The following is a 144,179-nucleotide window of genomic DNA, read 5'->3' as shown; positions in this document are numbered from 1 at the left end:
ATCCTCTGTGAAAACAAGAGAAGAAACTCTTTTCCAAAGCATGATAGCCTTAGATCCAAATTCTGAAGTCAAGATACCTTTAGAACATATAGGCAGGTTTGGCTTGGCAGCCCATTTAATGAAATGTTTTTTTTGTGCTTAGCTCCTTCACAGTCAAAAAATTCAAAGAAAACATAATAAGACAAAGAATCCAGATTCTCTGTGAATTTTCCATTTTTTCCATGGCTTATTTAATTATCTGTACTCTTGGCGGCACAGCCAAGAAACTGGTATTTCAAAACCGTCACTTTCTCGTAGACCTGATCCCACTGCCTATACAGGCAGGAAGAGATGAGAAACAGGCATGGTCTCAGCTACTTTGTTCCCAACCCTGAGCAGGCCCAGAAATGCTCCATAGCCAGAGTTTGCATCCTCGTTAGGGCCCAGGAAGCCGCATTTTAAAATAGCTGGCATGGATTTTTTTTTCTGCCACTATTGCTGAATAAGGGAATCTCTCTACAGCATTCACTAGCAAACAGCAAAAAGCTGTGTTAAACTAAATCTCTCTCTCTCTCTCTCTCTCTCTCTCTCTCTCTCTCTCTCTCTCTCCTTTTTTAAGCACTCTCAGGTTTTTAAGTGGATTTAGTCCATCACATTGGAGCGCCAATCTTTAGATGGAGCGGTGGGGCTGCGTCCCACCACCCAGCTAGCTTTACAACCGAAATAATTACACAGAAACTGTATTGTTTTAAACACTGCTTAGCCTATTAGTTTCAGCCTCTTATTGGCTAATTCTCAAATCTTGCTTTAACCCATATTTAGTAATCTGTGTAGCACCATGAGGTGGTGTCATACCAGGAAAGATCTTAGCCTGCACCCATCTCGGTGAGGAGAGCTATGCCGTCTGCCTGAAGTTTCTGCCTGACTCTGCATTCTTTCTCCCAAACTTCTGTTCTGTCTACTCTGCCTACCTAATTTTCTGTCCTATTAAACGGCCAAGGCAGTTTCTTTATTAATCAATGAAAGTAACACATAGACAGATGACCCGCCTCCATCACTCTGCTTTTGATATGGGTGTGGTATGACCCATGGTCTCAAGTTCCTGAAAATGGTGTCGCTACAGGGAGGAACTGTAACCTGGAACTGTGAGCTGAAATAGCCCCTTCTCCCCAAAGTCACTTTTTGTCAGGATTAAACCGGTTCAAATGGGTTTAGAACAGTTCAAACCGGTTCAGACCAGTTCAAACAAGTTGAAACTGGTTAAAACCGGTTCAAACTGGATTAAAACGGTTCAAAACAGATTAAACCGGTTCAAACTGGCTTGGAACGGTGCAGACCGGTTCAAACCGGATTGATCCGATTCAGACCGGTACAGATGGGTTCAAATCATATTAAACTGGTTCAACCGGTTCAGACCGGGTCAACACGGTTCTGACTGGTTCAGAACGGTTCAAATCAGTTCAGACCGGATTAAACCGGTTCAAACCGGTTAAGACCGGTTCCGACTGGTTCAGTCCGGTTCAAACCGGATTGAACCGGTTCAGACCGGTTCCGACTGATTCAGACCGGTTCAAATCGGATTAAACCGGTTAAGACCGGTTCAAACTGGATTAAACTGGTTCAGACCGGACTAAAAGGGTTCAGACCAGTACAAACTACATTGAACAGGTTCGGACCAGTTCAAACAAGATTAAACCAGTTCAGACCGGTTCAAACTGGATTAAACCAGTTCAAACCGGACTAAAAAGGTTCAGGCCAGTACAAACCACATTGAACCGGATCGGGCTGGTTCAAAACGGATTAAACCGCATTCAAACCGGATTAAACCAGATGAGACCGGTTCAGACCGGCTCAAAACAGATTAAACCGGTTGAGGCTGGTTCCAACTGGTTCAAACCAGATTAAACTGGTTCAGACCAGTTCAGTCTGGCTCAAACCAGTTCAAACCACATTGAGCCGGTTCAGACCGGTTCAAAACGGATTAAACTGGTTCAGACTGGTTCAAACCGGATTAGACCAGTTCAGACTGGTTCAGATGGGTTCGAACCGAATCAGACCAGATCAGAAAGGTTCAAACCGGATTAAGCCGGTTTAGACAGGTTCAAACCGTACTAAACTGATGCAAACCGGACTAAACGGGTTCAGACCAGTTCAAACCAGATTAAACTGGTTCAAACCGGATTAAACCAGTTCAGACCCGTTGAAACCGGTTAAGACCGGTTCAAACCCGTTGAAACCGGTTACAACTATTTCAGAACCGTTGAAACTGGTTAAGACCAGTTCAGACCGGTTCCAACCGGTTCACACCAGTTCAGACTGGTTCAAACCGGATTAAACCGGTTAAGACCGGTTCATACCAGATTAAACTGGTTTAGACCGGTTCAAACTGGATTAAATTGGTTAAGACCGGTTTATACCAGACTGACCCGATTTAGACCGGATAAAACCGTTTGAAACCGGTTAAGACCGGATTAGAGTGGTTCCAACCGGTTCAGACCGGTTCAAACTGGATAAAAACCGGTTCCAACCGGTTCAGACCAGTTTCCGACTGGTTCTGACCGGTTAGGACTGGTTCAAACCGGATTAAACTGGTTAAGACCGGTTCATACCAGATTAATCCGGTTTAGACTGGTTCAAGCCGGATAAAACTGGTTCGAACCGGTTCCGACCGGTTCTAACCGGTTCAGACTGGTTCCGACTGGTTCGAACCGGATTAAACCGGTTAAGACCGGTTCATACCAGATTAAACCGGTTTAGACCGGATCTAACTGGATTAAACCGGTTCAGACCGGTTCCAACTGGTTCAGACCAGTTCAAGCCGGATAAAACCGGTTCTAACCGGTTCAGACCGGTTCAGACTGGTTCAAACCGGGTTAAACCGGTTTAGACCGGTTCAAACTGGATTAAACCAGTCTGAAACGGTTCCAACTGGTTCATGCCGGTTCAGACCGGTTCAAGCCGGATAAAACCGGTTCTAACTGGTAACAGGCAAGGGTTCTTAGAAAAAGTTCTTTAGGGGTAAGAGAAATGAGCTAGTGTGATTACAGGAACCTAGAGGAGTGCAGCAGGTGAATGGAGTAACCATGGATACCAACATGTTTACTTGAGTCTCAGTGAACAGTATCGATACCTGGGGACAGCAACACGAACAGCTCAGGATGGGACTTTTTAAGAGTTCATGTTAAAATGAAAAGAGAAAGATGGAAGAACTGAGTCTACCTTCTGTCTGGCTTGATCAGAGAATTGAATATGATGGTACCAGTAGGAGTTTTGGGAGGGTGCAGAAAGAAGTTAACCTTTTTTCCTAACCACTCTTGTGTTTGTTTTCTGGTAATTTCCTGATTCCTACTTCTTCATTTCTGTAAGGGCTTTGACTTCTCAACCATCTCTATCTAAACTTCCTCATGATTTCTTTGTAGTACCTTTCCTGTCCTGACTGTGAGAGACTCTGGTCACTCACATTGTAGATTTTGTCTCAGTGCTCAGGACACTAATACTCACTGGAACAAATATATTTATTTCCATGTAATATATGAGGGATAACATTTACAAATATTCATTCTCAAATAGGTAATGACCTCCCTTAGGGTACGGTGAAGGAAATGTGATTTCTCACAGGAACGATGTGAAAATCAGTCAGGCAATCCAAAGAATCAATGAAACAAAAAGCTGGTTCTTGGAGAAAATCAACAAGATTGACAAGCTGCTAGCCAAACTAATCAAACGGCAGAGAGAGAACAAGCAAATTAATAAGATCAGAAATGAAAAGGGGGACATAACCACAGACACAGAGGAAATTCAGAGAATCATTAGATCTTACCACAAAAGCCTGTATGCCACAAAATTGGAAAATGTAAAAGAAATGGACAGTTTTTTAGATAAGTACCATATACCAAAGTTAAACCAGGACAAGGTGAACAACCTAAATACTCCTGTTAGTCGCGAAGAGTTAGAAACTGTTATCAAAAACCTCCCTACCAAAAAGAGCCCAGGACCTGATGGGTTCAATGCAGAATTCTACCAGAACTTCCAAGAAGACCTGATACCTATACTCCTTAAGGTATTTCATAATATAGAAACAGAAGAGTCATTGCCAAATTCCTTTTATGAAGCTACAGTTACCCTGATAACTAAACCACACAAAGACTTAACCAAGAAAGAGAATTACAGACCAATCTCACTCATGAACATAGACACAAAAATTCTCAATAAAATACTGGCAAACTGATCATTCTTTGGGGTGAGTGAGGAGTGAGTGCCCGAACCGCGGCAGCTGCCCGGAGAGGGACCACCGACATTCCACAACTCCCCCCGCCACCCGCATACTTCCTGCTCTTCCTGCAGGGGTTATTCTCCCCGGATACTGCCTCTCTCTTCCTGTCCCTTCCCAGCTTGCACCCAGAATCCTCCCCCCCTCCCCCTGCCTCATCCTCCCGTCTTTGGGGCCACAAAATCCCACAGCTCTGCCTGTTTGGGCTCTGGGGACCTGGAATTGAGTTCACCCAGGCCGGTGGGAGGTCCCCTCCTTCATTTGACTGCCTGGGGCAAGGTAGGCCTTTGTCTGAGAGCTGCTTGGCCTGCAAGGGGACCTGACAGTCTGCCAGAGGATCCATCATTCTTTGGGGTGAGTGAGGAGTGAGTGCCCGAACCGCGGCAGCTGCCCGGAGAGAGGGACCACCGACACTCCACAACTCCCCCTGCCACCAGCACACTTCCTGCTCTTCCTGCAGGGGTTATTCTCCCCAGATACTGCCTCTCTCTTCCTGTCCCTTCCCAGCTTGCACCCAGAATCCTCCCCCCCTCCTCCCGCCTCATCCTCCCGTCTTTGGGGCCACAAAATCCCACAGCTCAGCCTGTTTGGGCGCTGGGGACCTGGAATTGAGTTCACCCAGGCCGGTGGGAGGTCCCCTCCTTCATTAGACTGCCTGCAGCTAGATAGGCCCTTTGTCAGTGAGCTGTTTGGCCTGCAAGGAGACCTGACAGTCTGCCAGAGGATCCATCATTCATTGGGGTGAGTGAATTTAATTCATTGGGGTGAATTGAACTTCTAAAAGAAGACCCAAAGGGGAATATTCAGAGGAACAAATGGGCAGGCGCCAATGCAAGAATTCCTCCAACAATTTGAAAAACAACATGAAAGCACCAGAACCCAGCGAACTTATAACAGGAGGACTTGAACACACTAATCAAGAAGAAGTAGAAAAAATTGACTTTATGAAAGTAATAGAGTCCCTTAAACAGGAGGTGAAAAACTCCCTTAAGGAAATGGACGAGAAGAATAACAAAAAGTTTGAAGAATTGAGTAAATCCGTAAACGAAATCCTAGGAAACCAAGAAAAAACAATCAAACAGATAATGGAAACAGTGCAAGACTTGAAAACTGAAATGGAGGCAAGGAAGAAAACACAACCCGAGGGCCAACTGGATTTGGAAAATCTATGTAAACGAACAGAGACTACAGAAACAAACATAACCAACAGAATACAAAAGATAGAAGAAAGAATCTCAGATTCTGAAGATACTATAGAGAAAATAAATGCACTGATCAAAGAAAACAGCAAATCCAACAAATCCTCATCACAAAACATTCAGGAAATCTGGGACACAATAAAAAGACCAAACCTAAGAATAATAGGCATAGAAGAAGGAGAAGAAATACAGCTCAATGGTTCAGAAAATATATTTAATAAAATTATAGAAGAAAACTTCCCAAACCTAAAAAAAGATATTCCTATTAAGGTTCAAGAAGCTTACAGAACACCAAATAGACTGGATCAAAAAAAAAAAACATCCCCTCGCCATATTATAATCAAAACACAAAACATACAGAATAAGGAAAGAATATTAAGAGCTGCAAAGGAAAAAGGTCAAGTAACATATAAAGGTAAACCTATCAGACTAACACCTGACTTCTCTATGGAAACCATGAAAGCCAGAAGGTCCTGGATAGATGTTTTGCAGAAACTAAGAGACCATGGATGCAAGCCCAGATTACTATACCCAGCCAAGCTTTCATTCACTATAAATGGAGAAAACAAAATATTCCAGGATAAAAACAAATTTAAACAATACATAGCCACAAATCCAGCCTTACAGAAAGTAATAGAAGGAAATTCACAAACAAAGGAGTCCAGCATTGCCCAAAATAACTCAGACATCTAGCGACCCTTCACCAGCACATCGCAAAAAAGGAAACACACAATCTCTACTACCAAATAAAAAATGACAACCGGAGTTAACATCCACTGGTCATTAATATCACCTAATATCAATGGACTCAATTCACCTATAAAAAGGCACAGGCTAAGAGATTGGATACGAAAACAGGATCCAACATTCTGCTGTTTACAAGAAACACACCTCAACCACAAAGACAGACATCTACTCAGAGTAAAGGGTTGGGAAAAGGTTTATCAAGCAAATGGACCTAAGAAACAAGCCGGTGTGGCCATACTAATTTCTAACAAAGTTGACTTCAAACTAAAATCAATCAGAAGAGATGGAAAGGGACACTTTATACTCATTACAGGAAAAATTTATCAGAATGAAGTCTCAATCCTGAATATCTATGCCCCTAATACAAAAGCACCCACTTATATAAAAGAAACATTACTAGAACTCAAGACAGCCATCAAACCAAACACACTGATAGTGGGAGACTTCAACACTCCTCTTTCACCAATGGACAGGTCAATTCGACAGAAACCTAACAGAGAATTAAGAGACTTAATAGAGGTAATGAACCAAATGGACTTAACAGACATCTATAGAACGTTCCACCCAAACAGGAAAGAATATACCTTCTTCTCTGCGGCTCATGGAACCTTTTCGAAAATTGACCACATACTCGGTAACAAAGCAAACTTCCACAGTTACAAAAACATATTAGTAACCACCTGCATCTTATCGGATCACCATGGATTAAAATTAGAATTCAACAACAATGCTACCCCCAGAAAGCCTACAAACTCATGGAAACTGAACAGTCAACTACTGAACCACAGCTGGGTCAAGGAAGAAATAAAGAAAGAAATTAAAGTCTTTCTTGAATTTAATGAAAATAAAGACACAACATACTCAAACTTATGGGACACTATGAAAGCAGTGCTAAGAGGAAAATTCATAGCACTAAGTGCCCACTTTAAAAAAATGGAGAAAGCACACATTGGAGACTTAACAGCACACCTGAAAGCTTTAGAAAAGAAAGAAGCAGACTCACCTAGGAGGAGTAGAAGACTGGAAATTATCAAACTGAGGGCAGAAATCAACAAAATAGAAACACAGAAAACAATCCAAAGAATCAATGAAACAAGAAGCTGGTTCTTGGAGAAAATCAACAAGATTGACAAACCCCTAGCCAAACTAATCAAACGGCAGAGAGAGAACACACAAATTAATAAGATCAGAAATGAAAAAGGGGACATAACCACAGACACAGAGGAAATCCAAAGAATCATTAGATCTTACTACAACAGCCCGTATGCCACAAAATTGGAAAATGTAAAAGAAATGGACACTTTTTTAGATAAGTACCATATACCAAAGTTAAACCAGGACCAGGTAAATGCTCTAAATAGTCCTGTTAGTCGCGAAGAATTGGAAACTGTTATCAGAAACCTCCCTACCAAAAAGAGCCCAGGACCTGATGGGTTCAATGCAGAATTCTACCAGAACTTCCAAGAAGACCTAATACCTATACTCCTTAAGGTATTTCATAATATAGAAACAGAAGAGTCATTGCCAAATTCATTTTATGAAGCTACAATTACCCTGATACCTAAACCACACAAAGACTTAACCAAGAAAGAGAATTACAGGCCAATCTCACTCATGAACATCGATGCAAAAATTCTCAATAAAATACTGGCAAACAGAATCCAAAAACACATTAGAAAAATTATCCACTATGATCAAGTAGGCTTCATCCCAGAGATGCAGGGCTGGTTCAACATACGAAAATCTATCAATGTAATCCATCATATAAATAAACTGAAGGATAAAAACCATATGATCATCTCATTAGATGCAGAAAAAGCATTTGACAAAATTCAGCACCCCTTTATGATAAAGTTCTTGGAGAGATTAGGGATACAGGGGTCATTCCTAAATATAATAAAGGCTATTTACAGCAAGCCGACAGCTAACATCAAATTAAATGGAGAGAAACTCAAGGCCATCCCACTAAATTCAGGAACGCGACAAGGCTGTCCACTCTCTCCTTATCTCTTCAATATAGTACTTGAAGTTCTAGCAATAGCAATAAGACAAAACAAGGGGATAAAGGGGATTCGAATTGGAAAGGAAGAAGTTAAACTTTCATTATTTGCAGATGATATGATAGTGTACATAAGCGACCCGGAAAACTCCACCAAAGAACTCCTACAGCTGATATACTCCTTTAGTATCATGGCAGGTTACAAGATCAACTCCAAAAAATCAGTCGCCCTCCTATATACAAAGGATAAGGAAGCAGAGAAAGAAATCAGAGAAGCTTCACCTTTCACAATAGCCACAAATAGCATAAAATATCTTGGGGTAACTCTAACCAAGGAAGTGAAAGACCTATTTGACAAGAACTTTAAGTCTTTGAAGAAAGAAATTGAAGAGGATACCAGAAAATGGAAGGATCTCCCTTACTCTTGGATTGGGAGGATCAACATAGCAAAAATGGCAATACTATCAAAGGCAATCTATAGATTCAATGCAATCCCCTTAAAGATCCCATCAAAATTCTTCACAGATCTTGAGAGGACAATAATCAACTTTATATGGAAGAACAAGAAACCCAGGATAGCCAAAACAATCTTATACAATAAAGGAACTTCTGGAGGCATTACCATCCCTGACTTCAAACTCTATTACAGAGCTACAGTATTGAAAACAGCTTGGTATTGGCATAAAAATAGAGAAGTCGACCAATGGAATTGAATAGAAGACCCAGATCTTAACCCACAAACCTATGAACACCTGATTTTTGATAAAGGAGCTAAAAGCACACAATGGAAGAAAGAAAGCACCTTCAACAAATGGTGCTGGCATAACTGAATGTCAACCTGTAGAAGAATGAAAGTAGATCCGTGTCTATCACCATGCACAAAACTCAAGTCCAAATGAATTAAAGACCTCAATATCAATCTGAACACACTGAACCTGTTAGAGGAGAAAGTGGGAAGTACTCTACAACATTTGGGCACAGGAGACCGCTTCCTATGTATAGCCCCAGCAGCACAGATATTAAGGGCAACATTGAATAAATGGGACCTCCTGAAGCTGAGCAGCTTCTGTAAAGCAAAGGACACTGTCACTAAGACAAAAAGGCAGCCTACTGACTGGGAAAAGATCTTCACCAACCCCACAACAGACAAAGGTCTGATCTCCAAAATATATAAGGAACTCAAGAGACTAGACTTTAAAATGCTAATGAACCCACTTAAAAAATGGGGCACTGAACTCAACAGAGAATTCTCAACAGAAGAAGTTCAAATGGCCAAAAGACACTTAAGGGCATGCTCAACCTCCTTAGCAATCAGGGAAATGCAAATCAAAACAACGTTAAGATACCATCTTACACCTGTCAGAATGGCTAAAATCAAAAACACCAATGATAGCCTTTCCTGGAGAGGATGTGGAGTAAGGGGTACACTCATCCATTGCTGGTGGGAATGCAAACTTGTGCAACCACTTTGGAAAGCAGTGTGGAGGTTTCTCAGGAAATTTGGGATCCACCTACCCCAGGACCCAGCAATCCCACTCTTGGGAATTTACCCAAGAGATGCCCAATCATATTACAAAAGCATCTGTTCAAGTATGTTTATAGCAGCATTATTTGTAATAGCCAGAACCTGGAAACAACCTAGATGCCCTTCAGTGGAAGAATGGTTGAAGAAAGTGTGGAATATATACATGCTAGAATACTACTCAGCGGTAAAAAACAATGACATCTTGAATTTTGCATGCAAATGGAGGGAAATAGAAAACACCATCCTGAGTGAGGTAACCCAGGCCCAAAAAGATGAACATGGGATGTACTCACTCATAATTGGGTTCTAGCCATAAATAAAGGACATCGAGCCTATAATTCGTAAAAATCCTAGAGAAGCTAAGAAGGTGAACCCAAAGAAAAACATATAGTTATCCTCCTGGATACTGGAAGTAGACAAGATTGCCGGACAAAAAATGGGAACATAGGGGTGGGGTGGGATGGGGGGAAGGGGGATGGGGCAAGAAAAGTGTGAAGTGGAGGATGGGAAGAGCTTGGGGGAATAGGATGGTTGGGATATAGGAAGGGTGGATATGGGAACAAGGAATTATATATCTTACTTAAGGGAGCCATTCTAGGGTTGGCACAGGCTTGATTCTAGAGGGGTTCCCAGGTGTCCAGGAAGACACCCCCAGCTAGGTCCTTGGGCAGCTGAGGAGAGGGTGCCAGAAATATCCAGATCCTATTGCCATACTCATGAATATCTTGCATATCACCATAGAACCTTCACGTGGCATTGGATGGAGAAAATGACAGAGCCCCACATAGGAGCACCGGACTGAGCTCCCAAGGTCCCGATGAGGAGCAAAAGGAGGGAGATCATGAGCATGGAAGTCAGGACCGTGAGGAGTGCGTTTACCCATTGAGACGGTGGGACAGATCTAACGGGAGACCACCAAGTCCAGTTGGAATGGAACTGATGGAACAGGGGACCAAACCGGGCTCTCTGAATGTGGCTGACGGTGGAGAAGGACTGAGAAACCAAGGACAACGGCAATGAATGTGAACTCTACAGCATGGACGGGCTCACTGTGAGCCTTAACCTTCACCTGGCGATGGATGGAGATAGAGACAGAGCCCCACATTGGAACACCGGACTGAGCTCCCAAAGTTCTGATGAGGAGAGGATGGAGAGAGATCATGAGAAAGAAAGTCAGAACCATGAGGGATGCGTTCACCCACTGAGACGGCAGGACAGAATTAATGGGAGGCCACCAAGTCCACTTGGAATGGGACTGATGGAACATGCGACCAAATCGGACTCTCTGAGGGTGGCTGATGGTGGAGGCTGACCGAGGAGCCAAGGACAATGGCGATGGGCTTGGTCTCTACGACATGGACGGGCTCTGTGTGAGCCTTGTCAGTTTGGTTGCTCACCTTCCTGGACCTGGGGGGAGTTGGGAGGACCTTGGACTCAACATAGTGTAGAGAACCCTGATGGCTGTTTGGCCTCAAGAGGGAGGGAGTGGGGGTGTGGGTGGAGGGGAGGGGAGGGAAGGGGGAGGAGGAGGGGAGGAGATGGCAACTTTTAATAAAAAATAAAAAACTGGAAAAAAAATTACATATAACAAAAAAAAAATACTGGCAAACTGAATCCAAGAACACATTAGAAAAATTATCCACTACGATCAAGTAGGCTTGATCCAAGAGATGCAGGGTTGGTTCAACATGCGAAAATCTATCAATGTAATCCATCATATAAATAAACTGAAGAAAAAAAAACATATGATCATCTCATTAGATGCTGAAAAAGCATTTGACAAAATTCAGCACCCCTTTATGATAAAGGTCTTGGAGAGATTAGGGGTACAAGAGTCATTCCTAAATATAATAAAGGCTATTTACAGCAAGCCGACAACTAACATCAAATTAAATGGAGAGAACTGAAGGCCATCCCACTAAATTCAGGAACATGACAAGGCTGTCCACTCTCTCCTTATCTCTTCAATATGGTGCTTGAAGTTCTAGCAATAGCAATAAGACAACATAAGGGGACCGAATTGGAAAGGAAGAGGTTAAACTTTTGTTATTTGCAGATGATATGATAGTGTACATAAGCGATCCCAAAAACTCCACCAAAGAACTCCTACAGCTGATAAACTCCTTCAGGAACGTGGCAGGATACAAAATCAACTCCAAAAAATCAGTTGCCCTCCTATACACAAAGGATAAGGAAGCAGAGAGGGAAATCAGAGAAGTATTACCTTTCACGATAGCCACAAATAGCATAAAATATCTTGGGGTAACTCTAACCAAGGAAGTGAAGGATCTATTTGATCCTTTAAGTCTATGAAGAAAGAAATTGAAGAGGATACCAGAAAATGGAAGGATCTCCCTTGCTCTTGGATTGGGAGGATCAACATAGTAAAAATGGCAATTCTACCAAAAGCAATCTACAGATTCAGTGCAATCCCCATCAAGGTCCCAACAAAATTCTTCACAGAGATTGAGAGGACAATAATCAACTTTATATGGAAAAACAAGAAACCCAGGATAGCCAAAACAATCTTAAACCATAAAGGAACTTCTGGAGGCATTACCATCCCTGACTTCAAACTCTATTACAGAGCTACAGTATTGAAAATGGCTTGGTACTGGCATAAAAACAGAGAAGTCGACCAATGGAATCGAATAGAAGACCCGGATCTTAACCCACAAACCCTACAACACCTGACTTTTGATAAAGGAGCCAAAAATACACAATGGAAGAAGGAGGGCATCTTCAACAAATGGTGCTGGCTTAACTAGATGTCAACCTGTAGAAGAATAGAAGTAGATCCATATCTATCACCATGCACAAAACTCAAGTCCAAATGTATTAAAGACCTCAATATTAATCTGAACACACTGAGCTTGATAGAGGAGAAAGTGGGAAGTACTCTACAACAAATGGGCACAGAAGACCATTTCCTATGTATAACCCCAGCAGCACAGACATTAAGGGCATCATTGAATAAATGGGACCTCCTAAAGCTGAGCAGCTTCTGTAAAGCAAAGAACATTGTCACTAAGACACAGAGGCAGCCTACTGACTGGGAAAAGATCTTCACCAACCCTGCAACTGACAAAGGTCTGATCTCTAAAATATATGAAGAAATCAAGAGCCTAGACTTTAAAATGCTAATTAACCCATTTAAAAAATGGGGCTCTGAACTGAACAGAGAATTCTCAACAGAAATCCAAATGGCCAAAAGACACTTAAGCTCATGTTCAACCTCATTAGCTATCAGGGAAATGCAAATCAAAACAACTTTGAGATACCATCTTACACCTGTCAGATTGGCTAAAATCAAAAACACCAATGATAGCCTTTGCTGGAGAGGTTGTGGAGTAAGGGGTATACTCATCCATTTCTGGTGGGAATGCAAACTTGTGCAACCGCTTTGGAAAGCAGTGTGGAGGTTTCTCAGGAAATTTGGGATCCACCTACCCCAGGACCCAGCAATCCCACTCTTGGGAATTTACCCAAGAGATGCCCAATCATACTTTAAAAGCATTTGTTCATCTATGTTCAGAGCAGCATTATTTGTAATAGCCAGAACCTGGAAACAACCTAGATGCCCTTCAGTGGAAGAATGGATGAAGAAAGTATGGAATATATACATATTAGACTACTACTCAGCCGTAAAAAACAATGACATCTTGAATTTTGCATGCAAATGGATGGAAATAGAAAACACTATTCTGAGTGAGGCAACCCAGACCCAAAAAGATGAACATGGGATGTACTCACTCAAAAATCAGTTTCTAGCCATAATTAAAGGACATCAAGCCTTTAATTTGTGATCTTTGAGAAGATAATAAGAAGGTAAACCCAAAGAAAAACATATAGTTATCCTCCTGGTTATTGGAAGTAGACAAGATTGCCAGGCAAAAATTGGGAACTTGGGGGTGGGCTGGGCTGGGGCAAGGGGAGATGGGGAGAGAAAAGCGTGAAGGGGAGGATGGGGAGAGCTTGGGTGAATAGGATGGTTGGGATATAGGAAGGGTGGATATAGGAGCAGGGAAGCATATATCTTAATTAAGGGAGCCATTTTGGGGTTGGCAAGAGACTTGACTCTAGAGGGGTTCCCAGGCATCCAGGGAGACGCCCCCAGCTAGTTCCTTGGCCAGCTGAGGAAAGGGAGCTGGAAAAGGCCAGATCCTATAGCCATACTCATGAATATCTTGCATATCACCATAGAACCTTACCTGGCGATGGATGGAGATAGAGACAGAGCCCCACATTGGAGCACCGGACTGAGTTCCCAAGGTCCTGATGTGGAGCAGAAGGAGGGAGAACATGAGAAAGAAAGTCAGGACCGTGAGGGGAACGTTCACCCACTGAGACGGTGGGACAGAACTAACGGGAGATCACCAAGTCCAGTTGGAATGAGACTGATGGAACATGCAACCAAACCAGACTCTGAATGTGGCTGCCAGTGGAGGAGGACTGAGAAACCAAGGACAATGGCAATGGGCTTGGACTCTATGGCATGGATGGGCTCTGTGTGAGCCTTGTCAGTTTGGTTGCTCACCTTCCTGGACCTGGGGGGAGTTGGGAGGACCTTGGACTTAACATAGTGAAGGGAACCCTTATGGCTCTTTGGCCTGGAGAGGGAGGGAGTAGGGGTATGGGTGGAAGGGAGGGGAGGGAAGGCGGAGGAGGAGGGGAGGAGATGGAAATTTTTAATAAAAATGAGGGAAAAAAGAATAAAAACGTAACCTCCACATGCTTTCTGGAGTTTTGTAGGATATAATATACACTTTTCAGGAAATTCCATTTAAACAGAATGACAAAGTCTAGTTTCATGGGGTAGCATTTCTAAGTCATGAGTGTTGATTGCATGGATGAATATCCACAGTACATGGTAATTGGGAGACAGTGGGTCACATAAGCCTTCTTGATTCAGACTCACTTGATCCTCTGAGCAAGAGATTCAGATGTAATTCTGCAAACAAGAAATCTAAAGAGAAGGTAGCACAGACAATATTGATGGTGACGAATACTTTTTATTTGGGAGATCGTAACAATTCTTGTTTTCCTTTCAATGAAAATAGATATTTTATCATATCCTGATTATGGTTTCCCTTCCCCCTTCTCCTCCCAGGTTCTCCCCACTTACCCTCCAATCTGGATACATTCCCCTTGCTGCCCCTCTTTGAAAACAGCTCAGGTGGGTGGAAGCTGCCCACAGGCCGGCCAAGACCACTAAGACCAGCTGAAGACATTCATGGGCAGGAGCCAGTCACTGTGATGAGCAAATGTGTGGTGGAGAAATTGGAGGGAATGAATCAGAACGGTTCATGTGCTGTAGAACGAGGCAGAACAGAAGGAGAAAAGGTGGTGAGGAGCAGGTTGCTGTGGGGGGCCTGCTAACCACCCAGGGCATTGGTGGTACCCAGACCCGGCCGGGCTGCTACCAAGGGTCTGTGGGTCCATGGTCCTACTGCGGGCCGGGTCTGTGTTGATATGCATGGGTTTTGCCATCATCAAAGGCCACAGGATGCCCTGTGTCTAGGTTGTCACCTGTTGGAGGACCATGCCACTTCGGGTGCTTACTGATCTTAGTGGCATGTGGTGTCACCAGTATCATTGTGACATCATAGACTGAGATGCTGCTAAAGGCCATGTCTGAGAGAGTGGCCAAGGTCTCTGTGTTGATGTCCATGGCTCCTGCTACCACTGAAGGCCATGTATATGCCTGGCATCTGGGCTACCACCTGGGGCCATGTTGGTGTTCCTGGGTCATTGCTGCTGCTGGAACCATGCCAATCTGAGTACCTGTGCTACCACCTTGGGTCTTGGTGGCGTCCATGTGTGGCTGGTGCCAAGGACCATCCTGGGTCCATGTCAGAACTGCAGCCAGGGTCTGTGTTGAAGTCCATGTCCTGGGTTGCCACCAAAGGCCACATGAATGCTCAGGGCCTAGGCTGCAATCTGAGACCTTGTTGGTGTGCAAGCGTCCAGAGCCATGCTGATCTGAGTAACCTGTGCTGCCACCCAGAGCCTTGGTGTCATACAGGCCCAAGTAGCTGCTGAGGGCCATGTGTGAGTCCGTGTCCCTATGGCAGGCAGGGTCTGAGTTGATGTCCATGGCTCCTGTTACCACCAAAGTCTATGAAGTTGTCTGGGGTCTGGTCTGCCACCTGAGGCCATGCTGGTTTCCCAGAGTGAAGCCACCACCAGCGACTGATCTGAGTGACCTGTGCCACCACCTGGAGCTCTGGTGATGTCAGGGCCTAAGCTGCAGCCTAGGGCTATCTCTGGGCCCATGGTGCTACAGCAGCCAGGGTCTGAGTCAATGCTCATGGCATCTGTTGCCACCCAGAGTCATGCAGATGCCTAGGGTCTAGTTAGGTACCTCAAACCATGTTGGGGTCTGAGAGCCATGCTGCTGCTGGGGCAATATTGATCTGGATGACCTGAGCTGCCACAAGTGCCATGGTGACATCTGATCCAGAGACGATGCAGAAGGAAGGCCATGTCTGGATGTGTGGTACTGCTGCAGCTGGGGTCTGTGTTGATGTCTGTGGTCTATGTTACCATAAAAGGGCATGCATATTGAAAGCCAAGGGCTGTGCTTAGACAGTCCTGCCCTTCACTAGCCCTGGAAAAGTGTCCCTGAACCTTGCTAGACTCTGTAGCAAGAGCGCTGACCCTGACACACACAGGCAAGCTGGCCCCAGTGGCCCAGGCATGGAGGACTGGTCCCTGCACTCAGGAGAGATGGCCCCACCCCTCAACACAGGCATGAAACAGCTGACCCTGATGGAATGGGTGTAGGAGAGCTGGCTCCACCCATCACCTGAGGGAGGGGCTCCAGGATCCAGGACTGACCAGGACACCTACCACACAGGGCAAAATCAGGGCTTTGAGTTGCCCACCCTAGCATCTGCCCATCTAGGACCTGCTGGCACATGTGAAGGGACTGGTTCTGCAGGATCTCCACAATGTGGGGCAGCTCCAGGATATTGGAGAGGAGTTTCAATAAGGGTCCAGATACCAGAGACCTTTAACCAGACCAATGACTCATCACAATGAACGTTTTCAGGTGGGTCTGAATGGACAAAAAGGTTTACTGCATGTCACACAGTGGCTTCCAAGGCCACTAAAATAATTGGTTTGGCAGGAAAGACAGGGGCGTGAAGTGGGTGTTCTGTTTGTTTGGTTGGTTTGGTATTTTTTTATTTACCTTTTCCTGGAGTGAAACCACATAAGTAAAGGGAGAATATAGATGGACTGGGAAATTAACAGAATTGGTATGCATGTAGTGAAGTTCCCAAAGAATAAACAATTACATATATATTATATGTATAATGTATACAAACATGCAGGCTTCTACAGAGTAATAATAAAAGAAAATATAATAAGTAAAATGGAAGCTAGCATGTTAATATTGAAGAAAATATTGTGGGTGTGGGATCATTCAGAGATTAACCATGACCATGAATAAATTTAACAAGAAGAGGCTTTATCAAATAAATACTAGTGCTGTATGCTCATGACCCCAGGACTACAACTGAGAGCACTCCCTAGATGTAGTCCCTGGACAGAGCTTATGGAATCAAACCACAAGATTACAATGTATTCTACTGCATGTAGGCAGGGTCTAATTGTTACATATATTTCTTGCAGTTGCAGAATCTTAGAGAGTTAAATTAAGCCAATAGCTCAGTTTCTTGACTGTTCTGCTTTGCCTTCCTTCCAGTGTCATAAAATCAGGTGGATCATCTAACACCTGATGAAGAGGAATGTTTGTTCGTTTTTTAAGCATGCTTAGGTCAAGAGCCATATGATAACTCCAAAGCCAGCTCATTAGTAAAGTAGACCAGCATAAAATAATATTCCATTATTATTAATATCTTAACAATATTCAGATCCCTGTAAAATGGAATCCAGTAACCAGGGAGGGACCTGGTTATCAAATATCAAAGCAGCCTGGGTAGGCAAGTAGGGCAGCATCAGCTGTGGTAGTAGCCTCAGTGATAGTCCTCCCTTGCTGGATCTGCCCTTCATCTCCCCCATCACCAGGTAGGCCCTGTGTTCCCCCAAAGTGCCTCACTTCTGCAGGTACCTAGTAGTCATCTACAACTGCTGTGGACCAAGGATTTCCTGTTTTGATTTCCCTACATGCAGACATCCAATTTGACCAACACCATTTGTTGAAGAGGCTATCATTTATCTAGACTGTATTTCTGGCCTCTTTATAAAAAATAATAGGGACAACCTTCAAAAGAGGATGTCTGTGCTTTAAGGTGGAAACAGCAGGTAACAGCTGTCAGTAAGTCCCGGTCTGTCATCAATCAGGTCCTGGATCTCTTCTCAGGAGGACAAAATCCTACTAGGTGTGCATGATGACCCTGGGGCGAGTATGTGAAGAGAATAATTTGAAGAGATCTGCTGGAGCGTTTAAAGGTGTCAGACCTGCAGATCCCAAAGCTGCAGGATCTCCACAACACAGGACAATGACAGGATATCCAAAAGGAGTCCCAGGGAGGTCCCATCATCTATGGTAGAGCACAAACAAGAGGCCTCAGACCAGACAAATAACCCATTGCAATGAACAGTTGCATGTCTACACTTTAATAAATTATAACATCTTTCTTATCTCTTACAATATTTGTGACTTCCATACTTCCCTCAATCATCAATGATCCCTTGAGCAAAAGTCCTGGATTTCATGTCACAGTTTGCACATCTTTTTAAATGATAGTATGAACTGGAGAGATGGCTCAGTGGTTAATGGCACTTACTGCTCTTGCAGAGGACACAGGCTCATTCCCACCACACACATGGCAATTTAGAGAGATCTATAGCTCCAGTTAAGCTCTAGGCCCAAGGGATTTGATGCCCTCTTCTGATCTCCACAGACACAAGGCAGACACCTGGCACACACACCTACATGCAGGCAAAACACTCATACCCATAAAAGAAACAAATACTTAAAAGAATGTGCTGGTTTTTATTTTATTGATTTAGGAACAAGTGTAAGGAGATGGCCATTGTGAATGAGCATGGCTTACTCCATGTTGATAAAGGGAATCAATGGTGGAGGGAAATTGGAGTGCTAGCATCAGTCTATTCTATAACAGATATCTGCATTCAGGGAAGACCCAGATGATCGTTCTTCTGGAATACTGCAGAAAGCAAACTTGCGAACCAGCATAAATGAAGAGCACCAACATGGATCTTGCACACAGTTCACACTACCCAGTAGAAGTCAGGGGTCTTAAGAGAATAAGTCAAAAGCAATGAATCTACCTGGATTTTAGAGTAACTAGAACCAAGAGACAGCACTTGATCCCCAAAGGCAGGTGAGTGGTCAACAGAGGCAGGGTAATGATTATGATGGACAGATGTGTGTAGACCTATTTGCTGGCACCTGCATCTGATCTTTCCAGAAGTAAAACACATAGAAGGCTCACAAATTAGCCTCTGTCTGTACGGGTAGTTGTGCTTGTGCTTGAGAGCTATAAGTGTATATCCAGTGAATGGGTAAAGGCCAGCCTTGTCAAATTGCCAAGGCTTATTACGGGATGGAGCAGCAAGCGTAACTGAAGCCCTGACTAGTATCATGTAGCCAGGCATGAGAATGATGCCTTCATCCTCTCTTCTTATGCATGGGGAGAATTAAACACAGAGGTAAAGCTATGTTTTAAAAATCACACAGAAAGCTGAGAAGGAAACACCTTAGCAGGCCTGTAAGAAACCCTGTCAGAAAAGAATGTGGACTCTCAGATAAGATGGACGACACCAGGAGAACATGGCCCATTGAATCAACTAAGCATAGCTCACATGGGCTCATGGAGAACAAAACAGCAAGCATAGGACCTGCAAGGCTCTGTACTAGGTCCTCTGTGTGAATGTTGTGGCTGTTAGCTTGGTGTTCTTGAGGGGCTCCTAAGAGTGGAAGACTCTTTGACCTGCTTTTGTGAATGTTTTCCTCCTGTTGGGTTATCTTGTCCATCATTTGTATGACGGCTTTTGCCTAGAGTTATTATATCTTATTTTATCCTGTTTGGCTGCTCTCTCTATAGGCCTGCTCTTCTCTGAAGAGGAAATGGAACAGAGGAAATCTGGGGCAGATGGGAGGTGGAAGAGTTAGGGAGTGGAGGAAGGAGAATCTGTGGTCAGGATGTATTGTATGAGAGAAGAATCTATTTTCAATAAAACATTTTTAAATGTGGATTGCACCTGAAGAATGACACTAAAATCTACCCTGTCCTCTCCACATCCATGAAACATACACATACAGGAACTCACACCAACAATGTGCATCCGTGCACACCACCATGTGGCTACACATAAAAATGCTGTCTCACATCCAATAATGTATTCATATTTTCAAGTTCAGTTTACAATCAGATGCCTTCCAATTCCCATGATTTTCTTTGTAGTATTTATATTGGCATCTGCTTCTCTAATGTATAAACTGCCTGAATGATCTTCTGGTTCTTCTGCACGAGGAAAATTTCACAGAGTTCAGAGATTAAACAGCAGGGACAAGCTCCTCGGCAAAGGCCTCCGAGGAATTTTCTGTGTTTCCTTTCTTCTGCACTTGCCCAATCTCCGTGGTGGACTCTGTCCTGGAAGGTTTTTTCTGTTTGGTCTCTCTTATTGCCCTGAAGCTTCAATAAAGGTTTAGAAGATTCATTTCTGTTAATCAAGAGAAAAAGCAGGGACAGGCAGGTGACAAGGAAACTATGGGAACAATGGGATGCAGAAGGAAGAGAACACGATTCCCTAAAATCATGTCCCAGGCCAACTTCAGACCTGAGAAAGTCACAGTGAGGGACTGAGAACACTGACAATCCAGGGAAACTCGGGCAGAGTGATCTGCTGCCCTGGAAGCCCAATGCCATGTGACAATACACAAGGCAGAAGGAAACTTAGCGGATGACAGTGACCTCTAACTGAAGCTGTTGGGACAAGGACCTGTGTATCAGTATTGGCAGTCCCCACTACCATCTCCAAGCTGTTTCTCCTTATAAAACAGGTTTCTCTGCACTACAGTACAACACTAGTGCACAGAGCTCCCGTCCCACCTACGATGATGATGGAGACACAGTATATTTGCTGCATTTCTGCCTCAGCTTCTCAGCCCCTCTGCCTTGGCGTCTATTTCTGTCTGAACCCCTTGAACTTGGGGGAGGGGGCTTTTCTAAAAGCGCGATGAGAAAGGATGTAAACACGACCCTCTCCACCTTCTTCATGACCCCTCATTGCTGTTCTCGCTTCTCCCCAAGGAGATGGAGTAAGGACACCTAGAAAAGAGGTACCCATGGGAAAGTATGGGGCACACCCTCTCATGGTCTCACCCCTGAACTACATCAGGACGAAGATAGGAAAGGAAGGCTTTGGAGTTCAGCAACACTGCCAGCTTCTCTTCCTGTTCAGGCTTCCCATCCATGTATTCAGAGGGGACGCCAAGGGCTCAGAGTCACTAGAAGTGGGAAAAGGCGCTGTGCATTCAGAACCAGGCCCAGCCCAGGTACAGCATCTCCATTTAGTTCCACCCATGTGTAAGTACATTCTCACGCTGGCAGGTTGCAATGGGGGCTGCGGAAGGAATAATGCAGAGAGGCATCTGTTCTCTGATGCTGTACCTGAGGAACTCACTGTCTACAGTGTGGCTCAAGTAATGTGCAACATGACTGGGGAGGAAGAGCATGACGAAAACAGGAAACCTCCTGAGGCTGTCTGGGCTCCAAGCAGGAGATTTGTCTTTGCCCCTCTTGGCCTTGTTGTAGCACATCTAGTCCTCCAGGGGGAGACAAACGCCGCTGGCTTCAGCTCTCAGGCCTGCTTCTGTGGGTTCCCTGTAGTCAGCTGTCTGGATCAGGGCCTCCTGCAGATTTACTCCAGGCTTTGGCACTTCATGGGGCCGGGTCTTCTTGGAACTTCTGTATAGATGCATCAGGATGCACGGGCCTGAAAGCAGCCATTGTGGGGAAATCAGGTAGTAGTTTAGGTTTCCTTTGGTTCATGGGCCATACTTGGGGACAACTGCTTCAGGCAATGTTTCCCCTGAAGGGGGGCATTCAAACTAACATAAAGGGAGGGTCTTGGAGCTGGGCAGAGTAAATTGTAGAAACTTCCACAGACGAGAGAGGAGCTGCTGGTACTTGATCCCTCCAACAAGGGGCCCTGAAGGCCAGGTTTGTTCCAAGGCTGGTGGTACCTGAACCTTGTGCTTCTAGACATTTCATTTCATTTATTTTTGCAAAAGCACATTTCATGGGCTCATATACATGAATGTCAGAGATTGAATTTCCTAGTTGTTTAAGTTCTTGAACTTCCTGAAAACTTTAGTACTCCACCCCTCTCATAGAAGCTGTGAGAGGGGGAACACCAAGGACTCCTTCCTGAACCAGAACTGTCCGTTCCATTATTGGACATGATTGCTACGGCCACCTGCACAGAACTCATCTCGTCACAGCCTCCCCCACACAGTGATTGTACGCCGTGAACATTACATAATGGAGTCAGTCCAGAGATGTTAGTGGGATGGACTCAGCCAGACCCAAACTACATGCAAATGCTTGTAAACGTGGATGGAGTGAACAGCACTCAGCAGGAAAATTAATTTTTAAATTACACACTCCATGCCCTTCCTTAAGCTGATGGGTGCTTGGGGACCCGTTTTATACTCCTGCAGTCCATTTCCTAAACAACCATGCAATGGACAGGTAGAGACTTACATCATCCAGTACCCAGAGGGAAAAAACACCTCCCTAGTAATAATGGGGCAACTGTGTGCGGGATCTAGTTGTTATACAGGTGACTAACACACACAGGCTTCTACATTTCCAAGATCAAACCATTCCTGTGTTTCTATGTCTGAGGGGGTCCCTGGGGTGTTCTTTGGACAAACTTGTACAGGCTAATGGTCCTGAAGGGTCAGTTCTGTGTGGTTCTGTAGCTCAGACATCTCTCCATACTCTCTCTAGTCTTCCCTACCCTGGAATGCACACTCCTCAGGAGAATTCCATGTGCAACCTCGAGCTACAGAAGGAGAGATTTTCCTATGGGTTCAGTTTGATGCTATGGAATGTTCTGGTTTCTGTGCCTAGAGCAAGACATCTTTTCCAGGCTGCTAAGCCCAATACAAGAGCCTGTCCTGAGGTAAAAAAACATGGATGTTCTGTCCAGTGTGAGAAAGTAAGTTTTCTCTTCACTCCAGAACTTACCATGTGCCCAAAGCAGAAAACCTCTGTAAACAAAACCATGAAAACCCAGCAGGTTTTTTCACAGGGCTTTGGGCCTGGGGGCAGATTCTAGGTAAGAGTTTAATTAAGCTGTGGAAAAATTTGTCCTAGATCCATCTATTCCCCCATGCATCTCTTAAGGTCCTTGCTGAGGAAGAGATCACATCACCCTCAGCATAGCTCCTGATGTCCCTGAAAGGGAAAATGACAAAGGGCACAAAAGCCTGTGGACAACACAAGTGTTTCTTCCTGACTTTTGGGTGCTACCTGCGTGCATGCATATTTGTATCAGAAGGGCTCGATGTGTGTTTTTCTTCTGAAACCCTCTTGAATCACAGGTAATTATCCATGAACTAATTCCAAGAGGGACAATTGTTCAAGCTCAATGTAAATCAAATAATTACATCATTTTTTCAATTGTTGCTCCACTCAACAACCATTAAGGTATTTTTAAAGTAGAGGTAAACACTAAATGCATGGTATTAAGTCTGAGCCTCAGGATTTAGCCCAGGGTGACTTTGTACTCTTGACTGACTGCCTCAGATTCCCCAATGCTGGTTTCGCTGGCATGTTCAAGTGTAGACACAGGTTCCTGTCTGATATGTATTCTCTATACATTATTGGAGATATATTTTTGCCAAAAGAATTATGTAGGGGGATGGAAAGGTGGCAGTTTAAAAGAGTATTGGCTGTTCTTCAAGAAGAGCTGGATCATCACTCACATAATGGCTAACATCATTCTGTAACACCACTTCCAGAGGAACATACCACCCCTTCTGACTTTCATAAGGACCATGCACACACATGGCATACATACATGTGGGCAGGCAAAGCATTCATACACATAAAATAAAATAAACATGAAAGCAACATTTAAAAGATTTTTTGCAGCAAAAATTTGCCTCACTATCTAGATGTCCTTGCAATGACTTATTCTTTTCACACTTCAACATTTCAGGAACGGAAAAAAAATCATTATTTCTATCAACTAGATTCTTCCCAATCTTTCTGCAGGTGTAGGCACACCAAGAATCAACTGTCAATGTTTAAGAAATAGAAAGGTGTTCACTAAAATCAAAAGCAGAAAGAACAAAAGCAACGCCATCATTCTGGGATAAAATGGGCAGGGAAGAAGTGATATACATTCCCACCACCATCTTCTTCGTGAGTTCTACAGCTGGGAGTTAAATGGGATGCACACATGCAGAGAGGGCACCGAATAATACAGAAGCACCCTGTGTCAATGAAACTCCAGGTCAAATCTTATCTGAAGAAAATCCAAAAATGGGAGTACAAAGGGAGTGCAGAATTGCACAAACAAGTACTTAATCACAGGAAGCATCTCTGCTCTGGGCAGAGAGGGGAGGCATGGCAACTGCCTGAAGCATCTGCCTTCTTTCTCCCAGAATTCTGTTCTGTCTACTCCGCCTACCTAATTTTCTGTCCTATAAAGGGCCAAGGCAGTTTCTTTATTAACTAATGAAAATAACACATAGACAGATGACCCTCCTCCATCAGAAATGGGCTGTCAGTGCCCTGGAGTGCTTGCATGAGTAACTGCTTTTTAAATAAGGAGAGGAGAAAGGACTGGGGATGATGAGGAAAAGAAGGTGGAAGGGTAAGTGAGGAGACAAGAACAGTCGATAGAAAGAAGAAAGAAAGCAGAAGAGAAGAGAATGTGAAGAGGAATAGAAAGGGAGAGAGAAAAGGTCAAAGGAAGTAAAGAAAGAAGACATGGATCAGGACATTGTTATCAGTCTCTGGTGACTGGATCCCTATAGATTACTGTCAGCATCAGCTGGACCATTGGTTCTTGTCCTGGTCAGACTAACGGTGGAACCCTCCCTCTTCACGTGCCTGGCCAACTGCCTCAACCAGAAAATCAACTCATCTAAGTTCCTGGTCCTTAGAAACAACTATGCCCTCCTAGAACAGGATGAGTCAATGATTTGTCATAGTGGGAAATGTGACAGAGCAAGCCTGTGAAGAGTTTCCTCCATCTTGTATTCTTGGTGAGGCCATTTCAGGTATGAATAGAATTTGATGTCTGTGATGGAGAATCCCACGGGAAATTAAAAAAGTCTATTCTAGGGACCAAACATTAGGAATGTTCTAAATAACTTAGCTGTGGTTAAACTACCTGTTTGTATGAACCCCCTCCCCCAACAAACTGCTTCCTAGCTTCAGTAAACAGCTTGCTTCATAGTGCTTACTTCTGCAAAGGCATCTGCTAAGCTTGTTGCTAAGACATCTATGTTTTAAGATGCCCTTAAAACCCCGGTGTTCTGGACACCTGGGGCCATGCCTAGGTTCCCAGATTACCTGAGTGTCATCCTAGTCAGCTGGAATAAAATCTTTGCATTAGCTATAGACCGTATGAGTGGTCATCTCTGGTAGCAACTTTGAAGCACTCTATCCTAAATGGAATGTGTTCATAACCTTCTCCCCTCAAGGATCAGGGATCAAAGCAGAAGAAGAAGCAGAAAAACTGAAAGATCCAAAGGTGATGGATGATTCTAAGGGAACAAAAATCTATTTTCTGTATGAAAAGTTTGGAGTAGGAGGGCTTTATGTCTATGTGTTACTTTCATTGGTTAAATAAAGAAACTGCCTTGGCCTTTGATAGGACAGCACCTTATAGATAGGCAGAGTAGACAAAACAGAATGCTGGGAGAAAGAAAGCAGAGTCAGGCATATACCATGAATTGCCAGCCTGAGATGGACGTAGGTTAGGATCTTTCCCAGTAAAGCCACAGTCACGTGGTGATACACAGATTTATTAGAAATGGGTTGATTAAGATGTGAAAGTTAGCCAAGAAGAGGCTAGAGATAAAAGGCCAGGCATTGTTTAAATGAATACAGTTTCTGTGTAATTATTTTGGGTAAAGCTAGCCAGACAGCCAGGCAGGACTAAAAGCAGCCCGCTCTTCTTTACTACAAAAGTCAAAAACCAAAATAAAATCAACACACATCAACAATACACTAACTTGTGCTGCCTTGTACAGAAAGCTCAATCCCAACACACACTGGGGCTCCTCACAAGGGGACCATCCCAGAAAGGACAAAGGGTGCTGTGAGATTCACCAGTTAGGATAGTGGGATACCTGCTTCCTACATGCTCTTAACTGTCAGAAAACAATCTCCTTCATTGCCAGTCTCCTCCTCTTCCTCCTGCTCTTCCTCATCCTCATTCCCCTCTTCGTCTTTCTCCCTCCAGCATCTTCTCCTTCTGTTCCAGTGTTTCTGGATCTCCTCTGGCATATTTTTCTTTATCAAAACACATAATTTCTCCCCGGTAAACCACTTTACTCCCATGCATTTGGCTCACCATTTATGCCTGGACGGCTTCTTATTGCTCCAGCACCTTAAGGAGGTGGGGTGATTACAAGGAATCTCATTTGCCTAAAGAGTGTACAAAGTCACATCCTAGCCCCTGCTCAAACAAACAAACAAACAAACAAACAAACATGCTTCCCAAATTGACTTGGGAGAACTACCACTACTCCAAGGGAGGCCTACACAGAGATGTGAATTAGTCATCTATAGGATTAGGGAAATGAGCCAATTCAGACACATCATTCAGGTATCTTGAGACTCCCTGCTTCCATGAAATAGGTAATAGGGGGAGGTCACTGTCACCTATGGACTTTTGCCCTCCCCCTCTTCCATGCCCTCCTAAGGTTTCTGGGCTCAGGACAAAGGCAATGTTCTCAATGAGAGTTGTAGCTTGATAGTGATGCCCTACTTCCTGTCCAACATGAAGGGCATACTGGGCTCTCTTCTTCTACCTGGAGATCCAAAGTTTTTAGGCTGAACCTCCACTCAGGAATGTGATCTGTGACCTTGTGGAGAACAGTTAACAAAACTGCCTCCTCCTTAATGCATAGCCAGCTATGGAAATGCAGTCACAGTTACATGTGAGATGTCACCATCCTCTCAGGCTCTAGGGAATAAGGGTCCATTATATTGGGAAGTTCTCAAACTGCACATCTTTGAGTCCATGTCCTTTCTCTCCCTGCCTGGTCCCTTCTATTATGTGGATGTATAGTCTAAAGAAGACCAACCAAAGGACCAGAAGCCATGAGGGGAACTCAAAGCTACCAACATGATGCCCCCATGAACTCAACCAATGCCCCAGTGTGTTTGGAGGAGGCCGCTTGTTGGTTCCTGGCTGCCTGATTAGCTTAGCCCAGAAATAATCACACAGGAACTATATTAAGTCACTGCTTGGCACATTAGCTCTAGCCTCTTATTGGCCAACTCTTACATATTAATTTAACCCATTTCTATTAATCTGTGTATCTCTATGTGGCAGTGGCTTACCAGCAAAATTTCGGTATGTCCTACACTGGCTGTGGCTCCATGGCTTCTCCCTCTGTCTCTGCCCTTCTTTCTCCCAGCCTTCATTCTAGATTTCCCTGCCTACCTAGGTTTTGCCGTGGTATAGGTCCAAAGCAGTTTCTTTATTCATTAATGGTAATCACTGCACACAGATGGGACTCACATAACACCAGTGGCTGACTCATGTGGGCTCACATTAGGTCAGAGTGCCCCATGATTTATTCTTAAAGCCTATCTACTATGTCTATAAGAGGAAAGGGGAAATAAGAAGCCTTTGGGAATATCATACTGAGAATATGCAAGCAAGAGAACATGACTGTTTTCTCTTTCCTTGTGTCCTGTGTCCATGCTTTCTCACAGCTGCAGTGCATCAGCCTCTCTAGAGTACAGAGCATCATTCTCTAGAACTGAAGTGCATCAGCCTCTCTGGATCTGCATTGCATCTGCCTCTAGAGATGCACTGCATCAGCCCCTCTAGAGCTAGAGTGCATGAGCCTCTCTGGAGCTGCAGTGCAGCAACCTTTCTGTAGTACAGTACACCAGTGTCTAGAGCTGCAGTGCTTCAGACTCTAGAGCTGCTGTGCATCATGCTCTAGAGCTGGAGTGAATCAGCATCCCTGAAGCTACAGTGTATCAGCCTCTCTGAAGCTGCAGTACATCAGTCTCTAAAGCTGCAGTGCATCAGCCTCTAAAACTACACTACATCAGCCACTAGAGCTGCACTGCATCAGCCTCTAGAGCAGCAGTGCACCAGCCTCTCTGAATCTGCAGTGCATCAGCCTCTCTGGAGCTGCATGCATCAGCCTCTCTAGTATTGCAGTGCATCAGCCTCTCTGAAGCTGTAGTGCATCAGCCTGTCTGGAGCTGTAGTGCATCAGCCTGTCTGGAGCTGCAATGCTTGGCATTTAGAGCTACAGTGAATCAGCTTCTGGAGTAGCAGTGCATCAGCAAATCTGTATCAGCAGTGCATCAGCCTCTAGAACTGCAGTATATCAGTTTCTCTGGAGCTGCAGTGCATCAGCCTCTAGAACAACAGAATATCAGATTCTCTAGAGATGCAGTGCATCAGCCTCTAGAGCTGCAGTTCATTGGCAGCTATAGCTGCAGTGAATCAGACTCTAGAGCTGCAGTGCATCGGTTTCTATAGCTGCACTGCATCAGGCTGAAGAGCTGCTATGCATCAGCCTCTAGAGAGGCTGTGAATCAGCCTCTCTGGAGCTGCAGTGCATCAGCATTCCTGGGGCTGCATGCATTAACCTCTCTGGATCTGCAGTGCATCTGGAGCTGCAGCACTTGGCATCTAAAGCTACAGTGAATCAGCCTCTGGAGTAGCAGTCCATCAGAGTCTCAGGAGCAGTGCATCGGCCCCTAGATCTGGAGTTCATGAGGATTTAGAGCTACAGTGTATCAGACTCTACAACTGCAATGCATCAGCTTCTGTAGAGTACAGTGCATCAGCCTCTAGAGCTGCAGTGCATTTGCCTTTAGAGCTGCAGTGAATCTGCCTCTCTGGAGCTGTAGTGCATCAGCCTCTCTGGATCTGCAATGCATCAGCCTCTAGACCTACAGTACATCAGCTTCTGTGGAGCTGCAGTGCATCACATTCTAGAGCTGAAGTTCATCAGCATCTAGAGCTGCAGTAAATCATACTCTAGAGCTGCAGTGCACCAGCCTCTCTCATTCTGCAGTACATAAGCCTCGGGAGCAGCAGTGAATCGGCATCTCTGGAGCTCAGTGCATCCCCCTCTATAGCTGCAGTGAATAGACATCTAGACCTACAGTGAATCAGCCTCCCTGGAGCTACAGTAAATAGGCCTCTGGAGCGACAGTGCATCAGCCTGTGGAGCTACAATACATCAGCCTCTCTAGAGCTGCAGTGCGTCAGCCTCTCTGGGGCTGCAGCACTTCTATCTCTCTGGATCTGAAGTACAGAATCCTGACAGCTCGAATTCCTCACTCTTTCAGCTTTTCTTTTCCATTCACTCTTCCTATCCACCCTGAGGAAACTCCCTATTCTCTCCCAGTTTCTCCCACCTGAACCTGGTCCTACTGTAGTTTACACCTCGTGGTGTTAGGATGCCAGCACTCAGGGGCTGCTAGGCAGGACTGCTATTCAGCAGAGGCTACTACTGCAGGTAGGGAGCTCACTTACATCAAGACTGGCCTGACACATGCTGAAGGAAGTTAGCATGAATAGTGCTCTGCACTGCCTTTCCCCTTTCTCTTTTGCTATGCAGCAGTCAGTTTCTCTGGGCTCATTGCCTCAGCTTTTATCCCATGATCTAAACATTAGTCTTTACTGTCTGAAGGGAAGAAATTTGTTGGAAAATGAGATAGCTACAACTCTTCCTTCAAGTGAGCTCTATCTTTTCCACATTCCAGAAAACCCACATCTTCAACATAGTCTCCTTTAAAGGAAAGGAATTCTTTCAGTTTTCAAGTAAGTCAACAGAAGACACACTTGACTGTGGTTTGGCACCTTTGCTTTTTATGGATGTGAAAACACATAAAAACTAGCAAAGGTGTGTGTTGTGCATGTATATCTATGTGCACATGCACACTTATGCTTGCAGAGGACCAATGTCAGAGTCAAGCATCCTCCTAGCTTGCTCCCCACATGATTTACGTTGGCAGGGTCTTCCCTGAACCTCAGCTCAGCAACTAAGCTAATCTAGGTCTCCCTAAAGATCTGCAGTCTCTGCCTCCTGCATAAGAGATTCTGACTACAGGTGAGCTGACACCTGCTAAACTTTATACTGAGGGTCCCAACTCAGATCCTCAGACTCATGTGGCAAGCGCTTTATCCTTCTGGTCTTCTCCTCAGTCCAAATCTGCATTTTGACTTTCTATTACTTCCCCTCATCACGTTCTCTTTACTCGATTAACTGAAATGAACTAAATGTTATTCTTTCTGTTAAATTGTATCAAAATTAAATCTTTAAAGCTGTCAGCACCAGACTTCTCCAAACACTAACATGACTATTTTGGAATTGTTTTTAGATAACCTAAACACAGCATGGGTGAACATGAAGGTTCAAGCTTGCTGCTGTCTACAATGCCTTTCCACAAACTTATAAAGGTAGAGGGCCAAACATGTGCACTTGTGAGTGTCTTTGCACATGACTCTTGGATAAATTAAACACAAGTTAGTTATAAAATACTGTATTTCTCTCTAGCCTCAATTAATTCACTCTTATAACTACATGTTTATTTTTTGAAACTGAGCTCTCTTTTTCTTCTACTGCTTGCTACATCAATTAGAATGTCCCCAAGGTCACTTAGAGTCCTACTACAATCCTACATATAAGTACCCTGAAATGTACTTCAGTATTAATCACTGTACACATACCAATAAACATTTATGTTTTCTTATATGCATGACCTTATAATATTCAATGCTGTCTATATATATGATGTTCACATACTGATTATAAGTAGTCTGTTAATCTCAAATGGCCGAAAGACACTTGAGGAAATGTTCAACATCCTTAGTCATCAGAGAAATACAAATCAAAACAACTCTAAGATTCCATCTTACACCTGTAATAATGGCCATGATCAAAACTCTGATGACAACTTATGCTGGAGAGGATGTGGGGTAAAAGGAACATTCCTGTATTGCTGGTAGGAGTGTAAACTTGTACAGCCGCTTTAGAAATAAGTATGGCGATTTCTCAGAAAATTAGGAAACAATCCAGCTCCAGACCCATCAATACCACTGTTGGTTATATACTCTAAAAGACTCAATCATACCACAAGAACATCTGTAGTTGGAGCTGCAGGCTAATTCCCGCCACCCAGCTAGCTTATGCCCCAAAATAACAACACACAAATTGTATTCTTTTAAACACTGCCTGGCCCATTAGTTTCAGCCTCTTATTGGCTAACTTCTCCATCTTGCTTTAACCCATATTTAGTAATCTGTGTAGCACCACGAGGTGTAGGTTACCAGAAGAGATCTTAACCTGTGTCCAACTCAGAGGGGAGAGGCATGGCAACTGACTAACTTCCCTTCTTCCCAGCATTCTGTTCTGTCTACTCTACCTATCTAAATCCTGCCCTATCAAAACCCAAGGCAGTTTCTTTATTTAACCAATGAGAGTCCTCCATCAAACATAAGCTCAAATATGTTCATAGCAGCATTATTCGTAAGAGCCAGAACCTGGAAAAACTCACTCATAATTGGTTTTTAGTCATAAAACAAAGAAAACCAACAGTCCCAGGAAACTGAGAAAACAAAGAGGACCCTCTGAGAGGCATAAATGTATCTACATAGGAAGTATGAAAAGACAATATCTCCTGAGTAAATTGGGAGTGTGGTGGTCACAGGACAGTGTAGATGCAGAGAAGGGAAGAGAAAAGGGGGAGCAGAGAAAAATATAAAACTCAATAAAGATAATTAAATAAAATAAAAATGCTAAAATATAAGTAGTATACTTTTTTAGTTTTTTTTTTAATTAAGAGACTATGCTGTCTCAAATAATGGGAAAGGATATGTAATGGGTGCTTATTCCATTTTTAACTCTGGAAAACTTCAAGATTCAGTGCTCACAGGATCCAACATTCTGCTGTTCACAAGAATCACACCTGAACCACAAAGACAGACATCTACTCAGATTAAAGGATTGGGGAAAGTTTTATCAAGCAAATGATCCTAAGAAACAAGCGGATGTGGCCATATTAATTTCTAACAAAGTTGACTTCAAACTAAAATCAATCAGAAGAGATGGAGATGGGCATTTTATACTCATAACAGGAAAAATCCATCAGAATGAAGTCTCAATCCTGAATATCTATGCCCCTAATATAAAAGCACCCATTTATGTAAAAGAAACATTACTAGAACTCAAGGCAACCATCAAACCACACACACTAATAGTAGGAGACTTCAACACTCCTCTCTCACCAATGGACAGGTCAATCAGACAGAAACCTAACAGAGAATTAAAAGACTTAAGGGAGGTAATGGACCAAATGGACTTAACAGACATCTATAGAACATTCCACCCAAATAGGAAAGAATATACCTTCTTCTCTGCGGCTCATGGAACCTTTTCGAAAATTGACCATATACTTGGCAACAAAGCAACATATACTTCCATCTTTTGTATGCTGTTTATGCTTGCATTTGTGGTTCCTGATCATTTTCTTCTGTTTTTTTGTTTCTATAATTCCCTCAGCTTGTGTTTTCTTTATTGTCCCTATTTCAGGTTTCAAGTCTTGAATAGTTTCTTTTATATGTTTGATTGATTTTTTTCTTGGTTTTCTTTAAGGGATTTGTTGATGTCTTCCAATTTCTTGTTTGTCTTTTCCTCCATTTCTTTGAGGAAATTTTTTCATTTCCTCTTTAAGGGCCTCAAACATTCTCCTAAAGTTATTTTTAGGTCATTTTCTTCTGCTTTATCTATATTTGGTTGTTCAAGTCTTGCTGTTGTACGGCCACTGATTTTTATTGGTGTTGTGTTGCTCTTTGTGGTGTTGCATGTGTTCTTACCTTGTCTACCCATCTTTTCCTCTAATTGGTGTAGTTGGGGCTGTCTGTGACTCTGGTGATCAATCTTTCAGGTGACAGCGGATCCAAGGCTCAGATGGTTGCTCCTTGTGGTGCAGTCAGGGCCAAGGTTCCAGTCACTCAGTTGATCACTCCTTGTTCCTGGGAGTCGCTCAGTGCTCGTGAGGTTCCCTCTGCAATACCAGGGGTCATTAAGACCTGAACCTAAGAAGATTGCTTGCTTGGGGCTCTTTTTTCTGAGGTTTGCCTTGGACCTGCTCTGGTAGAGGCCCTGGCTCAGAACTTGGTTGTCCCAGACTCATGGCCAGACCTGAAGAGGTCTCTGGTTCTGGCCTACTTCCTCAGCAGTTCCTCCCTTGTACCTGCTTCTGTGGAGTTCACTGTCTCACGCCTGTTCTAGCCTAGGTCACTGGCTCAGATCTGTTTCTGTAACTGTCCCTTGTCTGAACCTGCTCACTCCTGTGGAGGTCCCTGGCTTGAATCTGATCCCTTAAAGGTCTCTGGTTCCTGCCCACTCCCTCAGGCCTACTCCCTCAGACCTGCTCCTGTTGAGTTTGCTGTCTCAGGCCTGCTCTGGCCACTCAAACTTTATTTTTATATTGTGCTGGAGACTCACTTCAGAGCCTTGGACATGCTAGTAAAATACATCACTATCATCATACATCATTTTTTATCAAACTAGAAAAAATTGTTGTTATTGTTGTTGTTAATTGTGGCATACCAAACTGGAATGATCAACTTATTGAAACAAATTTCCCAATTTTCCTAGGGCCCAATTCTGTCATGTTCTATCACACATGAGCCATTTTATGTCTCTGCTGAGGGTTGTGCATCTCTAGTGTACACTCTTGGGCAGAAAACTCTTTACACTTTGCTAACTGTTCTTTACATATCACCTGGTTTCTTGTTTCTGTTCTTTTGGATTATAAAAGGCAACAAACTTTGAAAATAAAGTAACAATAGCAAAAAACAACAAATAGACTAAAACTTGGAGTGCAGATTCATCTCTTCATTCTGAATTTTTATGCTAACAATTCATACTTGCATTAATGCAGATATGTATGTTATCTTTGAAAGTTTATGTGTTTTCAGAACAAGGGGACCAAACAACAATGCAAATGTGTGGCCCAGGTGATCCAGCATCTCAGAGTGCTTCTGTTACAGTGTCCTCAGAGTTTTGTATCCAGAGCAGCTTCAAGGCTTCTGGCTGAGATGGTCCAGCCTCACAGACTATTCTAGCCAGGACTTGACCATTATCCCAATTGTCTCAGGGTCCTCCAAAGATTCCAGTACCCCCAAACAACAGGAAGTAGTCTAGAGAACACAACACTCACATTCCCAAGAGGTGGGGTGGGTAGTTTTTAGTCATTTGTTGGGTTAAAGATGTTTGTCAGAACCAAAAGTGATTAGAAATTGTTGGTTACAAATTGTTACTGGTCATGGTCAGGGAGAAAGCTAAACAAAGGAAACTAACTAGATTCAGGGATATCTTCCTGTAGGGAAAAAGAGGGGAATATAGTATAGAAATGACAGGATAAAAGGATGGATTGTTGAACCTACTTTTCAACAATCACTAGTCTCAAATAATTTACACTGTCTTGAATTTTTGTATATTGATATAAATTTAAGGTTTTGTTATACTAAGTGTATGTTTCTACTCTTGTTAAATGTAGTGTGCTTATGCAGCTCAATTAAAAATGTAACGTATAATTAAGAAATGCAGGTTAGTAGAAAAAAAAAGAAGCTACACCCATACGGTCTCAGCAATATGACAGCCTGAACACTATCTGAATAAGAACAACAGCAACCATGGGCAGGGGAAAGTTCACAGGCCTCAGCCTTACCCAAAATACTATAGGCAACTGAGAAAATCTGGGAGCAAGAGAAACAGTCTCCCCCAAGGAAGAGCACACCAATTGATTATCCAACACCAAATGGTCATCCCTGAAAACATACATACAAATAATATTATACAGACCAAGCTGGTTATATTCAGGAATATACGTGTATGTACATACACACATATGCATATAATGCAATTAATGAAAAAGAGACTATGAATTTTAAGGAAAATGGGGAGAATGGTATAGGAGGATTTGGAGGGAGGAGAGTGAAGGGAGAAATATTGTAATTATATTATAATGTCAAAAGTAAAACAAACAAAAGAAACTTATTGAAGTAACTATTAGAAATCACAGCTGCCAAGTTAATTCTTAAGTTTTATTTATATTTTTAAAAATTAGCAGTAGCTGGGGACAAGATAATTGTTTGAGGCTATTCTAGGTAACACAGTCAGTCTCAAGCCAGCCTAGACTCTCCTCAAACATGAATAAAAGTTTAATTAATTTTAATAATACAAGTAAACTTTTAAAGGTTTGGCTTTTTATTTTATATGTACAAGCGTCTTGTCTGCATGTATGGATGTGCTCCTCATGTGTGCCTGGAGCCTGGGGAGGCCAGGAGAGGTCACCAGATTCCCTGGAACTGGAGTTATATAGAGATGGCTGTGACCCATCATCCATGTGCTAGGAACTGAATTCAGGACCTCTGCAAGAGCAGCAGCCAGAATTCTTAACTTTCAAGCCATCTCTCCAGCTGCAATGAAATTAATTCCTTAAAGCTTAGTGGCCTGGTTTGAATCGGAGTTTCATGACTTATATTGATAATTATGTTTTTACATCAGTGATGATCTCATTTTCTAGAATGTCATCTTTGTCAAATTATACTACTAACTTTTAGTTCACTGATCTCCTTAGTCTGCAACGATCGATTTTAGGGTTCCTGTTGCTGGTGCTGCTGCCGTTGTTCTTTTGAGACAAGGTCTCACTGCATTGCCCAGGTTGACTCAGGCATCCTCGAACTCATTATCCTCCTGTTTATGCACGCACAAGTCCTGTTGTCATAAGTGTCCACCCCCAGGAGTGACTTAATAGCTTGTTATGTATAGGATTCTGATTTCTGTCAAAGGGATTTCATAAAAAGAGATAAGTAGATTTCTGGAGTCATCTCTCCATATCAAAAGCAAGCTGATCCTAATGCTATCCAGATCTCAGCATTGAGGTGGGTGCTGGAACACCATGCTTGTTGTCATATAGCTGTAAGAGAATGGTAGAGCTAAGATCCCTCCTGCCACCCACACCACAAACCTCCACCATTAAACCTCTGCCCTCCACATGTACATACACATACTAGCACACAGCCACACGAGCATCTCTATAACACACATGTGTGCAGAGAGAGAGAGAGAGAGAGAGAGTGCTGACATAGGAATATGACTTGCTAACACAGCCACCTCAAAGGCTGAACATCCTTTTTTCCAAGCTGCACATTTCTCACACCTGCCCCAACAGGCTTCAAATCACTTTACAGATCCAGGTAAACCCACCAATGGTAAGCAGGAACAGAAAGGGTTGCATGAGAGAATCTGATGGCAGCCAGGAGGAGCTTTGGGGCAATGCAGCACAACCCCAGCTCTGCAGCAGAGGGCGCCAGAGAGCTCCAGGTAAGGACACTCCTGCAGAGAGCAGCCTCCCTACCTGTCTTAATTTATTGTAAGCCAGTGGAAACAGGCACTACTACTCTTGAAAAACTATTCTTTCTTCTTGCTCCTTCTTAGTTCACTATGCTTCCTAAAAAGAGTATTTTAAATGAAGCTGGGAGGTGGTGGCACACATCTTTAATCCCAGCACTTGGGAGGCAGAGGCAGGCAGATCTCAGGAGTTAGAGGCCAGACTGGTCTACATGATTTTGTGGATATCTATAAAACAAAGCTAGTTATCAGCATTATTTTCGTTAAAATATATCTATAAAACAAAACTAGTTATCAGCATTATTTTCGTTAATCAGGTATATAGGTCATTTTTTAAATTGACGCCAAAAATCTTGAAGGGTGGGAATAGAAACTAAAGAGTCTTCTTCTCTTTCTAATTTTGCTTTCATTGTACGGTAGGATGTTTTGACACGTTTAATCATCTTGATGTACTGATTAAAACATCTCTTTCAGGGATATAGTCCTTTTTCAGAGTGATCAGACATTTTTTGGTGCAATGAATTAGCTTTTCTTTCTCAAAAGATTTATGGGAAGGAAATAGTGGGAATAGCAATTTCACATATGAAAGAAAACATAAATTATGAAGATACCATTTATCACATTCAAATCCTCATACACCATTAAAGGGGGAAACTATACCACTAATTAGATATATTAGGCCAAAGAATATTAGGACTAGAAAGAGGCTTCAAATTTAAGCTATATTTTTATAATTATGTTCATGCAACTGGAAGCTGTGATAAGTGACTTGACTGAGTGCTTAGAGTACAATCAGTACTCATTCCTCATTACCTTGCGTGTTAATTTCAAAACAACAAAACATTATTTATACTAAATTATAATAACAACAGAAAAAAACTAGCATCAACATTCAAGAGATTCCCAGAGGGTTTTTAAGAAACTCTGGTTCTATAAGAACTGACAGACAAAGATTGGAATGTGCCAAGAGATTGAAAAAAGAGGTGGAAAAAATCCAAGACAGTAGGAAATGTGATTTGCTGGGAACTTACAGACAGAAATGAATATTTGTCAGTAGCCAAAATCAGGATGCTCCTAATGCCTCAGTGCTGGTTGCCTGTAGGCCATGGATATTTGGTTGACTTTATAAACTTACTCACACTGCACTGAGTTATAGTTTTCTTTAGTTATGAATAAAAGATAAACTAGATATGAAACTTTAGACTCACAAAGAAATATTGTAAATGTAATTCTTGCTTGATACCTGTTTTGTTATATGTAATTTTACTCTGTTAAAGTTAAAACATTACTTTTTATTTAGACAGAAAAGGGGAGGTGATGTGGGATTCCCCTCTGTATGCTCTGAATATGTTTTATTACCATTGGTTATATAAAAAAAGCTGTTTCAGTCAATGGATTATCAGAGCAAAGTCAGGCTGGAAATCTGAAAATATATATATATATATATATATATATATATATATACACACACAGAGAGAGAGAGAGAGAGAGAGAGAGACAGACAGACAGACAGACAGACAGACACATAAAGAGAGTAGGCAGAGACAAGGAGACATCATGTAACTGCAGAAGAAGAAGGGCACACCAGAACCTTTGAAACCTAATGGTAGGTCACAGCCTCATGATGATACACAGATTAATAGAAATGGGTTAATTTAAGATGTAAGAGTTAGCTAATAATCTGGGTTTTGATCCTACTGCATTTACTGGCTTTGGGGCGGGCCTAGCCTGTTTGGATGCTCACCTTTCTAGACCTGGATGGAGGGGGGAGAACCATGGACTTCCCACAGGGCAGGGAATCCTTACTGCTCTTCAGACTAGAGAGGGAGGGGGAGGGAAGTGGGGGAGAGAGAGGGAAATGGGAGGCGGGGAGGAGGCAGAAATTTTTAATAAAAAAATAATAGTAATAAAAAATAAAAGAAAAAGAAAAAAGAGTTAGTTAATAAGAAGCCTGAGCTAATAGGCCGAACAATGTTGTAATTAATATAGTTTCTGTGGGATTATTTGGGTCTGAGCAGTCTCCTCTACAACCCTGTCAAAAAAATTGTTTTAAACTATTAATGAAAGAAACATAAGTTAGGAAACATACTGGGGTCAATGGCCAGCACAAAACACTTAGCTTGATATGTGGTTTGAAATGCTTGGCAAGTCAGGCAGAGGGGCAGTTATGGTCAGGGTGACTACTGTTATATCAAGGTATGAAGCCTATATATGAAGGATTCCTGTACAACACATTTGAAGAGCCAGAGTCTCAACCTGTGCAGTTTTGACCAGTGGTATATTTGAATCCCACTATCCAAAATGGGCTTTATTATGCTTTCTTTAGACTATATATTTATGCAAAAGGATTTTAAACCCTAAAATAGGAAAATGAGGAGTCAAGCAGAGAATGGAGGCCTGTAATATCACACTGTACACTTTCAAACTTTCAAAGGGATTACATGTGATGTGAATGACCGAAGGAGGATGCTAATGCCTACTAAAGGGTTCTGTTAGGATCTGGGGGAAAGATTTGTGTGAGCTCATCTTCACACTGTTATTGAACTTGGACGAAAATTCCTAGTCCTATTTTCATCTTGCAGGAACTGGGGATGAAAATGGAATCCTCTGGTTGAGCAATGGAGCTGGGAAGGTCATCCCACGAGTCTGGGCAGCATTGTGTTCCACTGGAATCCTGCATCTGTAGGTAGGTGGAACAGGCTTAGCTGACAATGTTCTGATACCCAAAATATCTCAAGAGAATGAACTGCTTAGAGGCTGTGGAATTAACAATGGCCTGCATCTTCTACAAATCCCCATGTGGGCTACTGTTTCAAATTTCCAGGAATTTAAACTTAGCGAGGTTAAACTTTCCATAGTATTAAAGGGTTGAAAATCAAGGAAGCTTCTATAACTTCAGCAAGCCTTGTGTCCCAGCCAGACAAAATTCAGACTTTCTTGCTGCCATGAATAGACATCCCTCACCATGCAATATTAACTCTCAAGTGATTTCAAGGAATAAATTACCCATTAATCATGTTTTAAGGAAACATTCTGTCTAAAAACCAATGCAATCCTATCAGGTAGTTAATTCACACCAAGGATAGACATTTCAAATAAGATGCTATTTTTTCCTCAAGAGCTAAGGGGCAAACCCAGGGTACTGTGCTTGTCAGACAAGCACCGCACTGCTGAGCTGAACCCCAGCCCCCAAACAGGAGGTTTTTGAGAGAGAGAAAGTCATTTTTCTCTATCCTTGCATAGTTCACAGTACTTGTGACACAAGGTTCTCCACTGCACACCGACTGAGTTGTCCTATAAGTTAATTTAACCCTAACACTATATATTTAACGATAGCATCAGATCTCCTGAGTTAAAGGTTTGGTTCCATAAGATTATTGCCCAGTCACCAGTTCTAGTCTGTCACCTACACTTCTGATTGGCTGACTGTAATTGGCAGGTTCCTATAGCTTTTTCTCTCAGGCTCAATGAATTTCCTAAAGCAGTGCATGGGATTTAAACTCACCAGTCCATCATAAATATGTTTCAAAGACACAAAGGAACAGAAAATGGAAGAGGAAAGTAAGGCAAGACAAGGTGAGAAGTGCTCATGCCTTCTCTGGGAATAGCACTCTCCAGGCACCTTACTTTAGCAATACAGAAGTTGATCAAGTGTAGCTTAATGCCTAGTTTGTTTCTGTAAGCTGGTAGGTGAGGCTAAAATTTCTGACTTTTTTTAATACTCTAATCATTTGCTCTTTCAGCTTACCAGCCCCCATCTTTGGCTATCTTGGGGCCTCAACCTATACAAATTCATTAGCATAAATCCAGGTATGATCCAAACAATTTATTATAGAAATAAAAAGACATTCTACCACTAAGGAAACTCCAGGGATGTGAGGAGCTGTGCATGGTCATAAGCTAGAGACCTAGTTTAACATTTACTTTATTTTTAATTACATGCATGTGGGAGAGGAGGCCTGCACGTGAGTGTTGCTACCTACAGAGGCCAGAAGTCACCGGATGCCTTGGAACTGGAGTTACAGGTGGTTGTGAGCTGCTGACATGGGGGCTGAGACTTGAACTCAGGTCTTCTGTAAGAACGATACTTACTCATAACCCCCGAACTGTTTCAGCAACCCCAGGATCCAATTTTAAATTTCATTGGGGATCAGATAGCACTGTTTCTAGGACGGCAGGAACAGATGAGCTGGAAAGATGATGACTGGATTTCAGGACACTTTTTTGTTTAAATCTTCTTACCAGGCATGGGAAGCATTACCAAGGAACCACACAGACTGCAACTCATTAGGCACACTTCCATCCGAAACCTGGAGGCGGTGGGCAGGGAATGAACCATAAATATGGGCATTTTGAGCACAGATCAAAATCTAAAGAAAATTTCCTAATATGCACCTCATGGGAACTTATGGGATGATGGTAGCCAAACACTCATTTGGTAAACTCCAATTTTTGTTTATGGTCCTCCCTTTTCTTCTGAAGACATTGAGAAATTGGAGCTGTTTGGACCTAAAGGTCCTGCTACTTTAACAAAACCCAAGAGGAGACTATATCCAAGCCAAGCCAGAATGAGCTCTTCTTGCCTTTTCTCTCATCCACATACCAGCAGGCACATTCTCCAGCTCAGAAGTGGAAGATCATGCATTAGGAGCCTACTTCCTGGAGACTAAATAATAAAAGGGAATGCTCTAATTCTGACAGTGAAAGGAGGGACATAACCCCCCCCACACACACACACACACACATGTTAACATTTCAGTTATTGAGCTGAAGGTATAGTTCAGTGGTAGAATATCTACCTAAGATGTCTGGAGTATTGGGTTCCATCTCTAACACCACAAATATAATCGATATCGCAATGGTTAACTGACCTTGACAAAAAAGCAGATTTGGGTTTTCTTCATGCTGCCTTCCTCGCACAGAACTTTCAAGATATAAAACAATTTTTAAAAGTTAAATGGAATTTAATGAAATTGAGGAATTACTGCTAGGTATGATAGTGCTAGGGCAATTGCATTTTTCAAATATCTTGTAGAGGAATGTGAGAAACTGATGATAAATGAAGACACTTGTACTGGTTTCCAATTGGAGGACAGTGACAAGCTTCCACTGGTTGGTAATAGTTCAGGATCAACACTGCATTCCTGTGAAATCATTATATATTCTCTCTCTCTCTCTCTCTCTCTCTCTATATATATATATATATATATATATATATATATACTTGTTTCCATATTAAAATTAAATGAAAAAAGTAGCCATCTGTATTTTCATCTTAATATTTTCCTTGGCGTCTATTATTTTCCTTTCTACATCTTTCATCTGCAAATTGAAATATATTAAAATTACTATAGATAATCTAATGAGACAAGTTTTTAAAAAACAAAAAGAGAGTTAGAAGGGGAAAAGGAAAGGGAAGGAAAGAAAGAGGAAGAAGAGAGAATAGGAGGAGGAGAATGAAAGGGAACAGGAGGGGGAATATGAAAGATAAGAGGAAGGGAATGAAAAAGAGAAGAAGAAGGGAACACACACATACACTGAGCTCTGGATATAGATATATAGGTTATATATGTGTGTATATATGATATGTATATACACATAGATAGATAGATAGATAGATAGATAGATAGATAGATAGATAGATAGATAGATGATAGAGAGATAGATAGATAGATAGATAGATAGATGATAGATAGATAGAGAGATAGATGATAGATGATAGAGAGATAGAGAGAGAGAGATAGATGATAGATAGATGATAGATAGATAGATAGATGATAGATAGATAGATGAGAGAGATAGATAGATAGATGATAGATAGATAGATAGATAGATAGATAGATGATAGATAGATCATAGAGAGATAGATAGATAGATAGATAGATAGATAGATAGATAGATAGATGATAGATAGATAGAGAGATAGATGATAGATGATAGAGAGATAGAGAGAGAGATAGATGATAGATAGATGATAGATAGATAGATGAGATAGATAGATGATAGATAGATAGATAGATGATAGATAGATAGATAGATAGATAGATAGATAGATGAGGGAGATAGATAGATAGATGATAGAGAGATAGATAGATGATAGAGAGATAGATAGATGATAGATAGATAGATGATAGATAGATAGATAGATAGATGATAGATAGATAGATAGATAGATGATAGATAGATAGATAGATAGATGATAGATAGATAGATAGATAGATAGATAGATAGATAGATAGATAGATAGATAGATGATAGATAGATAGATAGATGATAGATAGATAGATAGATAGATAGATAAATGATAGATAGATAGATAGATAGATAGATAGATAGATAGATAGATAGATAGATAGATAGATGATAGATAGATGAAAGAGATAGATAGATAGATAGATAGATAGATAGATAGATAGATAGATAGATAGATGAGAGAGAGATATAGATAGATAGATAGATAGATAGATAGATGATAGAGAGATAGATAGATAGATAGATGATAGATGATAGAGAGATAGAGAGATAGAGAGATAGAGAGATGATAGATAGATAGATAGATGATAGATAGATAGATAGATAGATAGATAGATAGATAGATAGATGATAGATGATAGATAGATAGATGAGAGAGATAGATAGATGATAGATAGATAGATAGATAGATAGATGATAGATAGATAGATAGATAGATGAGAGAGAGATAGATAGATAGATAGATGAGAGAGAGATGATAGAGAGATAGATAGATAGATAGATAGATGATAGATGATAGAGAGATAGAGAGATAGAGAGATGATAGATAGATAGATAGATAGATAGATAGATAGATAGATAGATGATAGATAGATAGATGATAGAGAGATAGATAGATAGATGATAGATGATAGATAGATAGATAGATAGATAGATAGATGCTAGATAGATGATATGGAGATAGATAGATGATAGATGATAGAGAGATAGAGAGATAGAGAGATAGATAGATAGATGATAGATAGATAGATAGATGAGAGAGATAGATAGATAGATGATAGATAGATAGATAGATAGATGAGAGAGAGATAGATGATAGATAGATAGATAGATAGATGATAGATAGAGAGAGAGAGATAGATAGATGATAGATAGATGATAGATAGATAGATAGATGATAGATAGATGATAGATAGATGATAGAGAGATAGATCAGAATCTCAGTGTAGTGAAAGTGAGGAAAGGGGTGGGTATTGAGGTGAACACAGTCTAGAACAACTGAGAGAAATGTCGGTACTTGGGGCATAGTAGTGAGCCCCCAAACTAAAGTGATTCGGAGAAAGTAATCAAGGAGTGGTCTATAGGGAAGCAGTGACTCTTAAGCTAGTCATTTTTGAAATCCGTTTATTGCAAAAGTAGCGCATGTCCATTGCTGCACCGTGCAAGGCAAGTTGGAGCAGGGAGTGACTGGTCTGAAGGCAGAGGCCTGCTGCACCAGGTGAGAGTCAAGAGAAAGCAAGTGGAATACTTAAGGCAGGATAGAAAAACAGGGGAAACTGAGGGACATGAGAAGAGAAAAAGAAAAGCCCTTCACCGGGGCATCTAGATGAAGACTCACCAGCAAAAAATCCAGCACAATTCACAACTTAAGACCTTTTCCCTTCCCAGCCATAAACCTGAAATTTTCTAACAGAAATCCCATTTAAAGAGGATGTGTATTAAACTTCCGGTGTAACTAACCCTCACAGCTTCTGATTTTACCTTACTGAATTCTAAATTCCATACACTATATCTTTGGAGAACCCTCCTGTATCTCTCTTGCCAACGGGGAATAGATGGATATAAAAGTTTCTTAGCAGCATTCTGAGATATATATTTCAAGAGCCACCAAAAGAATGTATATGACTAATGCTGAAACAACTAATTGCTTACTCTTTCTTGTAGACACACTCCAGCACATCTCATTTTCCCCTCCTCTCTCATGGGAGCACAAGCCCCCACTTGTCTTATCTTCCTCGAAGTATCTTTCTTCCTTTTAACCCTCATGCTCAAATCTATATTAAAATATGTAAGAAAAAAGGCTGCTTTACTGTACGAGCTAGTCCTGGAATTCTTTTCAGCATGAAAGTCAAGAATCCCTATCTGGCCTGAGTCAGGTCCCTAAAAGCTAAAGGGAATGCCTCCGGTTGCAGAGAGCAGCAGCATAGAGCTGTGTGTCTGTGTTTGCTCACCGATGACACACTGAGATTACAAACGATGCTGCAAGAGAGACAGTGGCATATGTGACTAGAGACTGAGCAGGCTGGGGTTGAAGTTTGTCTTGAAGGTTAAGGGAGCTGGGGGATGATTTTTTTCTTTTTTATGTAAATAACATTTTTCTCATTTTACCTACCAACTAGTTTCCCCTCCCTCCTCTCCTCCCATCCACTCTCCTTTTCCATCCAACTCCCTTCCCCATCCACTCTTCCTCCAACTCCATTCAGAAAGGGACAGGCCTCCCACAGACTTTAACAAAGCATGGCCCATCAAATTGAGGCAGGACCAAACTCCTCCTTACATGGAGGCGGGGCTAGGTAATATAGCATGGGGAACAGATTACCAAAAGCCAGATAAGCACCAGGGAGAGGTCCTGCTCTCATTGATAGAAGCCTTACTAAGAGACCAAGCTACACAATTGTCTCACACACTTGCAGAGGGCCTAGGTCGGTCCCAGGTAGGCTCCCTGACTGTTGGTCCGACATCCATGAGCTCCTGCAAGCTCAGGTCACTTGTCTCTGGAGGTTCCTGGGGATGATTTTAAATAGAAGACTGACAAGCTCACATCCTACACTATGACTGAGATCAGTCCTCCAGCAATGCGAAAGTAGCAACAGGAGCCAGAAAACGGGATGCCACCAGAGGAAGAAGTAAAATTATCAGTCAGGATAGGGCACAGAAAGGTCACGCTCCTGCACGTAATAGTAGAGGTATAACATTTAGGAAGCACAGAAATAAACATAATTTTTTAAAAAAATTGACACTATCATATCTGGTATATTTTAACACATTTAAAGAAAAGTGGGATAAATCAAATTTGAGGGGTAGGGAAGTAGCTGAGTGTTAGGACATCTGCCTAACATGTACATGAACATTCTTTCTTTCTTTTTGTTCATTCTTTGTGGCTTTCACATTGTGTATCTCCATCCCATTCATTTCCCCGTCCCTTCATATCCACCCTCTACCCTTGCAACCTTTCCCCAAGATAAAATAAAATTTAAGAGAAAAAAAGAAAATCAACCTTGTCATGACACACCGAGTCACACAGTAAACCCTTTTATCCACTTCTCTTTACTCTCAAATGTTCACTGCAGAGAGTCATTGGTCTGGTTCGAGGTCTTTAGCTTCTGCTACACTATTGATGCTGGGCCCTCACTGGGCCTCCTCTTGGATATCCTGTGTCATGGAGATCCTGCAGCTTTGGGTCTGCAGGACCCACCCCCTTCACATGCTCCAGCAGATATACATAGGTGGATGCTGGGAGGTGCCAACACATAACCCTGGTTCTGGGCCCCAGTAGTTGCAGGGTTGGTCAGCCTCCCTCGGGGCTCTCCCTTGTCCTCACCACCAGAGTGAGCTCTCCTGCATTGCCCTGCCGACTTCACCCCTTGCAATGATAAGGAAGGGGCAGGGCCAGTACTCCTGCTTTCATGTCCCCAGGGTCCGATCTCCCACACCTGCACCTTCGGGATCAGCTCTGCTGTGTTGCCCAGGTGCAATGCAGCTGATAAAGGACAGAGCCAGCTCTCCTACCTGTCTCAGTTAGCAGGGGGAGGGGCATCTCTCCCCCACCCATGCTGCCCTATGACAGATGAGTAATAGGAGCAGCTCTCCTAGGCTCACACCTTCTGTGCTGGCCTACCCATACCTCTACCAATGGGGATGGCTCTATGCACACTGACATTTTAAATTAAAATTATGATTTGGGGAAATTAAAACTTTTTAATGGGTGACTGTCATGATCCAGGTTTTCTGAATTTTAGATTTTAAGCTTTCCTCACCCTGATACAAATTAAAAGTTTACCTAAAGAGCACATAGTCTCGACTCAACCTAATATAGACACAGAAATAGAGAAGAAAATTATGAATAACACTGAAAATAAATAAGCAAGAGAAAATGCACTAATCTTTTGGTAGTATGGCTATAAAAGGCTAAACAAAAGCATATTGTTACACTGATCTTTAACACACACACACTATATCTATATCTATATCTATATCTATATCTATATCTATATCTATATCTATATCTGTTGATAGGTAGATAGATAGATAGATAGATAGATAGATAGATAGATAGATAGATAAACCTATATTTCTTTGTAATCGGCCTGGTGATACAAGACCATCATCTCAGCTCTTTAGAAGCCTGTGGCAAGAAAGTCCACACATTCAATGCCTGCCTAGGCAACAAAGCAAGTCCAAGAGCAGCCTAGGCAGTTTAGCAAGTTCCTGGCTCAAAATAGAATACCAAATAAAAAGTGGGGCTTGAGGAGATGGCTCAGTAGATAGAGCTTTTAACAACCTGAATTCAGATCTCCTGAACCCACATAAAAGACTAACACAGCAGTGCAAGTGTCTGTCATTCCAGTGAGCCCACATCGGATGGGAGGCAGAACCAAGACATCACTGAAAACATGCAGGTCTGCTAGCCCAGTACCACAGTAGTGAGCTGCAAGAGAAAGCCTGTCTCAAAGTGAAAGGTGAGCACTGACACACATTTCATGGCATGTGTGCACTCCTCTATACACACATACATACACACACACTATACACACAAAATAAGGACAAAAATAATTTTTTGAAGTGCTTGGAATGCAGCTTAGTAGTGAAGCGCTTGCCTGGCATGCTTGAGGTCCTAGGTTCAATACCCAGTAGCATAAAAATTATAACACAATAATAAAGATCCTCTTGTAATATATCATCAGACATGCAATGTGTTACTAAGTTAAATAATTCAATAATATATTATTTACTTTCACAATGAATCTTTCTGTTAATAAGAAATTAGCACCATATGCATTGATATTAATATTAGCATTAAAAGAACAGTCAATATGCTAAAACTGACTAGCAACAAGGTTTTTCCTTACTTTCTTACAAGTTCTTTGAGAATTTCATATAATGCATTTTCATCATATTCATACTCTCAGTGGCAAAAATGTTTGTTCTTATGTAGGTTCTGTGTTTAAAATGTAAGAGATAGGAGGGCTGGGGGTGGTTCCGAATTACTGATGCGCAAGCAGATAGACTGGAGTTTGGATCACCAGGTAGGCATAGCCACCATCTCCATTTCCAGTCTCAGGAAAAAAAAAAAGACAGAGAGCACTTCTGGATAGGGAGATTAGTCTTATTGAGAGAGTTCTGCGTTTGACTGAGAGACCCTGCTTCTATGACACAGCTATAGAAGATTCCTACCATCAGCATCCACATATACGTGCATACAAAAGTGAAAACACACACATGCACACGCACACGCACACACACACACACACACACACACATGCACGCACACATACAAAGAAAATTATTAGAAAAGAATAAATCACACACACAAAAAAGTGCAAGATGTACTTAAAGTTTACTTGCCAAAATCTTTGAAAGAAATCAAAGCATCCTTATTTGCAGGTGAACATGATTCCTTACATACAATTTCTTAAGTCTCTACCAGAAAATTCATAGAACTTTCAGCAGTGTTAGAATATAAAATTGACATACAAAAATCAGTAGCCTTCATATACAGACCAATATCAAACATGCTGAGGAAGAAATCAGGGAAATAATTCCTTTCACTATTGCCTTAGAAAATACCTTGGGATAACCAAGGATATTAAAAGCCTCTACAATGAAAACTATAAAGCATTAAAGATAGAAATTGAAGAGTCTAAAAGTGGGATGATATTCCAAGCTCATGGACTGGAAGAACTAACATTGTGGAAATGGCTACCCTACCAATAGCAATCTATGAATTCAATGAAATCTTAATCAAAACTCCAATGCCACTACTAACAGAAATAGAAGAAAATAAAATTCATTTACAAGCACAAAAGTCTTTGGATAGTCAAAGCAAGTCTGAACAAATAGAATAGTGTTGGCAATGGCATTATACCTGATTTCAAACACTAGAATTTCAGAAAGACAAATAAGTTTGTGGTTCCTAGATTTTACAGTCACATGTATGTATGTATGTATGTATGTATAAGATAAAAGCATAAATTAAATTGCCTATGGCAATAAAGGGTACAAATTGGGGTGAAGGAAGGGTAGAGAGGAGCATTAGGGAACATATTCAATTTAAAATATATACATTATATTTGTATGAATATTTGTGTGGGGGCATGTGCATAGTTTTACATGTGGAAGATGAAAGAAAATCTGCAGAATTCAGTTCTCTCCTTCCACCATGTGGGTCTAGAGATCAAACTTAGGTCATCCAGCTTGGCAGCCAGTGCCTTTACCTGTTGAGCCATCTCCCAGCACCTGTATAAAAATTTGTTTTAATATTTTAAATAAATTTTGTCAATACATTTGATATTAATAAATATTCTAACATAGTTTAGAAATACACTTTGAAACAACTTTCTCTCATCCAGGTATGTATTAGTCAAGCAGGGCAGCTATAACAAAATACTACAGGTAACATAGCTTAGGCACCAGAAATTGATTTTTTTTCACCATTCTGGAGATTGTAACTATAAGAACAAGATCCCTTTATGGGTTGGTTCTCAATATGTGTTCTCTTCCTGACTGGTAGACAGCTGCCTTCACCCTGTATCTGAATGTAGCCTTTCTTCTGTGCACAAGAAGAAAGAAATTTCTACTGTGGCTTCATCTTCTTATGAGAACAGCAGTCCTACTAGTCTAGGGTCCACCTTCATGACTTCATTTAGCCTCAATTTCCTTCTTTGAGGTCCTCTCCCCACATAAGCACACCAGAAATTAGAAATTCAACATACAAATTTGTTAGGGTGGGACATAATTTAATCCATAACTTAAGATTCTTTCAAGAGAGCCCCTATACTTCAAGAACTTCAAATTCTCTAAATTTCTTTCTTCCTTAAACTCCTCAAGGAAATAAACATGTAACTTATAATTCAATGTCAGAATTCTGTTATAAATATATAAAAACAGAAAGATATGCATATTTAAGCATATATATGTAGGCCTGAAAAATTTCACCAAAACTATATTAATTACAACACCGTTTGGCTGATATCTTAGGCATAGTTCTGGCTATTTCTTATATCTTAAATTAACCTATTTTTATTAATCTGTGTATCGTCACAAGGCTGTGGTTTACGGGAAAGGTTCCAGGGCTTCTCTCTCCTTTGGCAGCTACATGGCGCCTCTCTGACTCTGCCTACTCTCTCATCTTCGTTCAGATTTCCCAACTGACTTTGCTCTGCTAAGCCATTGGCCGAAACAGATTTATTCATCAACCAATAAAAAGCAACACATATACAGAGGGACATCCCACATCATATATATGCTTAAAACCAAATTGTATAAAATTTTATAGCATTCTTTGTTACATGTAATTATATAGCCATGATTTATGCAAAATAAAATTTATATAAAATAAATTCCAACAGGTCCAGATAATAACTTTTTAGAGGTTTACTTTTATTTATTAGTATGTGTGTGCCTATGTGAGTGAGTGCCAGGATTGTTAAGGTGCCTTGATAAACTTGAAGAAGAGAGAACAACCCTTTGGCTTGGAGTTACAGATGGCTGTGAGTCACCTGCCATGAGTGCTGAGAACCGAACTCAGGTCCTCTGGAAGAACAGCAAGCACTCTTAATCACTGAGCCATTTCTCCAGTCCCTACATTTAAAATTTTTAACAGAAATTTAGTATAAATGCAAACTCCAATGTGAATGTTCCAGTGACCGTATCAAGAATAGTACAGACCACAGAAAGTGATTAGCCAGCTGAGAATGGCAGTCTGCAAAAACAGAAGTCATATCAGCAAGACAGCACAATAGAGTTTTGGTGTTTATACACTTGAAGAAGCCTGAGTTTGAATAACTATCCATTCACCTTCACAGGAAAAAAAAACAGGTAGGTGATTATATCATCTGCATGGAGCACAGAAATAAATAAGAACAGACACATATGAATTTCAACCTGCCACTTGATGCCTGTTTTGCTTTTAATATTTCATCATACAGTGCACTTAAGATTTTATCTGATTAGGCATAAATACTTATGAATAATTGCTTATGCAACAAGAATTACAACTATATTCCTTCTCCCCCAGCGATTTTCGCAGTCTGGGAATAACTGTCACTACAGGAAAACGTTCACCCTCTTATTTTTCAAGGACAGGATTGAGAAGACAAACACGTCTCAGGGCAGTCTTATTTGTGCTTTAGCACATCACAATTATCGTTGCAGGCCAATGCTCTTTCTCCCTTCCCACCTAAGCCCTTGATCTCTAATCTACAAAGAGTTTTCATTTGTACAACTTGGTACCATCTCAGCCTGGCCAGATGTGACACACAATGATGGATTATCTACAGTCTAGTGGCAAATAAACGTTATCCTCACTGCTGGACAAGATGGCACATGCCTGTAATTCTGACACTACTGAGGCAAAGAGTTGGGGGCCAGCCTGGACAACACAGCCAATGGGCCTGATCTACATGGGGACACTATCTCAAAAACAACAACAACAAAAACCAAAAACAAAAAATAAAAAAATACAAGTGGCAACGCAAAAAAAAATGCTATACTTAGAACGTCTCTCCTATATCCATTAAATATCTGAGGCAGGAGGACAAGGGTCTTCGTACCTACGAAAGGGACCTGGGAATAAGTAGGAATCTAAGGGAGAAAAGAGGTTAACAAGGAAAGGAAGGAGCCTTTGTGGATAGATTGAAAACAAGAATGAAAGAGAGCACAGTAAAGTAGAACAGAAATGGGAAGAGAGCAGAGAGCTCTCAGAAATGCAGCCCCTTCACTCAGCCCATCTCCTTGTTGGATGGCTGGGCCTGGGCTTGTAGCTCTAGATAATCAGAAGAAGCTGAAAGGAAGGAGGCACAGAAAACCTGCTAAGGGGACCACAGGTAGAAACAGCAGAACTAGTTTCAGAACTGTTGGCCTACCTTGGAGGCCATTAGCACTTGGAAGCCCAACCCAATCACAATCCAGAGTGCCAGAGCGGTGCCACCATCTCCCACCCAGGAACATCCTATTGGCCAAGTTTGCCAGAGTCTGCACTGGAAATTTCTTTGAAATACACCACTGGAGATGTGGAAGTCACCAGAACAGGGTACACACTCACCAAGTGCTGTGGTGGCTCAAGTGCCTTGCAGAATCACACAAAATTAATGAAACCATTGTATTTACTTCGGTAAGTCTCCCCCGTGTTCCTAAAACCTCCAGCCAGGGAGAAGGTGTATGTGCATAGGTTTAAATATGCTGCCATTACAGCCGTCTTTGGGCTCTTCATTTGTTTGCCAGGTCTGAATTGGACCAGAGACCATGTTTTGCTCAGCATCCAATGGTTATAACTGAAGGACAAGAGGCTGGACCACATGTGAAGTGAACACTTCACAAAATGGCTGTATCAGTTCTACATATGTTGCATGTACTTTCTATAAATGTGTTAGATATTTTATAATACTGATGCTTACTGTCTCTCATACTGTGTGGATGCATACTGTGGACACTTATTGGACTCATACTGTGTTACATGTATGTCCATAAAATCTATAAAGATGTATGCATATATATGCTATATAGCAATAGCACACATAAAATTATATACTTTCCTGTATCTATTTCAATGAAGAGGAAAATTTTAATAAGAATAGCAAAGAAAAAGGACAAAATATTCAAAATATTTCCTACATAAATTCAGAGGATCCTGTGTAACCAACAGCATGTTTATTTTGGTTTTATAGGATTCAGCAAAAGAAAATAATAGTATTTGAAAAATGAAAATAGAGTATTTCAAATAAACAATAAATATTTTTAGTATAAATATGTCCTATAGGATAATAACTCTATGAAATAACAACCATAGCTACATAGGGAGATCCAATCTCAAAGTAATTAATTCCTAAGTAGTCATACAGAATATTCATGTGTCAGGTACCATATTAAGTATCTTACATGTACTAGTTACTTTCAAATTAAAACAAAACATAACAGCCATGAGTGACAGGCTGGAATTAGTTTAAGTTTTCATTACCTTTTAAAAACAGGGTCTTACTATATGGCTCTGGTTGGCCCAGTGTTCAATATGTAGACTAGGCTAGTCTCGAAACTCACAAATATCTGCCTTCCTCTGCCTCCCAAGTTCTGGGATTAAAGACATGCACCATCACACCCAGCCATAGATGCTTAATATGGTTAAAAAAGGGTGAGAGTATTCAAAGTATTTCCTACACGGATTCAGAGGATCCAAGTAGCCCATGAGGTGCTTGTTTTTGTTCTGTTGGATTTGGTAAAAGGAAAATATACAGTAGGCCTACTTATATTGGAATTTCAGATAAAGAACAAGCGCTGTGATAAATGAAATGTCTCATAATCAGCCTGAGTGTGGCAAGATGGCTCAGAAAATACAGGCACTATTTGCAGAGCCCCACGACCTGACTTCAAAATTAGAACCTGCAGGATTGATGGAGGATTCTCATTGGCTAATAAACAAACTGCCTCGACCAGCCCTTAGGTGGGTGGAGTAGACAGAACAGGAAGAAGGAAGTGAGGTAGATGGCTCAGTCAGATGCCACGCCTGTCCTAAGTTAATAAATCGCCATGCCTCTGCTCTCTGGAGCAGACCACCATGCCTCTCCTCAGGGAGACAGATGCGATGAAGCCAGCCACCAAGTCAGACATGCTGAATCTTTCCAGGTAAGACACCACTCATGGTGCTACACGGATTATTAGATATGGGTTAGTCAAGATGTGAGAAAGAGGCTGAAACTAATGGGCCAGGCAGTGTTTGAAAGAATACAATTTGTGTGTTGTTATTTCGGGTGTAAAGCTAACCATGCAGGAGCTGGGCGGGATGAAAAGCAGGCCTGCCCACTGCTCCTCACTACACAGGATGGAAGAAGAAAACTGATTCTCATGTTGTCCTCTGACATGCACACACATGCTGTGGCATGAACATGCACCTCCCACCACCCACATAATAAACAATTTTTTAACATCTCTATTAAACGACCGCTCGTTTTGAGACAGGTATTTGCCCTGTAGCCCAGACTAGCTCAGAACTAGACATGTATTCCAGACTGGTCTCTAATTCATAATCCTCCTGACTTGGCCTTCTAAGTACTCGGATTACAGACATGTACCACTATGCTCTGATCAGAGATATTCATGAATTGTGTAAGGGGGGTGTGTGTGTTGCTGGCCATTAAACTCGGCCTTCACATGCTAAGCAAATGCTTTTATTACTGAGTTATCTATCTAGCCACAACTACCTCTTTCTAAGGTGACAGTCACTCTTTTGTTCTTCCTCCCCCTTCTAAGAGTCGCTCCTTATATTCTCAGGCTTTCCAGTTGCTGTCTGAAAAAGTGGCATTTGAACAACCTCTGATGTCATTTACAACTCGGCAAATTTTTCTCTTGTTAGACATTAACCGACAAGACACAAAGCAAGGTCATAGGGAAATGACTCAGCTGAGACTAAACGAAATGATTTTGTCTAAGCATGGGCAAAACAAGGTCAGTGTGCCACCCCCGGAAACACTGAATTTCCCCTACTGTGCAACACAGGTGACTGCCATGTTCCCAGTTACAGCACTAATCTCACTTAAATGTGTATCCACCATGAATAAGAATTACTGAGTTCGGCAACCATACAATTGTTCCTAACTTCTGATGGCATCTTGAGTTCAAGGGAACACCTGAGTCCTGAGGCTTCGCCTTCAAGTTGCCCAACTTCTCTACTGTTTTTGTTCTTGGTACCGGATATTAAACCGGAGCTCACGCGTTAGGCAAGTACTCTACTGCTGGGTGACTTCCCAAGCTCCTTCCTAATTTTCTTTTCAAAACTGAGTTGCCAAAGCCGACCTTCAACTGGCTTTGTAACCCAGACAGGCCCAGGAAGCTGCTGCCTCTGCCTCCTACAGATCAGGGCTCACAGGTAGACATCAGAAGACCAGCTCAAACTGGTTCTTTCTACAATCCTGTTATTGAGACACTCCACAGTTTCCTGGAGGGTATGTTTTCTTTCTCTGAAAATAATAAGCTTAACCTATCGAGTATGGATACAATCTTGGGAGGCCATGCTGGCAGAACAGTTCACATCTTGATCTGTAAGCAGGAGGCAGAGAAAGAAAACTGGGAACAGCATGACTCCTTTGAAACCTTAAAGCCAGACCCCACTGACATACCTCCTCCAACATGGACACACCTCTTAATCTTCCCCCAAACAATTCCACCAACTGGGGACCCAAGTATTCAAATATATGAGCCTATGGAGGCAATTCTCATTCAAAACACCAAACTGATGCTATATGACGTGTTTAAATTATATATTCATATCTGTTTATTATATGTCCCTCCCATTAGCATGTAAGCTGCATGATGACTAGCATTGTGTCTTGATGATAAGTATATCCACAATACATAGAACCTTGACTGGCCCGAGCTGGTACTAATTTGTATGCATTTAATATATATTAAGCAACATAATAAATAGATTTATATTGTGTTCAGACTTACACATTTTATTCTGTCCATAGTCAAAATTAATATTATTGTTTGGTCTCATCCTCCAAATGGATAAGTTCATTATCAAATATCCATTCTTTCTCTTTTTTGCCTCTCTCTCTCTCTCACTCCCTTCTCTCTCTCTCTCTCTCTCTCTCTCTCTCTCTCTCTCTCTCTCTCTCTGTGTGTGTGTGTGTGTGTGCGTGATAAGTGTTCATGTGTAGTATATGTGAACATATGCATGAAGGTGCATATGTATATATATGTGTGTGTGTGTGTGTGTGTGTGTGTGTGTGTGCATACCTGTAGAGACCAGAGAGACATGCTAATATCTTCCATTACTTCTCTAAACCTAATCATTTGATAGGTGGTCTCACAGTGAACTCAAAATTCACCTAGTGACTAGATTAACTGACCAGAGAACGCCAGGGTTACAGACCTTCCGAACTGGTTTTTATCTGGGTGCCTGCTGTAGTCTCAATATAAATGGCTCCCATAGTCTCAAGTATTTGAATATTTGGTTTTTGGTTGGTAGACCTTTTTGGGAAGAATTAGGAGGTGCTGATCTTAGTTCAGAAAGCATGTTACTGGGGTGGGTTTTGAGACCTTAAAAGACTCGGTGCCATTTTATATTTGCTCTCTTGCTTTTGGCTCAAGATGTGGGCTCTCTGCTTGCTGAGATGTTGGTTCAAGATGTGGGTTTCAGTTGCTGTTCCAGCCACCATACCTGCTGCCTCAGGTCAGTTTGCATGCCTTCCTACCCTCTAGAGCTGTATAAGCCCAAATCAATTATTTCTTCTATAAGTTGCCTTGGTCATGGAACTTTATCACAACAACAGAAAAGTAACTAAGACACTGGAATTTCTGCAAATTGGTGCAGCCAATATGTGTAACAATGAAGGGCTGGCTTGTTGGGGGTTTCTATCCTGCCCGGTTCCCACAGCTGTTTAGCCCCAAAGAAAATCACACAGAGGTCTCCATAAGTTATAAAACTGATTGGCCCATTAGCTCAGGTTTCTTATTAGCTCTTAAGACTTATATTAACCCATTATTCTGGTCTATTTTAGCCATATGGCTCGGTACCTTTTTCAGCTGGCCGGTCACATCCTGCTTCCTTGGTGGTCTGCGCAGGACTGGGAGGAATCAACTTTCTTCTTCCCAGAAGTCTCCTGTTCTCTTTGCATCATTTCTACTTCCTGTCTGGTTTTCACACCTATACTTCCTGCCTGGACAATTAGCGTTTATTTGAAAAATGATTGACAGAATACAGACAATTCTCCAGCACCAAATATGGAAACCAGTGTGGAGTTCTCTCAGAAAACTAGAAACAATCATATGGCCCAACTCTACTACCACTCCTGGGCATATATCCGAAGGATAATATTTGCTACTATAAAGACACGTGCTTATCTGCATTTATCGCTACTCTGCTTGCAATAGCTAGGACGTGAAAACAGCCTAGATGTCCATCAACTTATGAATAGACAATGAAAATGTTAACTATACACAATGAGATCTTACTCAGCTATATAACCTAGTCAATAAACAACCACCAACGGTTACATGTAAGACTCTAAGTGCTTCTGAGGTTGAAATGCTATGGGGATAATAATGAGAAACAGGAAAAGTATTATTTGCTTTCGAGATAGGGCTCATTTGACACTGGTTTGTTATTTCCGTCTTGTAAAATACTTTCATCCGTGTTTATGGATCTACTGAACCCTCTGAAAAGGGAGAAACTTGCCTTACCTGGTGTATATTTGCTGCAGATCAGATGTGATCACTGTAAATAGAAATGGAGTTAATAAGGCACTGCACCATTTAATATTAACTTAACAAGAGTTATTCGAATATAGGTTTCTTCTTAAAAGTAGACACTGTAATTTGGTTATCTTGTTATCCTACAATTTGAATTATGGGTTAAGTAAGAAATTTTAATACACAGTTTATATTTCAAGGTGGTTTAGCATCCAAGCAACACAGGCTAACGGAACAGATTTCTAATTTGGAGAAGACATGAAACTCTGAAGGTTTTTTAAGCCCTGGGGGCTTTCACGGAGTTTGAACAAACAAGACTAGCTTCCCTGCCACTTCCAACAGCGTTAGCGCCTTTCCCTTTCCCTTTCCCACACCGCCATGCGCTCCAAAAAAGAGCAGAGCACTTTAAGAGCTTCCCTATGACGGAAAGAGCCGAAGGCGGAGCATGGCGCTGAAGCGAGGACTCGGGCTCTTCCGGACAGCCCCGGACAGCTCTCGGAAGAGGAGGGTGGCTCGCCAGCCCGCGCGCTGCTCCCTCTGTCGGCTGAGTGGCGGGGTTCATAGCAGCGGCGGCTGCGGCGGCGACGGCGGCGGCAGCAGTTGCTTAGACGTCGACGGAGACTGGAGCGACATTTAAAGAGGCAGCACAAGCACCCGGGAGTCCGGCTTCTTCTCGTGGGAGGACTCTTGACCCTTCCTCGGCCTGAGGAGGAGAAAGCCGCAGCGACGCGGAGCAGGTGAGGAGCGGACTGGGGTCCGGGCGGGGGACTAGGAGCTCACCCTGCGCCTTGCATGCCCTGGCCGCGCCTACGTTTGCATTCGCCTCACTTGAACCAGGAAGCGGCGGAGTCGGAGGCTCGGCGGCTCCCTAGGCTCTTTCTTTGTGTGGGCCTGGGAGCGCTGGGGGAAGAACTGAGAGGGCGCGGCGTGGTCCCCTTGTCTGTCCCTAGCCGGAGCCGCCGGCACCCTGGGCTAGGCCTCCGGGCATGGGGGACCCCACCACCGCTACCCACTTGACTTTCACCTTTCCCTTCTGCCGGCCTGCGGGGGTGGGAGTGGGGGTGCTCTTTTTCCGCCTACCACCTGATTTGATTAGACCGAGCTTTACTAAGGGGCCCGTCGTCCTCTTTGGTCCCCATCACAGGACACAACAATACCTAGTGCTTCGCCTGACCCCCTACCCCCAACACCGTACCTTTCAGATCTAGGCCTTCTGCCTTCGCCAGCACCACCACCCCCATCCTCCCGCCTTCCGCGCTGCTGTTTGCACCTCCATCTCTATTTGCGAGAAGCTAGCCATTGCACGCAAATTGGCCTTTAAAAAACTCGATTGCCTCGAAGTTCAAAGGACGAAGAGGCAGGTGGTGGAAGAAAGATAGTGTTCAGCTGCTCCAGGAAGCCCCGCTTGGTTTGCTTCACTCTCTGACGGGTGGCTTTTATCTCTTTGCTACCTTTCATCAGCCCTGTGAACCTGCCCACAGCCAAAGATTTGTCACACAATGATGTAGGGTGTCTTTTCCAAGGTCAGGTCGTACATCACTGGGGGAGGAAAGGTATGCTACCCACTTGGGTTGATCTTGGGCCAACCCTGACAAGCAGGATGGATACCTAAACAAAATGAAAGGGAGGCTCAGTGTCACCTGGACACCTGCATGTGAGCCTTTCCGACGTTGGGAGAAAAAGTATTTGCAGACGTTAAAATCACGTGGCCATAAGTAAAGACCTGTCCACTTGAAGGTGGTTTCTGTCGAAATCGTCTTTTTTGGATTGTTGATACCTTGTCCAAAGGTCACACTTTGTAATGAATACCTTTATGGTAGCCTGTAGTTTTTTGCTTCTGTTAAAATGGAAACATGTTTCTAAAAACTCTCGACTTTTAGGCTTTGGTCTATAGTTTGTTTTTAAGTTATGATGTTGGACAGTTTTTAAAAATACAGATATTCTGCCTGCCACGTGTCTATATTTGTGTGTGTGTGTGTGTGTATATATCTTAAGTACTCAAACAGTGATATCTTCTGCAACTTTAAAAGGAAAGCATATTAATGACGAAATTATTCTTTACCAGTGTTCTTAGCAAGTCATGATTAATGCATAATATTCACATATAACACGTGTTTTGTGCTTACAAATGTTTTGATATATGCATATAGCCTTTTGCACTCTGGCCACCCTTTCCACGATATCTTGAAATGCAAAAAGAAAGTGTTGGAAGTTTCACACAGCAGAGACACTTGCTGCCTTCTGTGTGGGAATACTGCCTATGTTCCAATAAGTTACTGTTTTCATTTTCACTCTCATTTAAAGAGAAAAAAGCTCTTATACTAGAGCACATCATTTTTTACCAACAAAATATGATGTTTCTAGTTTGTATGTAAGTAAGCACTAAGAAATGGGATGCTTTCCCTTTCCATTTTCTTATTCCTTCATGAGAGTGTGTCCTGACTTCACTTGGTGCTCTGTTTAACACTGCACCTCTGGAGAGTGTAAGGGGGTGGGCATAGACTGGCAAGGGGTAGGTAAAGAGAAAGAATTGGAAATTGTGAGGTAAAAATTGCCAGTGTTTGTTATTGTCCTTGACTGTAGGGTTAACTTTTGAATCTGACCTTCCTAAGAAGAGACTTTAAATTTCAGACTTAATATGAAACACACTAAACTGTCCTGGCATTTAAACCGTTCATTTTTCAGAACTAATTTGTATGCTTTATGATGAAGAGTTTTCTTAAAATGAAAAGAGAGTTCTTAACTCTTGAGGAAAAAATAAAATTGGGGCTAAGAAAGTGAATTCTAATTTTAAGAGGGTGATTATTGAAAATATGTTTTCATGAATTTCAAAGGGAGATGACCAAGCGGATTATTGTCCAGATGCACAGCAATTTCAAACTGTCTTGCCTTTGCTCAGAGGAAGTAATATGATTGGACACATGGTCTAAAGTTAGTGTATGTACACAGCATATTTCAAAGTCAAGATGTTGTAGCAAACACTGATTAAATTCTAAATAAACTTTAATACCTTCTGTGCCTTAAATTCTAAATCATTAAGTAATTGTGGATTTCTCCTCCCTAATCCCTTCCTTCTCTCCCTTGCAGGCATGGAGAGTAGGAAACTGATTTCTGCTACAGACATCCAATACTCTGGCAGTCTGCTGAGCTCTTTGAATGAACAGCGTGACCATGGACTCTTCTGTGACGTTACTGTTATTGTGGAAGACCGAAAGTTCCGGGCCCACAGGAACATTCTTTCAGCTTCAAGTACATACTTCCACCAGCTCTTCTCGGTTGCTGGGCAGGTTGTTGAACTGAGCTTTATAAGAGCAGAGATCTTTGCAGAAATTCTGAATTATATCTATAGTTCTAAAATTGTCCGTGTTAGAGCAGATTTACTTGACGAGTTGATTAAATCAGGGCAGTTACTAGGAGTGAAGTTTATAGCGGAGCTTGGTGTCCCACTGTCACAGGTTAAAAACATATCAGCACAGGATGGTACTGATGAGACCTTACCTCCTGATTCTAGTGACAAAAACCTTGATATACAGAAGTCCAAGGATGAAGCCCCAGATAATGGGGCTACTGTGATGCCCATTATAACGGAGTCTTTCTCATTATCTGCCGAAGATTATGAAATGAAAAAGATCATTGTCACTGATTCAGATGATGATGATGACGATGTCATTTTCTGCTCTGAGATTTTGCCTGAAAAGGAGAATTTGCCAAGTAGCAACACGATGACACAGGTCCAGCCTAACCCAGCCCCTGTTGCTATTTCAGAAGTGACACCTTGTGCTAGCAATACCTCCCCCCCTTTAACAAACATCACACCTGCTCCAAAGCTTCCCACACCTGCAAATCAGGCAACTCTTAGCCAAACCCAAAGAAATGAAGAATTGCTGGTGTCTTCGGCTTCGACACATCTGACTCCTAACATTATTTTATTAAATCAGGCTCCACTTACTACACCACCGAGTGTCAGTTCTGCACTTCCAAATCATATGTCCTCTTCAATCAATTTACTTGTACAGAATCAGCCGACACCAAACAATGCTGTTTTAACAGCAAACAAGACCAATGGTGTGGAAGCAGAAGAAATTATAGATGATGATGATGTTACCATTAGCTCCAGTCCAGACTCAGCAGTCAGTAATACATCTTTGGTCCCACAGTCTGATACCTCCAAAAGTACCACTTTTGATGGATCATTGACACAGAAGGTACAGACTCCTGTAGTTCTTCAAGAGCCACCCTCCAATTCTTTAAAAGTTTCAGATGTAATTACTAGAAACACTAATGATCCAGGCTTAGGATCAAAGCATCTAACGGAGGGTCAGAAGATCATTACTTTAGATACAACTACTGAAATTGAAGGCTTATCAACCGGTTGCAAGGTTTATGCAAATATTGGTGAAGATACTTACGACGTAGTGATCCCTGTCAAAGATGACCCTGATGGAGGGGAAGCCAAACTTGAGAATGAGCTACCGAAAACATCTGGCAGTGAGCCATCAAACAAGCGTATGAAAGTAAAACATGATGATCACTATGAGTTACTAGTAGATGGAAGGGTCTATTATATCTGCATTGTGTGCAAAAGGTCATATGTCTGCCTGACAAGCTTGCGAAGACATTTTAACATTCATTCTTGGGAGAAGAAGTATCAATGCCGTTACTGCGAGAAGGTATTTCCTCTTGCAGAATATCGCACAAAGCATGAAATTCATCACACAGGGGAGCGAAGGTATCAGTGTTTAGCATGTGGCAAATCTTTCATCAACTATCAGTTTATGTCATCACACATAAAGTCAGTTCATAGTCAAGATCCTTCTGGGGACTCAAAGCTTTATCGCTTACATCCATGCAAGTCTTTACAGATCAGACAGTATGCATATCTTTCTGATAAATCAAGTGCTGTGCCTGTCATGAAGGATGATGCTATTGGGTATAAGGTTGATGCTGGAAAAGAACCTCCAGTAGGGACCACATCTACTCCTCAAAACAAGCCAATGAACTGGGAAGATTTTTTTATTCAGCAGGAAAATGATTCCATTTTTAAACAGAACGTAACAGATGGCAGTACTGAGTTTGAATTTATAATACCAGAATCTTACTGAACTCCTTTGAAATATCAGAAAGTTTGCCTTGGATTAAGGGGCAGGGATTTTAGAAGGCCTGTGAAACAAATTAAGGTGAAAACATGTTAATTTAATCTGCCATGTCATCTGCAAGTAGCCAAGTTGCATTGTTAATTTTTAGAAGCAATTTTTTTTCTAAAAGTTTGAGTAGAGATTGAACACCCTCTGAAGTATCTGTATACTTTAGCTTTCAGCTCATCTAAAAGATGGAACTTTTTAAAGGTACAGAGAGATAATTTTCTGAATAGAATTTGAAGCAGTGTAAACGTTCTTTGACAATTACTGGAATTACTAATATACCCTAGTAGAGGTTATACTGTACTAGGGTAACTTCCATGCTAGCACTTTACAGCCGAATTTTCAAGTTTCTTAATGTTAAGCCTAAGTGTGTTGTGTCTTGTATACAGCATAAAAGGTAATGAACTTCCAGAACTTGTTCAAGTAAATTTCAGAGTAAGTCCTAACTAGGTGGCTTGTTATGTCAGTCTAAATGGAGATCAGCTTCCTGCCTCTCTCCTACTATAAAATAGCCATGCAAACAGGTCTCTCCTATGAAGAATGAGTTAGTTCTAGCTAATTGGGATTAACCATTGCTTTCTTTGCCATAGTCTGTAAGAGACTTTGATGACAAGGCCACTGTATGCTTTTAAAATGGCCCTGAGCAAAAAAAAAAAAAAATGAGCTAGCAGGCATGCATGTAGTGCAAAGGGAAGGTAATACAAAGTTCTTTTGTGCTTATCTTTAATCTTCTGCTTTTATATGAAGATTTTTGTTAATTATGGTTAAAAAGTGTTCCCATGAAATGTTGTGAATTTACTATCTGAAAGCCACTGAATGCATCTTTATATGTAATGCTGGTAAATGTTGAGATTCCATAGATGAGACTTGTGTATTTTGGGTGGAAGGCTACTGGCATAGATTTTTAAAAGCTCACATTAGACTCCCCAGTAGGAAGTTTTCATTTTAAGTAGTTTTAATGGCAATCTAGCATTGTCCTTTCAACAAGGTCTTTTAGGGATTTTTTTAACCCCTTAAAATAAGTTCCAATCTGTGTGCAAACTGCTGTTATATTATAGCAGAAACTGCATGTGGAATACTGCAGGCATGTTGGTTCCAGTTTATTTTGACAACAGTATCTCCCTTCTTCCTTTAAAGATGGCACATATTTAACACTTAGAATTTAAAACTTAAGAGTAGTAATAAAAGGAAGCAGGTTGGAACAGATATATAGCTTAGCATTTATAAAAGATTTAACACATTTCTGTAAAAATTTAACCTAATTTTTTTTCAATGGAAAAAATAATAGATACTGAAAATGGTTGTGTTGCATAGTTACTAGTCATTTGTGACCTTGCTTATATATTTCTTAGTTCAGCATAGATATTTTCATTCTCCTTACAGTGTATTTTTTATCTCTTTCTTGACTTTGAACTTAAAGCTTTAATCATAATTTTTCATGCATAGGTCATTTTTTCTGGTGGTAAACTAGGTGTAAAGAGAAAAGTTTAAGTGTTTCTTAACTGGTAGCTGCGGGTATCAAGAATCAGTATTTTCAATAATACAAAGTAAAAAGGATAGCCCCTGCTTACCAAGTAGTAGAGTGGTGTACATTTATGTTTTCTGTTTGGTAAGCTTAGACCTTCAAACCATTTTCATAAACTAACTCTTAGAAAACTGAAAATCACCCTATAACTCTAGACTCTGATCTCTGTGATCACAGTATCTATTTCCTTTCTCTGTAGATATTGATGTTACTGCCTTTTGAGTATAAGGTATGCTCAGAAATGTTCCCAGTTGAAATTTCACTTTCATGAATGCAATTTCAGCAGTTAGACACAATTTCTTCTACCTGTGTGAGCGATAGTGACGTCGCAGTCTCAACTGCTAGGTAAATTAGTTTGCAGTGGTAAAACTTGCTAGTCCCCACAAGCCTATTATGGGGTTTTTGTTGTTGTTGTTTTAGTTTTTTGTTTTTCTTGAGACAGGGTTTCTGTGTAGCCCTGGCTGTCTAGTAACTCACTCTGTAGACCAGACTGGCCTCAAATTCACAGAGAGCCACTGCCTCTCCCTCCTGAGTGCTGAGATTAAAGGCATGTGCCACCACTGCCCAGCTCCCTACAAGCCTATTATAATAAACTGGGAATAATAAAAACCTCTCCATTCTGAATAACATTGGTAAACTTATTTGCCACTGCTGCTGTGGTCTGTAAATTTTGAATAAGAACTTCTTAACTCTGTGCCTACTGAACATAACTTCTGGAGTTTGCAGGGAGGAGAAGAATTATAAAGTTCAGGTGTAATTTTGCCAGGAAGACTCTTACTTGTGTTTGGGGGTCTTTGGGATATTTTAATGTTTTTATAACCAAAGTTCAGAGTTTTGTGGAGTCCACCTGCCTCTGCCTACCTAGTACTGAGATTAAAGGCATGTGTCATCACTGCCTGGCACAAAGTTCACAGTTTTTGTGGAATATTTCTTTGGACAAAAACTCTTTACTCCTAGTCATTTTAGGATTCGAAATTTGTAACAAGGTGCTGTTTAAAACCTACTGTGAAGATTTTCTGGTTTTTTGTACTCAGCTTTCTGACTACTGAATTTTCTATCTTTCAAGTGGGCTTCAATTTTGTTCAAATGCTGAATTACCTGTAGGTATTCTTGGTAGAATCTATTTAAAATAGGAAATTTGTTCAAAGAATACCGACTTTCAGCAGTCTTAAAAAAGATTATATTTTGTTATCATTTCAATGGTCACTATCCTCCACAGAGTCACTGAAGAACTTGTTCCATTGGCCTAAAAAAGTAAATAAATGACCACTGATCTGGGCATTTAAACATCATCATAGTATGTGTATTTTGAGGAATTAGATGCAAATTCAGCAGCACTGGCTTCCTTACCTCTGTTCATTTTCCCCAATACTGCAATGTTCATATTTGTACAATCTTTCTTATCATGACTTAAGTTCTGCTTTCCATTAACCATACTTGACATTAGTTCATAGAGTTTGTTATGGTGAAATAAAGCATATTCATTCTCATGTTTGAGTGCATTTTTTACAAGATTATTGTGAATGAACTACATAGGCTTTCTGTCCTATTGTTTTTCTGGGTTTTTTTTTTTCATAGCAGGAGAAAAGCTGTGTTTCTGATGACAGCATGGTAGAAATTAACATTAGGTTTTGTGTATTGGTTAGACATGTCCCATTGTTTCTCAAACCGTCATAGTCAAAAGTGAGTTGTCATTGCCAGTTGTTTTAGAGTAGCCACTGGACTTTCGTACACACCATGAATGCCTGTAAAGTGCATAGGGAGAAGGATAATTTTATTAATTTGAAACATCACAAAAGCTGTCTGGGTTTCCAACATGGCAGTGATACAGATTTTAAGCAATATCTAGTTTATACAGGTTCTGAATTAATATTTTAATATTTCATGCCCAGTTCAATACTTTAAAGCAGAATTAGGAAGAAAGCAGTAAATGTTACAAAATGCAGTCAAGATACATTGGAAATACAAATTCCTTCATTACAGCAAATGTTTGGCAGAATAGTGAAGCGGCAAATATTAATTTTCCTAAAGTAACATGCACTTTATATAATCCAATGTAATAAAAAAAGCTGCTCAAATTAAGTGTTAGAAAATCTATACTGTTTCAAGATATTTTGTAAAGTAAGAAAAATACATAGAAATGAGTCATAGAATCTTAATACTTTAAGAAATGTGATCATTGAAGATATACTTTGTAATGGTGCCTTTAAAAATCTACACATTCACTAAAGCAAGAGATAAAGTTTAAATGACAAAATACTGTTAGGTATTACAAGTTGATGTTTGTATAAGAAGTCAATTAATTATTAGTCCTTTTTTGAAATCCAGTAGAATTTTATTATGTTCAGAACTGTAAAAATAACCATAATTTTGTATAACCTAAAAGGGTTGTGGCCTTTTGGATTTGAAGTCTGGATAGGACAGTATGGTGCTGAAAGGTAAACTCAATAGTTCCTGTGAACAGTGAGTGCACTTGTTGTGCCTTGATTCTTGGTGACCAGGTGTCTACAAGGTAGATGGGAGCACCAGCATTTATCTGCCACCTCCAACCGGCAAAGATGGGAGGCAGCGAAATGGGCTGGAAATGTTTCCAGTGTATGTTCTGTGTTTGCTGAACTGTCTAATTAGGAGTCCTCTGTATCTCCTGTACGTTTACATAATACAAGTGTAGGATTATCAGTCTCCCTTTAAACCAGTTCTCAGGTTAAAATAAAATCCTAGTGAACGTGTTCATGCTGGAGTGAAGGCATGGGTGCCAAAGTGTCTCTAACTCAACAGCTTGATGGTTTAAAGCTCTGTATAATTAAAACAGCTGTATAACTGCCACAGTGTGCCAGATGGATTTTAAATGCGGAACACTTAAGAATTTGTCAAGTTGGCTGCATTTAAGGTCTTGAAGACTTGAAATGGCATTGTAACACTTTCATAATCTTGAATTGAATGCTGTCACAATTGATCTCAACAGGGGAAAAAGGACCAATAAGAGCAGTGGCATTAAAATACAGATGAGTTTTCAAGGGTGGGATGCAGGATCGTGCGGTTTGCTGGGGTTAAAGCACAATATCCAAAGATTAAATAGTCACAAAGATAAGTAACAATTCATATCACGACCCAGTCTAATCTAGCATTTTTAAACTCTGAATTTCAACTGTAAGATTTGTATCTCCAGTAGCAAATGTGTTTTATAATAATGCAACATATAATAGAAACACTGTCTCCTAAGTTGTCCATTTTATACTGAGATCTACTGAAAACAGCACACGTTTGCTCTGTATTTCAGTGCTTCTGAATCAGCCAGTCCTGATCTCCCACCACTCACGGTGAGGGACTATTGCACTTTTCCCCTTAGGAGGTACCAGTAACAAAAGTTGAGCTGAATGATCACAACAGCCATTTTTACAAGACTCAGAGAAGAACAGAGTAAGATATGGGCAGCTTTTTGTTAATATCCAGACATGAGCAAACAAAAATCCTAGCCAAAACTTTCTGTGTCAGAACTACTTCCCTTCTTGAAAGCATTGGGTTTGGCCTAGCCAATCCTACCCTTCCCTTTTAATGAATAAGCTCCATCCCTTTCTTTCCCTAGCCTGGCAAGCTGCTGTAAAACTTTATCATAAGAGTCACACTTTAGATGTTGTACCCTACACACTTCCACTAAAGCAGAAATACAAAAGCCACAATAATCTCAATAGCCGACAGCTGCTCCTCCTTAAGGACTGTAAGGTGGTGGCTTTTCAAAAGGCGGGTAGTAGGGTGGAGAATAACGGGGCGGTGCGCTGGAGGACCACATGTAGCTAGGCGAAGGAGAGGCGGACTGGGGCTCCTGCTCATCAGAGGGAGGGGAGGGTGGAAAGACACTGGAATGCTGTGTAATGAAAAAGAAAACAGCTTAGGCAGTGAGCTTGCAATCCCTTCAACAGACATTGCTATTTAAAATCTGTTTCTGTTTAGAAAAACAGCTCAAATCTTAGGGTGTCAGTAGGGGACAGGATAGGTCTGCATCAAATCACTCAGGTTGCAAACTTCATACAGAAAGTTTTGGGGATCCTCTTCCCCCTTGACCTTTACTTCTAGACAGTCATTCAATCCTGTTGCTTCAGTGTCTTGAAGACATCACTTCATTTTCTGCATCTGTCACTCAAACCATCGATACCTCTGTCCTAACTTATGCTCAAAGCATTACAAGCAGTGTTTCAAAAAGTCTTGGCCTTAAGATGTTTAATGAGGTTAAGGAAAAAAACTTTTCTGTGGGAATATATATCTACCATTGGGAAGTCCAGGGCTCGGGGGCCCATATCATAGACTAAAACGGAGGTTACACAAATCAATTGGCTTGCTTGGCTCTCAAGCCATGAAATCCTGTTCCATATGAACTACCATCCCTTTCATTACTCACAAACTCACCATAGATCAGAAAACAATGATTAACAAGGGCATGGGGGTGAGAAACCAACGCTAAGAATGAGGAGCAGTGTGTCAGTTTGCAGAGAAACTGGGGGGTTCAATTTCCTTTTTTGTGATCGAACCTTGGGAAGGGAACAGATGTGGATTTTTAAAATTAACCTAGAGAGTTACAAAAAGAATAATATTAAGCAAGGTGTCTCTAAGTCAGACAAAAACTTCACATGCTCTCAGATGTGGATACTGCCCTGGAAAGAATATGGGGGTGAGAGGTAAAGTGTAGATAAATCCTGAAAAATAGGAGACCAAGAGAGGATTAAAGATAGTTGACAGAAAAAGAGGAGTGTGAGGACAGAAAGACACATAGAGCATGAAAAAGGAGCGATGGGGAAGCTAGAGCATGAAAAAGGAGCGATGGGGAAGCTAGAGGGGTCGTCAGAGATAGCAGGGTTGAAGACCTGAGAGGGGAGAACTGCTAAAACACTGTGTTTGAAAATGCCATAGTATCTAAGGCCTTTTATGCTGATTTACTATTTCTTAAATGTCCAAGTAAAAATGTGAGGCAGGTTAGCTAAGGGCATTTTGCCTGTCTCTCTTCCTATGTCTTTCCGTGTAACTTGCTGTTAAGGGAAATGACTTCTGAAGGGAGGAGAGCATGGCACAGGTAGCTGTTAACAGGTCCAGGGTGGCATCCTGTTTCCATGGGCTCAGTCTGAAGTCTGCCTGTCCCTGAGCGAGAGATCTTGGCACAGTTAATGGGTATGTTTGTGCTCATTGTTTTCTCTTCAATTGAGATTTGATATGTGATGAGATGAGTGAGCATTAGCTCAGCAAGAAAACAGTCCTCGTCACATAGTCAAAATTCAGCATTTAAAAATATATTAAAACAACCAGTGAATTGTCATAAGGACGATCACTTGTCTCTGTTCCATGGCCAATGGCCACCCATAACCCCAATAGTTCTCCTGCTCAGGGACAGTTTTCTCTTCACTGTTCTATTCCCCAGAGCTCAGAACAGTGCTTAAAAAAATAGTAAGTGCTCAATAAATCTTGAATGACTGATTGTTCCTTCAAGAGAATATATCAGGTAACCTTGGCCATGCCTTCTAAAACTAAAATCCACTGCAGAGTCGTACTAGAGCGAGGTTAAGATGAGGTCTCACGTATGGAGGGAACTACAAGGACAGTAAGAGTTAGGAAACCAATTCAGGGTCTCAGAAAGAACAAAGCTAGCTTGAACCCGGGATAAGACTGTAGGGATTCTGGTGTATCTGACTCCATGAGGAGCTGGTCATTTTTTTTAGAGCCACTTAGACTAAATTTTCTCAAGCACTCAAGTGCTGTTTCACATGGAGGTGGGGGTCACGTCTTTACTTGGTCTAGCCAGAGTTTCAGTTGATCGTATCATTTTTCCATGTTTGTAGCAATCTCAGGCCGGCCCTGGCATGTGGCTTCTAGTGCGTGAGACCAGTTAGTTGATGGAGTCTAATCCCCATGCCAGACCCCTGTACTCCTGGGAAGGCAATGTCTAGATTTCTAGGCGCTGTATGAGACTGAAATACCTTCATTGCATCATGTTAGGGGTGAGGAGGGAGGCGCAATCCTCTTCCTTCTCCACCCTTTCCATTTTTGAGCTTAAGAATGACTGGATTACAGAACCGGGAGAACCTACAACTTGAGAGAGTGGACCCAAGAAAAACAAGATGTCCTCCTAACTCTAAACTGCCTCCTCCCTCCAAGAAGATATCCTTTACTAAAACAGTCCGGTTGTGTGTTGTTTAATAACAGGGTTAAGTTCTGGGAAAAAAATGCATTGTTCGATCATTGAGCAAACTTGTTCACTTAAGTATAACTATGGTGTCACTCCTGTCACTATCTGCCCTCACCATGTTGGACTGTTTGTTCCTCTAATGGGAGATAAAATAACCCCTTCCTAGGCTGGGTGCAGTGACACAGGCCCTTTATCTCAAGAGGTAGAGGCACAGGCAGGTGGATCTCTGTGAGTTAAAGGTCAGCTTGGTCTATATAAAGAGTCCCACACCAATCAAGACTCCATAGTGAGATCATATCTCAAAAAGAGAAAACACAACCAAATAAATAAATAACCCCTTTCTTCTATGTTGTCACACTGACAAGAAAAGTAACTAATAGATCCTCCTTTTCTTTCCCTTCTCTCTTGTCGCTTTCTTCTACTAAGAATGTTTCTCTTAACCAGAGAGGAAAAGAAAGCCCACAGGGCCAAAGATCTCTGTGTCTGGGCATGTATGTGGCACTCTGCCCTTTCTAAATCCCACTCTGGGGATGGCAAAGAGGCAGCAGGGCGGTTTTAGGTGTTCGCAGTCGCAAAAGGAAAGGACAAGTCCCTGCAGTAGAGCTCAACTCAGCTGTGTCCTGAGAGCCATTCAGAGGCTCCTGTGGGTAGCAGCTGCCGTGGGTAGCACGTGGGGCACTTTGATAACAGAGCAGGTAGAACAGCCGCCTCTGGATTTTCATTTTGCAGTTTCGTCTTTGGTAAATACTAGGGGGTGGGTAGCAGAGAAGAGGTGATTCTCATTTCCCTCTGAGGTCAGAATTGGAAATCCAAAGGATAAATCTGAAGGTTCCTGGCAGAGCTAGGGAGCTAACTGGCTGCAGTCCTCATACCCTTGGGGGTTGGAAAGGGAAAAGGCCCACAGTACCAGTGCATAGTTTCCTAGCAACAGGCAAGCATCTTGAGAAATACTTGGCTTTGTTGCAGCTAGAGAGCTGGCTGGATGTGTTTTGGTTCCTGCTTGAGAGTTGAACTTTACTAATGCTTTGAATCTCTGCACACCACAAAGCACAAGAAACATCTAAGTAGCCAGCCCACTGCTGGCCTAGTCAGCTCTGGCTTTCTGAGCTGCCTCCAAGGCCTGGGTGGCCATTTAATGTACTTGTAGATAACGTGCTCTACTGGTGCTAAGCAGCCACCCTTCATGGACACAGATGTCTCTCTATTCCCCACCTCCTCACCTGCCCCATGCTGTCCACATTCATGAATATCTATGTGCATTCTGCGAATGTGTGCACATCTCTCTTCACGGGGGGCATGAACCTTTTACTCCAAAAGGTGCCCTGGCATTACCTACCGACTGACTAGTTAGAGAAGTTGTGTCCCAAAGCGGGGAAATGAAAGCATTTGTTGATTTTTTTAAAAAGCATCCCCCCTGCATTCTGCCCTGGAAAGAAAAGGCTAAGCAAATGGAAGAGGAGCAGACAAAAAGGACAGAGGAAAATGAGGAAGAAAGAACGAGAAAGGAGAATATAGGGGAAAGTTGAGAAGGGATGGGGGAAATAAAGACAAAGCAGAAATGGCTTCCTGAGCTTCAAGGTAACCTGTACCTTTAACTCCTCCCAGCCCCACAGGATTGAAGCAATCCTTTTATTAAATGGGCTCCTTGTCTACTCAGTGTCATTTTAATGGCTGCAGTGAAGCATCCTGTACTCTCGGGTGCCGAATAAAAAACATAAGCACCGCTGTTTGCACTTCTCATAGGCTGAGATTTTTGAGCTTAAACTTGGCAGTTCACCAAATGGACAGAAAAGGGACAAGTTCGTGAGTAAAGTAGAGGAACTAACCCAGCAGTCCAGATTGGGAAATATGGCTGGAAACCTGCAAGGTTTTAGGTAAAACTACACTGGGTTCAATTTCTGAGCAGAAGCAGGAACTGATCATGCCCTATAGAGTTTGGGCTTAGCTGAAACTGAAGAGGCCATAGGGAAATGATTTCAGAGGGCAAGAGAAGTCGTGCTGGGGAGATGCGAAAGGAGGCTAAAGTCTTCTCAGCACATAGGCTTCCTGTTTTGAAGTACAGGAAGTTCACTAGAAGTAAGGGCACATTGGAATGCAAGACTGAAGTAGTCCGTTGCCCCACACCCAGGCCTCACAACTTCCTCAGGGCCTAACTGACCCAAGACAAACCCTTGTCCATTTCTCACCACAAGAAACGTTTCCCAGACTTCCTAACTGGATCATTACCCAACGAAGACAGAATTTTGAGGGACTAAAACAACCCCTGTGAGGGGCTGGTGAGCAAAGGCATTTGCCGTCAAGCTTGATGACCTGAATTTGACTTGGGACCCACATGGTAGAAGGAGAAAGCCAACTCACGCAAGTTGCCATCATTGCTTCACAAGTACATGAATGTGAATTCATGCATACACACACACACACACACACACACACACACACTTAATTAAAACCATGAACCTTTATCCTCATTCTTCTATTAACCTCACTAGAAAGAGAGTAGAAATGATCAAATCAGATAATCCTAATTAGAAATGAACTAAATGGAGGATGGAGAGATGACTCAAAGGTTAAGAGCACTGGCTGCCCTTCCAGAGGACCCGAGTTCAACTCCCAGCACCCACATGGCAGCTCACAACTTTCTACAGCTCCCGTTCCAGGGGACCTGACACCCTCACACAGACATGCATACAGACAAAAAAAACCACCAATGCACTAAAAAATAAATAAATTAGAAAGAAAAAGGAATTAACAAAATGGAGAAGTCTTTCAGACAAAAAGTCTTAAAACATCTGACTATAACAGAGGTCATTTTTAACCTGAGAAGAGCAAGAGGAAGCTGTGGCCTCTTTTTTGGACAGGCTCACTCTTCTATAGGTTTGTCTCACAGAATTGGTGTGCATTACTGACTATTGTTTTATTCATCCAGGATCACATGCAGACATTCCCCGGTCTTTTGCATGTTTTAGGTCAAGACTGGTATTTCTTTCTTTGAAATTATGAGTGAGTGTACCATTGGGAATAAACAAGTGTTCAATGTATATACCAAGTTCTAGAGACAAAGAAGTCAAACATATTCCAAGACCTGCACCATAAGACTCTAAAATCTTTTGATTCATGAAGTAGGATTTAAACAGAAAATGATGGATGAATATATGCTTGAGTATCTTAAAAAGGAATTTTCTTTTAAGAGTTTGTGGTAACTGTTACATGGGATATTACTATTCCTAGTTAGAATGTTCATCACAAGATCTAACTTCCTCAAATCAATACAATTTACTTTGATATGAAAATGAAATGGCTCATCATGGAGGCTCACATCTATATTTCCTGCATTTAAGAGACTGAATAATAACTTATGATTCTTGTTATATATGGTTTAGAAGAGTTCCCTAAAAGTCCAGGTGTTGAAGGTTTGGTCCCCAGCACTCTGAGGAGGTGATGCAACATTTACAAGCCTACATGATCTGGCTAGTTAGTCACAGACAGAAGCCTCCAAAGCTGTGCTTGAAAATGACCATCTCCTGTTTCCTAGCTGACTGCAATATCATGGGTTTTGTCATAGTGAAGGAAAGCTGCCACCACAATCACTGTTAATATGTAAAGACCCACTTGGCATGGCTCTCCAACGTGCCTCCTCACTGCGCACAGTGAATTCCTTGTGCCCTTTTTATGCTTCCATGTCTCTGCAGTTAGTCCCATCTCAGAAGAAAAGGTTGAAAATGTAAGTTCGGTAACACTATTTCTGACCTATGCCATAAGGCAACATATAGGAGAGAAAATTGTTGTAAAAATATTTTCTCTATGTAGTTCTAGTTAGCGTGTTTGAAAAAAACCAAAGGACTTCATCATTGGAGGTCTGATTCATACCTCTGTGTGGCTCAGAACATGCTTAGGTCAAGCATCAGGGCTATGGCTCTCACCATGGCAAAAGCCGTTCTTGAACAGGGGTCCATTTCCCAGCCAAATTATCTTCTTAGTGTATTTAAACACAATCTGAGCAACCTGACTCCTACCCCTCCTCTGTTTTCCTCTCATTCTATTTCTTCCCTCATGCTACTCCCACTTTCTTGTGCCTTCCATCATTGCCTCCCTGCAGGTCCTTAATCACTGCTTCCTACAAGCTGATAAATTCCATTGGGGAAGAGCACCTGAGCTAATTCCTATCAATTCCAAAAGCAACGCAAAGATTCTATAAATAAGTCAGGGGCAATAACAAGGGCTGGGTTACAGCAACGGGGACCAAGAGGGTTTTTTTTCTCTCTCCAAATATACCTGAAAGTCATAAGCAGAATACGGTGGCAGATGAGGAGGGCTATGGTAGTAGGTATTGTACGATGTCACTTGGGGACGAGCATAGTAAGAAACAGTCGGATGGGCATTTTCAACAGAGCAGTTCAGTGCCGGAACGGTAGGGTTCTGCAGAGAAACAAATTAGAAACAATATATTACATACCATCATGATTAGGCAAATGGTTAAATAAGCCATAGCACGGACATTATAGCATATCACCCAGCTAGCAATAAGCAAATATTTATATTTAATGATATAAATAAATATTACTGATATTTGTTTATAATAGCGATATTATAAAAAGTGATATTTAGTGATAAATATTTATACTTATATTTAGATAATCAAAGACCTATGTATAATGGCAGAGAAAGCTGTCCAGAATACATGGTTATTTATTTTATATGTATGAATGTTTTGCCTGTATGTGTGCCTATGCATCCACATGTGTGCCTGGTACCCAAGGTGGCTGGAAGAGGATGTTGGATTCCCTGGCACTGGAGTTACAGATGATTGTGAGCCACCATGTGGGCTGGGAATTCTGGGTCCTCTGGAAGAGCAGGTAGTCCTCTCAAGCACTGCGCCATCACTCCAGCCTCTGATGTTCTGTTTCTAACTTCGATAGAGCTCCGTGGTTGAGCGTTTGCCTAGTATGTGCAGGGCCTTGGATTCAGTGCCCAGTTCTGCGGAAAGGAAGGCTACTGTGATAAATTATTGTAGTGTGCTCTAGTTTATGTTTCAAAACCTCGGTTACATATTTATATGTGTAAAGGCAAAGAAATTAACCTGGAAAGATTAATAAACTGTTATTAAAAGTTACCTCTGCAGAAGGAAGTAATATTAAGAGGAAAATTGAAACTCTTAACTTTCTATTATATATGCCAATATTTTTGCAATTAATATATATTGGGTCATTTTCCTTAAGCTTTAAATTTGTTTTAGATTTATGTATTTTATTTTATGCGTCTGAGTATTTTTGCCTGCATGTATGTATGTGCACCCCATGCATGCCTGGTACCCACGGAAATCATAAGAGGGTGTCAGATTCTCTAAAACTAGAGTTACGGGTGGTTGGTTATGAGCTACCATGTGGGTGCTGGGAACCCAACCTTGGGCCTCTGCAAGAGCAACAAGTGCTCTTAGCCACTGAGCCATCTCTCCAACCGCTCCACCTTTTAAAAAAGATTTATATTTCTTTATGTGTGTGTGTAAATGCATGCACGCACAGGCATGTGTTTGTGTGTGAACATGTGAGGGCACTGTCTGTGCTGATCAGAAGATTGCATTGGCTCCCTGAAGCTGGAGTTACCAATGGTTGTGAACCACCACATAGGCAGTAAAACAGACTTGGGTCTTCTGCAAGAGCAAGTGCCCTCGGCCTCAGAGACAGTACTGCACTCCCCATACTCCCCAACTTTTTGCTGGAAGAATCCAAATCTACGGAAATGTTGAACTCATTTGAGTGACATTTCCATTATTTTTGCAAATAACGCAGTGTATGAATGATTTCTGTCTTTGCTATAACCTGCTGACAAGAGTTAAAGCCACTGTCATCCATTTGTGTGGACAGTCAAGAGCTGTCTGAAAAGTGGACTTCTTCCTTCCAGGATGTCTCTAGACTACATTAGCACCGAGAAGGAGCTTTGTTTGAAGCAGTGAAAACCTGTGGGTAGGTTTTGGCTGTGGCACCGGCAAGCATGTCAAGGTATTGACAGGGAAACTCCTTTCCAGAAAGTTTCAGCAGAGTTCTGTTGCTCTGTTGCTTAGGTGTTCTGTGGGCCTAGAGGTGTGCAGAGCTACAAACCTCAGTCATTACAGTGCACCTCACAGGTGCCTCTTCTGTGGGAGAGGCTTGAGATCTTGGCTTACTTTACAGATGAAGATCTCAGAGAAGTGCTCTTCTTTCACCTCCAAAATTCAAAAAAGACATTTTGCCCCTGAGGAAGTATCAGAAAGTATGTTTCTTTGGTCTCCTGTCTACTAGAAAACTACCCTGCCAGCTGTTACAAAACAAAACCTTCTATCCAAATAAACCAAGCCTAACCAGAGGAGCGCAAGCCGACAATGTAACTATTATCTGTAAAACGTTTTCAAGTGCTCAGTAGGCCAAGGGTTCAGGATTGTGTCTGAAAGAAAGTGAGCTATTACAGAGAAAGAAGCACAGAAGAACATTAAAGGAAGATTGAGTGCCTGCCGGATAGATGCTGAGGAGTCCAGGATAGAGGGTATAGAGAAATGGGCAGGGCAGCAAAGGTGAAATGAATCGGCAGGGATGAAGCAACAAAGATGGCCAAAGACTGATCTAGCTATATTTCAAATGGATAATAGGATTTTAAAACATGCTTGTCAGTATTCGTGTGTACACATAGGACTGTGTGTGTGTGTGTGTGTGTGTGTGCATTTGTGTGTGCATGTATGTTATTTCAATTGAAACAATTCTGGAGATCAAATTGTGATTCTATTCCCCATTACTGCTCAGTAACTTTCGGAGCTCATCAAAGCAAAGGTTACTAGGAGGCGCAGGAAAAGATGAAAGCAATCTTCTGTGACAAAACTGAGTACACTAAGACAATGGTCATAGACTTTGGAAAGAATGCCAGTTTTATTCTTCTCCAAATTATTCTAAATCAGAGACACTGGTGACTTGGGAACAAAATGTACAGATGTGTTCACTTTTTAGAGTCATCTCAAATCCTCATATCTTTGATCAACAAACATTGCATTGGACATTTCCTTCGGTTCAGTCTCAAACGTTTATGGCTAGGGTGTGAAGACACCCTCCTTTAATTTCAGCTCTGCAACAACGCTGCAAAATAGTGGCTCCTAGGCCATTGTGTTTAGGTGCTGCCAGCTCACAGCATTTGGCTCCTATCCTCCCATCAGCCAGCACCCCTGAGCCTCCCTACAGAATCCAGGGCACTGTAATAAGGGAGCAGATATGCCAGTCTCCAACTACACTGGGACCTAGGCCAAAGATTTTGTTTTGGCTCATACATTTGTATTCTAGGACTTTCTAGATCATGTTCTCATTTTGATGACATCACCTCCTTGGTGGCCTCAAGTTCTATCCCCACTAGCATTCTTTTATTCCACGAAGCAACTATCTTTTGCCACGATCTTTGCTGTCATCTTTTCATTTCTCCCGTGGGTCTTTGGCAGAGCTTTCAGGCTTATGGTCTGATAACATCCATTATTTCTCCTGCTCTCCACCCTTACTGCTAAGGAAGCTCCCAAGCAAATAGCAGGTAGTATTTGTTACAAAGCTTAAAGAAGCAGAAAGGTCTAAACAAATGTCAGTTGGGGGCAGAAGGGATGGAGTAGGAGCAAGAGTCTATCTCGGCTCCAGTCCACAATCTGCTACTTAATTCTGGGCAAACCACTTGAGCCCACTTGATCTGTTTCTCTTGTATGGTAATTGGTTATAGTACTTACTATCTGCTGGAGGTGAGTATTGAGGGTATCTAACAAAGGTCAAACGAAAGCAAATGCACAAAAGCATTTGGAAAGGGCACACGGTCACTATCAGAACCATCAACAGACTCCTCATTCTTCTGCGCATAAAGAACAACTGCAGTTCAGAGTTCAGAGAAAGATCTATGTATGTGAGGTTATCTTATTTTTTACAAGAACACTAAGAGTGAAATCGGGAAACAGCAGTCTCTGAAACATATGTGCTACAGTAAATCATACATCTGATAAGGGTTTAGTATCTCTAACAGGAGAAGAATGCTTCTAAGTCACCAGCAAAAAGAAGAAAAACTTAACTGAAAAAAGAAAAGAAAACAGGCCAAGCCAGGCATGGTGGCCCAAGCTTATAATCCCAGTGCTCAGGAGGCTGAGGCAGGAGGATTGTGCATTTGAGGCTAGCCTGGGCTATAGAGTAAGAGCCTATCTGGGAAAAAAAAGAGATAGATAGGTATGTATGTGGGGGATGGTAAAAAAAACTAAGAGGGACGATATTTTCTAAAGAGGGAATATAAATTGTCAGGCCTGACATTATTGGCTATTATAGAAATGACAGTGGTGTACCTACTGGAATCTTTTGTCAGCAGGGATGGAGAGAAGTTTGAATCCAAGTGACTGGAGAGATAGCTCAGAGGTTAGGAGAAGTGTGAATCCTTGTATACTATGGGCAGGAATATGAACTATCTGATAGGAAAATAGATTGGCTCTTTCTCTGGAAGCTAAACATAAAAGCACCATACAATCCAAAACTCCCACTTTAAGTTTATATGGAAAACAACTGGAAATTTTTATGAATATGTTTATCAGCATTTCCCCATGGCCAAAAAATGGGCACAAATGTCCATCAATAAATTTAAAAAGGTAAATAAAATGTGGCATGTCCATAAGATGAAATATTATTCAGCCATTGAAAGAAACGAAGCACTGGTATATGCCAAAAGGCAGTTGCATCTTAAGATAACGGTCCGTGGAAGGAGTCGCACAGGACTTTGTGTATTTTATTAATCCATTTGTAGGCAACACCCAGAAGAGACGTGTCCACAATGACAGCAGATTAGTGGTTTCTGGTGGTTCGAGACAAGAGGAATAAGGAGTAGCTCACTAATGGCTACAGGCTTCAGGTAAAGAAAGGGCCATGGACAAAGCAGAGGTGATAACCATGTGGAATTTTGAGTGTACTGAATCACCGAACTGTACACTTCAAAGAGGTTGATGTTACCATTGAGATGTCCTCCTGGAGTTTTTAAGGTGAGGGAAATCTTTGGTATGACGAGAGGGTCATACCAAAACTTGGGATGGGCTTAATTTCCTAGAGCACCACCTTCTAAAGCCTTCCTTTTTCCCAATTTGCAGAACTTTCTTGAAGAAAGTCGTCTTTCTTAGGCACACTTTGACTGCACATCCCAATTCCTTCTGCCACCATGAAAGTTATTAAATCCTTCACTCGGAGAGGTTAATTAATACAAGGTTTTAACACCTCCGAGGCATATCAGCCAGCCTATTTAAAATGTTACTACTATCTGGGGCTGGAGAGATGGCTCAGTATTGTCTTGTAGAGGACCCGAGTTCAATTCTCTGCACCCACATCAGGGTAACTCCAGCCCCAGGGGATGCCCTTGACCTCAGGCCCATGCACATATACAGACATGTGCATATGTACACATAAACAATAATAAAAATAGAAGAATATAAATAAAATGTTACTATCTTAATTTTGAAAGCAGACAAGAAACAAAGGGGCAATGCCTACCTGAAAATGTGGAAGAAAAGCAAACAAATGAATTGTTAGCACCATGACTTTATGGGGTAAAATTTTCCCATCACCACCTTCTCGACTGTCTGTCTGGGGTCAGATTAGAGACTGCTATTGAGAATTCTGTTTCGAGGGGCCCTCAAAGAAGACATAAAAAAACGAGGGTCTAGAGTCCTTGGGTCCAAAGAAAGTCCCTTTTAGGCACAAAAGAACGCTGAAAGGCATATGTGAAGCAGTGGTCCTCAATTCTGCCTATGGATCAGAATTACCATTCATAGATGGGTTTCCATTTATACCGGCCAAATCAGAATGTCTAGGGGAAGGGCCCAAGCATGTGAATTTATTTTATTTTGTTTTGCTTTGATTTATTTTAATACTCCAAGGGATTCTAATATGAAGCCAGGTTAATAACCATGGCTCAAGACTAACAGCTCATAAGTGGAGATTAAAGTTTACCAGCACAGCAAATAAATTATTAGAAACATTTTGAAAGCAGACGAATAGAGCATCTTCTGCTATTGAGAGAGCATGCATTATTGAGGATTCTGAGTGCTGGTGTGCATTCGCAGTCATGCACACCAGCATGGAAAACATTTCAAAGAGAGCAACAAGAATGTGGGTAGGCTGGGGTTGAAGGCAAGACCTAACAAGCAGCTTAGCCTAGGGCTGAATCTTCAGGTACAAGAAGGGAGGGGGAAGCCTATATACTTTTACTGCAGAAACTCCACTGTGGAATTCCTATGGGAGATTAACATTAATCTTACCTACAACTAAACATAAATTCTTTTTCCTTCATTGTCTCCCAAAGACCATTAAGGAGAAAACTTACTAGGAAAGTTTCTACTGAAAGTGATAAATTGTTCGCACAAGCAGAGAGAATGGGAAGTCTGAAAAGCCCCTCTCACTCATTTTTCTCTCAAAATATGCCTCAAGATAACAGGGAGTTCATGTTAACAAGAAATATAAACAGATTGATGGCACTTCTCGCTCCAGCTTGAGATATTTGAGGGTAGCTGCATATGCTACATGAGTCCTTGGAATCATGTATCTCCATTGTCCCAAACATCCCAGCCTCGTTTTCCATCTCCCAACAGACGGCCCTATGAAATGGAAAGTTGCTTCTCTCTCTTACCATATCCTTAAATCCTCCAAGGACTGCAGCAGTGATGATACCCAGGAACAGGCCAACGATGTTGAGGATGGTGGCAGACCAGAGTAGGTGGTACAGGTGGATGATGTCCTGGCAGCTGCTGACATCAATGTATTCATAGTACCCGCCAGTGATTTCTACCCTACTGTGTGGGGAGAAGCACACCGCAGTCAGTCTCCTAGGAGCAGAAAATCTTCCTCCTTTGCCAGCACCACCAGGATCTGACTACTGTGTAGCTCAGGGAAAAAACATGCCTAGGAAGGTGGGGAGGTTTTGTAAGACATATCATTGCAGCTCGCTTGGAGTGTGTAACGTGCTATAAATATAGTTGTGATCGACGTTTGCCTTTAAAAAAATTGTTGCCTGCTAGAGAGACGCTTGTAACCATCATTAACACTGATCCTAAAGGACATTAAAAGACACATATTATCTACCAGACACAGTGCTTAGCATTTCCCATATGTCAGTTCAGCAAATCAGGGCTGTCCAATATTGCAGCTACTAGCCATGTGTGGCTACTTATTAAGTCAGATTTAAAGTCCAAGCATTTAGTCTTCTCATGTTTCAAGTGCTTCGTATCCATATGTACATAGTGGCTACTGGACTGGACAGAGCATATTATAAAGCATTTCTGTTATCACAGCAATGCCTGTTGGCACTGCAAACCCTTACAATATTCCACAAGGTAGAGCAGCGATTCTCAACCTTTGGAGCAAGATCCCTTTAGAGGTCAAAAGACCCTTTCACCGAGGTCACCTAAGACCATCAGAAAACACAGATATTTACATTATGATTCATAACAGTAGCAAAATTACAGTTATAAAAGAGCACCAAAATGATTTTATGGTTGGGGGTCCATAGCACAGGAGGAACTGGATTCAAGGGTTGGTGGCAGCATCAGGAAGGCTTGGAACCACTGAGGTAGATGCCCTTACACTTCCACTTTTCAAAGGAGGGAAGTGAAGCCCAGGGAGGTTAAGGAACTTGGTCAAGTTGTAAGTGGTGCTGAACTCTGATTGAGGCTTCAAAGACTTCAGTGTCTCCCCTTTCAAAACCAACCGCCCAAAAGTCTAATACACTACTAAAACTGAGAGGTCTTCCCCAGCTACCTTGTCTAACGATGCCCACACTCAGCCTAGTTACTCTGGGTCACATTACTTGGTACAGACTGATTGATACTCTCTGTCCACAAATACATATATGGAAGATGTAAACCCTGCAGGTTCTGCATCTACACATTCAACCAGCCATATATTAAAAATGGAAAACGTGTGTCAGTACTGAACATATACAGACCATTTGCTGTCATTATTCCATAAATAATATAGCATAATACCTCTTATCCTGACATTTACATTGGATTAGGAATTACAAGTAATCTAAAGGTGATTTAAAATATATAAAAAGTTGTGTGTAGGTTGTGTAGGTTATAGTACTCATGTTATATAAAGAACTTCCGCATCTACAGATCTTATCAGTAGGGGAGAGGGAGCTAGAAGCAATCACCTCCCTCATGCCAAGGGATTAGTGGCAAGATAAACTCACCGGTTTACTAAGCTAAACTTGGGTTGAATAATTTATTTCGTCTATCTCTGCTTTTTCTGGGGTGAATAGATATTTGTTCAAATCTCAGGGGGAAAAAAATCCATAAAACTGCCATGCGTGACACACATCCTGCGCTTTATAAATACCCAATAAAGGAATTAAATGGAAATTCCTGTCCTTCTGGATATTGCAAAGCAGTCAGCATGAAGCATGGTGCTTAAAATTAAACATACAATGAAATGCCCTGGCATCTGAAGGGTATTATATGAGACTTCCATGTTATTGCTATACCAAGAATGAAAAACAAACAAAGCAAAATCAAGGATTAATCTCCACAATTCATGCAAGAATGACTTTTTAAGTTTGCGAATAAATTTAACTCAGGGTCCTTTAAAAACAATTTCTCCGAGGAATTAAAATCAGGGTGCTTACAGAGTAGACTACATCAGAACCATCAATGAGTGTATTTACATGTGTCTGCCTGTGTGTATTAATTATACTCTTTGTGTGTGGTTATGAATGTATGTGCAAGCTTACAGAATGCACCAGAGGGCATTGGATCCCCTCCCCCAAACTGGAGCTATAGGCAGAAGACAGACCTTGGTTTCTGAAGCATCCATGTGAGGCAACTCACAGCTGCCTGTAACTCTAGTTAACCGCTGATGTGTCTCTAGCCCCTCATAGTAGAATTTTAAGAGTATTTGAATTTATCTGAACTTGAATTGAATTTCAGTATTTTTAAGAACTTATCTGAAGAGCCCATTTATAAGCATACCTTGAGTGTCTCCTATCAGTTGGCACTGGTGGTGGGGAAGGAGAGTATACATATTACTTATTACCCCCAAAAGATGCAAAAGTACAGGTTCAATCCTTTCGAAAAGGACAGGTATGTGTCTAACTGAGTGCGGGATTGTAGGGACATGTCAGTGGCTTCAGAGTCATCTTCTGACATCCTCCTAATTATCCTTGCCTGTCTCCTAGGCTACTTCATATAAGTGAGCAGTACACATAGGAAGGCAGAACACCCTAGCACACTTTGGAGTCAGGCTTCATTAGAATCCCGACTGAAGTTTATTTGCTGCCTGATGAAAACATTTTGAACTTCTCTGAGCCTGGGAGATTTAATAAAAATGTGCATGACAGGACCTGGTAGATGGCTTGGTGTATAAAAGGCTTGCCTTGTAAGCTTTATGACCTGAGTTATATCCTCAGAACCCACGTCTTAAAAGTCAGCTGTGGTGGCATCTTTAATCCCAGCACTCCTATGGTAAAATGAAAAGTAGACCAGAATTGCCTGGAAGCTTGTGGAGCAGCTAGCAGAGGCAGGAACAAGAGAGGAGACTCTGCCTTATTAGGATGGAAAGTGAGAACTGACCCCTGAGTGTTGCCCTCTAAAAACGCCACACGTGTGGTGCGCGCGCACACACACACACACACACACACACACACACACACACACACACACAAGGCAACACATAACAAGCAGAAAGAATTTTTTCCTTCTGAGAGCCCCAGTCTGGAAATATAATTCGGACCTTTGAAGCACGTGTTTAAAGACACTAATGTTTTAAGTGCACTCAACATGGAGCTGTGAGTTTTAAGAGTATATATTAATTTGTGACTTGATACATAGCATTTGCCTACCATGTACAAGTCCCCTGGTTCCATCTTTGGCACCTCAAAAAAGAAAAAGTAGTCAATTTTCTAGAGTATAATTGGTTTCAATTTGAGTGTGTTCGGCAGCTATTTAATTTTTAAAAACTGAATCATGAAGCAAAGGAAAGTTAATGCTTAATTATAGTGTGGGGTTTAGCAAATTAATGTGGCTTGCTTCTATTTGAGAGCCATGATTTCATTTGGTCCACTTTCTGGGAAAAAGTTTACCCTAAAATTGTATCTTTTGCCTTCCTATTGTCCTCACTCTTGGGCAGCCCTGCCAGACTCTGTCCATACTTGATTAATCTTGCTGCAATCTGAGTTAAAAATGGAACGCATACTCTAGCTAGGCTGCAGTTCTTAGGGGGCCCAGACAGGCAATGCTGGGAGCTTTCTCAAAACCTTTACTCAGGTTTTTCCCTTCTAGAAAGTACTGTCTTCAGTTCCTGGCCTATCTAAATCCACCTTTGACTCAAAGCTTCAACGGGGCCTTCTCAAGGACTCCAGTGCCCACTCAGTAGATTTTCCCGCGAACACCCACAGCCTCAGACAGTCTTTTCTTTGTAGCTTGTCGGTTATGAGTTTTTCATCTAAGCTAATATATACCGAGAGGCTGCTCCATGCTGAATAGTGTACTATAACCAGGCTACCATGGCTGTCTCTGTGAAACTTGTGATGTGGCAGCCGATTTGGGGGAAAGCAAGAAGGCATCTTTCTGTTCTTAAGTAAGAGAAAGAGTGGCAATGTATCTTCTTACCCCTCCCATCTTATCTCTCCATCCCTCCCCTTCTCTATCTCTGTCTGTCTGTCCCCTTCCCCCCTTTCTCCCCCTCTCTCTCATCCACCCTATTTTTTAAATCCATTTCTTGTAAACTGAGTTTCTAAAGGACACAACAGCGCCTGCCACATAGTGGGAATGTCATCAAGGTTAGTTAGAGGAAATGGGGAATGGAAGTATGCTGGCCTCTTTCACTGTGTTCCCAGCTGAGGCAGTGCACAAACCACTCCATTTCCTTTAGGTTACACACTGAAAACCAGCGATATTGACTTGACCTCTCTAAAGATGAGTGAATAGGTGGAAGGAAGAGATGCCCTGCAAGGCCACTGCAGAGAAGCTGTGTCCTAGAGAAAGCCACCTTCCTGCACAAGGCTAAATGGAATAATCTATGTTTGGTATTAAACCTCACCACCCATGACGTCAGTGAAGGTCTGCGGGTTCGAGGGGACAGTAGACACTCTGTTTCTGCAGCACTGTAAAAATGATTGCCTGATGGTTTTCTTCCCACTTTTTTTTTCTTGGCCTCCTTTCCAGGAAATGGACGGGAGGAGCTGGCAATTGATTAAAAATAGGCTTCGTGTGAGGAAAACAAATACGCATTCGGCAAAATTAAAGTCTTCAAGCCTCAGAATGCTGCTTGCTGGCTATATTTAGGCCTTGAATTTAACTCTCATTGGCTCTGGCTTAAAAAAAAACCTGGGTCAAGAAAAAGCTTTCCCTCCTTTTCAAGTCTGTCCCCTATTTAGTCTTATAGCTGCTTTCTGAACTGAGGGAAGTGCAAGCAAGTCCTGTTTTACTGGTTTTGCCCTTGGGATCCTGGCCACACAAAACTTGGGAAAGGGCACTGAGAGATGCTTGGGTCTGCCTTCTTGATACAGGGTAGATTAAAGCTTGAAGATCTTTAAGAACGGCATGACCCATGTCATTTGCCTCATCTAATATTTTCTTTTCCTGGTGAAAAGGAAGGCTGTGCTTTGTTTTGGAGTGGGGATTTTTGGGGAGATGGGTTTTTTTTTGAGACAGGGTTTCTCTGTGTAAGTCTTGGCTGACCTGGAACTAGCTCTTGTAGACCAGGCTGGCCTCGAACTCACAGAGATCCGCCTGCCTCTGCCTCCCGAGTGCTGGGATTAAAGGCGTGCGCCACCGCCGCCCTGTCAGCACGCTTGGCTCTCCATTTTCATCAGTTCTTTCCCTAGCCATGGCTGTGCTGGAGGCAGGGGAACACTGATGAAATGGAATCATATCCCTTGCCCTTTGGAAGTTCAGTTTAGTACAAGTTCTTAACAAACTGCTCTCTTAAAAACAACGCTGGTGCCGGGTGCCGTTGGTGCACCTGTTGCTGGGTGGTTGCAGCACACACCTTTAAACCCAGCCCTCAGGAGGCAGAGGCAGGCGGATCTGCCTCAAACAGATCAGCGTGGTCTACAAATCAAGTTCCAGGAGAGCCAGAGCTGTTACACAGAGAAACCCTGTCTCAAAAATCAAAAACAAACTTCCTGCATTTCATTGCCACTAACCCAACCTAGACCGGGTCTCATTCTCTCCAACTTCCCAACTCTCTAAAGTGTCTACCAGTTAGTTCAAGTTCATTTTCCATTAGCTCACAATCACCTACATGGTCAAGGCCAAAGGGTTCTTTAATATGTGAACCTGGCTCCTGCTCTCCCTTCACCGGCCACTACATTTGTTCTATACCTCCTGACAACTTACAAGCATATTTTCCCCACCTCTACCTGTTTTTAGTTACAGCCTAAATTTCTCCTTATCCTTTGTCTCCCATTCGCTTAGGCCACCAAGGTCCTTGTTATAGCCACTGATCCTGACTACACTATTAAATTATGTTCAAATAGCAATTATGTGTTTGTCTTTCCTACAAGCATGAAATCTGTATTCTTATCACCTAATGTTTTGAAAGAAAGAATTAACTGGTGTAATCCTAATTGGATGGCAGAGAGTTTGAATGGTTGGAGCATTGCTGGCAGCAACCCTGCTTTGAACCCTTTATAGTTTGAGGTACCCCTGCTTAAAAACTCTCTTCTTAAGTTTCTTCTTGTTTTGCTCTTCCGATTTCTTCAGGTCCCCTCACAAATGTCACCTTCACAAAGAGACATCCAATACCCACTTTGTGTACACAATTTCTCCCTCATTGGTGTCTACCTTTCCTGATTTATTTTTCTTTGGAACTCTAATCACAGCCAATATTATGCCAGGTATTATGTGTGTTTATAGTCTCTCTCCTGCTAGAATATAAGCTCCACGGGACAAAGACTATTGCTTTAATCCCTGAATAATCCTTAGTGTGTAGAACAGGTCCAGGCTCTGAGAAGGTGCTCAATATATTTGCTGGATGCTGTTGAATGTAGACACAGTGTTGGGTTTGATTTCTACTTCTAGTTTCAAGTTCTGTATAAACTTTAGTTAATTGTCTTTCTTCTGAGCTCCACTTTCCTCAGCTTTAACATTCTACAGACTTTAGAGGCAAAAAGGAAGTATAAAGAAAATTATATGAGATAAAGGTTGTGAAGGTAGCCAGCATGACACCTTGCACAGAGAAGGCCGGTTAAGTGGAATCTGTAACAGACCAGGAGGCCCTCTTTCTATAACCCCCACCATAACAGCCTTCATCAGCCTTGGCTCACCTATCACCGAACATGGCCAACCAATGACTGCTGTGTTTGTGGCACCATACTTACTTGCCACAGTTGTAGAGGTCACAGCAGAAGCAGGTGTTGCCCCGGATGCGAGGTGTGCAGAGTCCACGGCTAAGTTGAGGGCAGTTCACCTGAAGACACAAAATAACAACAGGAGAAGCTAGCACTGGGTGGGAGGACTGGTCCTCTGGGATTGGAGTGTGAGTGAGTGGCTGATGGAGACAGAGATAAGAGCTGTGGTAGGAGCATAGTCAGACAACAGAAAGATGAGGCAAAGCAGAGAGGTCGTTTTGTGTGCACAAAGCAAGCACCCGTAGAGCTGGCATTGTGTTCAACCCCAGACACGGCCCTTAGTTCCCCACTTATCAAGGGCAGAGGAAGAGAAGAGGAAGGACAGGTGGAAGAACCTATGGAATATTCGATGGCTCTTAGCGACGGAGGATGAGAAGGGTTTGCAAAGCAGGACAAGGGACGAAAGAGGATCTGGTAGAAGGAAACACAGAGGGCCATACATGCGCAAGTCCACCAGTACCTCTTTAACTGCCTGGGTAAGGTTCCGCAAAGCCCTCGTCGAAGGAGAAAGTTTGCTTGAGGAAGTGATGACCTTATACAGGAAAAATTGAATTAAGAGCAACAGGATTACAGGCAAACTTATGGACACCGTTATGATATTTACGCAGTTGGAAAATTAATACAAGACACTATCAGAAGGAAATCAAGAGAATAACCGTAATGGTCGTTACACTTTCTGAGTTTACAGAAACATTTTACAAAACTAAAAATATAAGGAATATTCTGCATTTGCCTTCTCTCACCTACAAGAAATTGTTTAAGTTCCCTTCCCTCTGAGGGTACAGTAAAGTACTTTCACAGTGTTTGGCTTTGTTGCAGAAATATTCATAGGAAATAGGCACTTTTCTTCATATTGGACCCTTTTATCCAAGTGCCTATTGCCTTTTTGTTATGCTGTTCACACACACACACTTTATTCCTCTTTCTAACCCAGGAACAATTAGAAAAATGGTAACTTTGTGGTTGCTAGCAGAAAATGAAGGAAAGGGAATGAAAAGCATTTGACGTCCTTGGGAGCAAGACTATGGCTTTGTCTAACTCCAAAAACACCATGCATGATGTGTTTTATGTAAAGTGGCCTCCCAGCCACTTTATGTGTATGATGTAGCGGCCATTGTGCCTCCATTTCTCTTCTTTTCCAGTCACACCTGTGCTAGCTTTTAATGTTATTTTTGTAATTTTATTAGTTCTCCGAGAATTTCATACAATTCATTTTGACCCTATTTGCACCAATTCCTAACTCTTTTTAGACCCCTCCCTGCTTCCCTACTAACCCAACTTTGTGTTCTTTATTTTTTCTCCCCCCGAGTCCAATTTGTGTGCACCAATGCACCTTTGGGTGTATCCTCACAGTGAATGGCTTCCATTTTGAGGTTAACAGAGTGCCAAATTGTCAAAGTTCCCAGAAACAGGTGGACCTTCATATGTTGGAATCCATTGGTTGGGATGGTATTATGACATGCTGAAATGAAAGTTCCGCCCTCCCCCATGTTGCCACTGTTAGTATCTCTAGCTGAAACAGCATGGAACACAAGGGAGTGTGGGCCAGGACACAAATACTCTCCTGAGATTACTCAAGGACTATTAGGCTGGCCTCTTAGCAGTGTCATGAGAAGGCCCAGACTATCAATCTGGGCCTTCTTAGAACCTTGAGATAGAACAGATTGTTGAGCTATCCTGACTTGGCCTCCAGACAGTTCCCACAAGTGGGGTTCAAGCTTTGCCTTCTTAACACAGGCCTAGTGACCTGGTGGGCTTCATATCTCCTTTGAGCTGAGCACCAAGTCCAGGCAACTGAATCAGCAGCAGCATAGATTGGGGAGGGAACACACACTGAGAGACTACTGGCTGGGGTCAGAGAGGCAGCCTGTGTCCGTGGAACAAAATGAACCTGGTTAGGCCTCATGAGGCTCCAGTCTATGGCATGTCCTCAGGAACACTGTAGTTTGACCCACTGAACAAATAGCTCAAGACACCTAGCAGTAAGACTTAGGCCCATGGAAAGAAATAATATAGAAAGTGTTTCATGGCTGGAGAGTTATCTCAGCAGTTAAGAGCACTTGTTCTTGCAGAGGACAGGGTTCGATTCCCAGCATCCACATGGTGTCTGATAACTAACTATGTGACTCCAGTACACATGTGGTGCACATACATACATGCAGGCACAACACTCATTCACATAAGATAATACATAAATCTATTTTTTTTAAAGAAAGTTTGTTTCAGATAAAACAAGGGACTTTCCCATGAGGTAAAGACATGCAGCGTCATTGTGGCTCACCTCCTCAGCTTCCCTCTGGGATGTCTTGGGAACATAGTGGCACCGGTTAGCATAGAGTGGTTTCAAATCCTATAAAGGGAAACACCAAACCAAAAGGGTTTTGGCTTTGGAAAATAAAATATCAAGAGCCCCACTTGCTAATAAAAGATCTGAAACACACACATGGGGTGGAGGGGCAATAGGTCGAGTTAAATTCTTAAAGTTGTCTACGAGGAGGCCTGAGACTATATGGATCGGACGAAATCCTTCTAAAAACTGCTTTCTGTTAGACTACTTCAGTTAATGAGAAACTAGGAAAATTGATTGGAAAGTGAGCTTCTTGAAATTTCATCTCTGGTTTTCTTTCACTTCTAGGCCTTGTCTTCTTGCACTCAGTCCCTAGGGAGCAAGATGATTCAAAACTCCAGGTTATTGCAATATTACACCTCTAAATAGAGAGAGCACAGCTTCAACTATGAAGTCTCATTATCATCTGGGGACTAGATAAGGGCTGGTTGACTTGTGCTCCCTGCTGTTATTTCCACAGCCTTTTCAAATGGAAGCGATGAAGAAGCCAGAAGCTGGAGGATGTGCAACCACCTAATCAGCTGGAGATTTTAACTCAACTGAACTACAAGCCATTTTCACTCACCTACACAGCTTAGATAAAGTCAGAGAACTTCAAATGTACTTCTAAGGCAAAGGCAAAAAAATGAATGTGGAGATCAAGGACGGTTGATTTACTCTGCTACCTTGCCCAGTTTTCTGATGAAGTGTCAGGCATGAGGGTTGGAAGTCAGAGATACCTGATAACCAGAAGATGCTGTCATTTCCACAATCAATGCTAAGCATCCCTGTGTAGTGGGGGTCTTTAGACAAGGTCACATTAGCAGCATAAAGTTTATGCAAAATGGCCTTAGAGGTTTAGTTCAAAGGGCTCGGGCAGAATGAAATTTATCTTTTGCCTTTCCCCTTCTGCCCTCACTTCTCTTTCTAGTTCCAATCCTGATGCTTATTTCCCCTGTACCTGTGATTTAGAACCCCCTACACTTGGCATTGAGTGCCTCTTGCCTTCTATTCTGTGGCCCCATCAATGACCCCGGGCTTTCATTAGCTCATGCGCCATAATTCTCTTTGCTGTTCAGTGTTACAAAAATGCACTGCTGTTAATTCAGTCTGGAGTCAGACTAGGAAGGAATGCGGACTCTCGTGCTCACAACTGGCAGGATTTATTTTCTCTATTGGAGTAACAGCAAATTTATTATTATTGGCTCAAGGAAAGGTTTGACCATGGTTCTGGCCATAGCCCTGGGACCTGGTTTTGCAGAAGCCATTCAGCTTAAACAAAGACAGGCATGCAGGACGATTGCCCACTAGTTATAGCCGCCTACTATTCTACACTTAATCCCCTAGGAGAAAGGCAAGAATGGGCAATTCAGGGGTGAGAAGAGGTCACTGAGCCTGAGCTTGCAACCTCTTTAGCTTGGAGGACTGCCAGACTTGACAGGGAGGGACAGGAAAGGATACTGCTCTATATTAGATGGTGTGCTCATACCTACTATATAACTACATTCTCTTTCTAACCCTGAAAGGTCAATTTCTAATCTCTACACCAGGAAAAGAAAGAAATCGTGATGCAGGAGAGCAAACCAGCTTCTCCAGCTAACGAATGGTCACAGGCAGGGAGATGGAGAAGAGAAAGGAATGCGAAACAAGAAAGAGGAAGAACACACTTAAGAGGGATGCATCGGGAATTATTCGATCTTGGGAAAGTTTAGATTTACTCGAGTCAAAGAAATATGGCAAGATGATATTAGAGGCCTCCCCAATAGGGCAGGCTGGCTTTAACCCACCCGAGTTGGCTAGGATCTAAATGGGACTTTTATTAAGTAGTCCAGTAAACGTCCACCAAACGATTCAGGCGTCAATGACAACTGCCAAATCTCCTTGGGCAGGTTCAATGTTAGAAGAAATATTTCTTGAAGATGTGCCCAGCCTTACCTTATGATACATATTGTAACTAAAAGACAGCAGATTTCTTTTTTAAAAAAAATATTTACTTATTTATTATGTATACAATATTTTGTCTGTGTGTATGCCTGAAGAGGGCACCAGACCCCATTACAGATGGTTGTGAGCCACCATGTGGTTGCTGGGAATTGAACTCAGGACCTTTGGAAGAATAGGCAATGTTCTTAACCTCTGAGCCATCTCTCCAGCCCCAATAGCAGCTTTCTTGAAAAAAGCTGTGACTGTCCTGCCAAAGAAATGGTCACTAGTAAGAGTAGTATCGTGGCCTTAGGGGAGCCGTGATGTGGTTCTGTGGGATCATAGATCATTTGATTCTGTAAGATAAATAGTTTCTGACTCTTGCAGGTTTCCTGGTGGCTGGGGATGGGGGTAAATTCCACATCACGTGACCATCCTAGAAGTCATAAGGCACTGATAAAATTATAAAGTTATAATCCGGATAGTCTCAGACCTGGGAAGTAGGGGGATCTGGACTTGTTGGCAGCTGAAAGGGAGAGAAGAGTCAACTGAGAAAGGTCATGGTATGCCTTCTTATCAACTCTCTGTGCAGGGAAAGAGAGAGACTGCAGGGGAGAAAGACTTGACTCCTGGGACAGAAGGGGAGTCAGAGGATCTGTGGTTTAACAGTATTGTGGCGCCACCAAAATCTGATGACTATGATGCTACCATAGAACTGAGCAACTGCAGAACTTGCAACAGGCCTTGAGTCTTAGAGACAAGTAGGTGGCTGTGGTCGTTAATGATGATCGAGTTGACTGAACCTGGAATCACTGCAGAGACGAGCCTCCAGGCATATTTGTGAAAAATCATTTAGATTAGGTTAGCCTACGATCATGACTGAGAGTGACGATTTTGGTTGGGTTAAATGAAGCGAAAAGACCCACACTGAAGGGCAGGGGCACCATTCCCTGAGCTGGCATCCCTCACTGAAACAATAGAAAGTGGAACTGAGAACCAGCGTTTCTCCTGCCTGCTTCCCAGCTGCAGACATGATGTAACCAGTGCTCTGGGCCCTGGCCGCCATGCCCTTCCTACCATCAGGGTCTGTGCCTCAAACTGGGAGCAAAATTCAGCCCATCCTTACTTAGCTAGGTCCTTTTCCTCAGGAAAAGTAACTGAAGCTGCACTCATAGGAATTTCCCAGTAAACAGAGCTTGGATTTTTTTTTCACCATTGCCCCTCACTGAACCAATGATCCAAAATGTTATGCACATAAGGAAAATATAAATCAAAACAGTAATGAGGTACTGCCCCCGACTCTCTGGCACAATCAGATACTAATGACAGCTGGTGGGGCTGTGCAGAAATCCGAAGCCTAAAACATTGCTGGTGAGTATAACACAGCACAACCACTTTGGAAAACAGTCTGGCCGTTCCTCAAACAATTAAACACAGTTATCTTATGCCCTAGCCGTTCCATTCCTAAGTGGAAAGGAAAGAAAAATGCAAATAAGCCCATTTAGAGACATGTGCTCAAATGTTAACTACTTCATTGTGTATAATAGTAAAATGGTAGAAATAACCCAGATGCCCTTTAACTGGTGAATGGACAAACAAAATGTGGTATATTCATACAGAATTACACCGTAGTAAGGAATGAAGCACTGTCCCAGGGTATAACCTGGATGAACCTTGAAAACATTAGACTAAATAAAAGAAGCCAATCATGAAGTCCACATATTGTACAATGTTCCTTTTGTATGAAATGTCTAGAATGGGAATAGCTATTAAAGTTGATGCTTAGGATTGAGGAGGATGGAGAGATAGGATATAATGGGCAAAGGATATAGGGTTTTTCTATGAAAATAATCCAAAACTATCTGATGTCCCCATCTAGCTGTGAATATACTAAAAACTATTGGATTATAATCTTCAAATAGATGAGCAGCACAGCATATAAACTATATTTTAGTAAATACATTTTAAAAACATTTATGAGTGGAAGAAAGAAGAAGAAAAGGAAGCCATTTTAGTTCATGATGCCATCAAAATCTACTCTAGGCTTCTGAGTCGCTAGGCCTATGTTGCCATGGAGACTGTTTCAGAGTGAGTACTGCTTGTCAAATGGGGATAATAATGCCTGCCCTACATATCTCACAGGATTGCTGTAGGTCTCGGAGGAGGTAATAGATGTGAAAACACATTGAAAACCTAATGTATTACATAAAAAGCAAGGAATTAGTGTTATTAAGATGGCTCTTATTGAATACAAAATAGCACACACACTATGACTGACTGCAACCAATACTACAAAACATGAATACATTCAGGGAGTAATATGCAAAGGCCATCTAATTGCTATGTTAAGGAACATAATTGTAACTGTTAATAATTACTGATATATCATTTAGGAATCAAAAGATGGCTGGAACAAAATGACTTCTCTTAGCTAAAATATTTCAGTCTGGTAGAGGGAATAATATTTATATTCCTGACCCTCAAAACAAATCAAAGAAAGGGCATCTCTTTTCCATACCTTATTTTGTCTCCCTAGACAGATTATTTCTTAGGCTATTATTTCAGAGGCTGATTAGGTATACAGCATTAACAATAATGAGTCTTTTGATCTTGGCAAATGAGGAGTAGGCTCTTTTGTCTGAAAGAAGAGTCCACAAAGGCGTTCCAATTGAAATAATGATGTCCCAGATCATTCTAACCTAGGACTAGTCACAGCCTTGATGTTTCTTCAAATGACCTGAAAAATTAGCCAATGGCTGAAGTGCACCAACATGCCATTTGAGCCACAGAAAATTCTGAGAAGCTAATTGTGCTCTAATTCAGCTCTTTTAGAAAATATAATTTTCAATAGTTCGAGAAACATTTTCATTTTCAGGTTTAATTCAGCTGAAAAACTGAGTTTGCTCTGGAGGCTTGGGAAGTGCTGCATCTTGCTCTTGATTTTGGTCCTTGGACCACATCATGGCTACTTAATGATTTCTTATGTCCAAGACTTCTGTTTTTCCAGTTCCCCTTTTCCATTGAAAAGTATTTTTAAAGAATGTTTTTTGACTGTATTGGAATAAAAACAAATACATTTATGTTGTGTACCAGACCTTTTGTCCCAACCTAAAAGTTCACCATTTTTCTTATTTGAGAAGAAATAGCAGCATTTTTGTGGGACCCTAAAATTATGATGTCTTCTAGGCACTAACTATGCTTACTAGGATTAGTAGAAAAGTTGTTCCTGGGCCAGAAATCTGGAAAAGGGTAAAACGGAACATGGTAAAAGAAGGACAAGGGCCAGAAGGTGCTATGTAAGTTGTTAGCATGGAAAAGGCATCAATAGTCTTACCTAGCTTTGAATACTCCGAACTATAATACTAACCTGCCAGGAATGCTGAACCCACTTGTGAGAACTGTTATTGGTGGTAATCAAGCACTCTTCAATTGGATTTGAAGCCCACCCATAGGAGGAAATCTAAACCTGGTACTGAAAATCTGCTTAAAAGCACATGATAAGGGAAGTCATGGGCCCTGCGGGAGACCTTAATTCTGTTGTTTAGCTGAATCAACATAGCACTGACCCAGCTTCTAAATACATATGTTGATACAAGTAAACAATTATCACTCTCGGCCTTAATAATAAATACAGAGACTTACAGTTGCAAAAGGTGTTGAGAATCAGTGACAGTTGAGGGCTCAGTCCTAAACATGACATTTATACCATTCCCTCCAAGACTCAGGAAATATAGTATAGTAGAAATATGGCAGAAAGAATGTAGGAGCTGGAAACTATGGAGAGGGGTTGCAAAATGCCATCTTCAGGGAGGAATGCACATTTTTCAACAATTATGGATGACTTTTCTGGGTATGTGCAAAAGTGAGCCCATTAACAGTCAGGCATGGACACAACAGGGGCCCAGGAATCCCTAACATATTGCTGAACTATTTCCTACTGTTAAAATTAGTAAAGGGGGGCACTATTGCCTTCAGTTATGTGCCCATTGGTGATTCCACCAAATTGCAATGCATAGTCCCAATAAAATGGGCACATAGATGTCTCTGAACAAATTAAATAAAGTCACAGATGAAATAAAAAATCACGAATCTGGGAAAAAGACAGAGAAGGGGAATGGCTGTTGATGGGAGTGGGAGGGGATAAAAAGAGGAGGGATGGAGACAGTAATCAGGATCCATTTTTATACATGCCTGGAATTGTCAAAGAAGTAAGTTTGAAAAGGGGGCGAAGTCCTTTACAAGGAGCTCAATGGGCAGTTCTTAGTCAAGACTTCTCCAGATAAGCAGCACAAATTTAGGGCTCAGGAGTGAGGACGGCCCTTACTGAACTCATGGTTCTGCAGAGTGGGAAACATCTGACACCTGGGCCCAAGGACTAAACTCAGGGTAGAGGTTTTAGCTCTAATCTTTCTCCAGACATCCAAGTACATCATTCCATTCCAACCACTGCTATGGGAAAAGCAATGTTTGGGTCTGAGAGAAAAGTAGTTTTGTCCTCACGGTCTGTTCTTTGTGGCTGTTGAAGGGGAGATTGATTTGGAGACTTTTAGCACTTCCAGAAAGTCATATGGCTTTCCTTCTTCTCTATCACTGCCTCCAGGACTAGTTCCAAGCCATCCCTTAACCCCATGTTTTTGTCTTTGCCTTTCCAAATTGCACATGTCAAAAGGCTAGGCCTATTCCTATTGCCACTTAGAAATCTTTCCTGTGCTTTGGAGTTCAAGACACAATGAACTCCAGGTACCACTACGGCACCTAGGGTGTGTTCTGCCATTTTCTGCCCAGATTTCTAGATGCTTTCTAGATGTTCACTGATGTGGTCACCTTGACTACCAGCTACTGAAGACGGAAGAGCTTCCTTCTTCTCCCTTGTACGTGTGTGCCCCTCGAAGCACTCGGTACACATTGACTGGGGGTTTGTAGTGTTGCGCAGTTACTTCAGTTCAAGGCTAATAATACTCACAATGTGTTTGGCAGCAAAGACCCCATCCACTATGGCACAACAAAAAGCTGCAATCACGCCAAAGCTGATAAACACGATAGAAGCCACCAGCTGCAGGAGGGAACAAAATCAACGTGTCTGTTAGCTTGCCGCTGTTGCTGCTTTTGGAGACTGGTTCATCCCCCAGAGACTGCCAGCCAAAGCAGAACTCTAGTCTGTCACTGATGGGGGATGCTTTTTTTTAAGTCATGCAGGATGAGTGGGCATGGGAGTAGGCAGGGAGGGAGAGAAGGGGCAACTGAAGCAATTTGTTTTAATCAATTTCCAGGGTAAGCCCATAAATTCATTCTGTGAGCACCAAACAAAGAAGCTTGCTGCTATCCAGCATGCTATCCAGGAAGGAATTTAACTGCATAGCCCTTCCATCCTCAGATTCAGAAAAATGTTGGACCTTGAACATCATGTAATCCAACCCTATATTTTATTTATGTGCGAATGGAGGCACAGCAAAGGGAAACAGTGTGTCTAGTGTCACTACTTAGCCTATGAAAAAACTGGTGCCCACCAACTCATAGTCCTTTGTTTTCGTACCCGCAATCTCTGCTGCTTGATGACACATTGGACACTTACGATAACAAGAGTGGTTCTTGGGTCCTGCCTAACTCTACATCACATTGTACATCCCTGAAGAAAGGGGACATTCAATTTACTAACACTTATGTGTCAGAGAGATTTTCCAAGGATTGAAGTCTCTGAAATGGATAAATCCTGTGTGGTATATGTAAAAAAAAATCTTTCTCTTTTATGAGATGTGGGCTGATGTAGCCCAGGCTGGCTCAAATTCATTTTATGGATAAGTCTGGCCTTAAACTTCTAATCTAGCCACCAACGGGCTAGGAAGACAGGCCTAGCTAGAAATTTTCAAATAGCAAAACCAGATTGGCAAATTCATTAATCACGTTAGATAGCAAAAATTTTCCTAAAGTGTGTCTTCTAGTACCAAGACAATGCTTTAGCTTGTGGGGGCATCACAATTTCAGAATGTCTCAAAGGACAAAGGGACATGATACATGAGCCCACAGTCTGCCATGGTGACCCTCTGAGCTACATGGAATCAGCATTTTTCTTTCTTGAGGCTTTTGGGGAGAAAGAGGAGGCAATCACATGGCATCAAGCTAGTCCCCAGGGAGAAGGAAAAAGATCAAAGCCAAGGGTACCCTAGGGTTCACCCACTTCAGCAGGCTGAGAGGAAATACTTATCTCCTTTGGGAGGTGTTCAGAAACCTCTCTCCATAAATCTCACTTCACAGCACTGCAGATAATCGGTAAATAATGGATGAACGATGTCATGAAATTGGCATTACTAGCTATGCTATGATCAGCTCTACAATTAAAACTCCCCCCCCCCATTATTTTGAATAATTTAAGCCCAAAGTGCAAACGCAACTGGCAAGGGATGAAGTCCAGGTAAAATGGAAGAAGAAACTATTAGAAGTCCCCTGGCAGCGATTCCCATATTGCTGGGGGAAACATATGGTTAGAGTTCTATCCCTAGAGCTATTACATCATTTTATTAAGCGTGATGTTAAACAGACCCCACTGCCAAAGTGTGGATGCCACAAAGGCTTGTCCACGGGGAGTCTGATCAGTACAGCGTCTGAACACTCACCAGGCTTCCTGATTTGTGATTCTATAAAACTGTGCTGTGCTAGCAATTCTGCATATCCATTCTACCTCTTGCCCTCAAGGAAGCCTTATCAAAATGCAACCAGAAAAATACACCAGCTTGCCTTTGGGGGATATCATTAGGATGGCAAACCACCTTCTGTTACATGCTGACCCTTCCACTCAGCTTTATAACTAGGGATGGCAAAGACACAAAGATATTGTAGATAGACCATAAATTTCATTTGTCTGATCTAGGTCTTAAGTGTGTTTACTTTCTTTATCTTTCTAGTTTGGGTCTTGGTTTTGGTTTTAAGACTAGGTCTCAAGTAGCTCATGCTGGCCTTGAACTCAAGAAGTATTCAGAGGTGATCTTGAACTGAGCTCCTGACCCTCCTCTCTCAACATCCTGAGTGTCAGGACTAGAGGCGTGCACCACCTTGCCCAGCTTACATTTGTTTCCTTAATTAAAGTCCCCTAGACTATAATCTCCTAAAAGGTAAAAAAAAAAAAAAAAAAAAAAAAAAAAAAAAAACCCTTTGTGAAGATGTTTCCAAATCCTTATGTAACCAAGAGGAAGCTATGAAAGTAACCAAAAATTCAGGGCTGCAGTACTGTATATCATAGAAACACAGGCATCCTGTGCCAGAACAGCAGCCTGATTGATCAGCCTGAAGTATTCTTTTGAGAATGAAGGAGAAAGCTTAAAGAGATGGGGCAGGTCAGTGAGGAAACACTGGGCAAGATGCAAACCAGCCCCTAGCACCAGCTCACTATGAGACAAGTTCTCTGAAGGCTTAGGGAAAAAGATGAAGTAACAGTTTCTTTTGTGGCCAAATTTGCACAAGCTTAAGAGATGTGCTACTAGTCATCCACATAAACATTGAGCTTCCTACAATGGTGAAAACTTACCATCTGCCGCTTGTTCTCAATAAGGTTTGATCCGATGATTCCAAGGAATGATCCAAAGCCAAGCTGTAAAGCAACATAGCATTTAGAAAGACAATCAACCTGCCCACACAGTAATTCTAGTCCCTGGCCATGATTCAGGACAGTGGAAAAGAACTGAGAGTGTAAATGTCAAAGCCACATGTAGCTTCTTACACAAACACACTATGTACGGGGAAAATATATTCTATTATTTGCAGTTTTCTCTTGTAGCAATGACTCACACTGAAAAAAGAAACTTCTGTGCCCCCAAATGAAAGGGAAAGGTCAACTATAGCTTTTTAGGGCCTGCCTGTTTCAATTTTAATATCCATTACCTAGCATATGACTGGTGATTCAGTAAGAGACATATAATGGTGAAAAGCATACATTATTGCCTGTTCTGTATCTGGTTTTGAAAAGGACCTTGTACTCTGAAGCATGGATTACAGAATAAAGGTTTGCAAAGGCAATTTTTGATGCATTGGGCATACTAATCAAGCTCAGGAAGCACTTTAGGAATCAGCAAGCACCTTAACCCATACTAGAAAAAATAGAAATAGAAAAGAACCTTTTTTTGAAAGCCTATATTTGTGGTTGACCTACTGCAATTTATGTTAGCACTTATTCCCCTCTTTTTCCATCTCTGCTTCATTTATGGACAGAAAGCATTCATTAAAGGGTGAACAGAAATGGCAGTGTAAAACCCTGAAAAACAAATTTCCCTGACTAAGTGGCTGGGATTATGGCTCAGTGTAGAAGATCCCACTGCCCTCTAGGCTCTGCCATTAGTGGATTGAGCCTGCCGGGCTCAGTTGAAAATGATCGCTAACCAATAGCTATTGATGGGTATGGAAATGGAAGAAGTAAAAAGTGGTGGAAATGGACCAATAAATCTTAACACCATTTCTCTTTCGCCTCACTAACAGTCTCGCTTTGCACCTGCAGCTATATCTTGGCTCACAGGGGCATCTGTTTTAATCTAACTCCCAAGCTTTGCATTTAGGCTGGAAAATCTAATGAACCCAAGAACTGGTTCTGATGGTACCATGTTGGGGAACAGTTTGCCTCAGGATCCCAAGAATGGAAAAGACTGAAAGGAAGTAAAGATTCCTTCTGCAGGAGCAGCAACCATTCTTGGAAAACCAAAGCTGATCTGTGTGAATGATAGCCACCCCAATCCCAGCCTCCTGAAATTAGCCTCCTGCAACAGCTGACATGTGCTTTTCTCCCTCTCAATATTCTTTCAAGTACAGCTACAATGTGTTGCCTCAGAGTATACTGATGTAAACATGGCCATCACACTAGCCTATGTGTGATGCAGTCCCAGATCTTCTAGTAATGTCTGTGCAATCTAGAACTGACTAATCAGCCTTCCTTGTCTGTAAAACAGAAGGGACCACAGTATTGTTTATCTTATAGAACTCTGTAAAGATTAATTCAAACAATACAGTCAAATAACTTTGCATAGCACCTGCTATATAGTTAGTACTGAAAAATATTGTCTTGTTCTAGTGACTAGAATCGTATTTTTAATTTAAAAATGTATTATTACATATGGATGGATATTTTTCCTGTATGTATGCCTATGCACCATGTGTGTGCAGTGTCCTCCAGGTCAGAAGAGGGAACAAGATTTTGGCGTTACAGGTGGTTGTGAGCTACCATGTGGGTGTACAGGGAATAATCAAACCCTGGTCTTCTGGAAGAATGACCAGTAATCTTAACCATGAAGCCATTCTGCCCTTAGTATTACATTTTTAAAGACATTTAAGTTTTTAAGAGTTATTATTACATTCATTTATTTACATACATGCACACACTCACACAACACACACACACACGACACACGAGTGTCATGGTGTGAGAGTGAAGGTCAGAGGACAACTTAAAAGAGTCAGTTCCTTCCTCCCATCACCTGAGCCCTAGGGACTGAATGTGGGTTGTTGGACTTTGTGGTAAGTGCATTTACCTGCTGGGCCATCTCACTGATACAAAAGACATTTAACTTTGGAACCACTCTAAACATGATTTGTCCTGGAAAATTCTATCACTGCTTCTTTCATTTCATAAACATCTCCATGTTTTGTCTCTTCTCCTCCTAATATGTTTCATAGCTTTATTTTTAGAGAGGAATTCAATGAAGTATTATGTTATGCTATAACATTGTGAGCCACTTGTGGAGACTAGAAATTCAGAGCATTACTTCTTACAGGGAAAATACATCCTTTAACCAGACAGTTTCCCAGTTTCCACGGATATTTATAGACTATCTTTTGAAGCCAAACAGCAATCTTCCCCTAAAACAGCATGATGGTTAATATTGCTTGTCAATTTGACAGAAGTGAGAATCACGGAGGAAGAGGAAAGATTACCTCTGTGAGTTTGAAGTCAGCCTGATATAAAAAAAAATAAGTTCTAGGTCAGCCAGAGCAACATAGTGAGACCTTGCCGAACAACAACAACCACAACAAAACAAAAGACCTTATAATCACCATGAAATGCACCTGTGCCGGTGTTTCCAGAGAGATTTGACTGATGAGGGCAGACCACTCACTTTGAGTGTGAGCAGGACCATTTCATGAACAGGGGCAAGCTAGGAGAGGATGAGCAGGCATCATCACTCTGCTTTCTGCCTTGGAATACAGTGTGACCAGCTGCCTCTCGCACCTGCTGCCAGACCTTCCCCTCCAGAAAGGATTGTGTCTCCTGTAACTAGAAGCTGAAATAAATCCTTCCTTCCTTAAGGTACTATTGTCAAGTAGTTTGGCACAGCAACAAGATGAGTAACTAATAGAGACCAGAAGCAAAGACACTGACTAGTTCTGACATTCTCGAACAACTCTTTGACAGTGTTGACTGGACGGGAGACACTTGTGGAGCTGATTGCAAAGACAAGACACTCCAGACATGGAAATCCCAGATTGATCTAGGATTTTGTCTATGCCTCCTACCCTATTCCTTTTCATCCCATCTCATTCCAGTGTAATTCAGTCCTGGTGTGGGAGGTCCTTCTGTCTATGTGTTGCTTTTATTGGTTAATGAATAAAGAACTGTCTTAAGCCTATGGCAGGGAAGAACAGAACTAGGCTGGGAAGCTAGGCTGTATGCTGGGAGAAAGAAGGGCAGAATCAGAGAGAAGAAATGAAGCTGCCGAAGACAGACACTGGGAACTTTAGCTGGTAAGCCACTGTCACGTGGCAATACACAGATTAATAGAAATGGGTTAAATTGAGATGTAAGAGTTAGCCAATAAGAATTTAGAGCTAATGGGTCAAGCAATGATTTAATTAATACAGTTTCTGTGTGATTATTTTGGGTCTAAACTAGCTGGGCAACCAGGAACCAACAAGCAGCCTCCTCCAACAAATTGGCACCAACATGGCAAACTAAAATCCACTTAAAAACCTGAGAGAACTTAATTCTAAACACAAAAATACAGAGTTTAACACAGCTTCTCTCTATTTGCTGTAAGTGTGCCACAGCTCCTTTAAGAGAGGTTTTCCTGACTCAGGTATAGCAGAAAAAAAGCCACGCCATTTTGAAATGCTGGCTTTATGGGCCATGTCACCAGTGCAAACTTTGACTCTTTCTGGAGGTCTGGCTATAGAGCATCTAAATGGGTGAGCAGGATGCTTCAACTGCTTAATGGATCAACATAGACCTGCTTCATACTTGGAACTGGGGCACTCTGCACTGCTCAGAGGCAGTGAATGGAACAGCTCTGCCATGCTCGACTGGGCGGGGCAAGCAGGAAATGCCATATTTCTCCTAGCAAAGGCATAGCTAAAGTTCTTAAAATGCACTTAGCATTTTAGGAAGCACTCCTGGACAGTAAAGAATTACAGATAATGCAATAAGGACACATTCAGACATAAAAGAACTCTAAATGGGTCACAGTGTTGGATAAATGTATGTAGGATTGGGAGAGAAAAAAAGAGTATAGAGAGTTGAAAAAGAAGTAAATTGTTTTAAAATATTCTTTAAAGAGACAGAGTACAGATGGCCATAGATTAAAAGGAGTAAAGAAAATAAACCACATAAAGATTGACTATACACAGAGAGTCTGGATTATGTATATCATTGTGTTTTCTTTGAAGTTTTTGCCTGTGAAGGAGCTAAGTACAGAGAGACATTTCATTGTATGGACTGCTAAGTTAAACCAACATAATGATATCTTGAGTCCAAAATTTGATTCTAAGGGTATGTTGCTTTGGAAAAGAGGTTCTTCTTTTGTTTTCACAGAAGATGAGAACCTGTAGATTGCTTCCAGACCAATGGTTTGATGGAACAAGACCCCCTGAAAAGTTATTGTACATACCTCCACAAAAATTACTTTGCCAAATAAATAGCAGGAAGCAGTTTAGAGAAACTATACCCATATTCCCAAATATTGTCTATAAATGTTTGTTTATATTTAAAGGGGGAATATGATATAGATGTGAATAATTTGCATTGTTATAGATCTTGGTTTACTGATACAAATTTAAGGTCAATCTGTTATATGTATATTTCTGCTCTTGAATAAGGTATTGTGATTGTGTAGTTCACTTAAAAATGTAATGTATAATTTAAAAATATAGGTTAATAGATAATCATCTATAATAGTCATGTTAATTAGATTTTCTAGATGTATAAATATATATTTCAGTTAAATAGGTATTCTTCAAATCTTTCAGTGACCTTCAAAATATGGCATTTAAAATGTTTAAAAACCTAAGACTTTTCATGACAGTGAGACACATCTGCTCCTGGCAGCACCAAGCTACTTCAAGAGGGTGATGGACATTGAAGAGGCTTCTTATGAAGTTGGTTTGCCATTTGGGCAAGAAACTGCTCTTACCTGGACTATATGACTAGAACTAGACATGCAGGATCCATAGAGAAATGACTGCTGAACTTGCCTAAAGGTGAGACGATTCTTTGGAGTTCCTGCTTCATGAAAGACTCTACTAGACATTATGTAGGATACAAAAGAAAGTGACTGGCAAACTGCCAATATAGGCAGAACTGTCTTTGAAATTTCATGATTCATGGAAAAATCTGCTTGATACTATGGGCCTGTAGGCTGAAGATGGATGTCCCAATGGTACAGATGAACTTTGTGTGACTGTCTAGGCAGTAATATATCTTTGTCGATTCTAGAGTTTTAGAAGTTGCTTACAAAGCACTTCCTGTTTACTTAGGAAATATCATATCCTTCTGGAGTCTTTGATGGAGTTGAAGAATTTATAGTTATAGTTTTTCTTAGTTATGATAAAATATAAAGTAGATATAAATATTATAACTGTAATTCTTGCTTGATAACTGTTTTGTTATATGTAATTTTACTATGTTAAAGTTAAAGCCTTCCTTTTTGTTTAAGCAGAAAAGGGGAAATGGTGTAGGAGGTCCTTCTGTCTATGTGTTGCTTTTATTGGTTAATGAATAAAGAACTTCTTTGAGCCTAAGGCAGGGAAGAAAAGAACTAGATGGGGAAAGCTAGACTGTATGCTGGGAGAAAGAGGGTGGAGTCAGGGAGATGCCATGGAGCTGCCAGTAATAGACAGGCTAAAACTTTGCTTTTAAGCCATGACCTGACTTTGTGGTGATATACAGATTAACAGAAATGGGTTAAATTTAGATGTAAGAGGTATCCAAGAAGAAATTAGAGCTAATGGTCCAAGCAGTGATTTAATTAATGCAGTTTCTGTGTAATTATTTTGGGTCTAAGCTAGCCGGGCAGCTGGGAACCAACAAGCGGCCTCCTCCAACACAGTCCAACCCATTCAATTGTGTAAAACGCAACAAAAATTTTATGTCAAATCTATAAAGAGACATCACACCTGACCCCCAAGAGCTCACAGTCTAATGAGAGACACAGACTGTAAGTTAAGGACCACAGGATATATATATTTAAAAAACCTAGGACTCTGTGATCTGAGAGGAATTCACTCCAGATCATAGTCCTGGCTCTGCAACTCATAAACCATGTGACCTTGGACCAGTCCCTGAAACACTCGGTGTTTCAGCTTTCTCATCTATAAAATGGGTATCATGGAGTCAGTGAGATGACTTAACAGGAAAGGGCCCCTGATGCTAAGCCTGATAGCTTGAGTTCAACCTCCAGGATCCATATGATGGAAAGAGAGAACCAACTTCGCCAAATTGTCCTCTGACTCCCACACCTGCACTGTGACATGCCTGCTCATGTTCACCACCCTACCCTCAGCACAAAATTAAAAATTAAATAGATAAATGTGATCTAAACATTTTAAAATGGTAATCATCAAAGTATTTGTGAGACAGTGTTGTTACAAAGATCAAACAAAATGAAGTAGGTGGCTGCTAAATAAAAGGTACCCTTAAATTTCCGTAGAAGAGGAGGCATGTTATATGGGCTCAGAGGATGTGTGGAGGTCAGTAGGCAAGGAACTAACATCTATTGAGTGATGAAAGAAATCACTTACCTAGGTTGTAGGTAGATAAACTTTCCCGTATTGTTGAAAGACCTTATGCCTAAGAACTTTACATTAAATGTATACCTGTGTCCCAGCTTTGACTATAGGAATGATACAGAGTTTAAAAGTGTTACTATCATTCTCATCTGGCAAAAGGGAAAGCAGACGTCTAGAGAATTATAAGAACCATATACCACATTCATCTCAAAGCCAGGACTAGCCCTCAGACTATCTAGTTAGCAACAGTCACATCTTGAGGCCTTAGAGGTCAGTGGCTACTTGTGGGTTTTGTTGTTGTTTTTAAGACAGGGTCACACTATGTAACCCTGGCTGTTCTGGAACTCACAAAGATCCACCTGAATGCCGGAATTAAAAGCATGTGCTACACATCCAGGTCAGTGTTTGTAGAATAGTGACTTTGAAGTAACAGGGTCTTACTCCTTAGGGGAAGTGTTCTCTGCAGTGATAGAGTGAGGGAGAGCTCAGGGGGTGAAAATAAAGGAGGCACCAGTCTCCTGAAAATGGGCAGCTGCTTCTAATCAAATGCTAGCTCTCAAGGACCAGATAAAGGGGTCAGTGGTTTGCGTATTGGCTAGCTCTTCCAGAGGATCTGAGTTTGCTCCACAGCAATCACATGGTGGCTAACAACCACCTGTACCTCAAATCCCAGTGGTTTCAAGGTCCCCTTCTGGCATGGTGCATAGATATACATGGAAGAAATTCCCATGCATATAAAAAAGACACACTTTTCTTTTAAAAAAAATGGTAATGATAGCTTTCAAGACCTCCAAAAGGCAAGGTACATTTTGGTTCCTCATCAAGAACTTCAAGGAATCGGGTAATGTTTAGACCTTTGGACTTTCATAGTTATTTCCACTAACTGAACAAATAACTGGTTTTCTTTGTTTTGGCGGCTCTCCATTTGTCACATAAAAAATACCAATCACTAGAAACTAGAGTCAGATTGGAAGGTTTTTATGGATTTCCGGCTTGAAGGTATTTTTTTAAATTTTTGGACAAAGCTTCATTTTGTAATTCAGGTGGCCTTGAACTTGTCATTTCTTCTGCTTCAGGCTCCCAGATGCTGGGATTGCAGGAATGGGCCATCACATCTAGATGATGGACTCTTTGGCAACTGGACCTTATTACCTGTTCCTATTCCCATCCACCACCCCAGACACCCAAGACAGAGGCTCAAATAAATATTAATTGGGCGTATATTCTATGGCATATCTTGTGTTTGATCTATGGTTTGGAGCTGGTTGTTGAGGTGGTATGTGATGCCAAGAACAGTGAGATTTAGGCTCAAGAAATTCATGCTACTATTAGCTGAAACAATCCACAATTCCTTTCTATAACCCAGAAATTCAAAAATCTCTGGAAACTAAAAGAATATTCTGATGCCCAATTCGGTGGTAAAGCTTGATCTTGAACTGCTATGAGTTTTTTAAAAATATAATCTTTACCCTACTTTATATTAAAATTCATATTTTATGACAGAATTATGAGAGAACTTGATTGTATTGCTTTCCAAAGTCCTACTGGAATGCTAGAAGGTATAGCACTATAATTTTCTCCAAAATTAAAGTCTAAATTCTGAAGTATACCTTGCTCAAGAAATTGTGGACCTGTATAAACAAAGATAAATGAGGATATTGTCCAACAGAGAACACAAAATAAGATAAGAGTCTTTTCTGGGAACCAGGAATAAGAGGCTTCAATAGAAGAGAGTTCAAAGATGATAGGTAACACTGTAAACCCCAGTAGCTTAAGAATGTTCCTGTTATGTAGAATAATAGACAGAATTTAGTGAAAACAATAGAGAGAACATTTGGAAAACTATGTAAGTGGCAGTTTGGAGAGAGAAAAGCTCAAATTATAAGCAGGAGATGCTGTGAAAAGCAGAAGCAGCAGGAGGCCAGACTGACTTCTTCAGAGAGCTCTGCATGGCATGCCACCAGGCCAACAAGGAGACAATGGAAGTTAGACACTTGCGGCTTTGAACAAGTTTGTTCAACACATCAGGATTTAAATTATATCCTTAAAATGCACTCAAGAAGTTTAGAATTTGTTTTAGAACAATGTCTGTTTAATTTACAGCAATCACAAAACCCAACTCTCCAAGGCTCCTGATTGTTTCTTAAGTACTCAAAATACCATTGGATATCAATGTCCTTACATTTCTTTACAGAGACCTTATGTGTGCAGGTAAAGAAAGTCATGTGGCTCGGAGAAGGCTTCTACACTATTGAATGTTCCTATTGTCCCTGTCTGCTGATATCCCACTGTGACTCTATACGGTTTTCAATCAACTAACCCTCTCCAGGAAATGGATTGAAGCTCCCATGTTTCTGTGCTGAAAGAAAACACGGGGCCCTACAGGACAATAACCCTGAGACTAGAACGCCAGAAAGGTTTTCCTTGCTGGTCAAGGGGCCAACTCCATCTTGTGGGTTGCTTGGGAAACACATTTGCAGACTTCCTTCTCCTGGAAAGAAAAGATTTAGAGGAATGAATGGAGCAACCTTCCTCCTTGCCCCAACCTTTTTCAGCTTGATTCAATAACCAAGGCTTGTGGATAGTTTTTAGGCTTTCAAAATAGAAAGGAATGGAAGATGCCTCAAACATTGGAAGATAATAAAAAAAATTCATAATTCACTTTGTCTTTATCAGTCCAAATGGTTCAAAACCTTACATTTCAACCTGTACAGGTTAGCTCATTCTTAAAAAGGCATATGTGAGTGTGTGCCTTAGAATGACAACATTACATTATAACTCAGGTAGACTAGCTAGCATGCTATTATAATATGCCTCACTGCGTATTAAACACCTTACTGCATTTGAAATGCCAAAATGTGTGTCCATTTTCTTGTAATCGAATATTTTATCAGTAATTATGTTTTGAACATTCAAATTCTCATGTATTGCTAACACATTTAGTTGGACTTGAGAACAAAATAGTTGAGCTCAGGATAACTTGAAATGTTTTCACAGATCCATACAACTGTAATTTATATTCAAAATGACCAATTTGACAGTGCAGAATCTCAAAATACTCTGTCTGGTTTGTACTCTCTCTGGTTTTACTGTTAAGTGTGTTTTATCTCTCCATCTGGCCTCTGGGTCCACCTAAATTATATTTCCCTGGGGTGACTAGTAAAATGTATATTTAGCTTGTATTACTTTTTCGGTCAAAGATTAGCTTATGAATAGAAATCACATTCATAGAGTCCACCAGAATCAGAATCTCTGGGGATATGGAGGAGAGATCTGCATTTTTCACAGGCTCAGCACAAGGTTCTTGCTCATAGCTGGGTGGGGAAGTCACCGTTTTTCCTTAATAACCCAAACTATTCAATTAGTGAAGCATTTCATTCCGGGGCAAATCTGGGTTCTCAGGCATTTACTGCTGCAGAGGTAGGAGTCCTAATTGTATTTGCTATAACACTGTCTGACCTATAAACGTAAATGGATTTTTTGACTGTTCTATCTGCTATCATTTCTGCTTCACTCTGTATAATTAAAACCCATTTTAAAGAAATGATCCACAAGCATTCAGAGAGCAAATTTGTAAAGTTAAACCAGCGTGGGAGGGCAGGGATTCAACATTATCTCTGATTAAGTTTACTTTTAGTGAAACACATACACACACCGGGGGGGGGGGGAGAAGGAGAAATGCCCCCACTGCGTCAATTACCAGTGCTAGCTGAACATCAAGTACTTGAATAACAGCAATCACGAGTCCTTAGTCCTTTGTTAATGTATTCCAACCTAGCCTCCCACAGTCAGATATTCTACAGAGAAGGTTTGCACTAACATGAAAAGTACCCTCCCTTCGCCCGCAGCTACTCTGGATCCTGGCTTGAGCATTTGCTCTTCGGTTGGAGAGATTTCACTAATGCGGCTACCTGAAGCACACAAAGTCACAAGGACCCTGTAAATTCCTTTCCAAGCAACCAAAATTCTCTCTCTTTCTCTCTCATTCTTCCCCTCCCCTTGGCTTGCTTTTAAAAATAAAACCCAATTCTGCTGACAGCTGATTTTCTTGCCTCACCACAGGAAATGGACAGGGTGAGTTCTCGCATCACATGTTTAACAAAGGGCACTGGGTACCAACCAGTGTCTGTGAGACACCTGCCCTAAGCTGGGGGAGCCCTACCTTCCCCCCAAACTGCAGAACTTCCATCAGCAGCCTTAGGCTTGAAGGAGGTCCAGCTTAAGTCAGACCTAACGTCAAGCCCAGTTTTTCAAAAGGCTCTTGAGGAGTGAGACTGTGGAAGGGAATTGGTGACCTAGGCAACAGGCTCCAAGCTGGTCACTCAGTGATGGCTTGTTAAAGGTGTCATCCTTGACCTCTTCTCTTCTGAGTCAGAGAGTGAGAAAGACAGACTGGGACCTAAAATCGTGTCTGATCTCTTTGCTGTTTTAATTTTTTTAAAAAACATGAACCATTTTTAACATATTCCTACTCTCTAGCAACTACAATTCAGAAATCATTTAATTGATATTAAAATAAGATTCAGGGGGTTGGAGAGATGGCTCAATGGTTAAGAGCACTGCTCTTCCAGAGGTCCTGAGTTCAATTCCCAGCAACCATGTGGTGGCTCACAACCACAGGTAATAAGATCTGGTGTAAACTTCTGTCTGCAAGGATACATGCAGGCAGACCGTTGTATATACACATAATGAATAAATAAATCTTAAAAAAAATAAAATAAAATAAGATTCAATCTCTAGACTGAAGATTTGGGGTTCAACCGTATTATTCATAGAGGGGGTTTTTGTTTGTTTTGACAGAGTCTCATTATGTTACCAAGCTAGTAAGTGAGATTATTTTTAATGTAGCAAATTCCACCCTTGAGAAAATGGATTGCACGCACTGCAGGGGAGGGCAAACAATCCACTGGACTAAGAACATTGATACTTATTTACTGTTTATCGGAGGTAAGAAAACAGAAGTTATGACAATGTTTCATAAATGGCCTGTCACTGGCTTTTCTTGATAGTTGGGAAGGCCAGATCACGGGGGCCATCCTTTGCAAAGAGGGCAAATTCCAAGTGGTGAATTGTTAATGGTAGTGCATTTTATGTATGATAGGATTAGGTTATCAAGTTTTAACCAAGTGAGTACTAGCAAAATGGACGAGAGATTTGGAAATCCTATTGGGGAATAACAAATTGAAGTTGATCCTAAGAACAAATGACCAGTGAAAATGGCAGAATTGCTCTTCTACCTCCTGTACAAATTTTAAAATCAGACACATTGTAAGAGCCACATTTTAAAGAATTTTTTAAAGACCAGTGGCTCTGATGACAACTTAAACATGTCTGATAAGAATCCAGCCCCAAATAGCTCATGGGCCACTTGAAATATGGGCTTGTAGGCATTCTCTTTAATAACGAACTTAGCACTATGTACATAACATCCTGTAACATTTTAGTGTTTGTATAAAAAGATACTAAAATTGGAGTTTCATTTTCATCTAAAGTTTGAATTTCCATTTTACATACATTTTGTGTGTATGTGATTTACAAATGAATAAATATGCACATATTAAAAATATGTCTTCCACACCTTTTCCGGGGAGGACCACTTTGCAAGTGAATGAGGGCTCTTGGCCAGGAAAAGTGGAGATGTTGGTGTCCTCAGACTCAAGGGAAGATCAGGTGGCCTCTGTCACACACAGGAAAACAACTCAAAGGCGAGCACTTAGCTAAAATTGATGCTGCTAAAAAGAACCATGTCTTCAATCAGAAAACCAACGCCCTAGACAAGAAGATGACATGTTTAGGATCTCAGTCTTAGTTAAGGAAGACACTGGGACTCTTCTAAGTCTTTTTCAGTCCTGTGTTTTTCCTAAGGAGAGTCACCTCTCTGTATAGTTACAAAGAAACAGAGGGAGGGAATTGGAGCAAATGCTAAAAACTCAAAGGCAATTGAAAACCAGCCCAGTAGAGTCTTTAACTCTGTAGCCAGCAAACGACTGAGCTCTGCTCTCTGTACTTACAATAACTCCTGGGTAGTAACCTCCCACAGTCACGTTCTGGGTCCTGGTCGTTGCTGCGAGGCCCACCGTGAGAATTAACATGGACACAATAAGCAAAGTCACAGTAACATAGATGGAGTTCCGCTTCCTCCTATTGAAGGCCCCTGTAAGAACCGAGAGACATTGAAATTGCTCAGTTCATCTGAGAAAAGCAGAGAAAATGTACTAGTAAGCTTTTTCTTTCCTCCCCCTGTTGCTAACTGGGGTATCTCTAGGGAATGAACTGCAGAGAAAGAAGGGAACCTTCCGTTTTGCAGTCACCGGGCGACACTTTCCTCATAAAAATATGGTGCTTCTTTGAAAACAAACAACAGGAGAAAAACTCGGCAGTTATATAACAGCAAAACAATTTTGTGTTTTTGACATTCTATAAAAGATGTGTCGTAGCCACTTAGTGGAGTGTTTTTTAGGGCAGATTATAAAGGCATATGATGAATGACAAGTGTTTGTATGAGGGTATTAAATGAAAATATTTTAAAGGCACCAGGAAACGAAGAACATTTTTTCTTAGAAGCTAGCGATATGAAATTTAATTTTTAGGGTAAATATCAGAACTGAGCCAGGTACTGGCATTTTATTTTTCATTTATTTCTGACATTTGCTGCCTCATGCATAAACTTAAAAATGGTGTGCTGGCCAGATTTGTCACATAACAAATGTGCTTAATAAAGTAAATGTTTGAAGGCTCTTAGTCCACAAAGATTTGTATCAGGGGAGGTAGCTAAGAAGGATTATAACTTACATACACTTACGCTTATGCAAGGCTGACATAAACACAAATGGCACGAAGCCCATGCTCCTTCCTGCTCAGGGCTTATCACACATGATAGCACCAACCAATTTTTTTTTTTTCAAAAACCAAGCTTATTAAGTCAGATAGAGAAATGGTATCTAGGCTCACTTTTCAATTTAAAATGTTTTTAGGAACCAAGCACTGTGGATGCTAGGAACCAAGCCCTGCCTTAAACCGTGCTGGCATTTCTCTGGCACAAGGAAGGCCTCCTCAATAGGAAATACCGCGGGAGAATTAACCACCTAGGAGTTCTCAGGAAAAAAAAATAACCAAATGGGCAACACTATTAGGATCCAGCTCTCTTGAAGCCCTAAGGAAGATAGGGCTATAAGAAGCAGTGTGGAGCTGTATGATCAGTCTTTAAATATCCTGAATGGCCCTGATGAGAACCTTTGGTTTCTGTCCTTTCATAAGATCCGGCATTCTGAGAGGCCTCACTGCAGCCTCTGCAAATTATGGGGCAGAGAAGCTGCCCAGACTGCACTACTGGGAGGAGAGGGAAAGAAAAGCAGAAGGGAGGGGAGGTGAAAACACACTGAGAGAGACCCAGGAGGCTTGTTGGTAGTGAGAGTTAAGAGTGAATAGGAACTAGGGCTGTTCAGCAGCCTCCTGGAGCTACCTTTCCCAACAGTAGAGCAGTGAAAAAAATGCCACCCTGGGTCTTTCCCAGTGTGCTCTCCACTGAAGGCTCAGAGGGAGGCGGGAGGGGCTGGCGGTCTCCTCTGACATCATCCTTGAAACTAAGGGACGTGACTCACCAGGTACCCAGCTAAGACAATACTATTCTAAGACTGTTTTTACATCAAAATGGAGGCACGGTTCGAGCTGGTACGGCCCCTAACCTACTGTGAAACTCCAGGCTCGGAGGCAAGGGGGGTTGTAAAGGAGTGTGCTCTGCAGTGAAGTGGAAAGGCAGCCCCCAAGCAGAAAAACCGAAAAGCCCCTAGACACCTGTGACAGCAAGATCCGTTGTCTGTGGTAGCCATCAGGGATGCAAAGGACAACCTGGCTGTTGTTGGTAAACTAATGAACAAAGGCTAGCTGGTTCTGGGAAGAAAACAGTAGAGGGGTAGGGGTAGAGTGGACAGGATTTATTTCTTCATCTACCTGCAGGTTCCTTATCCTTCTTGTTGACTTCAGAGCACCCAAGGGAGTCTGTAAACCCGGGTTCCCAATTTTATTTCATGATAGATACTTGGTGAGTCTCCCAGGCTTCCACTGTGGGGCTCTAACATAAATTTACTAATACAACCTCCCATTCTTTTCTTGCTTTCGTGTTTATCATGCACATACGAACTCGAGCCTTTCTCTGCCCTGGAATACGCCGAGAGCACCTTACACACCCTTAGAGACTAAATCAGAAGAGCATGCGTGGCTGGTGTGGTCTCTCTAATTTGTTGTCTTGCTGACCGGCTCGTTCCTACCAAACGACCTTTAATCTCATCCACAGCCCTGGAATCTTCTTTGCAAATATCACTCTGACTCTTAAAAGCTAGGAGCCAGGTCAGAAAAGTGACTCAGCAAACCACATGGTGTCATTTGGAAATCTTTTTTTTTTCCTTTTGCTTTAGAATCTGAAATGAAATTCCATCTGTTGAAAAAAACCCAAAGATCCTACCACCCCTACAGGGGTCCGACTAAGATTGGTTTTGAATCACACTGTACTAGATTGACTGTCTAGTCTCTGGTCTGTCAGTCACTTTTTTATTTAACATTCTGAAGACCTTAACTACATAAAATCAAATGATTTTAATTGCACCTGGAGAAGTGACTATTTTAAAGAATTTTTGGGTAAATTCTTTTTAAGTGAAGAGACCCCCCCATTTACCTGTGGTTTCAATTTGACTTAATAAAGTCCATTTCTATTTTTAGCAAGACAAGCCTTAAGGTACTCTGAAAGTGTGGCCAGAGATCCTAAAAGGCAGAAATTGTATGTACTTACGCCATTTGCCTGCCTGTTGCTGTATTTTAGAAGGCGGGAGGACCCTGTTTTTACTAAAGTACAATTTGGGGCTGGCCTTAGATGTTTCTGTGAATACAGGACCATCTTATTAGGTTTTGTTTACTAAATTAACATATAAGGCCGGGTGGTGGTGGGGCAGGCCTTTAATCCCAGCACTTGGGAGACAGAGGCAGGCCAGTCTCTGTGAGTTCAAGGCCAGCCCAGCCTGTTCTACAGAGGGAGTTCCAGGACAGCCAGGGCTGTTACACAGAGAAACCTTGTCTCAAAAATATAAAAAATTAAAAATTAGCATATAAAAGGCTCAAACCATGAGCTACTTAAAATAGCCTCAAAGGCTGTAAAGGATGCCTTTTGCTGTATCAGATACACAATAAATAAATGGCCATCAGTTACTAAATAAACAAGTAATGACATCCCACAACTGTTTTCCTTCAAGAGAAAACGTCTGGGGTGGGGTTGTGCAAATAAATTTGGTCATGCTCATAGAATTAACTTGTTGAAATAGGGTACGCTTTGTGGGCTCCCCAGAATTGAAAGCTTTATGGCTAACTAGTGTCAAAACCACAGAGCCTCACCGCCCCGTCTACTTGGTACTTAGTATAGGCAGTTCTGTTTCAAGAACTATTGCAACCAATAGCTGTGAGAGGCCAAAATCTCCTTATTGGCACTTGCTGCTCCCCCTCCCAGCAGTCTCCCTGCAGAGCTACTGCAGCCCTTCCTCTCTGCAGTGCCCCACCTTCACCCCAGATACCGGAGGGCCAGGATGTAGCTCTAGAGGCATCCAATCATTTGCTGGCTTACCCCTTCCAGATAGCATCAGATTCTTTCTCCTCTGGTCCCTCTAATCAAAGCCCCTCCCCACCTGTATTTGTATCTGAATCCTCTCTTCATTTGAAGCAACTTCAAAGCTCCTTCCACCAAAAAAAAAATTTATCTTAATCAAGCCCCCCCCCCACTCCGATCACCCATTAACTCAGATTCTAATGCCCTAAAGGACTTAGTGAGTATATAAATTGTGACAGTAGGTTTCTTCTACAGCTCGTATGATGGCCACCAGTTGCAGGATCATGTAGCTGACAGGAAGAAGCTGTGAGTTACTCTCAGACAGGATACTGCCTCTGTTGAGCTTTACCTTGTACGTATTGGTTGATCGCCCCCTCCTAAAAGAGGTCATGTAATCTTTATTGAAATGGAGCAGAGATGCTTCGTATCCTGCTCTGTGCACTGAGGTGCTGGTGACAGGGTAATTTTTAGACTTGAATGTTCAGGTGGATTAGGATTTGCTTACCTGAGTCAGCTTTTGCTGCAGAGTGGATCTCAGGAAGTCCCCGACTTGAGCATCCCTGGAAACAGGTGGCTGCCCACACATGAACCTTAAGGCTTCTGCCAGTCTCCCAAACATGTACCTAAAGGCGCTGAGATCTACTACCATCGCCTCTTTAGTAAATTATTCAAGACATGGAGAAATCAAAGATGGCTCAGTAAATTACAAATGTGTTGTTGGGGGTGGAGAGAATGCCCTGATGTAGTATTGGTGCATTAACGCCTGAGGGCGCTGTTGCCAAAGTGGAGGAGGGGTTTACTGGAAGATGGAGGGGCGCAGCAGCTAAACTACTCTCTTCATAATTCCCAAGTGCCTGCCTCCTTCCCAGCTTTGGACTAGCGGCCGATCCCGAGGCAACCAGCAAAAGTAGTGCAGGCACCTTGGTGCAGGGGTGTGTGTGTGTGTGTGTGTGTGTTCTGTCGTTTGTAGTGTGTGTTACATTTTATTTATTTGTCTATTTGTTTGTTTATTGCAGCTGTGTCTTCCCTGTAAAAGGAATCCCCTCAGAAATGCTGCCCTTTAAGGCAGAAACGCAAACCCACCATCCCTCCTCCCGTTTGCAGAAGAAGGTGGCTTTGCCAGAGCTTGGTTAAGTGGGAGTATCCTAGATGCTGATTCAGGCCTGGGCTGTGGGATCAGCGCCAGGGAACTCCAAGGAGACTCCGCTGTCCAAACTGTGTGAACCTAGAGTTATCACTCTACTCAAGAATTTTCTAGTGACTTCGGCCTGTGGATTATTACCAAAACGCGATTCACGACGATAGTGAATATCTATGTGAGATCTATGATTCCTTTCCCTGCAGTGGCGAACCTGAGCTGGGCAAGCCCACTCAGCTTCTTGTGGGGGGCCCCTGGGAATAAATGAGAGAATTCTCTTCATCTTGTTCTGAAACCCACAGAGCAGTGTCAAGTAGCAAGCCTTTGAACCCTGGGCCTCTAGTCTGCTCAGTCCCCGCAGCCACAAGGCTCTGGGTGGGGAGGATTGATTTGCAGGTGGTTGTTGCACGCAGTTAGAAAGGATGCTGCGCAACCCTCGCCCTCTTGCGTCCAGCTCTCTTTAGCGCTGTTTGTTGTCTGGGAGCCTGGGCTATGTTAGCGCCACAGCTGGTCAAGGCAAGGAGTGCGTTTGGTGTTCTGTGTGCCTGTGTATGCGTGGGGTGGGTTGGGGGGTGGGGGTACTGGAGAATCTGGTACTACTGGGCTCTGGATTTGTACCCCAGTCCTTGGTCTCATTTTGTACCCAGTTCCAAATAACTACGACCTTAAAAATGAAAAGCACAAGTCGCATAGTAAACATGCCAAAACACTGAAGATAGGAATATTTTCACCATCCAGGTGATAACACTTTCAGAGGCCCCTTCTTTGAACGAAATTTGTTGCGACTGAGTCTTTTGCAGGCAGCAGAGAGCTCACACTGGGCTCAATCTTCTCCCGGCCCCTCCCCTGTGGATGTTCCAGCAAATTCATCGGAGAAGGCTGAATGGCAGAAATTCGGGACAGAGGAGTTTTGCAGAATGTGAAGTGTGATAGAAAAGGTGAAATGAATTTTGCTAAAGCGTATCAAAGGCAAATTTTAAGATTAGGTGGAATCATGGCTCAACAATCCCCTCCCGCTTTTTCAGGTTCTGAATTAATTTCTCCTCCCAGCGAAATCACAGGGCTTGGGAAGGTGCCTAACAGCTGAAGGAAACTGTTTTTGTTTTTGTTTTTTTTTTTTTAATTCGTTTGTAGCTACCGAATAGCACCCTCAAAGAGTCACCAAGTTGGTGCAAGACGGTATCAATCCCCTAGTTTTTAAAAAGGTTGAAAGTTGCCCCTCCCCCTTCATTCCGCTGAAGAGGAAAAGCGCGACTTCAGAAGATGCGCGGGCTCTCGCTGGATCTTCTTTTCTTGTGTTCTTTACCCCCCCCCCCACACACACACACACTCACACTCACACACTCACACACATTCTGTGTATTTGGAGCAGAAGAATAAGCATATTCAAGGACTGTTGATCTTTCTGCTGCGTATGTCAGGGCTGGGCTGTCTTGAGTGATTCCTTAGGAATTCCTGTCCCGCCAGCATCTCTCTTTTTCTTCCCCATTCCCATTCCTTGGGGTTGCACCCCCACCCCGTATGTGAATTGTAAATTAGCCCCCCCCCACCATTGCAGGTCTGAATTTCAGAATAGCACCTAGAGAGTTGAGGGGGTGGTGAAGACCCTGCTTAGTCTAATTATCATTAGTCGTGATCTCAGAAGGGATGAGGACTTTGCAAAGAAGGAGAGTTGAATCGAAAGCGAAGTCGCAGGTTGAAGGAAATGTTTTGATGCTCAAACAGCTGGAATTTACCACTGGCTGCAAGTCTGTACACACGCACACAAACACGCACACACTCGCACTCCGGGCTAGGTAGGGCTACTCCGACCCTAACTAGGCGCTCCAGTCTCCGCGTGTCACCCTTATCACAGCGGGGCCGCTCCCTTGGGGCTCCTGTCCGCCTCCCAGACTCGAGTTTGAGGACCCCCAACCCGGTTGCCCTCTCTGTGGCTCTGGGGCAGCCAGGAGCCAGCTGTCCGGAGGACAACGCACTTACCCCGTTGCTATCGCCGCCCTGAAAACAGGACTAGCGGCTAGACTTACCCATGGAATCGGGCAAGGACATGTCGCTGGACCGTTGCTGAGTCAGGGACTGATGCATGGTGAAAGCTGTCCAGTTGCCCCAGTCCCCGAAGCTGCTTCTAGCCAGGGCGCTCCGCAGAGCATCCTACTCCGTCGCCGCCTCTCTTGAGCGCTGAGAGAGACTGACTGCCTCGGGTTGAGAGCTGCAGCCCAAGTGCCGCCTCCCCCTCCCTTCCCCTCCTCTCCCTCCCTCCTCTTCTGCCTCCCTATGCTCCAAGAGGCAGCAGCATTGGCGTCCTTGCAGCAGCGTGCGCTTGCGCAAGACCCCCCCCCTTCGGCCTCCCCATCCTAGTTATCCACCTCCCAGCCTCCCAAGCCAGACAGGGAGACGGTTTCGCCCCTTGGGGCCAAAGCTGCGCAGAGAAAAAAAAAAGAAGGCTTCAGCCTGGGGCCAACTGGCCTCTGCAGTTTAAAGAGAGGGTCTTGCTTGGGCAATAAACCTTTTACAAGATTTATAATTGGGGAAGGGGGCAGAGTCAGAGGTTCAGAACTGGAGAACACATACAGGGACACAGACAGACAGACACAGACAGGCAGACACACACACACACACACACACACACACACACACACACTTATGCAGGTCTGATCTTACAGCTTCCAGAATGGCATAATGGACCTGGAGATGCTCCAGAGAAGAGCCACTCTATAATCAAAAGGATGGTGGTGGTTGCGGAGTCGGGACGGGGGGGGGGGGGGGGGGGGGGGGGGAGCAGAATGCCTTATGAAGATAGATTAAACAAATTCGTACTCTTTAGTCTAGAATGATGAAGGCTGGGAAGGGATGTGACCAGAGTGTATAAAATTATGCAGTTAGAGACAGAGAACACAGCCTTATTCATCACAACTGAGAATTCTAGAACTAACAGCCCCCTAAGAGCTAGAAGGAGGTTCAGCTAAAGAAAACATGACACCATGTCAGGATCCCAGTTTGCGTTTTTGTTCAAGACAGTTTTATATCAGGATAGGCTTTTTAGACCACAGCAGCCATGAAAGGGAGACAGAGGGATTATCAGTAACCGCGTTTTATAGATGAAGAAACGGAATATGAGTTAAAAATTCTCTGTGACTTTGCAGCTACTAAGTGACAGAAATGTGATTCAAAGAGGGATCTCAAGTCGAGGGCTCTTACTATGAAAGCGCCTGCAAGGCCCTGTTCCTGCAACTCAACCCAAGGATGAAATCCTCCAGGCAGGCTGGAGAGATGGGGCAAGGTGTCTGCTCTGAAAACTTGAGGACTGAGCCCAAGCTAAAAGTCAGGTGCAGCAGCGCTTGCTTGTAACCCCAGCCCTGAAGGTGCAGAGACTGCAGAATCCCAGGGGTTGTTGGCTAGTCCCAGGTCCAGTGAGAAATCCTGTCTCAAAAAAAAAAAAGATGGAGAGAGAATGATTAAGGAAGACTCTCTACAGATAACCTCAGACCTCCTTATGCGTGTGCGTACACACACACACACACACACACACACAGGCACACACAGGCACTCACACACACACACACACACACACAGAGTCCTGAGAAGAAGGAATGGGGGTGAAGTCCTTGGTTCCTTTCCAGATCTGCCTTGCTAATCTGCTCTGAGACATTGTTTCCTTACCCAGGAAATGGAACCAAAGGCCCTTGGCCTTTCTCACCTTCCAAAGGAAGAAAATATTCTTCCTGAAGGTTAAAAAGGAAGGCTTTTGTAAAGAACTTGGGCGCCCCAGGGGCCAGGTTGAATGCTGTGTCAAGTATTATTAGCAGTCCTACACTACAGACGTGGGTTAAAGATCTGTGGCACATGTCCTAGATAGACACAAGATGGCCACTCTTGTAAAGATGGGTGTCTTAATCAAGCTTGGCGTGTAGGTCATTCTCTAGGAGCTCCAGGGAGGCAGAAAGAAAACCTGTATTTATACTGTAGGAGTGACTGTCTTTCAATCCGATTTACTTAGCTCTTCCTTCTACCACTCTGAATATCTCAGGTTTAATGTGAGGAACTCCTGCAACCAGTCCTGATTTCTCAGGAGTGCTTCATAATCAGCTTATTTTGCTTCCGTGAAAGTAGCCTTGAGGAAAAGAGATTTTTATACAGGCTGGAAGACTGTTCACCGCCACCTTGTTTAGCAATGAGTGTCTCCCCTAAGCAACCACACAGCTAGAGAGGCTGAAAGATGCCAAATACAGGCTTGTTACTGTAGCATGCTGCCTTAAGTAGACTCAAGGAAGCTTTTGCATTTTAGAAAAAAATGCACCTACCCATCCAGTGAAACAGAAAGCGTATGGTATGGGACCTTTATAAAAAAAAAAAAAAAAGCCACAAACCAATGAGGAACTCTTAATGGCCGGGGGGGGGGGGGGGGGGGTTTAAAGCCTTACCTTCTGCAGCATCTGTATTCCCGAGTCGTGTGTGAAAATTGAACATAATTTCTAAAAGAACTCATGGAGCCAGCTGTTTAAAAGACTTGCATTCGTCTGGGCAGCGGTGGTACATGCCTTTAATCCCAGCGCTCAGCAGGCAAAGGCAGGCAGATCTCTGTGAGTTCGAGGCCAGCCTGGTCTACAAGAGCTAGTTCCAGGACAGGCTCCAAAGCTACACAGAGAAACCCTATGTCTAAAAACAAACAAGCAAACAAACAAACAAAAACAAAAAAGCCTTGACTTCTATGTGTGTCTCCCATACTATCTCTTGGGAGGGGAGGTATGGGCCTTGGAACACAGCAAACACGCAGTCAAGTTAAAATGACTTTGAGACCCCGAGCAGAGAGAGCAGAAGTGGCTGTGACAAGGCATGAGATAGTAGCAGCAGTCTCCTTCCCAGAAATGATGTACCTGTTTGGATCTCGGAAAAGGAGAGGGGCTTGAATGAGAACTAGTGAGTAGGGGGACTCAATGGGGGCCTTTCTTTGGGTATCTAAACTTCTTTCTCATCCAAAGAAAGTTTATCTAAATTCAGAATGAGCTGAGCAATTGAAAAGCAAAGGACAATTTCTTCATGGAATTCATCCCGATTTTCTTCTTTTCAAAACATGTGCAGATTGTATGCATAAATAGACTCTTAATAAATTTTACCAATAGACAAACCATCTAGATGAAGGAACAGGTATTTCATGCAAATGGAGACTACTCTAAAATTGCTTGGTTAGTTTCTGATTAAAAAAAGAAATTATTATAGCGGCTTAAAATAAATCCTTTTCATTGCAAGTTTAATCAAGCATATAGTGCTGCCCTAGGTTGCAAACTATTTTACAGCATCAGGAAACTTTGCCAACAGAGCTGCAGCCCAATTCTCTCTATCTTCTTGAAGCCAATAATGAAGACTCTTCCCAGAAGCCTTCGGAGTAGAAAAATGCCAGATGGCGCTCTGTTTCTAACACATTCACCCTGGGAATACTCAAAACAATCACCTCCTTATTTTGATGATCAATTTGACTTAGTTAAATTAATGTAGTACGTTCCAGACTCCGAATTTGTGATTCTGAACCAGAAGAATATCTACACACACACACACACACACACACACACACACACACACACACACATTATGCATGTATATTTAAAAGGGATGGTCATACACATTCGTATCATAAATATACATGCACACATATTAATTCACACATGCTATATGTATATGCATCTAAACTACTGTGTCTATACACTGATTATCATCACTTACTTCCCAGTTTTCAGGCTTCTATTGACCAAAAATGCAGAGGAACTTCAGAAAAGTGGAGCAGCTCGGAGTCCACACATTCCTAGTTGAGGTTCAGCGTTGGAGCTACCAGACTACTTTAGGTCAATGACTGGTACTTAGTGTCTATACCACAAAGTGAGTCCACACTCAAGAGAACCATAGTTGAAGGTCTCATTTCAACCGTGAAACTTGAATGGTTCCCCTTGTCAGCTGGTCACTTTCGTTGGGTACCAGGAGAACAAGAACAGCACGAAGGGATAACAGTGGTACTGCTTGGTCTTTGCTTTGTTGTTTTCCGTTTTATAGTGACCTTTGTTTATCCATCACATTTCCCAATGGCAGTAAGCAATTTATCATAATGTGATATTGACGTGGATGCGCCATCATTTACTTACCCCTCTGCTGTTACTGGACATTTTAGTGATTTCCAGTTTTCAAACTTGTAAATAGCATAATGAACTTTTTCTTAGTAGAAGCTACAATTATTGAATTATTAATTGAAGAGTTCCAAAATATATATTATTGTATGAATTTTATTCCCATACAAAAGTGCACATACTGATACATTCACACACACACACACACACACACACACACACACACACACACACACACTGACCAGATTAACCTTTCTAACACAGATGCCCTTTCTCAGTTATCCTCCAGGAAGTTACCAGTACTCTGATATTTATCAACAAACCTAAATACTTTTTTGTTTATTTTCGTAAATGTATTTTAATTACAATATTTCTCCCTTCCCTTTCCTCCCTCTAATCCCTCCTGTATACCCCTCCCCATCTCTTGTTCAAATTCATGGCTTCTTTTTCTGACAATTGGTATTGCATGCATATCTACATTTGCATATACATATATATCCCTAAATATAACCTGTCCAACCTATATGTTACCTGTATGTGTGTTTTCAGGGCTGACCGCTTGGCACAGGACAACCAATTGTTGTGCTATTCCCTGGGGAGGACCTCCTCTCCTGTTCCCAGCTTTCCTCAGTGACGACTGAGGACTCATGAAGCCCAAATACCTTAAAGTATGTACTGTCAGATTTCCTCCAAAACATTGGTAGCAAAGCATAGGAAAATGTCTGAGTTCCCAGATCATTTTGGTTTGTCATAGAAAAGGAGATACTTAGCTGAAGACACACCAAGATAGAGTCATCAATATGCAGAGATAGTCAAGAAGCTAAATTGGGGTTCCAATGAGCAAAACATATCCAGTAGGCACCACAGATATAGACTACAGACACAGAAGTCAGTCCAGGGCAACAGATAGCACGGTCACAGCCCACAAGTGTCTTAGATCCTCCAAGCACTCACATGTTTCCATCATTGTATTTTTTATTCAATTTTTTAATGTTTTGAATGTTTTGCCTAAGTGTATGTCTGTGAGTGCCTGATGCCCAAAGAAGCCAGAAGAGGGTGCCAGATTCCCTGGGACTGGAGATACAGACAGCTGGGAGCCACCATGTGGGTGCTGGGAATTGAATCCAGGTCCTCTTGTATATTTGCTGTTGCTCTCTTTTGCACATACTTAGTCTTTATATGTAGCTTTCAGTTTTCCTGCACTAATCACTTAGCTATACCTGGTACAGAGCTGGCATTTAAATACTCGTTAAATATAACACTTTGTAGCTACATTTTTCTGCTTATTAAAATAGATGGCGACATTCTAAACCTTTCCTCGGCTGCTTAGTTCTACAGAGCAGCAGAGTCCCAGCTCCCCACAGTTACCATCATAAGCAAAAGAAGGGTCTACAGCTTGGTTATCATTTTTCCAGAATTTTTCTCTGTGAATATTTTTTACTTTTACTCACCCACTTTGAGGATTCAACATTCATTTTTAAAAGTAAACTTTTGAGCTAACAAACAGTAAATCTTTTATTAATCATTGTGACATACTTAATGGTTCACAAATGATTCACATCTTCAACTAACCAAACCTCCTCCAAGGTTATGCTACAGATTGAGTTGTTCCAGGCTGGGAGTGGAAATTCCACATCTCCATTCTATTCATTAATGTGTGATGAAGATCATCAGGAGAGGTCTAGGAAAATGAAGAGAACAAACCCCTTTTTATCTCAAGCGACATGGTTTGGAAACATTCACTGAGTATCACAATGATGCAAGGATACATAATTCCGCTGAATTCTTAATAGGAGTGTTCTGAAGAATGAACAATCTGTTTCCTACAACAGGAAGGGGATGGTTTCTTTGTAAGGTCAAAGTATTTGTTTTCCCACAGAATTTCACGTCTCTCTAATGTAAAGGCACAAAAATGCAACAGAGAACAATGGTGCATAAAACAATGGATACACTGAGGACGGTGTGATATTAAAAGAGCTAGACAATGCTTGAGTTTTAGAATAAATGCAGCGGTCTCTAGTAATAATAATATAATGATATTAAAATCAGAGTAAAATCACTCAAGGAGTAAATGTAATTAACATTTTGTAGAATAAATATTTGCATGAAATGCTATTAAAGAAGCATAGCCCTACTGAAAAATTCCCCATGCTTATTACTCTTTCATCAGAAAAAGAGAGAAGATGATGGAGAAAGTAGCTTTAAAAGCACAAGAATGATTTGCAGGGAGCATTCGGGGTAGCTCATCATTTAAATGCCCTGGTTTACCTGATAGCAGTGGCAAATGGTGGGGTTAGTACATACAATAGAATTCAGTTAAGCCATAACTACCCAGTTTCCTTCCTCTAATTAATTACTGAGCTCAGTACATCCTTTTCCCTTTTTTATCATAAAACAATCATTAAACACCTAATTAAATGTGGCATTGTCACAGGCGGGGAAGTGTGTATCCAACTGCTTCGTTCAGGTTTAGCCTGGAGATGATGCCCGTGTTCCATATTTTCTGGGAATCAATATATTTGCTACCAGTTAAAACTGTTCCACAGAAGCTTTCAAAATGTTTACTCTCTGTGACCCAGTAATTCCACTTCTGGGAATCTGTGCTAGGAAAAAAGAAAGCTGGACTAAGATTTATTGTGGAAGTCAGCAATGGCAATGTTATTTACAGCCTAAGAATTGTAGGGGAAAAAACCTGAAATACTCAAAATTAGGGGAGTGATTTAGGAGGTAATGCCATAGGCACGTGGTGAATTTGTAATACAGCTAGGAAAATCGTGTTTTCAAATATTTAAGAGTCCAGACACATACATAGCAATGAGGGAAGGGGTAGGCTAATATGTGTGTGCATGCTATGATTCCAGTTTTGTTTAAAATTTCACACGTTTGCAGAGAAAATGACTCAAAGGTCACTTGCAACATTAACTGTATCTGAGCAGGGAAATGGCCAATTATTTTTATGCTTTCCTCTATTTTTAAATATATAAGAAATTGTCCTACTGAAATTAGCACCAACTAAACAATTCTGTTCAATAAACAAATTGGTGGGTGTGAATTATATTCTCAGCCTTGCAGAGTATGCCTGGACTCACCCTGGATGTGCTGTTTGATTCCCCAGTGCATGCACATGCATGCGCACGAACACACACACACACACACACACACACACACACACATCTTTTTCAGTCTTGTTTGGCTTCATACAAGTTTCAGAAAATGTGACACCTTTTTCAAGGGAATTTGTAGTGCTCATTGGCGTGATTAATGCTCGTTGGTGCTAGCAGGTGGGCATGGGCATGCAGTTATCCTGGTAGGACTGTTTATGCCCCTGAAATAACACCAGTAGAGGGCTGTCTACTCTGTGGATTGCCTGGAAGGAGCTGTTTGGTAGAAAACTGGCCAGACTGTGAAGACAAAAGGAAATTTGTGCAGAAAGCTGGTGAAGGGGAAGAGAAATTTGAGGGCAAGACAGAATAGAGAGAGTGATATGCCATCAACTACTGTTTGCTAAGACTTCTATGAGTTACAGTTTACAAGAAATAGGACTGAGCCAGTAAGAAATCCTATTGGAGGTGAAATATACCCAAGCCCATGCCTGTTTGCCCTCTCTGTAAGGAACCCAGATTCTTGCTATAACAAGCAGGGAAGTGTTGGGGAAGGGCCGTCTTCCTTTAACAAAAACTCTGACATGGGATGTCCTTCTGTATTTGTGTTGCTTTTATTGGTTGATGAATAATGGTGTTTTGGCTTTGGCTTAGCAGAGTAAAGCCAGGCAAGAAACCTGAACATAAGTAGAGAGAGAGTAGGCAGAGTCAGAGAGACACCAGATAGCTGTGGAAAAAGAAAGACGCTGCTGCCAGAATGCCACAGTCTCGTGGTGATACACAAATGAATAGAAATGGGTTAATTTAAGATATAAGAGCTAGGTAGAAAAAACGCCTAAGCTATTGATCAAACAGTATTGTAATTAGTATAGTATCTGTGTGATTATTTGGGTCTGATCATCTGGAAAATGAACATGCAGTCTCTGCCTATAAAACTTCTAAATGACACACGTAAAATATACAGGCAAATCCCAAATAATACAATTGCATTAAAAATGAGTCTTCCCTGCCCCAATTTCACTTGCCAAAAGTAACCTCTATTGAAAGACCTTTCTATTTCTCCTCTACATATACAATAGGCACACAGGTTCACACATATTTATAAACGTGACAAACAAAAATTGAACCACATTCTAAATATTATTCTATATCAGACTTAAAGAAACCCAGCTGGATAGTGGTGACACATGCCTTTGATCCCAGCATTCAGAAGGCAGAGGCAGGCAGATCTCTGTGAGTTCAAAGCCAGCCTGGTCTACAGAGCTAGTTTCAGAACAGCCAAAGATACACAGAGAAATCCTGTCTCGAAAAACAAAAGAAAGAAAGAAAGAAAGAAAGAAGAAACTCAACACTTTTCATGAATCTTTTTTCTATGTCACTTTCTGTAAATTTGCCTCATTTTAGCTGCTGCATATTATTCTATAGCATTTTTGTTTGTTTGTTTGTTTAAAAACAAATCCCTCCATGATTGAACATTTAATTTAGTTCCGGTTTTTCATACCTATAAGCAATGTGCTAAACATGCCTGTGTGCACACCACAGAATCAATTTAAGGGAAAATCTTCCTTCCATCAGATATGCATTACCTAACCATTTGCAATTAGTTTCCTGGGCTCTGGAGAACAGTTTTTAATGGCTATGCCAAATGTTCTGTAGCATCCCGAATAGTCCAAGGCATCCTTTCCAATTAAGTTGGAGTCTACTACACACTGCATTTTAAATTACTTTGTGCTTTAAGGACAGGGAGCTGTCTTACATTATTGATACAGTGTTATAATGTCCTATCTTGGTATTAATATCCTGAACTTGAATGAGCACTGTCTGAAGAGAGGCGACAGAGGGAGGCTGCTGGTACCTACTACCAAGGGCAGCCCACGCCAGGGCAGCACAAACACAGAAGAAAAATTGTTGTTCCTCAAGTTGAGCCCAGCATCTGGCAGAAGGCCCAATTTCAGACAAGGCATTTATCTGCTGCCTATTGGTTGGCAGGAAAGGAGGGAAGCACCTATATGGCCATCAGAACTGGTAAAGGAGACCTGCTGCTTTCTGGTACCTCCCATCCTATCTGCCTCCCCTTCGCCAAACTGAAACACATTGTTTCAAATATGCCATTTGGCTGCTACAAGCTCTTATCTTGATATCCTACTTGGAGGTGAACTCATTAGCCTTTGGGTGATGCCCCCATCAAAACTTAGCCTTTTTTATAATGTCTAGCTACTAGTATTCATTTGTATTGGCAATCTTGGGATCAAAAAAAACACTCTTTATCTGTATGTATTTGGTCAAATCAGCCAATGCCTCTCTGAGTCTGGTTTTTTTTAATTTGTTTTATTTTATTTTTTAATTAATTAATTGTTTATTTTACGTACCAACCACAGTTTCCACTCTGTCTTCTCCTCCCTTTCCCTCCCCCACCTCCTTTATAACCCCCCACCCCTCAAAAAGGGTAAGGCCTCCCATGGGAGTCAGCAAAGCATGTGAACCTCTGTTTCCACGCCTGTAAAATGGGAATCATGCAGATCTTTTATTTTTAAATGTGCATTAGTGTTTGATCTGCAGGTCTTTGTGAGGGAGTTGGATCCACTGGGGATAGAGTTACAGACTGTTGTGAGCTGCCATGTGGGTGCAGGGAATTGAACTTGGGTCCTCTGGAAGAGCAGTCAGTGCTCTTAACTACTGGCCATCTCTCCAGCCCCCATGTAGAACTTTGTTTGCAATGTTTCATCATACCTTATCTCACAAAGCTGATGTAAAAAATACAGTATTACATAATGTCTTCCCTCACAGATTAAGAAAGGGTTCTCTGATGATATGATGTCAAAGTCCCTTATTATTTGTTTCAGATAAGCTAGTTTCATCTCTTACTGTTTCAGTTGGATTTTTGGTTAAGAGAATGTAAGAAAACTTCTTACTACGGTGAAAATGTCAGGCAGTGGAGATCCATTGTGATGGGAAAATCTTTCCAGGCCTTCAAATCCACATATGGGGAAGATGATGTTATAATCAAGAAAGAAGCTCGCCAGAGACCATTAAAAACAACTGTCAGGAAGATCTCTCGTAGTCTTTATTGTCACCCAGTAAAGAGGAAGGTTGGTAGGAAGGGGGCGAGATAGCATAGACTTCTGTGGGTTGGCCCGAGGCTCTGTCTTCCCTGGGGAGATGTGCGCTAGCAACTGTTTGGTGTATTTTTAAAGGTCAGAGAGGCTTGGGCTCTATAGGGTGGAGTGGCTGTGGCACCTGATTAATGTCTGTGCAGTACTTTCCAGAATGAAATTTAATCAGCAGAATGATTGCAGCAAGCAGCTGCCTGGAGGAAAATGATCCTGTTCTAATGGTGACTCGTTTGATGTGTTGGCATTGTTGTAAGGCACGTACATTATTAGTTCAAGCAAAGGGGCCCCAACTAGGACACTAGATCAACGAGTAGGGAAATACAGCAACAGCATCGGCCTTGCCATGGCTCTGCATAGGGCCATCGCTGTCAGACTGTCAGTTCCTCCTCACTCCGAGGACCTTTCCTGTCAGCCTCCTTCCCACCCCTAGGGTCTTCCTTGTCAGCTCTTGTTGCATCCCCCACATCATTATCCATTCCCAGAGTACCCTCAGATCCATCATTCTGGACACGCTCTCGCACTGCAGCGTCAAGGCTTTCACTGACTCACGCACGCCCAAGCACAACTCCCTCCTCTCCCTTCATAGGTATCCTCAAGGTTTAAGTGAAATGACAAAAGGGCCTCTCCTCACAGAAAATGATGGGAGTGTTCAGGTCTAATTAACCCTTCTTGCCCTGTTTTTCCGTTGTCAGCACAGAGGTGATTATTCAGACTTGCAGAAACTCTGTGCTCACTATTACACTCTTTAATATGTAGAAAATTCAGCACAGGCCCATGTGACTGACATCTCCTACCACACAAATGATGAATTCTGCATGAAAGCTGAGTGCATGAGGCATTCCTCGCCAGGATGTGTGGTTCTGTGGTGTGCAATAATTTTTTCTAATAGAAGAGGTAATATAGTTGAGTTGGTCACGATTTCTTTGCTGGACTTTATTTCCCTAGTTGGCATTTTTTTTTCACTGAATCTCTCCAGAGGGTCCCCCAAATGATGACCAGTGTCTGAGTCAGAATAAGTGCACTACTTGAAGCTAGGAAGTCTACAGTTCACAGTAGGAAGAGAAGAGTGCAGGGTCAAAGTGGATGGAAGCATAGCCTTGTCTAACATCAGAGGCTGAACAGTTTAGTGTTCTGTGGGTCACTGAGACTGCTTCAAAATTTGTACACTTTTCCTGAGGTACTACCCAAGGGCCCTGTGTATGAAATAAATGTGGAATCCAAGAAAAATGGAAGCCCACTTAGTGTCCCTAGTCATATTAAGTTGTGTTTGTGGCGGGAAGGGGCTATCAAGATGGCTGGGAAGGACTGGAGTATGTAGAAATGTTAAGTCATAGCTAAAAGACACTGCACCTAGAGTAGAACAGACCCTTGGTGAGCACTTGATATTTCTAGGGACTAGAAATAAGGAAAATGCAGATCCTGTTCTCCGGGAGTTCATACTGAAATAGGGAAGACAGATTTTGAAAGATCATGTCAGCCAGGGTTAATAGCACATACCCATAATTCTAGCACCCATAAGAACCGAAGCGAGAGGATCACAGGTTGGAGACGTCTCTGAGCTGCATGTCAAGACTCTCATTTTCTTTCAAAGGTTGCATTGGCTACTGAGAGAAGAGGGAGAAGAGGTTCATGGACTAAAGGTACAAAGGAAGTGTCACCTGACTTCATTATTAAAGAATTCATTCATTCATTCATTCATTCCCTGTGAACATAGTCAGGGACTGGTTTTGTTAATTATTGTATGCATAATGCTGAGGATATTACCAGAAATATTATAGATCAATAGATGATCATTGAACAAATGAATACCTGATATGTGCCAACCCATGTGTTTAACACTTGGGATACATGAGGAAGTGTATCTATATAGATTTCAGTCAAGACTAGATAGTTTAGAGGTTGGAGAGATCTCTCAGTTGTTAAGAACACTTGCTACACCATCATGAGAACCCCAGTCCAGACCCCAGTACTCACATAAAAAGCTGGACATCCTACAAACACCTGTAACTCTGACTTCAAGAAATCCAGTTCTTTCTTCTGGCTTCCATGCCTGTACAGGTACACACACACACACACACACACACCACCACCACCACCACCACCACCACACCACACCACACAAAATAAATGATAAAATCAATCTTCAAAAAGACTAACAGGTTTATATTGTTCAGATTGCTTCTTTCCTTTTTTCTCCTATGTAACTGTATTAAAGCAGGGTATTGAGGTCTTCACTTGTTACTATTGAATTGTTCCTTTCCCATCACAGTTGTAGCTGAGATAGTAGCTATGAAACAGCAACAACCAGAAGATCCTGGTAGTGTGGGCATCTGGTGTCATTCTAGGTGTGCATTTATTACTGTTAAATATTCTGAATTCCAGGTCATTTTAAACTATAAAATGTACCACTTCATGTCGATTAACTCTTATCTCAAAGTCTATTTTGTCTGAAGTATGTGTTCTTCAACTCTCCTTTGGTTAGACTGCATGGTCTAATTTGATCAATCTTTTTACTTTTAACATAATTGTGTTGTTTTAATCTTAATCCTTGTCTCTTGCAGCTAGTAGATAGTTGGATCATTTTTAAAATGTGTTAATTAAATTTGCTCTTTGATTGTTTCATACATGTATATAACGTATTCTAATTATTCTCCCCCATCATCTCTTATCTGTTTCCCATGCCTATCAATACCCTCTCCAGTCTCCAGCTCCTTTCTTTGAATTTTTTTGACAGGACCAGTCTTGCGCATACACAGTGCAGGTAACTGAAGCTTCTGTGAGCTCATGATTGCAATGGCTATGCCGTGCCCAGACAATGGCATTCCACATCCCTTCTCACTAAACTGACATTCTTTCTGCTTCTTCTTCCATGATGCTGCCCTAGTCTTAGAGGGGCTGCTACAAATGTCTTATTTAAGGCTGCGAATTCAGCACACTCAGCGCCTATGAGTCTCTGCGTTCATTGCTATTCACTGCAAAGAGAAGCTTCTCTGATCAAGGCTGAGAGCAGCATCTATCTATGGTTATAAACACAGGGATTTAGAAGGCAAGTTGGTGCTGTGTCAATGTAACTCAAGAGCAGTAATAAGTTCTCCTATAGGGCCCAGAACTTCCCCAGCCATGTGTTTTGGTCTGGGTTACAGTACCAGACATGGATTCCCTCCTGTAGAGTGGGCCTCCAATTTAGTCAAAGGGTGATTAACTGTCCCCATAGCAGCCGGAGCACTATTGCACAAGTAAACACATCTTGCCGGGATGGCTGATATTGAAGATTGTAGGGCTCACACCTGGTTAAGATCATCTGGATCATTTCTTTAACAGACTTTTTTTTTTTTTGTCTTAAATGAAGCCTGTTTCGTTGCATGCTAACTTCAAGATTAACTGACAAAAGAGAAACACAAATGCGAAGAGGGAAAAGGGACTTTGGTCCAGTCCAGCCCCACTCATGTCCCTTCCTTCATGCTTGCCACATAAATTACAAATCACATCTTTCCATGCCAGATGTGTAGCAATGCAGGTCTGTTAGGAGTGCCTTCTGCACTTGTCTCTTAAATCAGAAAAAAAAAGAGAATACGGTGTGATTTGTGTAAACAGATGATCACCACTAAGTGATTGTGAAGAAAGTTTTCTGGAGGAGGATGGCGGGGTGGGGGTGAGGGTGGGGGACTAGGCCTCTGTAGTCAAATGTTTCTTTCTCTACCGCCTATTACTAATGCTGTCAATGTAACAAAGGACTCAGTTTTCAAAGGTGCAGAAAAGAGAGATGGAGATGTGGGTGCAGAATATGACAAAACTGGACATTCAAAATGTATTAGGACAATTTATGCAGTGAATCATGGACTGGGGCAGACTAGCCCTTGGACCTCTGTATTATTACACGTATTCTGAAGTGACATCATCCTTTGCCAAAATCCACCAATTAGTAAAGCTTTGCACATTGACCAATATAGAGAATCAAATCATAGCTGTATCTAGAGGCCGATGAACTTTAAACAAGGTGCTCCCCACAATAGTAAAGAAGTTATTAAGTAGAGCAGGAACACAGGTGTGACCCGACTCAACTATCAGAATCATTATTTGGCTTAAATTCCCCATGGTCATCATACTGATTATGCTGAAAATCCTTTAAATTTTTAAATTGGCATGGACATTCTGAGCAATAAATTTAAATTAAATGTTTGGCATTTTAAACTTGGCTAATTTAAATGAGATGCAATAGTTTCATTAAAATAATTAATATAACACAGTGTGACTTATAGCAAGGAAGGTCCTTCAATAATGAAAAAGTATTAAATAAGCCTTAACCAGCAGAGAGGCAACTATTCCAACCACATTTCTACTTAACATCCCAGATTTGCCTGTTATTTTTATTTGTTTGTTTTTCAAGACAGGGTTTCTCTATACTATGGAACCTGTCCTGGAACTAGCTCTTGAAGACCAGGTTGGCCTTGAACTCACAGTAATCCTCCTGCCTCTGCCTCCCGAGTACTGGCATTAAAGGCATGCACCACCACCGCTCGCCCCAAAATTGCATGTTCTTAAATCTGAAAATATAGTGCCTCAGTAGATAACTGCACTTCAATACAAGCCACATCCATTAAGGGCCTTATGCCCAATAGCCAGCATTACTGGAATTGATGACATTATCTAGTTAGCAGCCAGTAAAGACTAGGTCATTATAGGTTTGGATTGTATGCTTTATCCAATGTCTATTTCAACAAGCTCTCCGTGTAGATAGCCTTAACCTCCTAAAGGATACAATATGCCATTGTGCATGGTCTTTGCAGGCAAGCCTCTGAGGCCTCCTTTCTTCACAATGACACTAAATCTGGGACCTCCAGTAAGCCTATCCACAGGAGAGATTGGACTTTCTTCCCCTCCATCATTTGCTAGATGTCCTGGTACTGAAGGGAGTCAGCCTTATGATAAACCCTTGGCGAGGTAGGAATTCATTCACTATAGATGGCTTCTCACCATTATATAATATAAAATTCAGTAGAATGATGTTATTCTTCTCTTTGCTAGAAAGTCTCTGAAAAGAACATATCAAAGAATTAGCATAATTAGTCACACTTTAGACAGTCAACTGGATGCACTGGCCAACAAATGGTCCTACACACACCTTGATTAAGCTCTGGAACTGTTGTGTTAAAGTTGTCCCTTCTAGAAGAAAGGACTCTTGAAATTTATTTTATAGATACTCAAAATATAAACCAATATAACACATATTTCTGCATATACTAAGGTCATGGTAAATGGACTTACCAAGATAATCCTTATTCCTTTTGCAGTTTCAAGTCCTGATAGTGGTAAAAGCACCAATTTGCTTTCCAGAGCACAAAATACCAGGCTCTTGAAGAAGGCATTCGGCATAACTCCCACCCAATGGGCAGCTGCTTTAATTGAAAACATAATGGATTCTTTAGAGACTCTTAAGTTGAAAAGTAACAAATGGACCCCACTGAATGTCACTTTTGCCATAGGTGCTGATTAATCTAAATTCATACATAGGAGGGCAAGTATTGCCTACATCGATGCCATATAGGTCCTTCAAGTGCCATTATTGGCTATATAGGGTGATACCTGTAAAGTTCATGGTTTTTGAGGACCACCCAACCATGCTCACACTCCTAAGTACCTACTTACTTCACTTCTTAGGAAGATGCTCTACTCTTCCACAAGTCTCCCTTATCACCAGTTTAAATTGGCATGATGATACCAAAGGGTCAATCCTGCCACAAGTCCTAAAATTAAGCACTTCTTTGACATCCAGAGAAGTCACAAGGGTATAAAATAGATTAGCTATAAATTTTCTTCTCCACTGTGCTCCTGTAGAGAAAATCCCTAGCCAACCCCCAATCTTTAATATATGAATTCAGCACAGTTCTTGCTTATCCCTACGTGGGAAGCATCAGTCCTTGAAGAGCCCATGAAATTATTCAAACAAGTTAATCACATCCTTCCATGGCTACCAGGGGGCACATAAAAATCGTGATCCTACAAGGTCTCTCTCCCACAAACCCTGCTGTTCGTTCTTTATCAAGGACATCTTGTAGCCTTGCATGGTACAAACTGTCCTTCTCCTTTAGGCTGCCAGTTTCTTTCTCTTATAAAGTACTGTCAGTCTCATCTGACAAATATCGAGTGTTATGTGTTCAGCTATCTTGATAAACCTATGAGGATCCATCCGTCCTTCACCAATGGATTGAAGATGTGGCCCAAAAGAAGGAAATGCAAAGGGGGCAAGCATATTGCCATTTATGCTTACTTACATAGTTACTGGCTTATTTTTTTTTCATGTGGATCTAAATTACTAGTGTCCTTTCATTTCAGCATGAATTCTCCCATTTTCTCATTTCTTGTAAGGTGCGCGTACCAGCAATATGTCTGTTTGTTAATCTGGAAATGTTTTCATTTCCTTTTCCTTTTTTTTTCCTCTGAGATAATATCTTCCTTTAGCTCAGGATGGCTTGAACCTTGCACCTCTTCTATCTCCTGCTGGGATCACAGCCATGTGCCACCACACTCTGCTTCTCCTACATTTCAGTGCAAGTCTTACTGTGCTTGTAGTTCCTTTTCTACAACAGGCTTTCACTACGTTGCCCAGGCTGGACTTGAACTGTTGAATCTCATGCTTCAGACCCCAAGTAGCTGGGATTTTAGGTATGCACCACCTCTTTCAACATAGATACAGATTTCCTAGGTGACAGTATTTTTACTTACAAGCCATTTTACTGCCATCTAGCCTCTATAGTTTTCCATAAGAAATGTAACTTTTAAATGCATGTAATGAGTTTTTCCTTTCTCCTTGCAAATTTCGTTGCCTTTCAGTGGTTTAGTTATGATATAATTAGGCATGGAACTCTGAATTTATACTATTTGGAGCTCGTGTTATTTCTTGAATGTGTAGAGTCATGTTATCATGCAACTATAATGAAATTCGGGATTTGTTTTTACATTCTTTCAAATACACTTCTACCCATGTTTTCTCCCTTTTTCTTCTTGGTCTCCCATTGTGCTTGCGTTGGTATACTTGGTTATCTCCAGCAGGTCTCTGAGTGTCTGCTCTTTATGCTGTGTTTTATTCTCTCTATCCATTGTGCTTAACAATATTAACTAGCCTATCTTTGAGTTCACTGATTCTCTCTTATGCCTGATGAGTCTACTGTTAAGTTCCTATAGTGACTAGTTTGCATTGGTTATTTTAATTTTCACCTCCACACTTTCTTTTCTTCTTTTTTATTTTAATTTTTTGAGACAGATAAGGTCTCTCTTTTATGTAGCCCTTGCTGTCGTGGAACTCACTATCAAGACCAAGTTGGACTTGAGCAGAGATCCACCTGCCTCTTCCTCCCAAGTACTGGGATTAAAGGTGTGTGCCACCACCAGTCAGCTCAACTCCACATTTTCTACTGTATAACTATTATCTCTTTACTGATAATCTCTAGTGGATGATATCACATAATGCTTCTGTAGATCTGAGTTCCTCTATGTTAGTCCTAATAAACTTCATATAATAAGTAGTATGTCTGGGCTTTCTCAGAGACTGCTCCTATTTATTATTTTTCTCCATCAGCATATCACCCAGCCTTTGCTGTTTTTTGTTTGTTGCAACTTTGTTTCTTAAAAATAATATATTAAGTCATGTAATATGGCAATCATGGAAATTAGATTCTTTCTTAAGTCTGGGATATATTGTAATCACTAATTATTTTGTTATTATTTCTGTTTGTTTATGTAATGGCTTGCTGAAGCGATTCTGTGATGTTTATACTCTTTTTCACATGTGAAAACTGCAGCCTCCATTTAGTCTGGTGACCAACTAATGATTAAAGAGATCATTTTTGAAATACTGGAAGCAGGAAATTTGATAGTCTTCTCTGAGGTGCTCTGTGCCCACTGAGAGGCATTCACCACTCAGTTTCACAGCTGGAAACTTCATACTGTTCTTCGCATCTGTCTCTGTGGAGCTCAGTCCACCTTGAAGTGAAGGCTTTGGCTCCCCGCAGGTCTTTCTTGGGAACATCCAGTCCCATTCGTGTGTGTGGCCCTCTGGGTTCTCCAGGTACAAAAGAACTTTGTCAGCACCCTATGGATGTTTATTTTCAAATTTTTCATTTTGAGATCTTTTCTTTTGTCATCCTACATTGTTTGTACCAAGCTTTGCTTTATCAAATGACCTTGTTTTTGAACAGTTGCTTCTTCTTATTTTCAATTCAATGAAAAGACAAAGTGAATTAGTTCAAATAAGGACAGGTTTTTGAATGGACTCTTCCAGAAAATGATGAGACAGGTGGCTTACTCACCATCATAAGGACATGGCCTTATGGGAGCTGCAGCCCCACTCTGCTTCCTCAGTCCTTGTGTTTCCACATGATTCTAGAAGGTCAGTTTTTTTTTTCAAAACCTCCAGAGCTAGAGATAAGGGAATAGTCATGTCACAAGTTAAAACACAAAAACATTATGTGTGTGTATGCATATATGTATGTATGTACGCATGTTTCTGGGTGTTTTACCTGCATGTGTGTATGTATTTGCATTGTTCCTGGTGCCTATAGAAGTCAGAAGAGAGTGCTGGATTTCCTACAAGTTGAGTTCTGAGACGCCATTTGGGTGCTGGGGACCCAACGTGGCTCCTCTGCAAGTGGGACAAGTGCCATCTCCCCATTCCCCAGTCTTATTCTTATCACAACCTAGATGACCGGGGAGCGGGGGGGGGGGGAGAACACTTGATTCCTACCATTTTAACCACTATTCTCTTCCTTCTGGGGAACATTTTTTCTTCTTACCACACTATTATTTCTGGCATTGCTCTGACAGTTTTGAGCAGTTTGTAATACAGAGAAGCTGTGTATTAAAATTTGAAGCTTGGAAGGAAGCAATCTAGTTAGTGTAAAGACAAAAAATGTAGAAGATGCCATTGGAGTAGATTAGATCAATCAATGAGAATTTGAAGGATTAGAAAGTCTTAGGACAGAATTCTAAGGAACAGAAATACTTAAGTGTTAGAGAAATTGGAGATAAAGAAGGTCTGATCCAAAAGGTAAAATGAAAACCTAGGCTTTATAACAGGGTTTCTTGTGGACAATCAGCCATAGTTTGAAAGTCAGAATAGTCCCATCATTCTTCTTGCTGATATGGAATCACCACTGTGTCTATCTAGCCTAGCAGCTGCTCTAGTTTTCATTCAATGATAGAGAATTCAGGGCGTTTGTTGCATCCACCAGACCAAAAAACATGACTATTTCACTAATCTTTTCAACTCTTGCTCAAATCCAGGCTTCTCTCTAAAGCCTTATAACATGAATTAAAACAGAATCAATGTATAATCCTTATTTCTGGGTCCCCTAAAACTCTTTTTATCTTTCTACCAGTATTATCTTTATTTGTACATGTACCTATCTAAAATATTTTTGCTTTGTTCCTGAGAGCTATGTTTTTAATGCAGCTCCTCAACAATTCAGAAGTTGTCAGTAACGGGCAAGGCATATCTTTGCATTGTTTTCACAATATGTGAACTAAAATTATGTCCATAATAATTAACTTTTAAAAGGCAGTAAGAGAGAAAATATGCAATCCCTACAAGAGAAAGAGTTTCTTAGGAGACTTTTCAATAGCAACAATGTAGTATGGAAAGTCCTTCTGTCTATGTGTTGCTTTTATTGGTTAATGAATAAATCTGTTTCAGCCAGTGGCTTAGCAGAATAGAGCCAGGCGGGAAAACTAAACTGAGTGCTGGGAGAAAGAAGGTGGAGTCAGAAGAAGCCATGTAGCTGCTGCCAGGGACAGATATGCCAGAACCTTGCTGGTAAGTCACAGCCATGTGGTGATACACAAATTAATAAAAATGGGTTAAGATATGAGTTAGCCAGAAATACACTTAAGCTACTGGCCAAACAGTATGGCAACTAATATAGTTTCTATGTGATTATTTCAAGACTTAGAATCTGAAATGAACAAGCAGCCTCCTCCAACAACAATGGAAGTCAGCGGTCAGTGCAAGAATTTCCTTAAAGGGCTAGTAAGTCTGTTAACTTTGAACTGATGAACAGGAAAGTCATTTTGTCTGCACAGTTGCAAAACAAATATACCTTCATATATGCAAGCACAGAAAAAAGTGAAAAGGTTATACTTCAAGAAAAGAAATTCCTTTCAGAAAGAAGGTCTCAGACACAAGAAGAAACAATGGGAAAGTGTGGTTGAGTGTGTTTGGACAGGGTCTGAAAAAAGCAACATAAATCAATGCTATGGTTTCGTTCTGTACAGAGGCAATACAATAAAAAATACTAGGCAATATTTGCACAAAATGTGTAAAGGCTTAAAAATTGGCTTATTACAAAGTGATTTTTTTTCAACTAAATAAATTCTAAAAGTAAGAGAGAGGGTGAGATGGGGATGCAAGTGGAATATAAGCAGAAGCAAACCTAGCAACATTTCATATACATAACATAATCATTTTGGTAACTATGCATAAAGAGAAAATATACAAAGAAATGTTTTAACACACCATTTTGACTAAATGTCATCAAGTTAAACACAGAGAACTAGTACTTACTAGGTATATTTTTTATGCACTGATATACTTCAACAGGTCTGAAAGTTGTTGTAAATATACTTGAGAATAACACACATGAGGTTTCTTGGTGTCAGAGCAGGGAGTCACAAAATAGAAAGGAGGATGGCTAAAAGGTAGTCTTGTTGTTTGGGATCTGAAGCACTGTAGTCAATGTGAATTCATGGCTTTTGATATGTGTGACTTTTCCTGACAACTAAAAAGCTCCAGTAGCGTTGTACATATTTATGGCATGTATTTTCATATCTGTATAATCATCTGTAAGTAAAGGGACAGAGAACTTGGAGAAATCACTGAATCCAGGGTAGAACAAAGCATGTGCCTTAGACTGCTGGAAAATAAGGAGATACTGAAAACATGATAGATACATGTCAAAGGGACACCGTTGCTGACCTGAAATGAAACCAACTGGCCAAATACATGACAAATTTATGAATGGCATGGACAATAGTAATAAATTATAATCAATATACAACAATGTTCATAAACATACTAAAATAAATAAAAAACACTTTCATATGGTAAAATGCCAGTTAGTAAATATAAGAAGATTGATGGAATTCAAAATTACCATTTGGCAACCACCAAAATAATATTGGTTTGGGGCTGAAACAAGCAAGTGATATTATGGGTGAGAAAAAGTACCTTCATAATTCTCAAAGAATCCATAAAGACATGTAATATTTATTTTATTCAATTATGTGTATTGATTGCAATGTGGAGTATAACATTACAGTGAAAAGAAAGAGTCCCCTGTTCGGGGCCACGTTAAGGAAGTAAACAAAGATTAAATTATGAACCAAAGGACAAAGATGGCTTAGCAGTTACGGTACTGAGCACTTGATATTCTTGTAGAGGACCCAGGTTCAGTTCCCAGTACCCCCAAGAGGACTCAGCCATCTGTAGCTCCCATTTCAGGGGTTCCAACTCCCTCTTCTGACCTCCATGGGTATGGCGTATGCATGCAGTTCACAGACATACCTGCAGAGAAAACATCTGTACACCAAAAAGAAATAAATCGATCTTTAAAAGAGAAAGAAAGAAAGAACAGCAGCTCTGTGACACTCCTGCTCAGGATGCACAAACTAAATCCAGTAACGGAGAATCAGCAGAAAATCCCAAATTCAGAGACATTCTAAAAATAGCAGACCTTTAGTTGTTGAAAAAGTCACATCCAGACAGAGATTGAGGAACTGTGAAAGATTTAAAGGAATCTAAAAGGTTATAGTAATTAAATACTGTGTATAGTCCTGGATCCAATCCTGGACCATATTTTTTTTGTTACAAATATCACTAGTTCAACACTGATGAAACCTAATTTAAAATAAAAATTTGGCACATCTAATAATATTATTGTATCAGTGTTCATTTCTGAGTTTGATAATTGTTCTGACATTAAGAGAAAATCTCTGTTTTTAAAAAATAATCTATGTAATATCACAAACTTACAAAACAACCATCTGGTCTAACTTGCTAACTTTGGTAAATGGAGTAAAATGAAATCTTAGATCCTTCATAGTTCTTGACATTGCTAGGCAGCAATGCACAGTATTCCAAATCCTAAAAGACCCACTATGTGAGGGCAATCTTTCACTTGTGTTTATAAAGTCCTAGCATTCTCAAGGTTTCTGCAACAGCTTTACATTCTTTTGCTGGGTGTAGGTGCTAAAGACCACAGATCTAGTTCCCAATGATCAACCTCACCGCTAGAGCATTTATTGTTTCAATATTAAAAATCATATTTAATTATGTGTCTCTGTGTGGGTGTGTGCACATGAGTGCAGGTGCCTGAAGATGCCAGAGGTGTTAGATCCCCAAGGAGGTGGAGTTACCAGTGTTGGTGAGTCAGATTATGTTGGTGCTGCAACTTGAATACAAGTCCGCTGGAAGTGCAGTACATGTTCTTAACCCTATGTCATTTCTCCGGCCCCTTGAGTGGATTAGTATGTGCTAGTTATTAGTGATAAAAGAGTAAATACTCATCTACTCTACTCCAGACAGGTTCACAGCCTAACATGGAATGTGAACTTGTAAATGAATATATGCTAATCCTGTAGCACACGTAAAACACAGAATACCAGAGGACAAAGCCCCAGAAAGATAAACCATGCCTTCAAGAATCTTCAGAAGGGGCTGCAGAGATGTCTGAGTGGTTAGGAGCACTGACTACTCTCAAGAGGACCCAGCTTCGATTCCCAGCAACCACATGGCAGCTCACAACCATCAGTAACTTCTGTTCCAGGGCACTCGTCATCCTCTTCTGGCCTCCTCAGACACACACACATATGTGCAAGCAAAAGGCTCATCCTCATACAATTAAAATCAATGCATCTTTTAAAAAAGAATCTTGAGGAACTTCAAGTAGCCACATGAATAATGATCTGGGGGAACAGTAAGTATGGAGAGAGCAAAAACCATTCAAAATGGCATATGAGTGCCTCGGAATTATGAAAGCCCTTGTCACATGAAGAGAATGGTGAAGAGTTTGAGGTGCCTGGAAAGCAGGGTCGCGGTGACAAAGAGAACTGGGAGGCTAGCTATGGACAAAATAGGAAAAGATGGGGAACGATGCCTGTTCTCACATTCCCTCCGATCCCAACTGCAGTACACTCCACATTCCAGCTTCTAACAGAGAAGAATTCATGCTGGAGACCAGGTAAAGCAAGCGAGTAATCAAGGTTTATTTCAGTAGGCAAGAAAAGCAGAAAACAAACACACCCTCCAGGCCACAGGGAGCACCGCGCGGAGGAGCAATGCAAAGGGCTGCTTCGACTAGGAGGACACATTAGTACTAACCTACCGTTTCTCCTCCCCTTGCCCACCCTTGGGGAAGTCTGGAGTACTCTCCTTCCTGGAATAGAAAGATGCTTTCTTAGAAGTCATCTGTACCCACAATTCAGTCTGCTACAATGCATTCAGTCTGTTAGATACATTAGATGTGTGAATATATGCAAAGGCTTAATTATACTCAAAGCAACAAATGCCTCACGCATCCTCCCCAGGAAGCTGTACTTGGGAGTTGGGCTGAGCTTACCCAGAAGAGCTTTGCTATTTTGCCCAGAGCCTGTCCTTCCTGTTATTTGGTCAGCTTGGCTATCTCATGCCCAGCAGCAAGTCTTATTTACCTCCTCAAGTGTTCCTGGCCTCACCATTTTAACTTCAACATTGATTTTAATCCTCACTGTTATTTGCACCATAACAAGCTGTTCTCCCCAGGGCTCCTCCAAGGACTCGAGAATGTACAGACAATACTTTCATAAAATGGTCACATTCAGCCTGGGATGTCACATTATGGATGACCTGAGTTCCATCCTCAGCACCACAAAACAAAATGAAACAAAAATTCCAGATTTAGTTTTAGTCTATTAAATTCCGAATATGAAGTAAGTTCACATTCACATCTTGGAGGAATAAGTTATTCATAATTCACGTTAAATGAAAAGCACTACTAGTGATTTTATTAGTTCTACTTGGTCATTTTTTCTTTTTTATTTATTTATTTTCTATTTTCTTGACCTTTTTTAAAATTAGATTTAAAAAAAAATACCAATCCAAATTCCCACTCCCTCCTCTCCTCCCATTCTCTCCACACACCCTCCCACCCCAATCCTTCTAATCCTGAGAGGGTAAGGCACATGGCTTTGTGGAAGGTCCAAGACCCTGCCTACTACATCTAGGTTGAGCAAGGAATACATCCAAGGAGAATAGGATCCCACAAAGCCAGTACATGCAATAGAAATAAATCCCAGTACCACTGCCAGTGGCCGCTCAGTCTGCCCCAGCCATACAACTGTCAACCACATTCAGAGGGACTAGTTTGGTCCTATGCTTGTTCCTTCCCAGTCCCACTGGAGTTGGTGAGCTCCCATTAGCTTAGGTAAACTGTTTCAGTGGATGAACCCTTCCACTGATGATATGATCTTGACCCCTTTGATCATATTCTCATTCCTCCTACTCTTCAGCTGGAACTTGGGAGCTTAGTCCAGTGCTCCAATGTGGGTCTCTGCCTCTGTTTCCATCTGTTGTTGGACGAAGGTTCTATGGTGATATTCAAGATAGTCATCAGTCCGACTACAGGGCAAGGCCAGTTCGGGCACCCTCTCCTCTATTGCTTAGGGTCTTATCTGGGGTCATCCTTGTGTATTCCTGGGAATTTTTTCTAGAACCAGGTTTCTTGCTAACTCCATAATGACTCCCTCAATCAAGATATCTCTTGCTCTGATATCTGTCCTTTCTCCATCTCGACTATCCTGTTCCCTCAAGTTCTCCTCAGCTCTCCTCTTCACCTTCTCCCCTTCCTTTTACCCCATCCCCATACTCCCAAATTTTGTCAGGCAATCTTGTCTGCTTCCAATTTCGAGATGGATGTATATATGTTTTTCTTTGGGTTCACCTTATTTCTTAGCTTCTCTAGGATCATGAACTATAGGCTCAATGTCCTTTGTTTATGGCTAGAATCCACTAATGAGTGAGTATATACTATATTCATTTTGGGGGGTCTGGGTTATCTCACTCAGGATAGTGTTTTCTATTTCCATCCATTTGTATGCAAAACTCAAAATGTCATTGTTTTTTTTTTCTGCTGAGTAGTACGCTAATGTGTAGATGTGCACACTTTCTTGATCCATTCTTCAGTTGAGGTGCATCTAGGTTGTTTCCAGGTTCTGGCTATTACAAATAATGCTGTTATGAACATAGTTAAACAAATGCTTACAGGTGTTTTAACAAAAAAAAACTTGTATTGCAATATGTGAAAGGGAGCATTATAAAGACATTTCTGAAGAAGCAGAAAATAAAATATGAGATCCCTTTCCCAAACATGAGATTTATTTTTTCAACAAATATTTTATTTATCTATGCGTGGGTTTATGTATGTATGCATGCAAACATGTATGTGAGAATGTACATGAGTGTGTGTGAAAGCAGGGCCTTTCATTAACATGGAGCTCACCAGCTGGCTAGGCATGCTCACCAGTGAGTTTAAGGGATCCCCTATCTCCATTCACACCACCAGCACTAGGGTTACACATGCGCACCACCTTGCCTGACTTCTTACATGATCCCAACTCTGGACCTCGTGCTTGTGCGCAGGCATTTTACTGACTGAGCCGTCTCCTCAGCTCAAGGCAGAAGGCTTATGGTAAAGCCACAGCAAACAAGACAGTATAATATTGGCAGAGGTAGAAGGACAGAAGGAACAAAAGGGAATGGTTCCAAACAGATTCTTATAAAATGGAGGTTTGTTATATAATGACAGATTTAGCACCGTAGTGGAATGAAAAGGAGACAGCCTGTCATTTTAAGACTTGGGGTAGAGCTGAAGAGATGGCTACAACTGATAAAGGCACTAAACTACTCCATCACAGGATCGGAGTTCGATTTCCA

The 144,179-nt window shown here is 41.6% G+C and overlaps 2 protein-coding genes and 1 long non-coding RNA gene across 6 annotated transcripts; 1 reads left to right on the top strand and 2 right to left on the bottom strand.

The window, feature by feature from the left end:
* Positions 1–57,260: 57,260 nt before the first annotated feature.
* On the top strand, positions 57,261–64,904 carry Zbtb33 (zinc finger and BTB domain containing 33). Its single transcript, XM_038317388.1, has 2 exons — positions 57,261–57,485; positions 59,836–64,904. The coding sequence occupies exon 2, from the start codon at positions 59,838–59,840 to the stop codon at positions 61,848–61,850; it is 2,013 nt and encodes a 670-aa protein (XP_038173316.1). The 5' UTR covers positions 57,261–57,485; positions 59,836–59,837; the 3' UTR covers positions 61,851–64,904.
* Positions 64,905–65,171: 267 nt separating this feature from the next.
* On the bottom strand, positions 65,172–117,979 carry Tmem255a (transmembrane protein 255A). Of its 4 annotated transcripts, none has more exons than XM_038317492.1 (10): positions 117,922–117,979; positions 111,179–111,321; positions 98,716–98,778; positions 96,160–96,249; positions 89,229–89,297; positions 87,408–87,479; positions 86,918–87,006; positions 80,228–80,390; positions 73,859–74,002; positions 65,172–67,279 (listed from the first exon to the last, which is right to left on the bottom strand). In XM_038317492.1, the coding sequence occupies exons 1-10, from the start codon at positions 117,977–117,979 to the stop codon at positions 67,124–67,126; spliced, it is 1,047 nt and encodes a 348-aa protein (XP_038173420.1). In that variant the 3' UTR covers positions 65,172–67,123. The 4 variants fall into 4 exon arrangements, with proteins under 4 accessions (XP_038173420.1, XP_038173418.1, XP_038173421.1 ...); XM_038317490.1 differs by lacking the exon at positions 117,922–117,979 and adding an exon at positions 112,962–117,904; XM_038317493.1 differs by lacking the exon at positions 89,229–89,297.
* Positions 117,980–118,890: 911 nt separating this feature from the next.
* On the bottom strand, positions 118,891–121,935 carry LOC119805273. Its single transcript, XR_005283883.2, has 2 exons — positions 121,613–121,935; positions 118,891–119,314 (listed from the first exon to the last, which is right to left on the bottom strand). It is a non-coding gene; the product is annotated as an uncharacterized LOC119805273 (long non-coding RNA).
* Between the last annotated feature and the right edge of the window lie 22,244 nt (positions 121,936–144,179).

This window comes from Arvicola amphibius, chromosome X (assembly GCF_903992535.2).
Source record: "Arvicola amphibius chromosome X, mArvAmp1.2, whole genome shotgun sequence".
In the NCBI taxonomy this organism is placed as follows: Eukaryota; Metazoa; Chordata; class Mammalia; order Rodentia; family Cricetidae; genus Arvicola; species Arvicola amphibius.
The sequence above is the reverse complement of the archived record's forward strand: the minus strand, read 5'-3'. Positions and strand labels throughout refer to the sequence as shown.

Excerpts from the sequence above, each read along its gene's own strand:
- Zbtb33 (XM_038317388.1), top strand. The coding sequence starts at position 59,838 with ATGGAGAGTAGGAAACTGATTTCTGCTACAGACATCCAATACTCTGGC.
- Tmem255a (XM_038317492.1), bottom strand. The coding sequence starts at position 117,979 with ATGCATCAGTCCCTGACTCAGCAACGGTCCAGCGACATGTCCTTGCCC. Across the intron at positions 89,298-96,159 it reads TCTTTGCTGCCAAACACATT|GATTTGAAACCACTCTATGC; the intron begins GTGAGTATTATT and ends TTCCCTTTATAG. Across the intron at positions 87,480-89,228 it reads CCCAGAGGGAAGCTGAGGAG|GTCATCACTTCCTCAAGCAA; the intron begins GTGAGCCACAAT and ends TTCCTGTATAAG.